Genomic DNA, 144179 nt, shown 5'->3' with positions numbered 1-144179 from the left:
AGATGAAAAAGTATGTGCACGAATTTCCTGCGGAGGAAGCATTGACGTTTTTCCTGACGAGATACCGGACCACAACAATGGGAGAACGCAGCCCCGCAGAGCTCCTCCATGGGCGCCAATCTAGGACTCTGCTGCACCTCCTCCGGCCTGGTCATCGCCAATCTTCGCAACATGGAGTACCTGGCTTTCCTCTGGGTATGTCGGTCTGGGGCCGTGCGTTTGGTCGCAATCCATGTTGGATACCGGCAGTGGTCCTGTGCCGAAATGGCCGCCAGCTCTATACCTTGCAGGCGGGGCACCGGGTGGTACGTCCTCACCAAAATCAGCTACGTCCACATTTGGGCACCCACCCTCCGACCTCTCGGACACCGGCTTCCCCATTGCCGGCACCCATGTTGGTTTCTCAAGGGAAGTTACCGCCTCTCCCCACTGTGACTCGGCCGCACTGCAATGGTTCTCAGCCTTGGCAGCCTCCAGTAGCTCCAGCACCAGCATCACTATCGTTCGAGATGCCCCAACGAGAGCCGGCCCCCCTCGCAGGCCCTGTTTCTCAGGAGGCTGGTTCACCTGTGGTCGTCCCTTCCCCATCGTCCCCGCCACTGGGTCTTGCCCCTCCCGAGGTGGAACAGGATCCGGAGTTCGACAGTTTGTCGCCCGTTCTGTCCCGGGCTCCGGTGGTGGGATGACGGGGGCCTCTTTGTGTGGGTCACTTCCAGCCATATTCGAAGGTTCCGGCTCGAGGGTTGGCAGATCCCCTCGACTCTGGCCTTCCAATGGATGTGGAGGACATCGCTCCTGCCCGACGCTCCACCTTCCGACGCAGTGGATCACAGTGGCTTCACCCCCCGAAGGAGGAGGAGTGCAGTAGCCACCAGACAGATCGCAGGAGGCGCACATCGGCAAGGCGCGTCATGGACGGTAGTTGCCGCAAGTAGAGTCCCGTCCACCAGAGGGCACCTGAGAATTCGGACACGACCTCTGCCGGCGTAACAACAACAACAACTCAGGCAGCACGGTCTGTGCCCAGCCAGTTAACATCGGGCATGTCTAGGACACAGTCCCGGTCTATGCTAAGTGAAGTGCTACGTAAACGTGAACAGTGTTACTACAGTTATATTACAGTAAACAAATATAGCACACCACCTCAGTGCAAAGAATTTGTAACATAACAGTACAGCAAGTCTGAGATAACACTCTTAAGCATAATTTTTTGTATTGAAGTTTCCTGATTTGGGTAATGTAAAATATACAATTATCTGCAAGTTACAGATGAAAGTAACAAATCTAGTTTCGCAGGATAATTAACATTTTCATAATATTATGAAAAGGGTAGAGTACTACTCTCCATATGGCAGAGATGCTGAGTAGCAGAAAGCCACAATAAAAAGAATGTCAAACAAGTAAGCTTTCAGACAAAAAGACCTTCATCGGAATTAGACAAAACCACACACACACACACACACACACACACACACACACACACACACACACACACACACACACCCCATCATCATCAGATAAAAAAATTATATGATCTGAGTCTTGAGATCAGCATATCACTGTGTAGGACCTGGGAAGCACTGTTTAGCATGGTACTTCACCAGATAATAATATCCTAATCATCATTCTGGATAAACCTAAATGTAATGTAATCTCATCTTCAGCCAACAATTGTAAGGGTTTCTTTGCATGTACAATTAGTTAATTAGTTAATTCAAATTCAAGGAACCAAACAAATTGTTTAATTCAAGAGTTATAATCAATATAAATGTCATATCTTTGACTGATATCTGCAAATATAATGCTATTTCTTACATAATCATAAAATATGCTATAAAAGCATAATTTTTCCTGAGTGGAAAATTCGCAGGTGAACAGCTGAAACGTGCATGAAATGTTAGCAACAGGTTGAGGTGACATCAGGTATGCTAATGGATTGTGTAAGGAAGCTGCATCATCTGTGGATATCTATCACCACTGTATGTTCCCAATGGTCGATGCACTGAATTAGTTTCACACCCTGGCAGCATGTTTGGCTTAGTGTCACTCATTCTAGCACCTCAAACATTCCTGTATCCATTGTTTTGCTTTTGAGTAGTATCACTCATTCCTATATCCACCTTTTTTGTTGTTTCATTTTTTTAATTTTCATTTTCTGATTCTGATCTTGACATTGCTGCTTTAAGCATGAACAGAATCCTGTCTTGCTGAGAAGGTACTCTCTCCACATTAAATCCACCAACCACCAACAGTACCTGTATTTCGATAGCTGTCATCCCTTCCACAAGAAAAAAAATCCTACCATACAGCCTGATACCCAAGGACAGTGTATTTGCAGTGATAAGAACTCACATGCCCAGTATTCTGATGGACTCACCAAGGCCTTCATAGACAGGCACTATCCACCAGACCCAGTCCACAAGCAGATCTCCCACGCCATTAGCCCTCACACCCCCAATCCTCCCACCACACCCAAGAACCAGCAACAAAGGAGTGCCCCCTTCATCACCCAATACCACTCCAGGCTGGAACAACTGAACCGCTTTTCTCAGTGCTTTGATTACCCTTCATCATGCCCTGAAATCAGGGACATCCTACCCAAGATCCTTTCCACCCCTCGTAATGTGATGTTCCGACATCCAACCAGCCTCCACAACATCCTAGTCCATCCCTATGCCATTCCCTATCACATCCCATCACCAAAGGGATCATCTCTTTGAGGGAAGACCTGCCCAATCCATCCATCCAGCACTTCCTATCCCAGTCCTGTCACAGGCTTATACTACCCCATCGGAGGCCGGGCCACCTGTGAAAACAGTCATGCCATATACTAGCTCTGCTGCAATCATTGCACAGCTTTTTATATTGAATACCAACCTGCTGTCCAACAGGATGAACGGCCACTGCCAAACTGTGGCCAAGGCCAAAGTAAACCACTCTGTGCCACAACACACATCTGAATATGACATGCTTTACTTCAATGGCTGCTTCATTTTCTGACCCATATGGATCCTCCACTCCACCACCAGCTTTTCTGAACTGCACAGATGGTAGATATCCTTACAACACATTCTCCACTCCAAAAACTGTCCTGGTCTCAAACTCTAGTAACCTATTGTCCCCACATCCTCACCCAACAGTTTCCACTCCCCCCGTCCTATCACCTCCTCCCTCTTCTCTTCTCCAACCCTCTTTGTCAGCCACACAATGTCAATGCACTCGCCCATCTTTCCCCTTCCTCTTCTCACTTCCCTTCCCTGCTCCTCTTATTTATTTGCTCCCTGCCCCCACCCTCTCCGCACAACCCTGCCCACACCCACCAGCCACAGCACCTGTTGGCAGTCTAGTTCCTGCACATTCCACCAGACAGAGATCTTCCCCAACCCCTCCAGATTGCTGCATTCTGGTCTGAGCTGCAGCAGATGGTGGTCGTGTGTGCTTGAGGTGTGCTTGCTTGTGTGAATGAATGTGTGTTGAGAACCAATCTACATTTTATTCCAATATGGAGTTTCCACTATTTATTTAAAAATTAATTAAAATAAAATCTTCAAGCACTTGTTGCAACCACCAGCTATCCTTATTGACCTAAATGCATACAGTATGTCATCATTGGTGTTCTTTCACAATTCTAATGGTTTGGTCGATGTATATCAGGCTGGATATGCAATGGAAATAATACACTATCAGATTGTAAATGTGATACTCACATCTGCTGATGTACATACTGAAAATATTGATATTTACTTGTTAAGACCCTATGTGGAGCCTCAAAAAACTTCCTTCCAAAGCATCTGGTCTGTTGAATGACGGCACCAAGTAGCTTTGTGTGGAAGGACATATGACACCAAGATCATAAAGACTTCCTAAATCCAGTAGCATTGGAATGCCAAATGGTCTTGACATTTTCTCTTTAAACTGTTTAGGGTGTACCTCTATGAGGAAGCAGTGATATCAGCCACACGGATTATGACAATTATTAGTCTTATTATTTCTATACCTATACATAAGTCAAATTTGCAATTTAGTCTCAAGGAAAAGAGAAATTACAACATTTCTTATAACTTCTCAGTTATCTACATCTGAACTTTGGGCTCAGAATAGAAGTGGAAGCAGATAGGAAACTTTTACCATTTGATTTATTAGTCAAACAGACTTGGACATAGTGTCTATCATAAATTCACTCATATGAACCTGTATCTACATACTGACAGTCATCACTATTCATCACAGAGAAGCAGGGCATTTGGCGGAGTCAAAAAAAAAATTGTTTGGTAGCATCAAATGTTTTATGGAAATTTGTCGATAATTCATATACTTCATATGATATTATATCAAACAAAATGTATAGAGATATATTTAAAAAGAAAGATGATGAGACTTACCAAACAAAAGCGCTGGCAGGTCGATAGACACACAAACAAACACAAACATACACACAAAATTCTAGCTTTCGCAACCAACGGTTGCCTCGTCAGGAAAGAGGGAAGGAGAAGGAAAGACAAAAGGATATGGGTTTTAAGGGAGAGGGTAAGGAGTCATTCCAATCCCGGGAGCGGAAAGACTTACCTTAGGGGGAAAAAAGGACAGGTATACACTTGCACACACACACACATATCCATCCACACATACACAGACACAAGCAGACATTTGTAAAGGCCTTTACAAATGTCTGCTTGTGTCTGTGTATGTGTGGATGGATATGTGTGTGTGTGCAAGTGTATACCTGTCCTTTTTTCCCCCTAAGGTAAGTCTTTCCGCTCCCGGGATTGGAATGACTCCTTACCCTCTCCCTTAAAACCCATATCCTTTTGTCTTTCCTTCTCCTTCCCTCTTTCCTGACGAGGCAACCGTTGGTTGCGAAAGCTAGAATTTTGTGTGTATGTTTGTGTTTGTTTGTGTGTCTATCGACCTGCCAGCGCTTTTGTTTGGTAAGTCTCATCATCTTTCTTTTTAAATATATTTTTCCCACGTGGAATGTTTCCCTCTATTATATTCAAAATGTATAGAGAAACATAAATAAGCACTTATCACAACAGCACCCTTCTCACGACCAGTAAGAGAGTTTGATATATTCCTAGAGAACATGATTGCAAGTGTTTGTATGAGAGAGAGAGAGAGAGAGAGAGAGAGGGGGGGGGGGGGGGGGGGGGAGGGAGAGACTGCTTTAGCTATCTTTTTCGCATGTCTGCACGAGATATAAAATGTAACACCAACTCCGAAAATTTCTCTCGCACATACAAATGCACATGCATGCACATGTATCAATAGCACAATATTCTTCACTCCTCACAGGGTATGTTCAGTCACTTTTACGTGGCAGTCATAAACAGGGGGTGTTCTCATGTATAGTTGCTTAAGATACCAGTGGAGATCGGGCCTGAACTACCACGTAATGACACCACCAACCTCCGCTAACAATTGCACCCTAGCTGCTAACAAATGATTTATGTGCTCTGCTTTGCTTTGAGTTGTGCTTGCTGGTTGTTTCCTTTTCTTATTTCTTTTCTTATTTTGAAATGAGTGCAGAGAGCAATTGTGCACTGTCACAGGGTTCAGATATAAGTCACAACACCAGATGGAATCAGCAATCCAAATGTACATTATTATATTGGTTCTGCCTTCTCAGCAGCACAGAACATGGACATAGGCTGCCAGCCCTGTGAGAGGAAAGTGTAGCTCTTCTCCCCATTCTGCTCTTCTCCCCTCGACAGCCACAACTCTTTATTTGTTTTTCATTCGCAGCTGACTGCCAGAAAAGTGTCCGATATAACATGATTGCCAGTATGAGAAATAATAGAGCACCTATAAATTATTTGAACTTGTAATCTGGATTTTGCAAAGCAAATTTAATCAAATTACCAACATTTAAAACAAAAAGTGTTGTCCTCACCAAAAGCTGTAACTCCATTACTTTGGGAAGACAGCTTCAAAATAATAGTAGGAATGGTATTGGAAATCTATTCATCGCTCCTTCTTGTTGGCAAATAAATCTGTCACTCTCAAATTGAAATCTTCAATTTCACATACGAATGACTTTCCACAGGATAGCATCCTTAAGGTACTCCATCATTCCTCTTTCATGGTGTTTCGTAGTATTGTTTAAATTCTCTTGAGCATTGAAAAGCACTGCTCAGCTTCTGATGTCGAGATGGGCATAATGATTAGCAGTTTCAAAACTTTAAGTCTCATTGAATGTGTCACAAAGTTCATCCTCTTGAATCAGTTAAAGAAACGGAACTGCGTCAGCAACTGCTCTCAAGTCAGGCCTAGCATAGAAGACTTGAAGCTCACCCTTCAACTTTCTTTTTCCCAGAAATGTACATGTGTCTTTAATTTCATGGTATTTGTCTGGAAAATCTGATGTATTTGTCAAACTGATTTACATCAAATAAGTGGCTACAATGAGGTGTCCAGTGAACTGACAATGTAATTCTGTTTCAGAAAGGACGGCATCGCACACTTCCAAAGCATCTCCTTTTTTTATGCCCATCAAGAATCCATGGCTTCTTGCAAGGCATTGTTTCATCATTTCCAAAACTAGTCTCATTAAGGATGGAGCCAATGTCATCTCTGATGTTTTGCATTACCACTTAAAGGTTCTGGTTGTCTTGTGTTGCTGTGGTCTGTTCAGTTTTCTTCTTCTGAAGCTGATAAAAAAGTATGCCTGCATGAGGCATTATCTTATAGAAAAATGATAGCCAGAAAATGAATTCATTATTTTGCAGTCTTTCTTTGGATGCATCAGTTTTTTCAATAGTAGAAGATAGAATAATGCAGCAAGTTATTACGAGATGACATTCGTTGCAGTATGGCATGTAGCTGTCTAGTACCCTCTACAAATCTAAATAATCCATATTAGTTATTATCCGATTTTGTTCACATTTGGTACAGAGCCTTTTGTTATTAATGGAATGATGCTGTCAAAATTTCAGATTTTTATTTATTATAGTTCTGGAGATAAAGAGAATTACCTAAAACTCTTAAAACACACTTGTTGTTTAAAACCACATTAGGAACAATAACAGATTGACTTTCATTATCATTTGAAGCCGTTGCAAAATTATCAGTGCATAAAAATCCATTAATTAGAATTTTCTTTTCAAAACTTTAGTCACTGTGCATTGCATAATACAAAAATTGGTCAAAATTATGTGAGTGCGCGAGAATGATTGAAAGTGCATATGTGCAACATACATTAAAATTTAATATTTCATTTTACATAAAACCTTGTACAAACGAACCATGGGAAAGTTATGTTGCAACCACGATTCAGGTGACGTATGTCAGTGTGTGCTTGCTTTTGTATAAAAGCAGCCAGAATGGAAGTTAGAGGTGAAATAAGTTTATTTATCAATTTGAAGATTATTTCGCACTTGATTTATTTTGATTAAGCAATATATAGGAAATTGAAGTTTTGCTGACATTAATTACTGTCAATTAGTGATTGGATAAGGCAAGATTTGCCGAGAGAATGATCTGAAAGGAACATTCTGATTGGTTGTTTAGATCAACAGCCAATCAGAATTAAGCTGTTCCTGCACAAATAGAGGAATGGGTAGATAGGAGAGTACCTTGAAAAATTTCTATAAAAGCAACAGTTCCCAACTATGTTAGCTACCATAAAGATAGGCCAACCCAAGGTGGAGGAGTGGCCATATACATAAAAAGAGGGATCCCTCACCACCAGGTATTCATACCAGCTACCAATAAAATCGAAGCAGTGGCCATGGAAGTAACCACTGCCACCGGACCCCTAACAATCATTGCAATCTACCAACCCCCCACAAGACAAGATAGAGGAGGGAGACATACCTGCTCTAGGGCAAATTGAAGGCAAACTCATAATAGGGGGTGACTTCAATGCCAAACATACCGATTGGAACACTAGAGTAACTTCCAGAGCAGGCGCCAAACTGCAACGACTAACGCACAACCACCACTTCGAAACATGCGGTCCGGTCGAGCCCACACATTTTCCAAAAAATGGACGTAGGCCCGACGTGTTAGACATATCCCTTACTAGGAGGATTGCGGAGTTTGTGGCCACAAGGACAATCCACAGAATATCCTCCAATCACAACTCAGTGATTCTAGAGGTCGATGTGGGAGAATGGGTAACACACCCACAGTACCAGACATCCTACAATCGTACAGACTGGGAGCAATACCGAGAAACTGTCGCCTCTGATATCGCTCGCGCTCTGCCATCTGCTGCTGAAACAGTAGAACAAGTGCTACAAGACCTAACAGGAACCATATTGCAAGCAGCGGAAGATGCCACTCCCCCACAAAAGGATGGCCTGCCCTCGCAAGTACAACTACCAGAACATCTACTAGCCCAAATCCGTCACAAGAACAGAGTGGCAAAAGATTTGAAGATCACCATAAATCAGGCCACCAAGAAGCTGCTCAATCATCTACAGAGACAGCTGAAGGAAGCGCTCAATGAGCACAGAAACCAGCAATGGCAGAACAGCCTCACAACCCTCAAAGTAGACGATCACACACTCTGGCAAGCAACCAAACAATTTACCAAAAGACACGATAGGCTGCCGCCAATGCATGGCGAGAGGGGTCTGGCCTACAGCCATGCTGAAAAGGCCAATGCTCTCACCGACACCTTCAAGAAGCAGTTTCAAGTGACAGAACCCCCAGGATGACGAACATGAAGAGGTAGTCCGTCGTCAACTGGCTATCTTCCTCAACACTGAGGAGGACCCAGAGGACGAACTCCCGCTTTTTGCCCCCAAAGACATGGCAAAAGTAATTAGGTCCCTCCCTACAAAAAAGGTGCCAGGACACGGCAGTGTCACAAACCAGCTAGTTAAAAACCTCCTGCCCTTGGCTATCGAACACCTCGCAAACGTCTTCAATGAGATTACTGTTACCTGCGAGTTCCCAGAATACTGGAAACACACGGAAGTGGTCGTGATACACAAACAAGGGAAAGACCTTTTATTCCCACAGAACTACACGCCGATTAGCCTCTTGCCAACTCTCAGCAAGATCTATGAATGCCTCCTGCTCATTCCCATACGAGACCACATCACCAACAAGCGACTTTTGCTCTATTTCCAATTCGGATTCCGACGGAAGCACTCTGCCCCACAACAGATCACGAGAGGCCGATTAGCCTCTTACCACCTCTCAGCAAGATCTGTGAGTGCCTCCTGCTTATTCCCATATGAGACCACATCACCAACGAGCGACTTTTGCTGGATTTCCAAATTGGATTCTGACAGAAGCACTCTGCCCCACAACAGATCAAGAGACTAGTGGAAGCAGCCACAGAGGGCTTCAACCACAGATGCTACTGCGGGATAGTGCTACTTGATGTAGCCAAAGCCTTCGACTCAGTATGGCATAAAGGGCTACTATACAAGCTATACACACAAGGGTTCCTCGGGAGCATAGTCAGGCTAATCCAAAGCTACCTCACTAATAGAACCTTCTCTGTCACGGTAGAAACAGCCACTTCCACCAAAAGGTGTCTTCGTGCTGGAGTGCCACAGGTATTGGTCCTGGGGCTCCTTTTGTACAGTCTGTACACTGCGGACACTCCAACGGCCCCCCTGGTGCATGCCACACAGTACGCTGATGACACCGCCTTTTACACTTGTAATGCGAATAAGGACCTGGTCATTCGTAGGTTACAAAGGGTTTTAGATAACACAGAAACCAGGGCCTGTCACTGGTGCATCACCATCAATCCTGAAAAGACACAGGCTATGCTTGCTGCTCACCCAGAGACTCAGGAGATGCAGGCCACCCCCCCTCCCCCCACCCTTCACCTGCACCTACATGGATCCCAACTCCACTGGTGCAGATCCGTCAAGTATCTCGGCGAAACATTGGACTCGAGAGTAACGTGGAAACCCCATATAGAGGAGATCCACAGGAAGGTCTGCACCAGAATATCCATCATATACCCAGCCCTCAACAAAACCAGCTCCCTTCCCTGCTCTGTAGGACTAAACATCTATCAGGCCCTCATACAACCAGTAATGGAGACTACGGGCCCTGTCTGGGGATTCATGGCAAAGCAGCACCTGGACAAACTCCAGAGGCTGCAGAACCACACCCTCGGAGCGATCTGCACTTACCCATGGGATTCCCCACCAATGATCTGCACGCCGCTGCCAAAATCCCATTCCTCAAAGGAAGATTTCAGGATCTGAGAAGGGCTTTCTATGAGAGCTCTTCCAGATCTGGAAATAACCTTATCCACTCCGTAGGTCGGTATGACATGTCCCGCGACAAGCACAAACACCCCATGACGATCTTCGACGACTAAGTAGAAGAGAAAAATCAAATAAAATCTCCCAATCCTAACACCAATCCTTAATCCTTAAAACACCCAACATCTCGCCAACCTCAGGCAAGTACTAGACACCACCAGAACACCAGTACCACACAGAGACAACCAAAGCAGTCAAAGACAATCACACACCCACAACACACACACAGTGGAATAAGAGCCAGCAGGCTACAAACTCCTCTATACACTTCCGCAAGGAGGGGAAAGTAAAAGGTGTGTGTGTGTGTGTGTGTGTGTGTGTGAGAGAGAGAGAGAGAGAGAGAGAGAGAGAGAGAGAGAGAGAGCGAAGAATTGCTTGCTAGCCTGTCTACAAATAACACGATGTCAAATCACTCCTTACAAATACTCTGTAAGATGAGGAAATAGCGAGCTAATTTCGGTTTGAACATATCGTGACTGAAGCGACTGGAGTTACAAACATTTTAATGAAATTATGGTGTTTCTAAATTAAATAATTTGAGAGATATGAGTGTGTGAATTTTCTGGTTGTAGTAACAATTCCGTGTGGCATGTTTCATGCTCTGTATAGAATATTTTGGAGAGCACCTCTTATGAAGACGACCACTGAAATGACCAAATGTTTAACTCACAAATAGTTCTGGGTCTGTGACTGGTAGAACGTGAAAACTGGTTGGGTCGGACTTGCAAAATTCTAGCTGCTTCTTGAGTGAATATTTATTATACAGACAGCGAATTTGGAATGATAACGTTTTCCCATATTAAATACAGACTTGATAGCCATTTCACGTGTTTCAATATGAATAGAAAGCAGAGTTAATCTAATGCTAAACGCTTTTCTGCAAGTACATTGAATATCCTGAACGCCTGATTTTTTAATCATGAACTTTCAGGAACTAACTTTCAACTAGAGTTATGCAGCCTCTGTGTGGTAGGTATTAGGTAGTGGTTTCATCAACGCTGATTTACACTGCCAAGCAGTATCTGCTACCACGTGAAGGGACAGCAGCAAGAAGCCTATCGAGGTATGTGGACTGAACGATGCATTAACAAAAACACAGACGACTGACTCTACCCTGCCGCAACTTGTTTCAGTGACTTCCATAACAGTAATAAGATTTTTCCTTGTTTTCAAAAACATCTTTTACTATTTGCAAATGGTAATTCCATCTCGTGACACACACGGGGCAAGCTTTTTTGAACAATGCTAAGCAACACTCTCTGTGGCGAGTTAGAAAAGAAAGAAAAATTACCTGAAAGGTGTGCAAAAAAAGATGTGGGATTTGTGATTAACAAAGACTGCCATAGACATAAAGTTGAACTGATGCACATAACAGTGGATGTAGTTTGCCTCTGTATATTTGTCTTTACTTAATTTCTGAACCCCATTCGACTTGCCACTCATAACGTTTGCACCATTGTAACTCTGAACTATTAGTTTTGCTTGGTCATCGCCAATTAATGGTTCAATTTCTTTCAGAATACTCTTAGCTATAGCATGAGCATTCTGAAAGTTCCAAAACCTTTCAACAGGTTTCCCTCAACAACTTATTTCTTTATGAACTTCGTCATGGAACACTTCCAACATGCATTGCAGAGTTCATTCTGAACAGTCTTAGAAATGCCTTTGAACACTGATGCTTGAATGACATGAACTTGAATAGTTTTACCCAGTTCAGTGCTGAACTGAATTAGCTTGCGAAAAACCCCTCATTTTGAGAGGCATCTGATTCATCGTGGCCCCTGAGAGCCAGTACCAAAACACCACAGAACTGAATACAGTTTACAATTGAATTCAATATATATCTATATTTTTCTACATGTTTGCAGTGGCTGTCAATTGTTCATCTATATTGTGAATCTAATTTCTGCTGAATGTTGGTTTTCCCTATAAATGAAAGACTAAGTTCATTATTCATGTGTCACTTTGACATTTCATGTCCTTTCATCTTAGACCATATATGCCTAATATCAGTTATTCTGGTCTTACACCAATGAAAATCTCCCCAAAATAACACACAAGGAAAACAAAAAAACAGCATTGTTTTTTTCACAATTCCAAATCCATTTCTTCTTTTGGTAAATTTCTGGATTGAACTTATGGCACTGATTTTTTCTTTTCTGCTGCAGATTGAGATTCGGGAATGGCCTGCCTAGCGTTTTTTTTATCTGAGAGTCTTGTTGCTAAACGACATTTTTAATAACTCATTTACTTTGTTCATTTTTGCTATTTTCAGTCAACTGAATTTTCCCTTAAACACAGTGCAGACAGCTATATACAGTCAGTTGCCTAACCTTGCAATAACTACAACATGTTTGAATACAGAACTGTAATACATGAAGGTAATGAGTATAAACAGAATTAATATTACATGAATGTAATGAGTATAAACAGAAACACACCTCTTTCTTTTGGAAAACAGATGCTCAACAGATGGTGAAGACATTAGTTTTTTTGTTCTGTTGCAATAGCCCTGCTGTTGCGATGTATATCAATTTTGAAATAATGCCTCTTGGTTTCAAAATCTAAGGGCATAATTATATTCAAATTACACATAGTTATTTATATGATATTTAAATGTATTATTTCTGTATGTGATTTAATTAAGTATTAATTAGCATTTAGGAATGTATTAACATTAACTTGCAGAAAGATTGTGAAACTGGATTACAAAAAATCTGCGCCCCGATGTATTCTAACATGATTGCTAGATGGCAAATTGTGCTTCTATAGGCCCTTCACTTTACAGCTATCTGGTGGAAGGAACTCAAAGTTCTGAGTCAGAATAACTGTGGCTCCACTTCCGCCATAAGAAGGTTGTAGAAACCAACTGCTGAGCCTTCCACACAGCAGAGGGCAGACGGTGTCAATCTGTAGTTGGATCCAAGCTTCAGAAAACTACTGTGACAGCACACACGGCAAAACACACCTCTTCGAATCAGAAAATATATACTCCGACACAATGTTATATGTGCAATTCACATAGATTTCTCATTCTTTCTTTTTTATACAAGTGGTGCCACAGCACAGCGGCACTACCTCAGAAGCCACCCCTGTACATACAGCTCGCACCATGTCAGATGCTGCAAGCGTAATGTCCAAAATAGAAGCTTGAAAAATGGAATTTCTCAGCAACAGATATGCCAAGCAAATTTTTCATGCTACCCAATCTGTACCGGCTGGCAACAGGAAGACGGTGTAGGAGGTAGGAGCCAGGAGGCAACACACACATGCTTTAGAATTATATCATTCTGTGAAGCAAGATAGTGTAGCTTTAGGCGTAATGGACACACTACCCTTCCCCCTCCCTGCTCACCACCACCACCACCAAATCATGGGCAGAGGAATGTTGGAGTTTCCGAACAGTGTTACAGGTGGCTGAGAAAAACACCAGGGAAAAAACAATACAGAATGCTTGGGCATTCACTCAGAGTACAGTAGAGGTTGTGAACATCTTACAATGTAAAAGGAGATCACTCCAGCTTCCTCATATCAATCCATCAGTACACTCGATGATTAGTATTTGGTATGTTGTAAACATATTGTACTTGTCTGTCACAATGATCTGACATTTTCACAAAAAAATGAAGTTTTTATTTTTACATTGTTATTGTGGTCTTCAGTCCAGAGACTGGTTTGATGCAGCTCTCCATGCTACTCTATCCTGTGCAAGCTGCTTCATCTCCCAGTACCTACTGCAACCTACATCTTTCTGAATCTGTTTAGTGTATTCATCTCTTGGTCTCCCTCTATGATTTTTACCCTCCACGCTACCCTCCAATACTAAATTGGTGAGCCCTCGATGCTTCAGAATATGCCCAACCAACCGATCCCTTCTTCTAGTCAAGTTGTGCCACAAATTTCTCTTCTCTCCAATTCTATTCAATACCTCCTCATTAGTTATGTTATCTACCCATCTAATCTTCAGCATTCTTCTGTAGCACCACATTTTGAAAGCTTCTATTCTCTTCTTGTCTAAACTATTTATTTTTCATGTTTCACTTCTATACATGGCTACACTCCATACAAATACTTTCAGAAAATTACTTCCTGACACTTAAATCTATACTGGATGTTAACAAATTTCTCCTTGCACAGGATAGAGTAGCATGGAGAGCTGCATCAAACCAGTCTCTAGACTGAAGACCACAACAACAACAACGTAAAAATAAAAAAGAGAGACATAGGCACATTCAATCAAATAAATTATGGTGTGGCTCTTCATTTTTCTTTGTGAAAATGTCAGATCATTGTGACAGACAAGCACAATATGTTTATAACATACCAAATACTCACCATCGAATGTACTCATGGATTGATATGAGGAAGCTGGAGTGATCTCCTTTTACATTTTAAGATTTTCACAACCTCTACTGTACTCTGAGTGAATGCCCAAGCATTCTGTATTGGTTTTTTCCCTGGTGTTATTCTTAGATACCTGTCACACTGTTCAGCATTTCCAACATTCCTCTGTCCATGATTTGGTGGTGGTGGTGAGGGTGGAGGGGGAGGGGCAGAGTGTCCATTACGCCTAATGCTACACTATCTTGCTTCACAGAATGATATAATTCTAAAGCATATGTGTGTTGCCTCCTGGCCCCTACCTCCTACACTGTCTTCCTGTGGCCAGCCAGCACAGATTGGGTAGCATGAAAAATTTGCTTGGCATATCTGTTGCTGTGAAATTCCAATTTTCAAGCTTCTATTTTGGGCATTACGCTTGCAGCATCTGACATGGTACAAGCCGTATGTACAGGGGCGGCTTCTGAGGTAGTGCCGCTGTGCTGTGGCACCACTTGTATAAAAAAGAAAGAAAGAGAAATCTATGTGAACTGCACATATAACATTGTTTCGGAGTATGTATTTTCTGATTTGAAGAGGCGCGTTTTGTCGTGTGTGCTCTCATGATAGTAACATTTGAAAATATTTCTCAATGTTAATCGCTTATGGTGTGACTACAGTAGAGATTGTGAACATCTTAAGATGTAAAAGGAGGTCACTCCAGCTTCCCCATATCAATCCATCAGTGCACTCGATGATGAGTATTTGGTATGTTATAAACATATTGTGCTTGTCTGTCACAATGATCTGATATTTTCACAAAGAAAAATGAAGAGCCACACCATATTTTATTTGATTGAGTATGCCTATGTCTCTCTTTTTAATTTTTACATTGTTGTTGTTGTGGTCTCCAGTCCAGAGACTGGTTTGATGCAGCTCTCCATGGTACTCTATCCTGTGCAAGCTGCTTCATCTCCCAGTACCTACTGCAACCTACATCTTTCTGAATCTGTTTAGTGTATTCATCTCTTGGTCTCCCTGTATGATGTTTACCCTCCACACTGCCCTCCAATACTAAATTGGTGAGCCCTTGATGCCTCAGAATATGCCCTACCATCCAATCCCTTCTTCTAGTCAAGTTGTGCCACAAATTTCTCTTCTCTCCAATTCTATTCAATACCTCCTCATTAGTTATGTGATCTAATCTTCAGTATTCTTCTGTAGTGCTACATTTTGAAAGCTTCTATTCTCTTCTTGTCTAAGCTATTTATTGTTCATGTTTCACTTCCATACATGGCTATACTCCATACAAATACTTTCAGAAAGGACTTCCTGACACTTAAATCTATACTTGATGTTAACAAATTCCTCTTCTTCAGAAATGCTTTCCTTGCCATTGCCAGTCTACAATTTATATCCTCTCTACTTCAACCATCATCAGTTATTTTGCTCCCCAAATAGCAAAACTCATTTACTACTTTAAGCATCTCATTTCCTAATCTAATTCCCGCAGCATCACTCGATTTAATTCGACTACATTCCACTATCCTCGTTTTGCTTTTATGGATGTTCATCTCATATCCTCCTTTCAAGACACAGTCCATTCCGTTCAGCTGCTTATAAAAATTAAAATTTGCAGCACTTTGAGTCTCTGGAAAACTTAGTTTTGGTTTTCATATTGTTAATATTTTAACTTTTGTGTCTTATAAACAAAGCAGCCTAAAATTAGAATGGGATAATATTTATTTCAAGACTGTGAACACAGTGGAATATTGCACAGCAACTATACACACTTGCTGCTTGGAAATGACAATTACTCTTTGTTATCACTGTAAGGAAATTTCCTTAGAAGCAGATCGATTTGATGTTACTTTATTGACTGGGCATTTAGAATTACCACTGAAACAGCATTTAGTTTGTAAAGAATAAAAATCTCCTCAACTGAATTACAGTGAACTAAAATTAAACAATTGAAATAATTGGGGATAAAATCAGTTAAATGAAATTTTAGTTAAATCAACTGACAAATGCTGAACCTCCAAATATAATTGACAAGACAGACTATGCCACACTTAGATTCAAACATGGGTCACCTGCTTATTGTAAGCAGTCATCTTAACCATTAGGCCACCCAGGGCAAAAGTAATTTCATTGTAAGCAATAATTTCCCCTGTTGCCTCCAAAAACTAGCACATGGGGTTCTCCTACAGGGTATGTGTGAACAGCACAACTGGGGGAACAGATTTAGTGGAAGGCCTCGGTTATCTTTTCAAAGCCAGAAAAATTAGCTGGGTTGCCCTGTCGAACCCATATACGAGTTGCTTGCCACTGAAAATTTGAGTTATTGCTGGAGGCATGTTCAGACAGCATAAATCATTCAGATAACTGCTCATGATAAGCACGAGATCTGAGTCCCAGAGTTTAATTTCTCATCACATATTCACTATATGCTGCTGGTGTAATGCTTTGTGTGAATCTCACTATGCATAGTCTATGTTTGGGCTGACCCAATGATTTTTGAGTAAAGGTAATAATTCCATGAATGACAGAGGTATTGAGTATTGACAGGCACATAATAAACAAGACTGAAAACTTCATCAGCTTTCAGAAATATGCTTGTTTAAGCTAACATATACATACCACAAAAGTTGAAAATACGTTAATAAACACCAAAAGAAGTTGATGATACAGCACCAAGTGAATATACAGGCTGTTTCAAAGCCTTTGCATCATATGTGTAGAAATGATAAGAGTATGTAATGGGGAACAGATTTTGTTTAGTACAAAATGTTCTCTGATACTTCATAGAAACACTAGGCATCTTTCATTATGGGTTATGTTCCTACGAGATGGTGGTGCAGCATGTGTATCCAATATTTATTGCCTATGATCCAGTCATCTGATTTGCTACTAAAATATCTTTCTCCACTCAGAGACACTAATTCTTAAGGTTTTCTTGTTGAAAATCACTATCAATTTACTGGGTTGGGTATTACGCGGATGCAACACACCTGGTTACTAGACCATGCTAGTTTCTTGAAATCTTGTCATCACATAGTCAGTGAATTCAGTAAACAGACACCAAGTATTGCCGGGAAGCTTCAGTGAACATTTAGCCTGTAAAAAAAGTTGTTTCCCATAAGACCTCTTGGGAGGATCCTATTTGCTATCACAATAGTTGTTATATTTTGTGGCTTTCCTGTTAACTTACTGATTAGTGTCATTACAAAGTATGAGTTACGTTACTGCAGTTACTACTGATTTAGCCGTGTCTGGTATTTAAGAATAATCTTTGCCCCCTGACAAGTCTAGAGTTACTGCTTTTTGAGCACGTGGTGGAGCACTGTGTTGGTACAGAGATGGCTAGGGTCTGTCATTGTCACTGGGTTGCTGCACTCGCTAATATACATGTATTCCCACACTAATTATTCATGCTTTATTTTGATAGCCTCAAAGTTTCGGTATGAAGCAATTAAGGTTATATTGTGTCATACAGGATGTTGCTCAAATTGAGCACAGCTGAACTGGTCCAGAACAAGATACAGTTTCCATAATAAATCATACAATATGTGATCCATAATTAATTATTCTCAACTGAACATAACATTAATTGCTTTCTCGAAATTACCAGCAAAATAAAGTACATCAGTAGATAACTGAATTGAAGAGCAGAGGGACAGCATCAATTAGTACAGCACCACCTGCTCTGTCATCTTATCTCTGGAGACTGGTGACAAGTGCATGCCATCCTGCAACAATCACGAGATCCGGAGCCTAATTTCCAGCAACTACATATGCTGAGTGTGAAACTTCCTGGCAGATTAAAACCGTGTGCTGGACCGAGACTCGAACTCAGGACCTTTGCCTTTCGTGCGCAAGTGCTCTACCAACTGAGCTACCCAAGCACGACTCACACCCCGTCCTCATTTACTTCTGCCAGTACCTTGTCACCTACCTTCCAAACTTTACAGACGCCTCTCCTTCGCAGGAGAGCTTCTGTAAACTTTGGAAGATAGGAGACGAGGTACTGGCAGAAGTAAAAGCTGTGAGGACAGGGTGTGAGTCGTGATTGGGTAGCTCAGCTGGTAGAGCACTTTCCCGCGAAAGGCAAAGGTCCCGAGGTCGAGTCTCGGTCCGGCACACAGTTTTAATCTCCGAGGAAGTTTCGTATCAGCACACACTCTGCTGCAGAGTGAAAATCTCATATGGTGAGTGTATTTGGAATTTTCAGTGGTACTTTACTTATTCAAGCAATGTTGGAAAGGAAAAATGAAACAGACAGTGAACTATTATATTAGTTATAAACTGTGTGAGCAATGTACATATTCAATAACAATGGCTCGACAAAATGACAATTATGATGAAATTAAAATGTACAGGACATGGTTGGGCGGGATAATTTGGACACGAATGTTAGTAATGAATTGGGACCAACTGACATAATTCAAATTGTAGAGGCACCTGAAAATGAAAGTTAAAATTTGAACCTAGACATTGAACTGCAAGAGGAAATGATGGATAACAATCATATTGGAGGAGGAGAGTAGTGTTTAACGTCCCGTTGACAACGAGGTCATTAGAGACGGAGCGCAAGCTCGGGTGAGGGAAGGATGGGGAAGGAAATCAGCCGTGCCCTTTCAAAGGAACCATTCCGGCATTTGCCTGAAGCGATTTAGGGAAATCACGGAAAACCTAAATCAGGATGGCCGGCGACGGGATTGAACCGTCGTCCTCCCGAATGCGAGCCCAGTGTGCTAACCACTGCGACACCTCACTCAGTAAACAATCATATTGGTAATGCAGGAAGGAGGATGTGTTAATGCAATTTTTACAAAACCTGAGCAGTTACTGGAACAAGAAGATAAAAGAGATTCTGAAACTGAATACAGATTTGAACAAAAAACTGGATGATACTAATAAAAAGCAGATTTGAATGAAATAATAGGTGGTAATCAACAATTGTTACAACAGCTGATCAGTGGCATACATTCAATGCGTCCTAGGCAAGCACCGCACACCGTCGAAATTTGTCCATTTACAAATACACATACTTCTATTTTTGAAATCTTTGGACAATAATTAGCAGTGCGTTCTGCTTTTTTACTACACGAGTATGACTAATTGCGACCTGTCTTCTAAGGCTGGAAAGTAACTGCATTCAGCCATTATCTTTAATGTATTAGAGAAAAATCATTTAAGAATTCAAAACTAACAGTGACCAGGAATTTGGGGTTTGCGACTAAGAATGATCTCAACAGTGTAACACTATTCCATACACAACCTTAGAAGAAAAAGACATCTTCAAACAAATAATACCAGTGCTATGCTATCCTCTGAAACCTATCAGGTTGGCCATCATTGTTTGGATTACTGCTTCCCTCATTCCTTCTGGTAATATTGAAGTAAGAGTGCCAAGTCAGTGCCATGATTATACTGCAGCAGGTTGCACAGAAGCTTGTTAAAGGGTATTTTTAAACTGTTTCGCATGCAGCTTTTTCTTTCTTTTATGTCGGCGGTCTTCTTACTGGTTTTCATGCAGCTTAAAGGCAGTGAAGTAGACATCTGAAAGTGCTTTTTTAAACTATTTGTATAGTATTTTTCACTTAAATAATTCATTCTGTGTTATCAAACAATCAAATATCATTTATTGTTACAACTAGTACATCAGGAGCGAAACTCATTCCATAATATTAACTGCACGGAGATCAAGTTCCGAGGCAAACACATGTATATCGAATAGTGCATATTAACTGAAAATAGAAGTTTAGCTTGACAAATATATGTGCTGTGGCCATAATGGTGCATAAACAAGAGGAGTGATGTGTAAGGAACCCCTGAACTATGCAACGGACAGCTCCTTTACGAGGTAAGACTGAGGAGGTGACACTGAATCAGTAAGTCACAGTGGGAAAGAGTAGCACCACACCATGTAAACAAGAACAGCTGCTGGAATAAATTTAACAGGTGCGCAGTGCAAGTTGACTGAAACAGTACTACCAGTATTGACAGTCAGTGTCAGCATGAGTAATTTAGATGCTGTTAGTGTGGCTGAACAGCTGCAACCAGCAAAAGCACAGCAGAACATGACTTCTGTAAGCAGCACAGGCATTAGTACAATACTTGAAGGGTAGGAAATGAGCTTATGATATCTCAAATAAATAAGGTAAGATGAAGTAATGATGTATGGTTGGAGTTTGGGGGATAAAGATTTGAGATTATGGATGAGATTAGAACATTTAAGTATGAATAAAACACTATGTTGGCTAGATATATGTCCTTATGCAAGTCTTCCATAGTACTAATGTACTTCCAGTTGAATCTGTGGAAGTTTTTAAAGATATATTGCCCACTTCTGCTCCTCCACAGAGAAGGTTTCACTTATTGAAAAGCATTTAGTAAGAGATGCGTTCTACCGTATCTTCCTTCGCCGTCAGCGTTGTCGTTGTTACCGTGAGACACCGTTATACCAAGAGGAAAGGCGCGTCGATCTTAGAGCATGAGATATGATGACCTTAAGCCATTGACAACACACAACGGTCACGGTAGCACCTGATTCCAGAATAGCTGCAGTAGTTAAGATCTACGAACTATCCCTTGTTGACCAAGTCCCCAAAACTTAACTCGTAACGAGGTCCCTTCAAAGCAAATGGTCATAACGATAGTCTATAAGGGCTTCGTACAACGAGAAGAAATGTTACGGTTTATGGAATAATAACAGATATGACCAAACTGTCTTGTCTCTTCTGCTTTATTTAACATAACTTCGTTCACAGTTTCATTTCGCATTCACCATTCATTCACCGAAACCCTTTGATGAACAGTTTTGGTTGCTTAACACCAACAGTCAATGATAATGATACAGCTTTTCTCCTTTTTATAAATTTTAAGCCCGCTCTCCATGATATAATTAAAAAAAAACCGGTCTCAATACTGCGCCCCTCGTGAGATGCGAATAGACTTATCCCGGAATTGACCGCCCTGTAGGTGTACTCAATTTAATGACCACACTTCGCTGTCCGCTATATCGCGTAACTGAATGTCCATTTGTTAGTCTGATTATACACTGTAGCTATTTAAAATTCGCCCCTATATTTTTCACAACGCACAATTAGCACTTCCTTCTTTTTTTTTTTTTCTAAGAGTAAACGAAAAAAAAGACGCCGTATAATCGGCTTAGTCGACATAAAGCAAAACACCTCAATATGCTCAATTTCACCTCTTCTTATAGGATCGGCTACCTTACTCATTAATTTACTACATATTATTTCCAATAACACTAAACAGGTATCGCCGTTATATTTTAATTGTATTCAAAAGCATGTTACTACTATTATGACCAACCAAATCGTCACAATCACATGGCATGCGTTTTTAATGATAACTTTACGCTATTCAATTAAATCGCGCGGTGTGCGTTTTTAATGATAACTTTATGCTATTCAATTTCCGTTACAGCTATCTTGACTCGTAATGTTACACGGCCCCCCAGACTGTGATGTCTTGAAGAGGGTTCCAGACAGAACAGGCTTATTTTTTGTGTACTGTGACAGGAGAGGGTATTTGTTTCGGCGAATACACTCACTCTCAGATTCACTCAACAAGTCAGTACATACATTCTACAATATTTAAGTTGAGTTACTGGGCCTAGACAAAATGCCTTTAACTAAATTCCACAGTTGTTTATAGGTTGTCTTAGAAACACTTCACACTAATCACTTCATATTCACACCACATTTTTTTTCTTGGATGAAGCCCTCAGTTCTTCAACCGACTGTGCAAGGCAGGGATCACAGCCGGGTTCGACGATTGGCATCCTAGGCCAAAACCCTTATTAGGCCACTTGTTTAACCAGAGAGGATTTGGTCCTTTTCTGTTCCTCTTAATTCCACTTTTAAATCATACAGCCTCGCTATTCGGTGAGAGGATAAATCATATTTCAGCGTCGACATTGTTGCTGATACCAAGAAGGTATCTCATGGAAATCGTCGGTACATTCTTTAATTTTCTTTGTAAGTTAGTATAAGTACGTATTTATCCACTGGTGCTTTTATTTAGTCCACTGAGTGTAGTCTTGGTATCATTCAGTGTTTCTTGAATCTATATTTTGCTCATTATTGATAATACTTCTTCAGGTCTATGTGAGGGAACAAGCCTTTAATTACATCAGTATCACAATCTGCCAGGAGGTAGCTCCCTTCATGAGGTATTTTCATTATTTTGTACGGACCTGTATATAAATATTGCCATTTATTATTCAGTCTTTTCCTGGTTGATGCTTTTGGGTGATTTCTCAATAAAATTTCTTCCCCTACATCATATGTGACTACTTTCTTCACATTTTTATCAAAACGAGTTTTTCTCAATTGTGCTTGATGCTTCAGGTTTTCGTAGACCTTCTTCACCATATCTTCTTTCTTGGTAATCTTTTGTTCTATCACAGGTAATTTCTTCATCCATTCTGGCACAATACTTTCACCAAATACTATTTGGTTAGGTGAATAACCAGTCGATAAGTGTGGTAAGTCATTATACACTTTCTCAAATTCATAAATCTAATCGATCCATTTATAATGTTGTTTGGGTATGACGTCCGTAAAAATCGGTTCAACTCTCGGAAGATTCTCTCAACCGGATTTCCACAAGGGTAAAATCTTGAGATGTAAATGTGCTGGATTCCTTGTTCTTTCATAGTGTCTCTCCATACTTTGCTTGTATAATAAGCAGCATTGTCTGTCAAGACCATTATAGGTTTGCCAAGCTCAGTTATATAGTTGTTGATAAATTTGCGTAACATGGGTCGAACGTGGAGATTTTTCAAAGGATATAATTTCACATATTTTGAAAAGAGATCATAGAAAGCCAATACATATTTGAACCGTCCACGTGTCATGGGACATGGTCCACAGACATCACATGACACCAACATTAAAGGTTGTTGTGGGATGATAGGATGTAATTCTATCTTCCGACAATAGTTTATGGGTTTCGCCTTCTGACATATTTTGCACTTCTTAAGAATATTTGTAGCTATACGTCCCAAATTTGGATGATAGCAGTATTGTGCTATTTTGGCTGTACATTTAGCGGCACCAAAATGACCCCAATTCAAGTGAGTGTACCATACTAGTGATTCTAAATATTTATTTGGAACACAAACTTTCCAAACATCTTCTTCATCCTTCTTTCGATACAATATTCCGGATTTTAATTGATACTGTTCTTGAGAGTGACTTAGCGTTTTGCTTTCAACAGCATGCCTAATGGCTTTCCACAACTTATCATCTTCTTGCAGTTGTGGAAGACTTCGACATAGCTGTGAAATCTGCCTCTCACAATATTGCCTTGATAAATTCATGACTTTAAAGTCAATAGTCCGTTCTTTACACTCGTCGTCATTCTTTCTTTTCGGTAGTCTTGAAAGAGCATCGGCTATGATGTTGCCTTTCCCTCTGATGTATTTGAGCGTAATATCACATTCTTGCAGTAGCAAGGCCCACCGGGTTAAACGTGAATGGAACATCCTTCCTGTTAAAATAAAAGATAAAGCTTTGTGGTCACAGAATACAATGATCTTCTTTCCATACCTGTGTACAAAATAGCGAAACTTTCTAAGGGACCAGACCACAGCCAGTACTTCCAATTCAGTAGTACAATATGCATGTTCACAGCTAGAGACTGTTCTGCTGGCAAACCCAATTATTTTGATGGTACTGATATCTTCTGGATTGTCCATCTGGAAAAGAGTGGCACCCAATCCTGTTTCAGAAGCATCCGCAGCAATATAAAAATCTTGATCAAGTCTCGGATGATGTAACAGTGGAGCATTAGTCAAAGCATTGCAGATGTTATCAAAAGCTTGCGTGCATTCGGAGTTCCACTCCCACATGACATTTTTTCTTAACAGCCGTAACAGTCTTGGCTTCCTAACTGATTGGGTAAAATTCGTCGAAAAAATGAAACTAAGCCGATAAATGACTTTAATTCCGTTCTATTTTTTGGATAAGCGATGTTAATCGCATCCATCTTTTTAGGATTTGGTTTTATCCCTTCAGGAGTGATTATATGTCCAAGAAATTTCAATTGGTTATGAGCAAACTTGGATTTGCTCAAATTTACAGTAACCCCGTATTCCAAAAATTTCGCAAAAACTCTTCTTAATAAGTCCAAATGTTCCTCCCAAGTTTCAGAAGCAATTAGCAAATCATCCACATATAATGTAACTTCATTCAAAAGGTCTCTGCCCAGTACGGTATCTAATGCCGATATGAAAACACCACCGCTTATTTTCAACCCAAATGGCATGACGGTAAACTGGTAACTTCGGCCCAGAAAAATGAATGCAGTATATTTTCTAGATTCTTTCGATATTCTAGTTTGCCAATATGAACTACGCATATCCAAAGAAGTTAAGAAGCGGGCACCATAAAACTTTTGTACTAACTCTTCTAGGTTCTCCGGTCACGTTTGTACAGGTATAATGATCTTATTGATCTCTCTGGCATCCAACACCAATCTGATGTCACCATTGGGTTTAATTACCGCCACAAGAGGGTTACAATATTCGGAATCTGAGGGCTCAATAATACCCCAGTCTAACATTTTATTGATTTCCTTTCTGACTACTTCTTTCTTTGTCCATGGGATAGAATAGGAAGTATGACAAAAGGGTTTATGTGCATACGTCTTTATATGGAATTCAAAGTCTTTTATTATACCCGGACGTTTACTAAAAATCGACTGATATGCTTCCAACAAGTAGTACAGTTCGTCCCTTTGGATAACAGATAAATATTCTGATTCTAACACCTTTTCCTGCAATGACATTTTATCAGTCATTTCTTCAGAACATTCAATAAGGCATATATCATACACATTTTCATCATCAATACTGACATATTTTACCATTAGATTCATACACAACTGATTTGGTATTACTCGGCCCTTTCTCAGTGTGGCTGTCAAAACATTACCATTGGAATTAAATATACATTCACCTTTCTCTAAATTAATGATTGCACCGGTCTCCCATAAAAAATCCAAACCCCAGATACATGGTACTGTCATTTTAGGAACAACCAGGAATGTACTTTCTATTTGAGCCCCCCGTATTATAACATCGACACATACCTGTTTCACAACTTTTTGCATTTTTGCGCTGAACGCGCCAGACACGGTACATCCTGTGATAGGAAAAGTGGGTATTTTTACCCCTCGGCTTATCTGTTTTAAACAGTCCAGCGTCATGACACTAATAGTTGCTCCAGTATCAATTAATATTTCAACATCAACATTATTTATACTTGTTGGAATTATTGCCTGTAAAATTTGTCCACATTTATTAGAAACTTCAGGTTTTTCTTCAATTAATTCATTCCTTATATCCTGATCATTATTGTACCTTAATACTTTCAGTTCAAATTGATGCCCGCCTTCCTTCTCCTTTCCAGTCATCCTAGGAAGGCATTTGGTGACTGGTATTAGTTTAATCTATCTCGTTGAGTCATCGGTGGGGGTTCATGAACTTCCACAATCCGTACAGTATGATCCGAGTTATGGTATTCACCTCGTCGCACATTGGAGGCTCCTTCGCCCATTGGTATAACTCCTTGTGCTGGATGAGGACTCGAGGCATTTGTTCCATCCTGCCGATGAACATTATGCTTCGAATTATCTTCCCAAGGTCAAATACAATTGGGATCATCACTTGGGTACCTGTTACTCTTATTAATATCACTACTATGCACATTCGCGTCACCATATCGAGGTTTACCTCTAGCACAGTAAGTATCTCTTCTATATTTATTATAATCATTGTTTTTATTGCAACCATAGGATGAAGATTGTTCACACTCCTGTGATGCGGGTTTGACCTGGTTTTCGGTATTATTATTATCATACATTAAATTATTATTATTATTATTATAATTATTCGTATTACTATGAGTGTGAGTCGACATTTGATTACCACTCATTTGTCTTGCGTCTTCCATAATCATATCTATAGAGTCAATCACCGACAAGAACTGTTCTACATCGTGGTCAGGAACATTTATTAACTTTTCACGTATATTTATGGGCAACCTTCCCTTCAAAATTCTGATCACTTCCTTGTGAGAAATTGGATCACTCCAATAACGTGTCTTATTTATGTACTTTTCAAAATATTGCCTTAAAGTACTCCTTTTACTGTTAAAATACTCAGGTTGGTAAACCTCTTTTCTTAATTTCTCTTGTTTACTCGACGACCAGTATTTAGCCAAAAAAAGTTGTTCAAACTCAGCGCAAGTATGGCAACTTTCACTTACTTCAGCGGCCCATAATGCGGCTTCTCCGGTAATTTTGGATACTATAAATTGAAGTCGGTCGTGTTCTGACCAGCTACGTGGAAATATTATTTTCAAATTATTGATAACAATTTTTGGATGCAGGTTGTTCTTTTCAGTGGAGAATGTTGGGAATTGTCTACTCTTAAAAATGCTGTTCTCCACCTTTAAAGAAGACAAATATCCTCGCTGACCAAACCGACCAACCGAATCATCAACTTCCCAATGCAAATTTTCACCACAATTGTACTTCGTATTTTCACATGTTCGGTTGTTTTTCGACCTATTCTCCGAACGTTCGTCCTCTGTCAACAAATTTTGTGATGACTTTCGTTCTAACTCCGCCAATTTATGATTGGTTTCCTTTTGCCATTTAGGTAACTCATCAACAATTTTCTCTTTTATTTTCTGAATTTCGCTAGTGAAGAGCTTAATTAATTCATCATTTCTACTTAGGTGCTCATTGATATTTTCATTTGGCTGGGATCCAATAGTAGCCTTACCCTTGTCTACAATTTCATTTCCTTTTATTTCTATCCATTCAGATAGATCTTCGTCAAGTCTTTTAGTTTGATCTACTAAATACTTGTCAATCCCCTTACGAGCATCGGACTCAAACTCGACTATTTGTTTCGAAAGCTCTTCTATCTGTGCGCTAGCATTGAAACAGCTGCTTTCACACTTAACCATCCTATTGGACAGGCCATCATAACTCTTCGAAACTACCTCATATTTCTTTTCTACGTCATGAAGTTTTCCCATTAAATTATTATATTGCCTTTCTAAGGTGTTAGAAAACTCTTATATCTAGTTCTCCAAATTTCGCATTTAATTGAGTCTCCCAGTCCGCCTTTAATTCTTTCTAAGTATTTTCCAGTTTATAATCAAAGGTGTTCAGTTTGCTTTCCAAAGAATCCATTTTAACTTCTAATGAACCAAATTTGGCCTCAAATTTTTCGTTTAACTTTTGATTGTCCTCTTTTAATTGCTTATTATCTTTTTCTAGTGAACCAAGTCTTCCATTCATTACACCCATTTGAGTATTTATTGATACCAGCATATCAAACATTTTTTGATTAATATTTCCATTTTGAGGATCAACTTGCTGATCTACTTCCGAAACCTCAAGATCTTTATGTTCTCCCACGCTGCTCACCTTACTTATCATTGTATTTGAATCTCCTAACGGCTCTAAATCAATAACTGTATTATTATCTGTACATGTCTCCTGTCCCAGATTGAGCTCATGGGATGCATCATCCATATCATCTTCGCTTTCCTCTCTCTCTCTACTCATTACTCTACTCAACTGCACATTATCATGTATTCTTTTCGTTTGTTTTGACATGATTATTCACTACCAAGACATACACTTATTTTCACTATGTATTTATATATATTTATCTACCGAAATCACAAGTCTCAATTTCTTTTTTTTATAATTATACAGTTATTTTAATCATACCTGGAAGTATCGCTCACGTTTAGCGATTATTGAAGAATACCTCTTTCATTGGACAGACTCACTGGCTGCTACAATATTTTCCAACTCTAGGGTTCGTGAATCCGGATGACATTCGACTCGATGCAGCAATCCTCGATCGAGCCCCACGTTGGGCGCCACTTCTACCGTATCTTCCTTCGCCGTCGGCATTGTCGTTGTTACCATGAGACACCGTTATACCAAGAGGAAAGGCGCGTCGATCTTAGAGCATGAGATATGATGACCTTAAGCCATTGACAACACACAACGGTCACGGTAGCACCTGATTCCAGAATAGCTGCAGTAGTTAAGATCTACGAACTATCCCTTGTTGACCAGGTCCCCAAAACTTAACTCGTAACGAGGTCCCTTCAAAGCAAATGGTCATAACGATAGTCTATAAGGGCTTCGTACAACGAGAAGAAATGTTACAGTTTATGGAATAATAACAGATACGACCAAACTGTCTTGTCTCTTCTGCTTTATTTACCATAACTTCGTTCACAGTTTCATTTCGCATTCACCATTCATTCACCGAAACCCTTTGATGAACAGTTTTGGTTGCTTAACACCAACAGTCAATGATAATGATACAGCTTTCTCCTTTTTATAAATTTTAAGCCCGCTCTCCGTGATATAATTTAAAAAAAACCGGTCTCAATACTGCGTCCCTCGTGAGATGCGAATAGACTTATCCCGGAATTGACCGCCCTGTAGGTGTACTCAATTTAATGACCACACTTCGCTGTCCGCTATATCGCGTAACTGAATGTCCATTTGTTAGTCTGATTATACACTGTAGCTATTTAAAATTCGCCCCTATATTTTTCACAACGCACAATTAGCACTTCCTTCTTGTTTTTTTTCTTTTCTAAGAGTAAATGAAAAAAAAGACGCCGTATAATCGGCTTAGTCGACATAAAGCAAAACACCTTAATATGCCCAATTTCACCTCTTCTTATAGGATCGGCTACCTTACTCATTAATTTACTACATATTATTTTCAATAACACTAAACAGGTATCGCTGTTATATTTTAATTGTATTCAAAAGCATGTTACTACTATTATGACCAACCAAATCGTCACAAATCGCATGGCGTGCATTTTTAATGATAACTTTACGCTATTCAATTACCGTTACAGCTATCTTGACTCGTAATGTTACAGCGTACATATGGACTGCTAATGTAGCAGATTCCTATAAGTCAGTAACTGAATTTTAATATACACCTAAACAGACTTTTAATATGAAAGACAGTTTTGTATGTATCTGTTACAGTAGTTACTTCCATAACACATTGTTAACACTGTTGCTGTCTAATACCTTGTATTGCTGCATATTGTAGGTGCAGAGCAGGCAAAATTGTTATTCTCCAGATATGTGATGTAGATAGAGAGGATATAAAATGTAGATTGGCAATGGCAAGGAAAGCATTTCTGAGGAAGAGAAATTTGTTAACATCGAGTGTAGATTTAAGTGTCAGGAAGTCTTTTCTGAAAGTATTTGTAAGAAGTGTAGCCATGTATGGATGTGAAACATGGACAATAAACAATTTAGACGACAAGAGAATATAATCTTTTGAAATATGGTTCTACAGAAGAATGCTGAAGATTATGTGGATAGATCACATAACTAACGAGGAGGTACTCAAAAGAATTCGGGAGAAGAGGTATTTGTGCCACAACTTGACTAGAGGAAGGAATCAGTAGGTAGTACACGTTTTGAGGCATCATGAGATCAACAATTTAGTATTGAAAGGAAGCATGAAGGGTAAAAATCATAGAGGGAGGCCAAGAGATGAATACACTGAACAGATTCAGAAAGATGTAGGTTGCAGTACTTACTCTGACATGAAGAGGCTAGAAAAGGCTAGAGCAGCACGGAGAGCTGAAGCAAACCGGTCTTTGGACTGAGGACCACAACAATTACATGTAATGCCTCAGCAGATGAGTCTGCTGCTGAGCAATACTTTCTAAGACATGTTTAATATTTTTGTAAGTTTGACAGTTTCAATTGACAGCTAAGTCAACAACATTATGTGGCTATGTAATTGGCTTATTCATCTATGGAGCTGTGTGTGGTAAAAGCAAATTCTTCACTGATGTTCGCTGGAGTTGTTTTTACTTGTGAATTTGTTTCCTCCGTTATTGTGTTCTATACTTTTAGTGAAGCTGTGAATACAATTTTTATGTTTTAAGTCGGTTTGTTTGTTTAGAATTTTCTCTGGATATTTGAATGTTTGTATGTAGATTTCTATTCCTGCACTTAACACCAAATGGCCTCATAATGAACTTTTTAGAAAAAATAGAAATCTATATATACACATCCAAACACCCAGACAAAATTCTTAACAAACCAACCAACTTAAAACATAAAAATTATACTGACAACTTTACTGAAATTATAGAACATGATAACAGATAAAACAAATTTATAGGTAAACCCAAAAACAATTATACAAAGCAAATCTGTACTATCAGCTGCTTTTACCTGAAACCAAACATGTACCAGTTTCGGTCTTGGAGCATCTTCAAAGATGAAGAATTAAATTGGTTTAAGCTGCCATATTGCATTAGTCATTACTTATGGGTAGTGCATGTCATGAATGTAAATATACAATAAGGACTTTAAAAGCAAAAATACGAATACTAAATGTATACTGAGCAGTACTGCTCTGTATACATTTAATATTTGTGTGTTTGCTTTTAAAGTCATTGTCATACATTTACATTCATGGCATGCACTACCCATACGTAATGACTAATCTCATATGGTGGCTTAAATTATTTTAACCCTTCATCCATGAAGATCATCAAAGACCAAAACCGGTAGGTATTTGAGTATCAAATAAAAACAGCTGATGGTTCAAATATGCTTTTTATACGTTACTTAATGGCTGGTGACCATAACCTTCCAAAGTTTTCAAAACCAATTAATATTAGTGACAAATTTACTACTACCACACCCAACTCCATAGACGAATAAGCCAACTATGTAACGACATATTATTGACTTAGCTGTCAAACTTCTAAAAATATTAAGTAGGTTTTAGCGATTGTTGCTCAGCAACAAATTCCACTGCTGAGATGTTACATATCTAGACAATAACAGTTTCTTCTGTGCTTCACCTATGAGATGCAGCAATACATGGTATTAGGCAGTGAAAGCGTTAACAATATGTTATGGAAGTAAGTACCACAAGAGATACATACAAAAATGTAATAAGTTACAGATTGACATAGATGCACTAACAACCCTCTATGTTTTCTGGCAGCTTGACAGTTGCCATGTAGAGGAAATAAGCTTATAGCGCCAAACAATTACATCTTAGTAAAAAGTGCCTGAATAAGTAGCATTTTAGGTTATTGTACATATAATGTCCTTTTAGATAAACCTAACTTTACTCAGTAAGATTGCAAACTCTGAGAGATGGCTGTAGGGACTTCAAGCAAAAACTCACAAATTTTAAAATAAGAAAATGATGTTGCAAGGATAGTATCAGGTTAAAGGAGGCACTGAATTTGAATTTTTATCAGGGCAGTTTTCTACAACTGTGATCCAATAAAGACAATGTAGAAGAGATACTGAAAGAGAAATATGCCAATGACAGCGTAAAAAAAAAAAAAAAACACACACACACACACACACACACACGACTGCAGTCTCTGACAACCACAGCCTTGAGTTGAGTTGAGTTGAATTGAGTTGTGTTGTGTGTGTGTGTGTGTGTGTGTGTGTGAGAGAGAGAGAGAGAGAGAGAGAGAGAGTCGTCTATCGTCTATTTTCGACAGAGGCCTTACTGGCTGAAAGCTTATTTGTGACAGTCTTTTGCTTGTGCCTATCTGCAACTCAGCACCTCCACTGTGTGACAAATGGCAACTTTCCTTTTCTCAATATTTGTACTAATGGATGTATTGTGTCTGTGCTACACACACACACACACACACACTCACACAAAAGTGATCTGGAGCTTTACAAATGTAGTGGCTGTTTAATCAAATGTTTATGAAGTATACATGTACATGAAATCTTTCATGTAGACAGACAACATATAAACCAATGTTACCATTTTTGTGGATGTATTTCAGGTGCTTGAAAATGATTAACAGTCAAAATTAACTAACAGCATGGATAATAAATACAGAGTGTATCAAAAAGAATCATCCGATTTGGCACATGTATATTTCTGAAACTAATAAACATATACAGTGAATTTTGTTTCTTGATGAACAGGAAACTCAAAAAGTTTTTTTTCATACCTTTTCATAGGTGTTCAATATGCCCCCCCCCCCCCCTGAGATGCATGGCACATGTCAATGCAGCATGCAGCATTCAAATTGTTCCCACACTGCAGTGAGCACATCTGGAGTTACAGCTTCCACAGCTACTGTTAAGCGATGTCGCAGTTCATTCTTAGTTGTTGGTAATGGAGGCACATGAACAGAGTCTTTCATAAATCCCCACAAGAAATAATCACATACAGTCAGGTCCAGTGACCTTGGAGGCCAGTAATGTAAGGCTGAAGCATTTGGTTCAGTGTGACCGATCTATCTTTCAGTAATCCTTCAATTTAAAAATTCCCATACTTCCAGATGCCAATGTGGTGGTGCCCCATCCTGTTGGTAAATAAAGTCATCCAAATCAGTCTCCAACTGTGGGAAAAGAAAGTTCTAAAGCAAATCAAGATATGTGCTTCCTGTAACATCATTCTCGGCAAAGAAAAGTGGATGGCAAAGAAAAGTGCATACACCTTTCCCTGTGAAACTGCACGAAACATTAAATTTTAGAGAGCCCCTCTCATGTTGTACAACTTCACTTGGTTGTTCCATACCCCATATTCTTACGACACGACAGTTCATCTTTCCATTTAAATGGAGTGTTGTCTCATCACTAAACACTAAGTGTAGAAGAAAATATCACCCACCATCTTGCCAAGAACGAAATTACAGAACTCCACAAATTGTTGTCATCTTCATGCAGAGCTTGCAGTAGCTGAATTTTGTATGGTTTCATGTGTAAACATTGATGCAAGACACCACCAGGTGGACATAATAATAATAATGATAATAATAATAATAATAATAATAATAATAATAATAATGGTTTATTTGTCCATAATAACTTTTACAGTCATGGACATAGTCATGTCAGTACATACATGAACAATAATAATACACTCCTGGAAATGGAAAAAAGAACACATTGACACCGGTGTGTCAGACCCACCATACTTGGTCCGGACACTGCGAGAGGGCTGTACAAGCAATGATCACACGCACGGCACAGCGGACACACCAGGAACCGCGGTGTTGGCCGTCGAATGGCGCTAGCTGCGCAGCATTTGTGCACTGCTGCCGTCAGTGTCAGCCAGTTTGCCGTGGCATACGGAGCTCCACCGCAGTCTTTAACACTGGTAGCATGCCGCGACAGTGTGGACATGAACCGTATGTGCAGTTGACGGACTTTGAGCGAGGCCGCATAGTGGGCATGCGGGAGGCCGGGTGGACGTACCGCCGAATTGCTCAACACGTGGGGCGTGAGGTCTCCACAGTACATCGATGTTGTCGCCAGTGGTCGGCGGAAGGTGCACGTGCCCGTCGACCTGGGACCAGACCGCAGCGACGCACAGATGCACGCCAAGACCGTAGGATCCTACGCAGTGCCGTAGGGGACCGCACTGCCACTTCCCAGCAAATTAGGGACACTGTTGCTCCTGGGGTATCGGCGGAGGACCATTCGCAACCGTCTCCATGAAGCTGGGCTACGGTCCCGCACACCGTTAGGCCGTCTTCCGCTCCCGCCCCAACATCGTGCAGCCCGCCTCCAGTGGTGTTGCGACAGGCGTGAATGAAGGGACGAATGGAGACGTGTCGTCTTCAGCGATGAGAGTCGCTTCTGCCTTGGTGCCAATGATGGTCGTATGCGTGTTTGGCGCCGTGCAGGTGAGCGCCACAATCAGGACTGCATACGACCGAGGCACACAGGGCCAACACCCGGCATCATGGTGTGGGGAGCGATCTCCTACACTGGCCGTACACCACTGGTGATCGTCGAGGGGACACTGAATAGTGCACGGTACATCCAAACCGTCATCGAACCCATCGTTCTACCATTCCTAGACCAGCAAGGGAACTTGCTGTTCCAACAGGACAATGCACGTCCGCATGTATCCCGTGCCACCCAACGTGCTCTAGAAGGTGTAAGTCAACTACCCTGGCCAGCAAGATCTCCGGATCTGTCCCTCATTGAGCATGTTTGGGACTGGATGAAGCGTCGTCTCACGCGGTCTGCACGTCCAGCACAAACGCTGGTCCAACTGAGGCGCCAGGTGGAAATGGCATGGCAAGCCGTTCCACAGGACTACATCCAGCATCTCTACGATCGTCTCCATGGGAGAATAGCAGCCTGCATTGCTGCGAAAGGTGGATATACACTGTACTAGTGCCGACATTGTGCATGCTCTGTTGCCTGTCTCTATGTGCCTGTGGTTCTGTCAGTGAGATCATGTGATGTATCTGACCCCAGGAATGTGTCAATAAAGTTTCCCCTTCCTGGGACAATGAATTCACGGTGTTCTTATTTCAATTTCCAGGAGTGTAGTTTAGTAGTAGAAATAAAGTACATACAACATTAAAAATCCTTGATGGAGTACAAACATTTAGCAATTAACAGCTGCTTTAATTTTATTTTAAATATGTTTCCTTTTAACATTTTTATGGTATTTGGCAGTCTGTTGTAAAAAAATCTTCCAACAGAAAATGGATTATGATCGGTTGCTTTTTTATTTCTGAATTTTATGTGGTAATCCTCTTTCTTCCTTGTATTATAACTATGGATATCACTATTTATTATACTGTGCTCCATATTTTCTTTTACAAACCAGTATAGTCCTTAGAACATATAATGAATACACTGTCAGTATATTATACTTAATGAAGTATTCTCTAAAGGATTGACGTTTACTAATATTCGCTATTATCCTAATTGCTCTCTTCTGGGCTCTAAAAGCCCTATCCATGTATACCGTTGGTGCCCCGCCCCAAATCTCAATACCGTATTGTAGATGGGCATGTATAATACCAAAATAGATTTGTCTTAAGGCTGGTGATGCACTTATGCTAGCAAGGCATTTTAGCAGGTAGGTATTACACGAGATTTTTTTACACATGTAGCTGATGTGCTCCTTCCATGTAAGATGTTCATTAACTATAATACCCAGGAATTTATGTTTATCAATTGTTTCAATTGATAACTCTGGCTCAGTATCCACTTGCCTTGATTTGTATTTTAGCATAAACTCCATTAGAATTATCTTTTCCTTATTTAATGCCAATTTATTTTTAGTCATATATTCTGTGATGAGGCTAGTGTTCTTCATATTATTTTGCACTGCTAGCTGTTTTGTAGGGCCCCAGCTTATGAAGGAGGTGTCGTCGGCATAATTCACAAGGTCTGCATTTTTTGGAATTATTATATCATCGATGTACACAATGAACAGAAAAGGCCCAATAATACTTCCCTGAGGGACTCCACAGTTAAGAATTTTATAAGATGATTTTACTGTTTGTATAAGTCCCCCGGTTGTATGATACAACTTAACACATTGTCTCCTGTCAGCAAGGTACAATCTTAACAAATCTAATGTCACTCCTCTGACCCCATACGTTTCTAACTTATGTAGAAGAATGGAGTAATTTTCAGTATCAAAAGCCTTAGATAGGTCTAGAAAGGTGCCAATAACTTTGTTTCCATCATCAAGTTTATTCATTACTGCTTGAATAAATGTGGCTATGGCTGTTACTGTAGCCTTGCCCTTCCTGAAACCATGTTGAGAACTTTTTAATATATTGTACTTAGAGAAAAATGATTCCATTTGATCAAGAAATAGCCTTTCCAACAATTTACTAAGCTCTGATGTCAATGAAATAGGCCTATAATTTTGTACATAAGTAGTTTTTCCCTTTTTATGCACTGGTCTTATTTCAGTGACTTTTAACAAGTCAGGAAATGACTCCTGTCTGAAAGAGCTGTTTATTAAATGTTGCAGTGGCTTTTTTAACTCATTACTGCATTCTTTCATAAATTTGGCTGAGATGCCATCCCAGCCACTGGATGTACTTGCTTTTAAGTTGGAAATGGTTCTCAGGATTTCCTGTTCTGTAACACACCTCAGGAAGAACGAATTACTGACATTACTGGGATTTAGCACCTGCGGTGGGTTGATCACATCCTCCTTACTCATCTTACTAAACTGATCTATGAATCTCTCGCATACTTCTTTTGGGTCACTAACCAATTTTTCATTGCCCCTTATTATTATGTTGTTACACAATGCCTTGTCATTCCCCCCACTTTCCTTCTTTACTATATTCCATGCTGTTTTGCTAACATTACAGGATTGACTCATCTGTTCTGCATACTTCTGTGCCTTTAATGTCTTAAGTGCTTCCCTATAGGTTTTTCTACAGGCTTTGTATTTAGACTGAAAGTACTGCAGTTTGCTGTTTTTTAAAAAGAATATATAGATCATTCATGTCATTCTTTAATTTCATCACATTAGGGGGGAGTTTAAGATTCCTGGAACTGTCAGTTTTCTTTAGTATTTTGACCCTTGGACATACCTGATTTAGACAATGGATTAATATTTCCCACTTTTCATTAATGTCTTCTGTTGCATAGAGTCCTACCTGATACCAGTTTATGTGTGTCAGTTTTTCCTTTAATGCATGATAGTCAAGTTTTCTTTTATAAGTAAATTGCTCCTTATGAGATACTATTTCTTTGTCAGTGTGAAGCTCTAGGACTAATGTACTATGATCCAAAATGTGCTTCTCAACAGTTCCAACTACAAGGTCCTCCTTACTTAAGTTTGTAATAACAAGGTCAATACATGTCTGAAGAGTCACCTGTAATTCTTGCTGGTGTTGAATTCATGTGGTTGTAATTATAGGACTGTAATATATCAATATATCTAAGGTAACTTACACTATTAGTGTAGGGGCATGTTGAGCTGTCGAACTGCACAGTGAAGGGATTTCTGCCAACTCCTTGTGAAACTATGGTGGATGCGTTCGATGTCTGTGCCAGACACTTGGGGACGGCCCGGCGATTTGCCTTTACACAAACAACCTGTTCCTCGGAATTGTTCATGCCACCATTTAATCCTCTGTGCTGTAGGAGGATCCTCACCATACCTAGTATGAAAGTCACACTGAGCAGTTATTACTGACCCGCCCTGTGCAAAACATAGAACACAAAATGCTTTCTGTTGTCCTGACACCATTTTTACTAGAACTGAAGTGGGCGCACAGTGCTGCTACCTAGCGGGAAACATCTAAAACTTGACAGTTTGTTCTTTCCAACAGTACATTGCTCACACACATATCTCAAATAACATCAAATTAATGATTTCTTTTAAATTGGATGATTCTTATCGATACACTCTGCATATTACAGCCTGTTTGGACCATGTTTTCTTTCTTAAAATTTCAGCAACACCTAGAAGTAAGAAGCCAAGACCATAACAGTCTGAAACCTTATTTAGCCCTGTGTCAAGGCAGCAGACAATAAGTACTCAAGCCAAAAAACATTTTATTCGAGGATGGTTGAAAGACGTCAGACTGCTTATAACAATCCATAACAGATGTTGGGCAAGGCATAAAATAATTCATATCACACAATTGATCAAAAATCCAAGAACATGTTAGGACTCAGAAGTGTTGCTGAACTAAACAAATGTGAAACAGTGTCAGTTGGTTTGCAGTTCTTTTGTAAATATGCACCAGGAAAAGTTACAGGCCTCTACGACGAAAATGTGCCGTTTACAGATTTCAATTTCTGCATCACTGCCTACTTTTCTACTATACTACACACGGTTAGACAAAATTATCTAGACACCTTCAAGGGGTGGAAAAAATGTTTGTATTGAGGTACAGTATTAAAAGATTGCATGTATGGATACAGCAACTCAGTAAGTTTATTGGCTACAATAGTACTGCACAACGTGGCTGCCGGACCTACAAAGAATGCACTTTGTATGAAGGAGTTCTGCACGAGCGAGACTGCAAGTTCAGTATGTTGGAAATTCAGGACTACACTTAGGACTACAGTTAACAGGGTTCCACCTACCAGTCAATCCATTCATGTGTGGGTATGAAAGTTCAGCATGTCTTTGTAAAAGCAAAAGTGGTGGGAGGTCATCAACGTCTGAGGAACATACTGAACAGATCAGGGAAACATTCCTCAGAATTACACAAAAATCCAATGTCTTGTGCCAGTCGCAAACTAGGAATTTCACAGGAGAGTGCTGAAAAAATTACTGCAAACGATACAATATCGAATTCAGTTGCTCCAAGCCATTACACACTGTGACAAATTTTTGTGGAAACAATTTTGCATTGATATGCAGCTCTTAATGGGAGCTGAGGATCTCATTCACAAGTTTATTGTCAGTGATTAAGCTACCTTTTGGCTGAATGGTACAGTAAACGAGCACAATTTATGAGTATGGGTAGCAGAGAAACCCCACACTGTTGTCGAACATACCTATGGATTCTCATGGGCTAACGTGTTTTGCGCTTTTTCAAGAAAAAAGGTGTGTTTAGACCCTTCCTCTTTACAGGAGCGACAATCAATTGGCATTCTTACCCAGACATGCTTCAGCTGTGGCTCATGACACAACTGCAAGAAGACAGAGAGAATTTCATTTTTGAACAGAATTGTGTTCCACCACACTTCCACAATGATGCGTTGGTCATGGATCAGCTGGCAATCTGCATTGTTGGCATGGTTCCCAAGTTCACCGGAGCTGTCACCATCTGACTTATCTGATGGTACATTAAATACTCTGTTTTCATACCTCCACTTCCCCACAACAATGCTGATTTATGAGGGCGCATCAGGTCGGTTATGACTGACATTGATGCAGACACTCTGGGATGAGTGTGGGCCAAATTGGAGTACAGACTGGATGTACATCTTGTGACTAAGAGGTTGCACATTGAACATTTGTGAATATGACACAAAAAGCTTTCCGAGTTGCTGTCTCCATACAATCAAATGATACTTTACCTCAAAAAAACATTTTTATAATCACTTCAAGGTGATTTTGAATAACCCTGTACATAAAAAAGTATCAAACCTTTGGTTGGTAAAATAATTTATTGATTTGGAGTAACGAAACTTAATCCCTTTCAAAGTTGTCTACGTGGTAATGTACATATACTGAGTGCTCCAACTGTTGGTCACATTTCCAGAATACGGCTTTTCGAATGGTGGTCAGCCAAGCGATTACATTCCACCTGATGTCTTCATTTGCCTCCAATTCTGTTCCTTTCAGGGGTGTTTTAAGCTTGGGGAATAGCTAAATAATCACAGAGCCATGCCAGAGGAGAAGGGAGCATGACAAACCACAGGAAGGCCCTGTTTGACAAGGAAAATCTAAATCAGATGCACAGAAAGGGCATGTGTGGTATCATGATGGAGCTACCAAGTTTTTGCTCCCCATAGATCTAGTCATTTAGACTAATCATCACGGAAGTAAGAATGGGCCTCCAGGTCATATTTCTTTGCAATGGTTTGTGGTGCATAATCATGGTGCATCTCCCCACGAGATTTGAAGAGATTTTTACTGTGAGGACTGCATTTTGGTTTCTAGGTAGTACCCATGAACCCACACCTAACTGCAAGTGATCACTATGTCTACAAAGTTGGGGTTACTGTTCCCATTGTCTAGAACATCCTGCATGATTTCCAGAAAGTGGACCTCTGCTCCATTGTCAACAGTTTTGGCACAAATTTGCAGACACTCTCATCGTACGGAAACTGTTGGTAAAAATTGAATGTATCTATTCTCCACCTCATTCACAAGTTCACATACTATGACACGATAGTCTTCCATGACCACAGTTAACACTTGTTCCACAACTTGTCATTTCAGCTCATTGATGGTCTGCCTGATTGTGGAACCAATGATGTGCAGCCATCTTAGAAGCGGTTGTACCACTCCTTTATCAAGGAGGAGTTCATTGCATCGTCCCCGAAAGCCTGCTGAATCTTGCAAATGGTTTCCACTTCAGTGTAGGTTTCGGCAAAATTTCATGCAATATCGCTGCTCAACTTTTTCCATCATTTTACAACTTACTGAAATCAGAAGAGCACCCGCTACATATCCTCAACCCATAGACCAACTACTAAAGACTGATGCTTTTTGGTGGTGGGAAAAAATTGTCCTTCACAACATCTCGACTGAACAAAGTCTCCCCACTTCATTCATTTACATGAAAAAGAAGAAGGTTAGATACTTATTGAACACACCTTGTACGTACTGATGTTTGAGTGCAACATAAGAATATCACATATCCCTAAAAATAAGGGATTAAACTGCACTCATGTATACATAGTATTAATTGATTTAAACATATTATTTTAATTAAAAAAATGGGTCATTTTTAAGAAAAATAAGACAATAATTCCATGATTGTTCCAGTCAGTTTTGTGAATATTCACTAGTAACTTGGAATAATGCTTATTTGCAAGCAAACTAATATGGTAGGAACAATTTTCTTTTCTTTAAAAATCAACTTGTTTAGACAGTGCAGAAGTTTGATTTTGGAAATAATTAGTATACATTAATCACTCTTATCAATACAAACATTTAAAATTGGGAAAGGAAAAGTGATGTTCAGTTTTGGTCTCATTTCATTTATTTCGTGTTTGATTTATTTATCGACAGGGTGACTCACTAACTATTGCCACTAAGAATGACTCCAAAAGTATGATAGGAGCTGAAAAGTTTGTGGACAAAAGTTTACATGGGACAACGGAGCCATAATATAATGTTGGTTTATTGTTGCTAGATGGGGTCACTTCAGAGATATGAAGGTCAACTTTGTTTTTTAAAATGAGATGCTATAGTTTGGTACTTATTTTCTGATAGAGAAGACAAATCCAATGATGTTTCATAGTAAGGTCTTTGAAGGCCAACGAAGGTCACAAAGTTGGCATGAACGTCCATTTACAGAAGGTGTTCGAAGCGATGACCATTGATATCAATGACGTGTTGCAATTTTCTTATCATGGATTGAGTGGTATTCCTGATCACTTCGGCACTTATCGAAGCACATGCTCTGATAATTCTCTCTCGCATATCTTCAGGTGCAGTTGGAACGTCTTTATAAAAATCCAGAGGCATCAACAAAGGCAAATGAGCCGCCCATGACACATCTCATCCACATCCAATCCAACAATCTGGGAATCGTCTCTGCAACTCATTTCTAGCCATCAGCGAAAAATGTGCCGGACATCCATCATGTTGATACCATACTGTTCCTTGTGTATAAAGGTATTTCTTCCAAAAACAGACCTAATGTTTCTTGCACGAATGTGGTGTACTTCCTACCATTAAGATTTCCTTCAGTGAAATTGTTGTTGTTGTCTTCAGTCCTGAGACTGGTTTGATGCAGCTCTCCATGCTGCTCTATCCTGTGCAAGCTGCCTCATCTCCCAGTACTTATTGCAACCTACATCCTTCTGAATCTGCTTAGTGTATTCGTCTCTTGGTCTCCCTCTACGATTTTTACCCTCCACACTGCCCTCCAATGCTAAATTTGTGATCCCTTGATGCCTCAGAACATGTCCTACCAACCGCTCCCTTCTTCTTGTCAAGTTGTGCCACAAACTCCTCTTTTTCCCAATCCTATTCAATACCTCCTCATTAGTTATGTGATCTACCCATCTAATTTTCAGCATTCTTCTGTAGCACCACATTTCGAAAGCTTCTATTCTCTTTTTGTTCAAACTATTTATCGTCCATGTTTCACTTCCATACATGGCTACACTCCATACAAATACTTTCAGAAATGACTTCCTCACACTTAAGTCTATACCCGATGTTAACAAATTTCTCTTCTTCAGAAACGCTTTCCTTGCCATTGCCAGTCTACATTTTATATCCTCTCTACTTCGGCCATCATCAGTTATTTTGCTCCCCAAATAGCAAAACTCCTTTACTACTTTAAGTGTCTCATTTCCTAATCTAATTCCCTCAGCATCACCTGTCTTAATTCGACTACATTCCATTATCCTCGTTTTGCTTTTGTTGATGTTCATCTTATATCCTCCTTTCAAGACACTGTCCATTCCGTTCAACAGCTCTTCCAAGTCCTTTGCTGTCTCTGACAGAATTACAATGTCATCGGCGAACCTCAACATTTTTATTTCTTCTCCATGGACTTTAATACCTACTCCGAATTTTTCTTTTGTTTCCTTTACTGCTTGCTCAATATACGGATTGAATAACATCGGGGACAGGCTACAACCCTGTCTCACTCCCTTTCCAACCGCAGCTTCCCTTTCATGCCCCTCGACTCTTATAACTGCCATCTGGTTTCTGTACAAATTGTAAATAGCCTTTCGCTCCCTGTATTTTACCCCTGCCACCTTTAGAATTTGAAAGAGAGTATTCCAGTCAACATTGTCAAAAGCTTTCTCTAAGTCTACAAATGCTAGAAATGTAGGTTTGCCTTTCTTTAATCTATTTTCTACGATAAGTCGTAGAGTCAATATTGCCTCACGTGTTCCAACATTTCTGCAGAATCCAAAATGATCTTCAACGAGGTCGGCCTCTACCAGTTTTTCCATTCGTCTGTAAAGAATTCGCGTTAGTATTTTGTAGCTGTGACTTATTAAACTGATAGTTCGGTAATTTTCACATCTGTCAACACCTGCTTTCTTTGGGATTGGAATTATAATATTCTTCTTGAAGTCTTAGGGTATTTCGCCTGTCTCATACATCTTGCTCATCAGATGGTAGAGTTTTGTCAGGACGGGCTCTCCCAAGGCCATCAGTAGTTCTAATGGAATGTTGTCTACTCCCGGGGCCTTGTTTCGACTCAGGTCTTTCAGTGCTCTGTCAAACTCTTCACGCAGTATCGTATCTCCCATTTCATCTTCATCTGCATCCTCTTCCATTTCCATAATATTGTCCTCAAGTACATCGCCCTTCTATAGACCCTCTATATACTCCTTCCACCTTTCTGATTTCCCTTCTTTGCTTAGAACTGGGTTTCCATCTGAGCTCTTGATATTCGTACAAGTGGTTCTCCTTTCTCCAAAGGTTTCTTTAATTTTCCTGTAGGCAGTATCTATCTTACCCCTAGTGAGATAAGCCTCTACATTCTTACATTTGTCCTCTAGCCACCCCTGCTTAGCCATTTTGCACTTCCTGTCGATCTCATTTTTGAGACTTTTGTATTCTTTTTTGCCTGGTTCATTTACCGCATTTTTATATTTTCTCCTTTCATCAATTAAATTCAATATATCTTCTGTTACCCAAGGATTTCTACTAGCCCTCATCTTTTTACCTACTTGATCCTCTGCTGCCTTCATTACTTCATCCCTCAGAGCTACGCATTCTTCTTCTACTGTATTTCTTTCCCCCATTCCTGTCAATTGTTCCCTTATGCTCTCCCTGAAACTCTGTACAACCTCTGGTTTAGTCAGTTTATCCAGGTCCATCTCCTTAAATTCCCACCTTTTTGCAGTTTCTTCAGTTTTAATCTACAGTTCATAACCAATAGATTGTGGGCAGAGTCCACATCTGCCCCTGGAAATGTCTTACAATTTAAAACCTGGTTCCTAAATCTCTGTCTTACCATTATATAATCTATCTGAAATCTGTCAGTATCTCCAGGATTCTTCCATGTACAACTTTCTTTTATGATTCTTGAACTAAGTGTTAACTATGATTAAGTTATGCTCTGTGCAAAATTCTACCAGACGGCTTCCTCTTTCATTTCTCTCCCCCAATCCATATTCACCCACTATGTTTTCTTCTCTCCCTTTTCCTACTCTCGAATTCCAGTCACCCATGACTATTAAATTTTCGTCTCCCTTCACTACCTGAATAATTTCCTTTATCTCATCATACATTTCATCAATTTATTCATCATCTGCAGAGCTAGTTGGCATATAAACTTGTACTACTGTAGTAGGCATGGGCTTCGTGTCTATCTTGGCCACAATAATGTGTTCACTATGCTGTTTGTAGTAGCTTACCTGTGCTCCTATTTTTTTTTTATTCATTATTAAACCTACTCCTGCATTACCCCTATTTGATTTTGTATTTATAACCCGGTATTCACCTGACCAAAAGTCTTGTTCCTCATGCCACCGAACTTCACTAATTCCCACTATATCTAACTTTAACCTATCCATTTCGCTTTTTAAATTTTCTAACCTACCTGCCCGATTAAGGGATCTGACATTCCATGCTCCGATTCGTAGAATGCCAGTTTTCTTTCTCCTGATAACGATGTCCTCTTGAGTAGCCCTGCCCTGAGATCCGAATGGGGGACTACCGTATTTACTCGAATCTAAGCCGCACTCGAATCTAAGCCGCACTTGAAAAATGAGACTCGAAATAAAGGAAAAAAAAAATTCCCGAATCTAAGCCGCACCTGAAATCTGAGACTCGAAATTTAAGGGGAGAAAAAAGTTTTAGGCCGCACCTCCAAATCGAAACAAAGTTGGTCCATTGTAATATGAGACACAATTTAGGTCGAATGAATGACGATGCAGCTACAGTAGTTTGGTTCGAGTCGAAAGCTTAGCAGTTAAGCTTTACCAGGTAGCCATTGCTATGCGTCAGGCGCTCCGTCCGTATTTATACGGGTACCCTTCCTTTTTCACGTGCTTCGTCTGGTTTGAATCGATTGCTTATTTTGCTTTGAGCTGATCAGTGCCGTTTTCTTTGTTATAGGTGTTTACGTCACTCTAAGCTGAAAATGCATTACTGTGCTGTTTCATGCTTTGTTTGTCGCATTCTGATAGTGCGTGTTTACGGCCTGTCGCCGCTCGCGGCATGGTTTGCTCTTGTGCGCGCTACTGCCGCTTACAATTAAAACAAAGAGAGGAATTGTCTCATAACCGAAACAACGGCAAGAGACTGCTATTTGTTGTTAACTTACACTGCTGCTTTCTTTGATAATGATCAACAAGAACCAAATAATAGACTGCGTATGATAGAACATTGTTCTGAATGAGAGTTAGTCGAAAATTTCTCTCCGTTTGAAAATCTTTGCGGCCGCTTCTTTAGTACATCAAATTCTGCACAGAAATTAGAGTCATCTTAGATTTAAAAATCTAGTCAGTTGCCGTGCTTCATTTCTGACTGTATCACTATTAGGCATAAGAATAATACGAATATAAACTTGAAACGACACGTATATTCTTCCGCGTTTGCTGTTGTCTCACTCTAATTTCGTAGTTTATTAGGGAGACAGGATTTAAATGAGATAGCAGCAAACACGAAAGAATACATGGCAAAATGTTTATATTCGTATTATTCTTATGGTGAAGAGAATACTGCATGTGATTCACATTTCATCAGGTTTCTATTAGCAACCATCTCTTCTCCATGTAGGAAAAAATTCAGAACGTAGAGATGGCCATATTGACAAACATTCCAAACAGTCTTGCCAGTCGGATTTTCGTATTACATTGAAATTCTGCTACATTCGGAGATGAACAATACGGAATTTGTATTTACTTCGTTGAGTAATGTATGAAAATGCCGTGGTCGAAACTCGGGGCGGAGAAAAAAAGCTCATCTTCCACATATTTTTTTTTTTTAATTCATTTACTGACGCAGAGGTTTTGGCGCCAGTATTTATCTTTGTGCTTACAAAGCATGCCCGTGAAGCGCTACATATATTCGACGGCAGAAGTTAGTTGTGGCGGCACCTAACAACATTTTTCAGAACTTCCACTTGCTTTGCACTCGATTCTAAGCCGCAGGCGGTTTTTTGGATTACAAAAACCGGAAAAAAAGTGCGGCTTAGATTCGAGTAAATACGGTATTTTACCTCCGGAATATTTTACCCAAGAGGACGCCATCATCATTTAACCATATAGTAAAGCTGCATGCCCTCGGGAAAAATTACGGCTGTAGTTTCCCCTCATTTTCAGCCGTTCGCAGTACCAGCACAGCAAGGCCGTTTTGGTGAGTGTTGCAAGGCCAGATCAGACAATCATCCAAACTGTTGCCCCTGCAACTACTGAAAAGGCTGCTGCCCCTCTTCAGGAACCACACGTTTGTCTGGCCTCTCAACAGATACCCCTCCGTTGCGGTTGCACCTACGGTACGGCCATCTGTATCGCTGAGGCACGTAAGCCTCCCCACCAACGGCAAGGTCCATGGTTCATGGGGGTAGGTTCAGTGAAATAGGGGTCTATAATTCTGTCCTATAGAATCCCACACCATACATTCACCGACCACAGTTTCTGGTGTGCAACTTGCCACAGCCAACATAGATTTTCATTTGCCCAATAATGCATGTTATGCAAATTAACATTTCCATGGCTTATCAGTAAATAAAATCAAATTAATAAATGTGTCATCCCTCTGAATCTGAAGTTGAGCCCATCGGCAGAATTCAATGCAACATATACAATCTGTACCAGTTAATTCTTGATGGAGACAGATATGGTAAGGATGATATTTATGGCGATGCAGAAGACGAACAACAGTACTCTGGTTCATGCCAGATTCAGTTGCGATTTGACGCAAACTAACACAAGTATCTCTAACAACAGTGGCAAGAGTACCAATTTCCATTTCCTCGCTAGTAACTTTCCCTTGCCAAATATGTTTCCGATGTGTTAAAGATCCAGTTATTCTCAATTTATCATACACAAATTTAAATGTATGATGTGTAGTGTGAGTACATTGAGGATATCTTTCAGCGTGTAAGTCTCTAGCTCTCACTGAACTTCATTGGCATTCTCCGTACATGAGAAGCATATTGACTTGTTCTTCGAAGGAATACATCATTCACATTTGCATGATCTGACAATACTAGTCTTACCATTCCTATTAGTGTAGTATTGCGAAAACGTCGAATGGTGTTCACATGTCAATGGCACATCAAATGGATACACTGTATTTGGCAAATATTTACTATTTGCACGATATACAAGAGAGAATTTTCAGAGCATATGCTTCAATAAGTGCCGAAGTAATAAGGAATACCACTAACTCCATTGATAAGAAGAGTGCAGCACTGCATTGATACCAATGGTCATCACTTCGAACACCTTCTGTAAATGGACGTTCATGCCACCTTTGTAACCTTTGTTGACCTTCAAAGACCTTACTGTTACACATCATTGGATTCGTCTCGATAGCCGCTATCAGAAAGTAAGTAACTTGGAATAATGCTTATTTGCAAGCAAACTAATATGGTAGGAACAATTTTCTTTTCTTTAAAAAAATCAACTTGTTTAGACAGTGCAGAAGTTTGATTTTGTAAATAATTAGTATACATTAATCACTCTTATCAATAGAAAAATTTAAAAAAAAAAACAGAGTTGATCATATCTCTGATGAAAGCCCACCTAGCAACAAAAAATCATCATCATATTATGGCTCCCGTTGTCCCATGCAACATCTGTCCCACAAACTTTTCAGCTACTATCATACTTTTGGAGTTATTCTAGGTGCCAATAGTTAGTGACTCACCCTCTATAATAACATGCTGCTCATTCAACAATCATATTTATATTCACTGTTAATCTGTGTGAGAATGGTAAGGAGCATTCAGGAACTTAATAAATTTTGTACATTCATTTATTATGCAGTGTCGTCTTAGTATGCTTTGAATCCAGTTTTTTATATTCCAACTTCAAGCTCATTTTATAAATTACTGGTACCATCCATCTTATTTCTAAAAATGTTTTCCTGACTTCTTTGGTGATCTATTTACATATCACTACAGAAATCAGTGGCAAGTATTGAAACATCAGGTTAACAGCTAGTAGGTTCACTATCTTGGGCTCCCACAACTCCTGGCAGTGTTGTTGTAAAGGAAGAGATCCACTGTTAAGAGCTTACCACAGTATGTCACTTATGAGCTTGATAAGAGCAGTTTTGAACCATTTTGTGTGTGGCAGGAAGTTGCATACATTAGAAAGTTTTCTTTCAATGGGAAACCTCAGTTTCTCCCGGTACATGCAATGTTCAAAAAACTTACAGGAATGCAGCCATGTAACGTCATCGACAACTGCTGATGTTTTGACAAAAGCACATCCTGCCATTTTCATTTTCAAGGCACTGTTACTGCCGAAATATTGGTAGTTGTCAATGACATCACTAAGTAGCATCCCCGTAAGTTTTTTGTTGCTTCAGTGTATAAAAAGCTATTTCAGTTCAAGAATGTCAGAGAGATACCACATAAACTGAGGGAGCTATTTTCCTTTCCCTTTCCCTTTCCCTTGCCCCCCCCCCCCCCCCCCTCCCACTATCAGCACGCTACATATATTCTATTGTAGGTTTAAATATACATGAGGCACATAATCATATTATAGAAACTGTAGGAATACCGTGGTTATCCACATGTACCATTTGTTTCATTACTAAATCATTAAATTAAAAAATGCATTTTTTGATAAACACATTTTGTTATAGAAACATGGAATTTACAAAATATTATTCACAAATAATAGAACAACAATATGACCAACATCAACATCCAGGAGCTAGCAACATTGTACTAAACTCCTGGAATCAAATGTAAATTTCTGGGGATTCTACAAAATAAATGCAAAGGTATGAAAAACCAAACTGAAGAAACACTATTACAGAAGTCATTAACTTGGCTGAACAATGAAAACAATAATCTATTGAAAAATATATATATTAATGGAAAAGAGAAAACTGATGCTCCACTCTTAGGTCATGGACCATAAAAAGTAACTTCACTTGAATCCCACCTCTCTCAACCACTTGTTACAATCCGTCTAGCTTTCATCTGCACTTCCACTTTTTGGTACACAGCTTCATTGTTGTTTCTACCCCAAAAAACACTGATTTCCTCTTGTAAGATCTTTCCATTCAAAATACCCTAACTGCTGTTTCAATTAATTACATGTGAAAAACGATTTTCCCATTGAAGAGCCCATGTTCATGCTACACTTTTAACACAGAAATACCTTTAAATGTTTTTATTGAATCCTTAAAGAGCTTTACTTTTCTTATATATCGCTATTTGCTTTTATTGTATACCTGTGTTTGCAGCAGCTTTAACTGGAAACTAATTGGCACACAAATATGTGTCACATGGCCCCCACCTGAAGTTGTTGCTGTCATCTACTTTTCTAGCTAATGCCTCTTACTTTTCAGTAACTTCCCTTAAATATATCTTACCTACCTTTTGCTCTTCTTGCTTCATGAAAGATGCTGCCATTGACCTATTGTTCTTTGAAAGATCATCTGAACCCCATGCCGCTCATCAATTCATCACCACTGATCTAAATTCTTATTGTATTTTGATTTTGTTGCAGTAGATATTTGGAAATTTCATGTACTGTTTATAGTAAACATTTACTGAGCATAAAGCATTTCCTTAAACAGTATTGCTTTTATTCATTTTTATCATCTACATCTTGGAATTTCCATAAATATTACAATATCATACAAAAACAATATTATGAAAAGGACAGTTGCCACTCACCAGGCCAAAAGCTTTGTTTGACAGTCTTTTATTGTGTCTATACGCAAAGCAGTTTACAGCATTCCTGATGAATATACTTTTATACACTGTACATGATAGACAAAAATATTAAAAAATTATTTCTCTCTCTCTGGTCCTCAATGTGATATTCTACATAATTTATATACCTTTTATCATTAAATCACCACCAACTACCAATTTTGTACAGCTTCTCCTTCTTCCTGTAAAGTCTTGAAAAAGATTACCTTTGCTCTAAAACAATTCAGATGTCACAAGTTGTTTGTGTTTCTGTCTGTTTTACCTTGTGACTTTTTCCATCTTTTAACATACTCCTGGGTTTGGTTGAAGAGCAAAGCCAGCTAACGTAATGTTATGCTAAAAGTGCTATTTTTCTGATGTACCAGAATCCAATTTCTGTTTCAGCAACACTGAGAATAATATACTTTTTCACTTGCATGTCATATTTTCCTCAGTTAGCATATGACAAATACATTTCACTTTTTTATTTTGCAAGATATAAACAAGGAAGAAAAAGTAAATATGACAGGACACACAACAGGTTTTGAACTCTGACATTACATGAAATTCATAGTTCTTATATGTCATATTAAAGAATGACACAATGTTATATTCATGCCTCTGCTAACCAAGATGGGTGCAGGTCACACAAACTTAGTCTCACCACTGCAGTGAGAACAACTTCCAGGCACAACAGTGTTTGGGCCCATTAATAAGTGTCCTCCCACAGCAACTGCAGCACCCATGACAGCACTACAAGCAGCATCTGGGTGTCCAGACAGCAAAAGGGGGTTTGGATTCAGCAACAGCTATTAAAAACAAAAGATTCTTTGGTATTTTATACTATAACTAACAGCCCATAACCTATTATGACAGCAAATAAACAAAGGCAATGTAAAGTATTACAACACCATCAAACAAGTAATAAGAAATGATTATTAGAGAAATATGCCTGACGGAAAGGAGTGATGAAGTATATTAATATCAGTAACTGACATAAGCAATTAAAATTATGTTCAAATACACTATTCCCTGAATGCCCCTTGAATCTGTCACGTAGATAAAATTTGTAATGGTGTGTTGTGAAATGCATCTTTGTGTGTGTGTGTGTGTGTGTGTGTGTGTGTGTGTGTGTGTGTGTGTGGAGGGGGGGATTGTCGAAGGAGACCCAAGCATGAAAACAGCAAACAGATTCCTATGGGTGTAGGTTGCAGTAGTTGTTCATAGATGAAGTTGCTTGCTTAGACTAGTGTGGAAAGCTACTTCAAACCATTCTTTGATCTGAAGACCACAACAACAATAATGTTAAAAGTGACATGAAGAGAGGGAAAGAAGGTAGGAAGGAATAATAAGGGTTTAACATTACACTGATGTCGAAGTCATTTGAGACAGAGCACAAGTTCAGATTAGGGGACAGAAATTTAACAAGTACCTAAGCGACACAGTTATAGAGAAGGCCAATTTCAGTTTATCAGGGAATTTCTGGGAACGTTAAGCACACCTGTAAAAGAGATCGTGTACAGAAGGACTCATCCTAGAGCACAGTTGAAGTGTTTGGGATCCCAACTATGAAGGATAAAAGATTAAAGTAAGACATCACAACAATTCAGAGGCGTTCAGCTTGATTTGTTATGTTGGTCAGGTTGATATGTAGAGAGATGGAATTTCTCTGCAAGCTTTGAAAGCTATCTTTGAAGAATGCCATGGAAGGAAGAAAACATTCATTTTGTGAAATGCTGTTGAACAAGTTTCAAGAATCAGCATTTGCGACAAACTTTGAAATAATTCTATAGCTTCTGATGTACACCTCAATTAAAAACTGAAAGACCAAGCTAAAACAGAATAGAGACTTTATCAAAACATACAGGAAATAATTTTTCCCTTGCTCCATTGCAACTGGAACAGGAAAGGGATGACTGGCAATGCTATAAAGTACCCTACACCAGGCATTGTACTGTGGCTTGGGCTTTAATGTTGTAGGTATAGGAGTATAATTTAAAATTCATCTTGATATATCTAAAAGTACAATATAATTCTTATCATTTGACTAATATTTCGCTATAAGAACAGTTTATTCTGGCACCACTGCGTACCCTGTTAGGAACCTTCAGTTTCTTGATTGCCTGTCAACAGTAAATTGAGACTTAATTTTCTATCCACAAGTTGTTCATAAACTCTAAAAAATATAGTGTGTTGAAATGATTTTTACTCCAGTAATCTATGAATCTAGTGGCTGTAGGTCTGCTACCTACAACAACTATCAAAACAAACAATAGTAAAATAAAAGTAGAAAAAATTCTCATCAAGTGCAGAAGACAGGAGGAAAAAAACCAGCGCCAGCTTTTGGAAAAAGGAGTAATTTAACTGCCAAATGGGGTGTGGAACACTTGCAAAACTAGGAAAATTCTTATTTTATCCAAGCTTATTTTTCAATTTTACCTTCTCTTAATTTTAGCTCGTTTACTGCCCATCTGCCACTTTTAAACTTCAAACTATCTATGACAAAAAATCAGGGTCTTCCAAGAGTTTCATTGCAGATATAACAGTCAAATTGTCCAGCAGACACTCCCTTGTCTAGCAGTTCTCATTAACTTTTTCCTTTAATGCTTATCAATCTTATCAAATGAATGAACTTATACTTATAAACAAAACTGTATTTGATTTTTGTTTGTACCTCTGTCTGCTGCTAGGATTCTGAATAATTTTTCTTTTACTGACAGTAAAATATATTTTTATTCTTGTGCTTAGGATGATATAAGCCTTTGACAGGGATAGGTTATGATAAAGTCACGCTACAAGAAATGAAGAAGATTGATGGATGTAGATGTTATGTTATGTCAATCTTACAGGAGTGATATTTGGAGTGTCTAGATACACCAGTGACAAGACGACAAATGTGATAACCTACCACATCATTTGTAAATTATGTAACATGAGCTGGAAGTTTGATATTTGATTATAAATCTGAGATTTTTGGACATTTTGAGAATCAAACCAAAATTTTCCATTATTATTTAATAGTCCTTTCAGCTATCAACTTCATTTGTAAATTATGGAGTACACTTATCGCTGGCTGATGGATAGTGACACTGTCTGTAGATCATTTACAAAATGACCCTGGATTCTCCCTACTCAGAAAAATAAATAAACAGCAAAGAGTGATGTTCCATCTTGTTTCAAAAATAAATGAGTTACCTAAGTGTGAAACAGATTAAATTCATTCCCCTGGAAATCTACCTATCAAAAAGCATTCCCCTGGAAATCTACCTATCATAGACAGTGGAAATGTTTGTGTTTCAGTTAAAGTAAGTCCATGGTGTAGTTAGCAGTGTTATTTCAAAGGTGATAGTAGTCATCCACACAGCAATCCATTTTCTAGTCTTTTAAAAATACAAAAAGCATTCTCTATTATCTTTAAGATGACTAATTTCTCAATACCTGTTACTAAAATATAATGTGAACATTCATTCAAAACATGCATCTTGGCTGAATTCAAAACCATATTTCTGCATGGTTAATGACTGCTACATTAAATTTCGTTCAACAGAATGTTCTTTCATTGACCTTTCAGACAAAATTTAAACTGCCCAGCTAGATGAGGAAGAACTAACCACTGAATTTTCCTTTTAAGAAGAGAAAAAAAAAAGAGTTGACTAATTTTGCATGTGGTGATCTGATCGTGGTACAAGCAGTGCTTGTAGTAAAAATAAGCATTCTGTACGACATTCTAATTTCAGCCAAGATGTAAACTCTAAGGACAATACGAGAAATTAGTTGATCCTCTCCAAAACACAAAAACAAAGGATTGCAGATATAAATAGAAACAAAATTATTCTTACATTTTCAGCACTGCGTTCAGCTTGAGTGCGAGTCTCCAACCCCGTGAAGTCTGGCTCATAAATTTTCCTCTGATCTGGACAACTGCCCAAAAACTGTTGAAGAAGCACTTCACTGAGTCTGTCAACTGCGACAGATAAGTCCAGAATATTTGTCGAAGATAGATATTCAGTGCGGTTGGCAGGATGGTCAAAGTTTTTCCGAAGTACAGCTAATCTTCTACAAAAATAGAAACAATGAGAATCTGTAGAAAGTCACACGCACAGAGAGAGTGGAAGTTCTATGTGTACATGTTTTAATCTTAATTTTTATGCCCCAAAATTTATCTGTCTAGGACAAACTTTGGCAACAAACTAGTAACATAATGAATACCATTCAATAACTGACAAACAAACATATTTCAAACAATGGAAAATCCAGGATGAAATGTAACAATATTATGAAAAGGAAAGCTGCTACTGCCCATAAAGTAGAGATTCTGAGTCACAAAGAGGCACAACAAAAGACTCTCACAATTAAACTTTTAGACAACAAGGCCTTTGTCAAAAATAGAAAACACACTCACACAACTGCCACGCACATGACTGCAGTCTCCAGCAGCTGAAGCCACAATGCGAGCAACAGCAGCAGTGCATGATGGGAGCGGGAAATGGGTGAGGGTAAAGACAAGCCTGGGACAGGGACGGGGAGGGATAACAGGGTAGGAGTGGGGGGAAAATGAAGTGCTGCTGCGGAGCATGCAAGAATGAAGTGGAGAGAGAGTAGGGCAGCTAGGTGCAGTCGGTAGGTTAGATGGAGGGTAGGGGAGAGGTGGGGGAGGGGGGGGGGGATTAGCGGGAAAGGAGAGAAGTAATAACCTTCATTAGCCATTGTTCTCATCCATCCAGCCCCTTACCTGTTCCCATTCCAGTGCTACACAGCGTAGCACTGGAATGGGAACAAGTAAGGGGCTGGATGGATGAGAACAATGGCTAATGAAGGTTGAGGCCAGGAGGGTTACAGGAACATAGGACGTATTGCATGGAGAGTTCCCACCTGTGCAATTCAGAAAAGCTGGTGTTGGTGGGAAGGATCCATATGAAACAGGCTGTGAAGCAGTCATTGACATGAAAGTTCTCGTGCTGGGCAGCCTGCTCAGCAACTGGGTGGTCCACTCTTGGCTACAGTTTTTCAGTGGCCATTCACGCGGACAGACAGCTTGTTGGTTGTCATACCCACATAGAATGCAGCACATGGGTTGCAGCTTAGCTTGTAGATCACATGACTGGTTTCACAGGTAGCTCTGCCTTTTATCAGATAGGTGATGTTTGTGACTGGACTGGAGTAGATGGTGGTGGGAGGATGTATGGGACAGGCCTTGCCTCTAGGTCTATTACTGGGATATGAGCCAAGAGGTAAGGGGTTGGGAGCAGGGGTCTTGTAGGAATGGACAAGGATATTGTGTAGGTTCAGTGGATGGTAGACTACCTCTGTGGGAAGGGAGGTGGGGGTGGGAAGGATAGTGGACAGGACATTTCTCATTTCAGGGCATGACAAGAGGTAGTCAAAACCCTGGCAGAGAATGTAATTCAGCTGCTCCAGACCTGGGTGGTACTGAGTTACGATGGGAATGCTCCTCTGTGGATGGACGCCGAGAGTTTAGGTGGTGAGAGACTATAAACATAAGGCATGGGAGAAATATTTTTGTACAAGGTTGACAGGATAATTAGGATTTGTGAAGGCTTCAGTGAAACCCTTGGTATATTTCGAAAGAGACCGCTCATCACTGCAGATGCGACGACCATGGGTGGCTAGGCTATATGGAAGGGACTTCTTGGTATGGAATGGACTGCAGCTGTCGAAGTAGACGTATCGCTGATGGTTAGTAGTTTTGATATGGACAGAAGTACTGGTGTAGCCATCTCTGAGTTGGAGGTCGACATCTAGGAAGGTGGCTTGTTGGGCTGAGTGGAACCACGTGAAGCAAATGGGGAAGAAGTTGTTCAGGTTCTGGAGGAATGTGGTTAGAGTGTCCTCACACTCAATCTAAATTGCAAGGATGTCATCAATAAATCTGAACCAGATAAGGGGTTTAGGATTCCTCTAGATGGCCCATGAACAGCTTGGCATAGGATGGCGCCATGTGGGTGCCCACAGCTCTGCCCCAGATATGTTTGTAGGTAATGATTTCAAAGGAGAAGTAATTGTGTGTAAGGATATAGTTGGTCACGGCAGCTAGGCTGTTGGTTTGGAATCAGTCGGACATGGGGAAAGGTAGTGTTCAATACCGCTAATGCCATGGGCATTATGGATGTTAGTGTAATGGGAGGTGGAATCAATAGTGATGAGCAGGGCACCGTGCGGTAAAGCGACAGGAACAGTGGAGAGTCAGTGGAGAAAATTGTTGATATCTTTTATACAGAAGAATAGGTTCTGGGTAATAGGTTGAAGGTATTGGTCTACGAGAGCAGAGATTCTCTCAGTGAGGGTACAGTAACACGCCACAATGGGGTGTCCTGGGTCATTGGGTTTATGGACTTTAGGCAGCATGTAGAGGATAGGAGTGTGGGGAATGGTAGGAGTGAGCAGAGAGATGGACTCTGGGGGAGGTTCTGGGATGGGTCTAAGGATTTCAGGAGTGATTGGAGATCCTGCTGGATTTCTGGAATGGGGTAACTGTGGCAAGGTTTGAAGGTGGATGTATCTCACAACTGGTGTTCTTCTGCCAGGTAATCCTTGCAGTTCAAAACAACAGTGGTGGATCCTTTGTCCACGGGTAAAATTATAAGGCCAGGATCAGATTTTAAATGGTGGTCTGAAGCTCTGTCTGCAGATGTAAGTTTGCCTGCCCTCTGTCTGAACTCCCAAACTGCCCTCTAGCTGTCCTACCCTCTCTTCACCTCATCCCTGCACACTATCCAGCAGCACTTCACTGTCCCCAACCCTTACTCTACTATCCCTCCCCCTCTCCACCCCGCCTCCTCCTCCCACCTACCACTCCCACCATGCACGCTGCTGCTCGCAGTGTAGCTTCAGCTGCCAGAGACTGCAGTTATGTGTGTGTAAGTTGCTTGTGTGTGTGTGTGTGTGTGTGTGTGTGTGTGTGTGAGAGAGAGAGAGAGAGAGAGAGAGAGAGAGAGAGAGAGAGAGAGAGAGCTATTTTTCACAAAGGCCTTTTTGGCCAAAAGTTTAATTGTGAGAATCTTTTGTTGTGCCTATCTGTGACTCTGCATCTCCACTATATGGTGAGTAGCAACTTACCTTTCATAAAAGGCATGTATGTGTTTTATATACATATTACATGTAGTGGTAGAAAAGTTACAGTTCTCACTGCAAACATGCCTTTGTTTTACATTTTGGACAAGAGGACTGCAAGTTAATGATGAACATTACAGTGATGCATATTTGCAAATCATACCCATAATAACCAGTAGAAAAAACTAAAGAATATGTAAAGGAAGTCACACAAGTCCTGAAGCAGCTATTACCATACATCAATGGAAACTTAATATATTAATAATTCTTATTACTCCAAACGTTCTCAACTGGGGAGAGATCCAGCAACTTTGCTGGCCAAGGTAGGGTTTGGGAAACACGAAGACAAGCAGTAGACACTCTCACCATGTATTTGTGGGCATTATCTTGCTGAAATGTAAGCCCAGGATGGCTTGCCATGAAGGGCAACAAAACGGGCATAGAATATCACTGACAAACTGCTGTGCTGTAAGGGTGTTGCATATGATAACCAAAGGGTTCCTGCTATGAAAAGAAACAGCAGCCCAGAGTCCTAGTTGTCAGGCGGTATGGTGAGTGACAATCTGGGGCACCTCTTCTTCAGCATAGAATCTTATTGACTGGAACAGAATTGTCTTCAGTTACTAGCCCCGCTTTGAACTGAGTCTCGATGACCAGTGAAGACATGTCTGGAGATGCCCCAGACTGTGGTGGGATAGCAACCTGACTGTTGTCCACCATACAGTCCAACAAACAGGAGTGATGGTTTTGGTTGCCATTGTACTTCACAGCAGGACCCCTTTGGTTGCCACCCACAGCATCCTTACAGCAAAGTGGTATGTCAATGATATTCTATACCCCACTTTGTTGCCTTTCACAGCAAGCCAACCTGGGCTTACACTTCAGCACAACAGTGTTGCCCGCCTGCACGTGGCGAGAGTTTCTACTGCTTGCCTGCTTGCTTGCAGTAAGGTCGCAAGATCTCTCCCCAATTGAGGACGTTTGAAGCATTATGGGCAGGACCCTCTAACCATCTCAGGATTTTGATGATTTAATGTGCCAATTGGACAGAATTTGGCACCAACAACTCAATCAATCAATGCCAAGCTGAATAACTGCTTGCATATGGGAGAGAGGTGGACTTGTTAAACTTGTGAAGTTCTTTCTCCTGAATAAATCATCCAATTTTTTTTGAAACTGAAGTCATCTGTTTGTCAGTATATGTACATCACATCTACCAATTTACATCTCATTCAGCTAATTCGTTTGTGATGTGTTAAGTTTTTTATCTCAGAGTGTATTAAAAAAGGGCAGAGTAACATATTGGATAAATGCAGGAAAAAAGTTTAAAGTACTTTCAAACAATATAACTATCAGTTTTAAGGGGCATTTACTCTCATATCTGTGTGTGCTTTTTACAGCAAGCGACATGGAAAGTAACTACTTGCTGATGACATATGGTGCCACTCAGACAGAAAAACCAAAATCTCTATGACATAATGGGCTTTGAAAATGAGTGGGTTGCACATCTGAAGATAAAAGGCTGCTGACTGCCAATGAAAGATGTGCAGGTAAAATCCCTCAGCCCACATTTAAGAGTGTGTAGGTTCATTACAAATAACATTTCAGATAAAAAGAGAATAGAAGCTTTTGATGTGTGATGCTACAGTAGAATGCTGAAGATTAGATGGGTAGATCGCATAACTAATACAGAGGTACTGAACAGAATTAAGCAGAAAATAAATTTGATGCACAACTCGACTAAAAGAAGGAGTTGGTTGATATGACACATTCAGAGACATCAAGGGATCACTACCTTAGTATTGGATGGAATTGTGGGGGATCAAAATTAAGGAGGGACACCAACAGATGAACACAGAAAGCACATTCAAGAGGATGTCAGTTGCAGTAGTTATTCAGACATGATGAGACTTGCACAGGATAGAGTAGCATGGAGAGCTGCATCAGTCTTTGGAATACAGACTACACCAACATGTTCACTACAGTCAAAAAATTTTCAGTTGTAGCTGAGAAGATGGCCAATTACAGGCATCTGGCAGATGAGGTACAAGTCATGTGGATACAGAATCTCTGCAGATCATCCTAGTGGTAGAATAAAATGCCAGCATTGTCCCAAAGTAAATTGTGAAGAACCTACAGAATGTGTACCTGCACCCCTCACTCTGTTGGTAACAGCATAATGTAGTTGTGCTGACAACCTGCAGAATAATTGCAGAATAATCTGTCACATTCATGAACAACACCATTAATTTACTAGTAAGAGTATTTCTAGCTGTTATCATTACATCAATACAATGTAAAAATTAGTGAGGTAATAAATAACCATACAACTTACGTGTATGCTCTAAGAAGAGAATCCCTCACTGTTGGTCTCTCTTCTAACATTCGTTTGAGGCCCTCCTGAAGTTCTGTTGCTTTTTGACACAAGGCTGCTTTCCATCTTGCCAGTTCCTCTACCATAAGACTTTCAAAAAGATTACCCAAGTTAAAACACATTCTTAAAGTAACACAGAGATAGTACTCCTTAATGAATATAGACTTAGAACCTACAAGTACTCCATGCTTTCCAAAACAGCTTGCACTTCATATTACACTGCACAATCCCAAACACAGCAAGAATAATCTCCACAGTAGAGATTTTTGGGCAGAGAAAATTAAAAATGTCTTAATGTTCGTAACTTGTCACTTTGATTACAGATTTTTAAACAATGAACTTTCATTCATGAGATATTGAATTAGACAATGTACTTGAGTAGCTTGCAGTCACACTCCCCACCGTACCACCCCACCTTGGCATTTGGGATGGACTGTGGCAGTGCCTCTGTGAAACATTAAAAGTTTTGGTTAGCCTTCCTTATATATCATGTTGAACTGCCACAAAACAACTCCTGTATGCCAATTTAGGAGCTTGGTAGTTACAAGGCATGTTCAGAAAGTAAGTGTATTCTGACCATAACAGGCTGTGTGTGAGCATGCGTGTGTTTTTTAAAGGGTTGGTAGTGCTGAGTGGCAGAGGGTCCCCTGACTTGAGCAAACATCACAGGAATACGGTAGTCTGTAAGTTCACAATGTAATGTCTGGTTGTTGAAAGATTTCGGAAAGAAATTCCACCATGTGTTGTGCCCCACTTCTTACTCAGGGAAGGAATAATTATTATTTTAATTTTTTCACAAATCAGTGTGGTTTATGTTAAAGATGTTATAAACAGAATGAGTGTGTTTAAGTGATGTGGGGAGTTTAGTGAAGGCAAACAAATGTTCATAACGAACAGAGGAGTGGAAGATCTTCCCTTCTGACTGACGAGTTGGTGCAAAGAAATTGAGGAAACTGTTCATGAAGGCTGCTGAATGATAGTGGATGGAATTTCTGAGATGTTTCCATAAGTCTCCAGAAATTTCTTATATGAGACACTCACAGTAATGCTGAGATACGTAAAACGGTGTCCACAATGAGTCCCAAAACAGCTGTCAGAGCAGTACAAGAAAAATCAGGTCGATAATGCCTGTAAGTTTCTTGTGCAACTTTAATTGGATGGTGAAGATTTACTGAGCTCTATTATGACTGGAGATGGAAAGTAGGTGCCTCATTACAGGCCTGAGACAAAAAGACAGTTGTCACAGTGGCTTCACACCAATTCCCCATTTGTCAAAAAATTCAAAACCACAATTTCGGGCAAAAAATTACGGGTTCACTGTTTTGGGACCGAAAACGGATTATTTTGGTTGAATTTCTGCCTCAGAGGGAGACCATTGATGTGCAACAATAATAAGAGACATAAAAAAATTCAAAAGGAACATTCAAAACAACAGGAGGGGAATACTGACGAGAGGAGTGTGTTTGCTCCACAACAATGCCCATCTCCACACAGTTGTAGCCAAAAAGGCACTCTTGGACTCAGATCATTTTTTCACCCCCCTGAAGGCGCACGAGTGGAATTCAGTTTTTAATGGATGAGCAGGTGAGGTGCCATGGCTCACAACATACACAAAACAGGATGGAGATTATGGGGAAAAATAGTCCACAAGTGTATCAACAATATCCTCACAATTTTTTTCAAACACACTTTTTCTAAAAATATATAAAAATCTACTACTTTTACTGTTTGGAAATGCCTTTGTACCTAGTTTCATGTTCGGTAGACCATATTCACAATAAATGTAAAATGTGTTGGACACAAAATTGCAGAGACAATTTGTATATACTTGCACACACATACACATATATAAATAATACAGATACAAACATCAATATATGGCAACATGCTGACCATTTACAAGTTTGGACATTTAAAAGTTTATAAGGGAGAGATTATTTTTATTCAACATTTCCTCAGTAGTAGTTAAGAAGAAACAACTTTAATCTACATTTTAAAACATTTCTGCTGTCTCGAAGTTCTTAAATAATATTCCCAAGTAATAAACCAAGTACCCCACTCCTTTCTTTGCCGTAATTAGAGTCATTAGTGGGAAGTGTAGTTCAATTATCCTCCTGGCATTGTATTACTCTCACACTGCAACAGAGTATTAGCGACAAACGTCATGAGAAATAAATGTACTGTGAGGTTGTGGTTAATATTTCCAACTGTTAAAAAAGATGCCTGCAAAATTTAGATTTATGAACTCCACATATAATTCTAATTACTTTATTTTATTTAATGAGTATTTGCTGCTTTAGTGAGCAGTTGCGCCAGCATGTTGTCATACAGGGCACGATGAGTGCATGAAAAAATGTAAAATATGTTAACTTCCAGATTTTTATGCCTCTCCTCCTCCTCCTCCTGCTGCTGCTGCTTTTACAGCTTCATTGCACCACTTCAGCCAATCATTTCCTAGTCACCTTCAATAAGTTTTCTTTCCGAATTGTGCAGTACCTTTGCACACCTTGCGATCTTTTTTGTTGTTCCTCATATTTAAATACTCTTTTTCTTTCATCTGCCTATTTCTGGTTTAAATCTTATTTTTATATTTTTCAGTTTCTTTATATATTTTATTCTGTTTTGCAAATTGTCCAGGGTTAATCCTAGCTTTTTCATATCCTCCCAGATTTCATTTATCAATCCTACTTGTTGCTTTATGTTTCAAAGCTTCTCTATAATTTACTATAACTCTCTAAGTTACCATGAAAATACCTTCACTTCCATGTGTCACCTCTGATTGGGCCACCATCTTGTAATGTTTTAATTCAGTCTTGATAGATGAACATTTTTATTGTATGTACACACTGTTAATTTTAGGTGTTTTATCATTTTATTAGTTCTTTCTTGCCGTGCTAGTTTCTCATCCAACTTTTATGTTATAACTTCTCCTACATATACAAACTGTTTCACTACTATTACTTTTCTGTTATGTGGTTGATTACTAGTGGCGACTGCTAGCATTATTTCAGTCTTTTCGAATGATATCTACAGTTCTACTTTCTGTGCTCTATTTTGTACGCTTGTTATTTGCTTTCTGGCTTCTTGAATGTTATTAGGTAGTAATATTAAGCCATTTATGAATCCCAAGCAATTTAAGTTTATTTAATCTTTTTTGATTCCATTTCTCATGTTTTAAGGACTTTCCTTGTACCATTCCCGCATCATGTACTCCACACCACAGTGGAAGAGTAATAGCAATAAACAATCTCCTTGTCTTAACCCCTTTTAACTTGAAAATGACTCAGATACTTCTCTCTGAACTTTACTTCAGATTTGATGTTTGTTAGAGTCAATTTTATCATTTTCATTAATTTGGGATGGAGTCTGAAATTCATCAGTATCTATATCGCTGAAGATTTGTGGATACAATCTTAAGTTCTTTTTTGACGTATACCAAGGTTATGACATGCTGTTTTTGTCTACTAATTTCAAAGTGATTATCTCGTCTGATTTTCTCCCCTTGTGTTGAGCTCTTTCAAAGCTTCATAAACTTCATGGATTTTGGGTGTGTTTATATTACCTGCAGGTGTATATGTTTTTATTTGAAGCAGTTCTGAGGGAATTACAATTTAGTAATTTGTTAAATATTTCTGCCGAAATTTCTTTATTTTCTTCCACTCCTATGGGCCACATTATTATTATTATTATCTTTTTTTTTCCTCAGACTTAAGTCTGGTTAAAAATGGAACGTGACGCGGACCTCGGTCAAGCGTGACTTCCTTGTAACTGTATGGTATATGTTATATTGCATTTAGGAACTTTCGGGTCATTGAACATGTATCAATAATTACAGATTTTTGTAGTTGTATATATATGTTTGGATGTAGCTGTATTGCATTGATGTACTGGTGGATATTGTGAGGTATGACTCCTGTAGTTGAAAATATAATTGGTATAATGTTGACTTTATCCTGATGCCACATGTCCTTGACTTCCTCAGCCAGTTGGATGTATTTTTCAATTTTTTCTCCTGTTTTCTTCTGTATATTTGTTGTGTTGGGTATGGATATTTCAATTAGTTGTGTTAATTTCTTCTTTTTATTGGTGAGTATGATGTCAGGTTTGTTATGTGGTGTTGTTTTATCTGTTATAATCGTTCTGTTCCAGTATAATTTGTATTCATCATTCTCCAGTACATTTTGTGGTGTGTACTTGTATGTGGGAACGTGTTGTTTTATTAGTTTATGTTTTATGGCAAGTTGTTGATGTATTATTTTTGCTACATTGTCATGTCTTCTGGGGTATTCTGTATTTGCTAGTATTGTACATCCGCTTGTGATGTGATCTACTGTTTCTATTTGTTGTTTGCAAAGTCTGCATTTATCTGTTGTGGTATTGGGATCTTTAATAATATGCTTGCTGTAATATCTGGTGTTTATTGTTTGATCCTGTATTGCAATCATGAATCCTTCCGTCTCACTGTATATATTGCCTTTTCTTAGCCATGTGTTGGATGCGTCTTGATCTATGTGTGGCTGTGTTAGATGATATGGGTGCTTGCCATGTAGTGTTTTCTTTTTCCAATTTACTTTCTTTGTATCTGTTGATGTTATGTGATCTAAAGGGTTGTAGAAGTGGTTATGAAATTGCAATGGTGTAGCTGATGTATTTATATGAGTGATTGCTTTGTGTATTTTGCTAGTTTCTGCTCGTTCTAGAAAGAATTTTCTTAAATTGTCTACCTGTCCATAATGTAGGTTTTTTATATCTATAAATCCCCTTCCACCTTCCTTTCTGCTTAATGTGAATCTTTCTGTTGCTGAATGTATGTGATGTATTCTATATTTGTGGCATTGTGATCGTGTAAGTGTACTGAGTGCTTCTAGGTCTGTGTCACTCCATTTCACTACTCCAAATGAGTAGGTCAATACTGGTATAGCATAAGTATTTATAGTTTTTGTCTTGTTTCTTGCTGTCAATTCTGTTTTCAGTATTTTTGTTAGTCTTTGTCTATATTTTTCTTTTAGTTCTTCTTTAATATTTGTATTATCTATTCCTATTTTTTGTCTGTATCCTAGATATTTATAGGTATCTGTTTTTTCCATCGCTTCTATGCAGTCGCTGTGGTTATCCAATATGTAATCTTCTTGTTTAGTGTGTTTTCCCTTGACTATGCTATTTTTCTTACATTTGTCTGTTCCAAAAGCCATATTTATATCATTGCTGAATACTTCTGTTATCTTTAGTAATTGGTTGAGTTGTTGATTTGTTGCTGCCAGTAGTTTTAGATCATCCATGTATAGCAAATGTGTGATTTTGTGTGGGTATGTTCCAGTAATATTGTATCCATAATTTGTATTATTTAGCATGTTGGATAGTGGGTTCAGAGCAAGACAGAACCAGAAAGGACTTAATGAGTCTCCTTGGTATATTCCACGCTTAATCTGTATTGGCTGTGATGTGATGTTATCTGAATTTGTTTGGATATTAAGTGTGGTTTTCCAGTTTTTCATTACTATGTTAAGAAACTGTATCAATTTAGGATCTACTTTGTATATTTCCAATATCTGTAGTAACCATGAGTGGGGTACTCTATCAAAGGCTTTTTGGTAATCAATGTATGCGTAGTGTAGGGACCTTTGTTTAGTTTTAGCTTGATATGTCACCTCTGCATCTATTATCAGTTGCTCTTTACATCCTCGTGCTCCTTTGCAGCAGCCTTTTTGTTCTTCATTTATAATTTTGTTCTGTGTTGTATGTGTCATTAGTTTCTGTGTGATGACTGAAGTTAATATTTTGTATATTGTTGGTAGGCATGTTATGGGGCGATATTTAGCTGGGTTTGCTGTGTCTGCTTGATCTTTAGGTTTCAGATAAGTTATTCCTTGTGTAAGCGTATCAGGGACTGTGTATGGGTCTGCAATGTAACTGTTAAATAATTTAGTTAGATGTGAATGCGTTGAGGTGAACTTCTTTAGCCAGTAATTTGCTATTTTATCATTTCCAGGGGCTTTCCAATTGTGTGTAGAATTAATTGCTCGGGTGACTTCATGTTGCAAAATTATCACTTCAGGCATTTGTGGTATCATCTTGTATGTGTCTGTTTCTGCTTGTATCCACCGTGCATGCCTGTTATGTTGCTCCAGAAGTGTTCCATGTCTGTTATGTTTGGTGGATTGTCTATTTTAATGTGTGTGTTATCTATTGTCTGGTAAAATCTCTTTTGGTTTGTGTTGAATGTTTGGTTTTGTTTCCTTCTATTTTCACTTTTTTTGTATCTTCTAAGTCGTTTGGCCAATGCTTGCAATTTCTGCTTTTTTTCATCTAATTGCTCTATTGCTTCTTGTTGTGAGATTTTACCTAACCTTTTTCGTTTTTTGTCTGATATTTCATTTCTTATAAATTGTGTTAGCTGTCAGATGTCTTTTCTCAGTTTTTCTATTCTGATCTGTAGCCTGTGTTGCCATGCTGGTTTTGTGGGTTTCTTATGTGTGTTGGTTTGTTCTGATCTCTGCCTAGTGTGTATATTTAGTGTAGTGAGTGCTCCTATATAAACCAGTAGTTGTAACTCTTCCATAGTTGTGTTTTCATTTATTTTGTTGTGTATGATTGTGTTGATAGTCTTTATTGTTGTTTCGACTTGTGGGTTATTTGGCAGTCTATGCAAGAATGGTCTAATGTCTGTATTTGTGTCTTTGTATTCTATATATGTCAGCTGAAATTTATCTTCTATATCTAACATGTGTGTCACTTCGTGTTCTATTTGTGCTTGTTCTGGTGGCTGTCTTAAGATTTCATTTTCCTCTGATTGTTTAATTGATACGTGTTGGTCTTTGTTTGTTTGCTCTGGGATGTTTGAGTCCATTACTGTATTTTCTTCTTCTACTGATTGCACATTATTTTGTTCCAGTATTTGTTGTACTTGTTGTTTGATGTTTTCTAATTCTGACTGGGGTATCCTGTTATTTTTTATTATCACTCGGATCTGATCAGCTAGTCGTTGTTCTGTTAAAAATTTTAATTCTGGGTATCTGGTAATAAATGTTGTGTATACTTGTGATCTGTATCCAGTTGTGTTGGTTCCTAGGTTTGTTGCTTGGTAATAACAGAACATGAGGTGTCGATTAACTTCATCTGACCATCTCATCCTCTGTCTTTGTTTTCCTTCTAGGGTGGTTGCAGGAAGCATATCCTGCAAAACACCTCTATTTGGATTTAAATCATTTTCCAGTTGGCTAGCAGTGTTGTTACCATTGTGGGCGGGCATAGGGTTCAAGCGTCGTCCCCGACCATGACGGCACTTGTCCGAGGCTTCTTTAGTTCTGTCCTGAACCAAGTAATCACACTAAAAGGGGGGTTAGCCCTATTAGTGGTTTGTTCTTTTCGTCGCCTTTTACGACTGGCAGAACATACCGGAGGCCTATTCTTTTCCTGGGCCTCCACGGGGTTTATTATTATTATTATTATTATTATTATTATTATTATTATTATTATCCTTTAACATTATTATTATTATTATTATTATTATTATTATTATTATTATTATCCTTTAACATTAATGTCAGAGAGTCATATGTTTGTAGTTATCTACCAAATATTTTGTGGTAATCGCCTGAGTTTGTTTTCTCACTTTTTGTTTCTATCATTAGAAGTATACCTTTTTGATATTAGGATTTAATCCTTCCTTTTTTGTTGTCTCCCTTTTTAAGGACCACCAGCAACATAGTGGAATCATACAGTGGACATTGGTGGTTACTTAACAGCAAATGTCAAGCCATAACATGTTTATTCTTTGTTTTCTTGATGGAGAGTGTTCCATTTTTTATGCTTGACTTCACTTGTCTTTGCAACTTTATTAGAGTTTGATAACCTGAAGTTTTATCTGTAGTTAAGTTAATACAAGAGCTGCATAGTCAAAGCGGTGCTCCCGAAAACTAATGGTAAACAAGAAGTAGTGTGCATAGGCGATCAAGATTAGCGAGTCCAGAGGCTTTTGGAAGATCAAGAAGATACAATTAGCAAGCCTCCAAGAAGTCCCCAAGAACAACTTGAGTTAGGGAGACAAACTACTCCAATGACAAGCATGCACACATCAGAAGACAACAGTAGTACAATGAAAAACAGGTAACAAACGTATGGACACTACAGTTTATATCAGAAAAACCTGAACTCTTGTTCATGATCATCAAACAAATTTTCACCTAGAATGAGATCATTTACAGACACACGCAGTTCACAATGGCAGTAAATGTGCTTGATGCCAGAGCAGCAGCAATGGGAAAGGAGGTGATACTCCAACCTCCAACAGAATGACCATATACAACATCAAAAAACTTCTCAATGAGCAGACTGCGCAAACCACTGAGTCAACACATGTTGGAAGTGCTCATGGAGAAGCATATAGGTAATTGGACACCTTCAGAATATTAGAGTCATCTTTGAGGGATCATCAACAAAGTGGAGTTGCCAGATGCGACACATGAGCCAGCCAGGCCCAGTTGTCAGGCATGGTAAAAGTAGTGGATGTAACCTGCAGGAACGATGACATCCATACTGAGTTGGACAGTTCATGTGCAACATGCATGGAAATAATTACGGAGGGAGATACATCACAAGTGGTGGCATGAATACAGAAAATTCAACAAACAGATGTCACTAAATGACTGCTAGAGCTCACACAGCAAGTGACATCGTTACAATTGTATGTATCACAACTGTTGAAAAATGAGAATAGCATTCAAGAATTACGGAAAGAGTAATGAGGCAAACCATGGCTGTCAACAAGAATAAAAGTGTTGGTACAACCAGTATTCCGAGGACAGAGCTTGGAGATGTTGGTTGGTTGGTTGGTTTGTTTGTGGGATTGAAGCGACCAGACTGCTATGGCCATCGGTCCCTTTTACCAAAATATTTAAACACCCACACAGAAGAAAACGCACAATGGAGATAACAAGAGACGACACAGGACAAGAAAGACTCAGACAGAGACCAGACAAAAGGAATTATAATCACACAGAGTGTGACAGGGGTTGGCCGACCATCAATACAAAAAAGGAAAAGCCAACCACCCAGAAACACACTAAAAACCTCAGTCAAAAATCGTAGGCCACAGACCAGACTCAATACAAAAAAAAAACAACAAACACTTGGATTAACTGATAAAAGCCCCCTGCCCGAATAAAACGCAAAACTAAGCCTGCCATAGCAGCGTCATCTGTTAAAAGGGCAGGAAGCGTATCAAGCAGCACAAACGTCTGCCTGAGCAGAGATAAAAGGGGACACTCCAACAAAATGTGGACCACCGTCAAAGCTGACCCGCAGCGACATAGAGGTGGGTCCTCATGGCGCAGTAAATGGCTGTGTGTCAAGCAGGTGTGGCCAATGCGGAGCCGACAAAGGACAACTGAGTCCCTTCGAGGGGCTCGCATGGAGGACCGCCACACATAAACTTTGCGGCATAAGACAACTCGCAAATCAGTCTCCGTGAGCCCGATGTCCAGAGGTGGTTTACTGGTGCCCTGTTTGGCCGGGCGGTCAACATGTTCATTGCCCGGTATCCCAACAGGGCCTGGGGTCCACACAAAGACCACAGAACGGCCTCAACAGGCAAGAATATGGACGGACTCCTGGATAGCCATCACCAGGCGAGAGCGAGGGAAACACTGGTCGATAGCTCTTAAACTGCTAGTCGCTACAGATAATGAAGGACTCACCTGAGCAGGAGCGGATATACTCCAGGGCATGAAAGATGGTGACCAGCTCAGCAGTGAAAACACTGCAGCCAGTCGGCAATGAGTGTTGTTCGTAATGGTCCCCTAGTGTGAGAGCATAACCGACACAACCAGCAACCATCAAACCGTCAGTGTAAACAATGCCAGAGACCTGATATGTGGCAAGGATGGAAAGAAAGTGGCAATGGAAGGCCTCAGGAGGGACTGAGTCCTTCGGGCCCTGTGCCAATTCCAGCCGAAGGCATGGGCGGGGCACACACCACGGGGGTGTACGCAGAGGGGCCCGGAAAGGAGAGTAAGAGGGAAAACCCCAAGCCCGGAGAGAAGCTCTCTGACGCGCACCGCGACCATACAACCCGACCGGGGCCGACATTCTGGGAGATGGACAACCGACTAAGGGAACAGGAGACGATAAGTAGGATGCCTGGGCAAGCTACAAACGTGAGTAGCATAAGTGGCCAGTAAACGTTGTCACCGTAGCCGCACTGGAGGGACACCAGCCTCCACAAGTATGCTGTTCAGAGGACTGGTCCGGAAAGCTCCAGTGGAAAGTCGGATCCCGCTGTGAAGGATGGGGTCCAGCACTCGCAACACAGAAGGGGATGCTCAACCATAAGCCACACTCCCATAATCCAGACGTGACTGAATTAACGTCTGGTAGAGCCGTAAGAGGGTAGATCGGTCGGCTCCCCATCTGGTGTGGTTCAAGCAACGCAGAGTATTAAGATACCGCCAACACATCTGTTTAAGCTGCCGAATATGAGGGAGCCGAGTCAACTGGGCATAAAAAACCACATCCAAAAACCGATGTGTCTACACCACAGCAAAGAGGTTCGCTGTCAAAATAAAGCCGCGGCACAGGGTGAACAGTGCGTCGCCGGCAGAAATGCATAACGCCAGTCTTGGCAGCCAAAAAATGGAAGCCATGCGCTACAGCCCAAGATTGCACCTTGCAGATAGCGCCTTGCAGCTGAAATTCAGCAGCTGTAATGCCAATGGAGCTATAGTAGAGGCAGAAGTCGTCACCATACAAGGATGCTGAGACAGACGTTCCCACCGCCGCAGCGAGCCCATTAATTGCAATTAAAAACAGGTAGACACTGAAGACAGTTCCCTATGGTACCCCGTTCTCCTGAACTCGGGGGGGAACTATGGGAAGCCGCAACTTGCACGTGGAAGGTACGATGTGACAGAAAATTTCGCATGAAAATCGACAGCGGACCCTGAAGACCCCAACCATGAAGCATAGAGAGGATGTGATGTCGCCATGTCGTATCGTATGCCTTCCGCATGCCAAAAAAGACAGCGACATGGTGCTGACGGCGAGCAAAGGCCATACGGATGGCAGACTCCAGGCTCACCAGATTATTGGCAGCAGAGCAGCCCTTACGGAACCCACCCTGAGATGGAGCCAGAAGGTCCCGAGACTCGAGTACCCAACTCAACCACCAGCTCACCATGCATCCGAGCAGCTTGCTCAGAACGTTGGTGAGGCTAATGGGGCGGTAGCTGTCCACCTCCAGTGGGTTCTTGCCAGGTTTCAAAACGGGGATTACGGTGCTTTCCTGCCATTGCGAAGGGAACTCACCCCCAACCCAGATACGGTTGGAAAGGTCTAGGAGGCATCGCTGGCAGTCCACCGAGAGGTGTTTGAGCATCTGACAGTGGATGCGATCTGGCCCGGGAGCCATATCAGGGCAAACGGCTAGGGTACTTTTGAATTCCCACTCACTGAATGGAACATTGTAGGATTCAGGGTGGCACATGTGAAATGAAAGGCTCCGACGTTCCAACCACTCTTTAATGGAGTGGAAGGCCAGTGGGTAATTCGCAGAAGAGGAACTCTGAGCAAAATGCTCTGCTAAGTGGTTGGCAATTGTGTTGGGGTCAGTACAAACTGCTCCATTCAGTAGAAGTGCAGGGACACTGACAGGGGTCCGATAGCCATAGAGGCGCCTAATCTTGGCCCAAACCTGCAATGGAGAGGTACGGGGGCCAATGGTGGAGTCATACCGTTCCCAGCACACCTGCTTGTGTTGGCGAATGAGGCGGCGGGCCCGCGCACGGAGCTGTTGAAAGGCGATGAGGTGTTCTAATGAGGGATGCCGCTTGTGACACTGGAGCACCCGCCTGCAATCTTTAATCACCTCAGCGATCGCAGGCGACCAGCAAAGCACAGTCCTCCACCGAGGGGACCCAGAAGAACAGGGAATGGCAGATTCTGTGGCACTAACGATGCCGGTGGTGACTGAGTGAACCACTGCATCAATGACGTCATTGGAAAGAGGCTCAATAGTGGCAACGGAGGAGAACAAGTTCCAGTCAGCCTTATTCATAGCCCATCTGCAGGAGCGCCTAGAAAAGTGACGCTGTGGCAGTGACAGAAAGATCGGAAAGTGGTCACTACAGCACAAGTTGTCATGCACTCCCCACTGGACAGACGGTAAGAGGCTAGGGCTGCAGGTCAAAAGGTCGATAGCTGAGTACGTGCCATGCACCACACTGAAATGTGTGAAGGCACCATCATTTAAAAGGAAAAGGTCGAGCTGTGCCAATACATGCTCAACGGTGGTGCCTCGGCCTGTTGCCACTGATCCACCCCACAGAGGGTTATGGGCACTGAGGTTTCCCAGTAACAGAAAAGGAGGCAGCAATTGGGCTATCAGCGCAGCCAGGACATGCTGCGAGACATCACCATCCGGTGGAAGATACAGACTGCAGACAGTAACAGCCTGTGGCGTCCACACCCAAATAGCGACAGCCTCTAAAGGTGTATGTAGAGGGACAGATTCGTTGTGAAGGGAGTGAAGGACTTAGATGCAGATGCCACCAGATAACCTTCATAAGCTGCCCGGTTCCTATAACAACCCTGATAGCCACGGAGGGTGGGGGTTTGCATTGCTGGAAACCAAGTTTCTTGAAGAGCAATGCAGAGGAAAGGGTGAAGGCTGAGAAGTTGTCGGTTGGTGGAACAAACTGCTGCAGTTCCATCGGAGGATGATATTGTCCATGGCTGAGAAAGGCATGAAGGGACTGGGGAGGCAGATTACACCGCTGGGTCACCTACTGCCACCGATTGAGTACCTGTGCAAGTGCTATCCATTGTGTCTGAGGGACCGGCGAGATTGAGGTCTTCAGCGGATGCCAGGATCTCCACCTCATCCTCAGACGCAGAGCTCAAAGGTTGTGGTGGGGTGGGTGCCACTGCATGTTCCTTGGCCTTAGAGGTATTTCTCTTGGACTTCTCTCGCTGCTCCTTGGATTTCACTGGCTGGGAGGGCTTCATCGATTCAGTCTCCGGGACGGAGGAGGATCACGAAGCCCTACGACCAGCTGCTTGTGGGCACTTATGCGACTTTCGGGCATCATCCTTCCCGCTTGTGGAAACCTGGAAAGGGAGGGACCCAAGGGACCCCTTGTGAGCAAGAAAAGCCGAAGAAGTTGGATGCTTCTGCGGCTTAGAAGCGGGGACGGACGTCCCCGATGGGAGGGGGGGTGTTGCTCTCGAGGTAGATGGCGCAGGAGCAACAGTGTGGGTAGTGCCCCCTACGGGCAAGAGGGCATGTGGAGTTGTACAGCTCGGCGATCTGGTTGGAATTCGCTGAACTGATAGGGCTAGCACAGTTGTTGTAGCAACGGCATATGAAGATGTCATATGTAGTCGGTCAAATTTCCTCTTAGCCTCAGTATAGGTCAGTCGGTCCAGGGTCTTATATGCCATGATTTTTTGCTCTTTCTGCAAGATCCTGCAGTCTGGCGAGCAAGGTGAATGATGCTCTCCACAGTTGACACAGATTGGAGGCAGGGCACATGGAGTATTGGGATGTGATGGGCGTCTGCAATCTCGACATGTGAGGCTGGAAGTACAGCGGGAAAACATATGGCCAAACTTCCAGCACTTAAAGCATCGCATCAGGGGCGGGATATAGGGCTTGACATCACATCGGTAGACAATAACCTTGACCTTCTCTGGTAATGTATCACCCTCGAAGGCCAAGATGACGGCACCGGTAGCAACCTGACAATCCTTTGGACCCCGATGAACGTGCCGGACGAAATAAACACTTTGACACTCTAAATTGGCTCGCAGCATGTCATCAGACTGTGAAAGTATGTCCCTATGGGAAATAATACCCTGGACCATATTTAAACTCTTACGGGGAGTGATGGTAATGGGATCATCCCCCAATTTGTCACAAGCAAGTAACCGTCGTGACTGGGCAGAGGAAGCCGTTTTTATCAAGACTGACCCAGAGCGCATTCTGGACAAACCCTCCACCTCCACAAACTTGTCCTCTAAATGCTCTACGAAGAACTGAGGCTTTGTGGACATGAATGACTCCCCATCAGCTCTCATACAAACTAGGAACCGGGGCGAATAACTATCACTGCCATCCTGAGACTTACGCTCCTCCCATGGTGTGGCCAGGGAGGGGAACATTTTGGGATCGTATTTCTGAGCATTAAATTGAGCCCGAGAACGCTTAGAGACTGCTGGCAGCTGACCACCAGCGAGAGAAGATGTACCACGCTTCATTGCGGGTCGTCTGCCCTGCCCTGATGCCACCCACTCCGACCAAGGGACCTCCCCACGGGCGCCACCCAGCCACAGCAATGGCCACCTGGCAGGATGGCCATTGTTGGGGGTCCCGATGCCCCAGGGAAATAGGCATCTACTCCTTGGCATACGTTGGGAGTTAACGGCGCAGGCATCAGCAGAGCGATCCCTGTTTTGTCAGGGGGCTACAACCAACAGGGTACATGGCAGCCCCACCACAACGGACTGGCTACCGTGCTGGATATTAGGTAACAAGTAGTCCATGTTTGTTGTCAGTGCAGAAAGCAGCACTGCACATTGCAGAGGCAGAACATGCACGCAGGAACGTATCCATACGCAAGAGATGGAGAGCGGGCAGAACTGCAATGCAACGATGAACAAGCTGGCGAAAGGTCTCAACGCACAATGTACACAATGCACCAAGTAAGGCGCCCTTCCCCAATCGGCTCGCTCTTCGGAAGAATTTTGAGATATGGAGGTCAAACCCAACAGGGGACCACCACATAAAGGCCAAAACGTTTGAGGCTCCTTTTAGACGCCTCTTACGACAGACAGGAATACTGCGGGCCTATTCTTACCCCGAATCCCGCTGGGGGGAGCTTGGAGATGTTCAAAGCCATGCAGGTATCCAAACTGCTGCAGCAGCCAGCAGTATGTACGGTGGGCTGCGACATTTGAGAATAGCACCTACAACAGAGAGGTGGGGCCAATGTGGATTACAGAAGGGCAAGTAATGTCAAAAATTTTCTTTATAAATGATAGAGCGCAGCAATCAGTTGTCTTGAGTATTCAAATAACTGTGACTGATGCCCAAACAACAGGGAACTGACGTGCACAGAGTTTAAAAAGTAGCGCATTGATAATGGCTAGGCACTAGTCAAAAATCTGGATTTGCGTAATAAAACGTGCAAAAAATTCTTACTGCTTCCAGAAGGTTGTATGTCAGGGATATTAAATCAAACTGCTGTTACCTAGTGGATTCAGATGTCACTGTACCACCTTTTTCAGACTATAAGGACACAAACGACATCACATTAAAGCAATTAACACCAGCAAATAAACTGGCTATAATTACTCAATGGATGTGCAAGTTAAAGGTGGATTTAGAGTTTGAGCAAAGCAGCTGCTGGACTTTCATTCTGACGGAGGTTTCAGAAGCAATATTATGTGCAGATTTTCTTTATCACATGAAAATCACAACAGACATAAATAACACACATTTCAAAAGAAATTACAAGACAGTAACTGATATATTGGGGCAAGACAATTACCTCACAGACAAACATAAATACAGAGCAGTGTCACATGTCGAAAAGACCAACAATGTGATAAGCAAGCCCAAAGTGATTCACAAGACCATGCATTACATTTACAGCATACTTAGTCAACCAGTTTATCAACAGCCTCACAGTTTAGCACCTGATGATTTAATAGCAGCGAGAGCAGAATTTGAGGAATTACTGATGGTAGGTGTGATACATAGATTAGATAGCCCATTGGCATCACCTGTAAGTGTGGTGAAGAAAAAAAAGACAGGTCATGTAGGCCATGTGGAGATTTTCACAGTTTGAATGCATGTACCATACCACACCATTACCCAATATATAACATTCGTGGTTTCACAAACGAGTTAGCAGGGGTGAAGATATTTGACCTCAATGGCTGTCAAAAAGCTAATCATCAGATACTGGTAGTTGACGAGGATGTATCTAGGATGGCAGTTACAATGCTACTTGGTTTATTCAAGTATGTCTGAATGCCTTTTGGGTAGAAAAATACAGCACAAACTGGGAATGATTCACAGATGAAGCACAAAGAGTTTGTTTTGCCTATCTTGACAACATACTGGTGTCACTGACATCAGAAGAACTGCATGAGAAGCAACTGTCTTATATGTTTGAATGTATCAAGTATGGCACAGTAGTCAACGATGCAAAGTGTGAAATACAAATACAGTAAGTGACATTTTTGGGTAATGAAGTTTCAGCAGATGGAATACACAGCTCAGAGATAAGATAGCAATCGACCAGACCCTCAACCAGCAACTTTGAAGACTTATGGGTGCAGTCAATTTCAATCGACAGCATCTGCCAAAAGCAGTGGAGGGAAGGGCAACGTTAACAGATGTTCCTGCAGGAAAACACGTGAATAGCAAGTTTCTATTACAATGGAATGCGGGCATGGACACCACATTTCAAAATATAAAAACAAACTTACAAAAAGCCGTACTAATAGCTCACACGGTACTGCAGGCACCTCTATCAGTAGTTGTAGACACCAGCCAGCAAGCATTGGGAGTAACATTAGCTCAATGCATAAACAGGCAATGACAGCCTTCAGTCTTTTTTTTTTTTATATTATTATAAACTTACAGTTCTGCTTATGATGTGGAGCACTTATGAAATGGAACTGTTGGCAATCTATGAAGCGATCAGGTACTTCCGCCAGTATGTAGAGGCAAGAGCATTTACTGTTTACTGTGTACACTGACCATAAGATGCATTCATTAAATTGAGAGATGACTGTTCTCTGTGCCAGTTTTGGCAACTGCAATATATTAATCAGTTCACAACAAATAGTTCACAACAGATGTTAGAGACAGAAAAGGAGCTGAAAACGCAATTGTGGATTTCCTGTCAAGGGTTGAGAAAATTTCACAGGCTACTGGTTACGAACAATTGGCAGCACCGCAAACACACGAGACACAGTGACAAGATTATCAGCAAGATGTGATGAAATTAGGAGGCAAAAATGTTAAAATATAGTGTAACGTAACAGAGGATAGACCTAGGCCTTCCCTTCTGATGGAGTTATGGAAGGTTTTTTTGGCAATATTCACTGGTTGAGTCATCCACGTATCAGATAAAGCTTATGATAGTGCATTTCATATGGCCAGGCATAAAAAATTATTGCCGCAGTTGGGTAAATGTATGTATGCCATGCCAAAGTAGTAAGACTGGATGATATGTACACAAAAGTATCAGAGTGTTTCTGCCAATTACAAAGAAATTCTCACAAGTGCACTTTGGTATTTTGGGCCCATTATCATCTTCCGAAGGGTACGAATACTTACTGATGACAGAAGATTGTTATACAAGATGGGTGGAAGTATCACCACTGTCAGATTCCATCAGGAGTTGTGTGCATCACAACTCCCACATCAGTGTTAATAACAAAAGGAGGGTCACCATTGGTCATTGAAGTAGAAATCCGTATTTCTGTCGCAAACTGATATCAATCACTTTGTGACCATCATCAGTGCTAGTATTAAAGCCTTGTGGACTCAAATGCAAGCAGTAAAACTGCAATATCTGCACATATCAATGAAAAGTACTTATCAGGCTGAAGGTACAAATGCAACTGGACAGTGCGGAAATGCCCAGCTGCATTTGTACCTTTAGCCTGACAAGTACTCTTCATTGATGAGGTTTTACTGTTTGTATGAGTCCAAAGCGCTTTAATACTAGCACTGATGATGATCACAAAGTGATTGAAATTGATTTGCAAGAAAAATAAAGATTACTACTTCAACAATCACTGCTGACCTTTCTTTTGAGAGTACTTTTGTTGTCATGGATTGTGCATTTCACATGTCCACTGCATGTGACAACCAATCAAGTGTGACAATTTGAATTGATTTTGTTTCTAGAATTGACCATACTACGAAGAATTTGAATTGTACTATCGCGTATCACCCAGCGAGCAACAGCACAGTTGATACTAAAGGCAGCCTTGATACCGTATACCGAAAGACTGCTGGACTTCGGTGTTGCCATTAGTGCTGCTGGGCCTCAGAGCCACATGTAAGCCAGAACTATGCACCTCCATCGCTGAACTGGTTTATGGAGAGACCCTAAGATTACCAGCAGAGTTCTTCACAGAACCACAGAATGAGATCGTAGGTGACATGCCTTATGTATTGCAGCAGGTGCGTAATCACATGGCGAAGCTACACCTGACATCAGATTCCCGACACAAATATACCATTTGCTAATAGGGGGCTAAGAAATTGCCTATAGGTCTGGTTGCTAAAAGGTGCCTTACAATTGCCGCTTTAGCCACCATATACTGGACCATTTAAAGTTTTGGCAAAAGACAAACATACACTTCAAATAGACCATGATGCAAAGTGACCAACTATCTCCATTGAGAAAGTTACACCTGCACACATATTGCCGCCTGAAGATAACACACAACGGGAACAAGCTGAAGAAACTCAAGAAGAGGTGACAGCCCCAGGAAGGAGCACAGTAAGCCCCACACAGAGGTTCATCACAAAAGAGAGGACATCATTCTCACAGAAGCACTCTCGGGCAAGCAAGATGGGAGCACAAAGGGTGGGGGGACTGTGTAGGAACCACCAGCAACATAGTGGAAGCATACAGTGGACACTGGTGGTTACCCTGTGACAAATATCAAGCCGTAATATGTTTATTCATTGTTTTCTTTGTGGAGAGAATTCCATTTGTTTAAACTTGACTTCTCTTGTCTTTATTATTTGATCTGCAAAATAAAGAGTTAGATCAACCCAAAGTTTTACCTGTAGTTAAGTTAATATCGGATCCACTTAGGTTAAACTATGTTTTTTGAGTTCTGCTACTTGTTCAGTTCTTTGTTTCAGTTGGGGAACTATTTCCTCTAGATCAGCTATTATTTTTACATTCCTTGTTTGTTCTTCCTACAAAAGCACTGTAGATTCATCATTTAGAAAATCTACTGTATGGTTTTCTACAATTTAAGTATTCATCAATATGCACACCCAAGGACTTATAACTTCCTGTGCTGTTTATTATTTCTTAATGGTAAACTAAACTCATAGCAATTAGAATTATATATTAATACCCTCACCTGCTGACGGGCATTGACGTGTATCAACGGGGACATGTGAAAATGTGTGCCCCGACCGGGACTCGAACCCGGTATCTCCTGCTTACATGGCAGATGCTCTATCCATCCGAGCTACCGAGGGCACAGAGGATAGTGCGACTGCAGGGACTATCTTGCGCACACCTCCCGCGAGACCCACATTCCCATCTTATATGTCCACACACTACATTCGTAGCGTCCCTACCCAACACACTCATTACTCGTGGAAAACATTCTTACCAAGTCCCGTAAGAGCTCGGGTAATAAGTGTGCATCTGCACAGAAGAAGGAGGTCATGGCCAGTATTGCCAGAACTACATACTTATATGGATATGGTGTCTGTTCTTTGGGACATGACTACAGTAATCAGGTTCAAACAAATTTAGATTGCAGTAATTATTCACAGGTGATGGGGCTCACACAGGATAGACTAGAAGGGACGGCTGCATCAAATCAGTCTTCATACTCATGACCGTAACAACAATGCATAACCTTTTGAGCACTGAGAAAACAGCCTGACTTTTTATGTGGAAAATAAATAAAAGGTCATTCAGCTTAACTGAGGTGAACACTCATGGCTTACTAATGCTGGGATCTAGGTATAAAGATGAGTCATATGTAAGAGATGGAAAGACAGGTCATATGGTTGCGGCATTGTCTATCGGCGCGAAACCAGTGGTACTCGGGGTCACCAATGTGGGTTTTCGGCTATAGCGACTGACCGCGCACAGACCTATTACGATCAGGCACTTTTATTAAGGGTCATGTAATTACACAAAACACAAGAAAAAACACTACAGAAAATCACAACACGCACATTGTAACCCATGTCCACAAGACCGAACCAACTAACAATGAGTCCCCTAAGACTGTTTACTCCGCACTTCATAGGTGACCATTACTGGCGGTCGATGGTTGCCACAAAACCAATAAAATAATGTGTTACAAAAATAAAAAGGATGATGATGACGATGATGATGATGATGACAATGACGATGATGACGACGACGACGACGACGATGACGATGCCTTAATTCCAACACAAAGTAGGTCGCATTATGTAGCAAAGACAAAGTTGACACCTAGATATTGTTTCAAGGATATTCTTTTTAAGAAAACTGTAACAATGTCTACTTATCTGTATCAGCAACTGAAACCTTGCTTTATATGCATATTATGCGATTTATGATAAGCAAAATAAACATTTGAAGCACGTACCTACTGGCCAGGAACTTGCTGCGCCACACTTCACACTGCCCTGCCAACCAATCTGTCTGCTCTTGGTGTGTAGACAAACGCTGTGCTGAATTCAGTAAGGCCCTTGCTAGTTGTAGCTTGTCTTCAGTGAGTAAGTGGACCCTCATTTCAATGTCTTCCCCTACAGCTGCAACCAGTAATGTCTTCAGCTCAGCATTTACCTATAAAACACATTCTTTTATTTTTCAGATAAACAGAGATCACGTGTTCTTGTAACTAAAGAAAAAAGTTTACAGTATTTTAATGTGCTACTCACAATTTAGTAAGGATAATTTCAGTGTTGTTCCCGTTCAAATATAGAAAATAAATTGTCACATACACTCCACTTTATTACTTCTGTTTGGTTATTTTAATGGCATGCTACTGCACTGAAATATGAGGATTTCAATGTGTACCAAGACTGCAGAGAAAAAAAAAAAAAAAAGAAAAAAAAAAGAAAAGAAGGAAGAAGAAGAAGAAGAAGAAGAAGAAGAAGAATTGTATAATATTATTTTTTTGATCTGATAATATTTTGTAACCAGGCTTGGTATGTGATCACTGTATAAAGTAGATGGCCAAATATTACCATCTGAGAACCCTGTACAAAACTTTAAAAATAATGATGAAAAAATCTGACTTATTAGATCACAGTTGCGAAAGCATTGGGGCTATGAATATTTTACATTAATATTCTTTTGAAACATGAAAACTGGCGATTCTTGGGAAACCTTTTACATAATTCTTGTGTTGTTGAAAATTCGTCATTGTAGCTTAATCATGTAATTTTTAATGCATACAAATATTTTACTTATAATCATTCAGTCATATTCTCATTTGGTAGCAGACCATGGTCTCTGCACACAATACTGAATTTTTGTGGCAATACAATGTGACAGTTGCAAACACTTGCAACAATAATTCAATGTTATATAACACCATAATAATCAACTATGGTGAATTAAAAGCAAAAGCTGACTGGTAAGAAAAAAATGGAAAACCTGGTGAATAATTATAAACACTTTTAGATGTTGCTTTGAGATGATGTGAACATAACTGTTAATGATATTTGGGAAAACTGCTTAAAATCTACAGTGTTCACACAACAGAATACAATGGAAATGGAAATGCCATGTGGCTAGGGCCTCCCGTCGGGTAGACAGTTCACCTGGTGCAAGACTTTCAAGTTGACGCCACTTCAGGGACTTGCGTGTCGATGGGGATGAAATGAAGATAAGGACAACACAATACCCAGTCCCTGAGTGGAGAAAATCTCTGACCCAGCTGGGAATCGAACCCAGGCCGTTAGGTATGACATTCCGTCACGCTGACCACTCAGCTACCAGGGGCGGACACAGAATACAATGATTCCTTTTCACATATTTTTCATAATCTCAAGTGGAAAGCACCTTGTGGAGTGTAAGGAAACCTAGCCAAGTTCAGTGTGATACAAATCAAGTTTTCTTTGTTAAATAAGCCAATTGATGATGGTACCCATCGCATGCAATAATTGCAAACTATGATGTAAGAGTTTGACTACATTACAGGGGATAAATTATGTAATGTCCACATTATTCATGAATAACACATCAAAATAATACAGTTAAGTGTACAGCCCCTTAGTATCAATTTTCTATACTATGTGCATACCCATTTTCCTGCCCCTGGCCCATAAATTTGAATATTGCTAGTGATCTGAGTTATTTTTAAAAGTTCCAGAGATATGGTGCAGCGGCATGGATCCACAGGCGCAAACCAAGTAAAACTGAGCAACAGACTGCCAAGACGTGGTTTCTATCCACTGCCAGTCAACCTGGTAGAGGCCTTGCTCTATTCCATGCAGTTATGTCCTAATATTATTCCTCTATTGAACTGTAATTACTGTATCAAATGAACTGGACTGTATTTCTCAGAAGGGAGGATGTAGCACATTGTCTTGAAAGGAAGTCAAGAACAGTTATAGAAGTAACTTCAGGTATGCTCCAGAGAAGTGTGTTGGGACTCTTGCTGTTTATATAGTATATTAATGACAAGCCAGATCATATTTATAGTAAACGCAGAATTTTTGCAGATGATGCAGTTATCTATAATGAAGTATTATATGTAAAAAGCAGCAGATATTGATTCAGATCTTAATAAGATTTATAAGTGGTGCAGAGATCGCAGACTTTCTTTAAGTGTTCAGAAATGTAAAGCTGTGCATTTCACATTCACTTCTGTGAGTCACAACTGGAGAAAGTCAACTCAAGCAAATACCTAGGTGCAATAATTTGTGGGGTATATGAAATGGTGAAATGAAATGTATAGCCTCAGTTATAGGTAGAGCAAGTGGTGGTACGCCCCAGTTCATTAGTAGGATACTGGGAAAATGCATTCCGTCTACAAAGGAGTTTTCTTGCAAGATAGCTATGCGACCCATCCAAAAACATTGCTCAATTGTGTGAGACCCATAAAAAATTTGATTAACAGGTAATGTTAAATGTGTGTAATGAAGATTAAGCATGATCTGGTACTGGTTTGTTTGAGCCATGGGTGAATGTCATAGAAATTCTGAAAGTTCTAAATTGGAATATACTTTATGTGAGACTCCAACTATCCTGCAAAAGCTTACTTCAAAAAAGATTGTTGTTACCTCAGATATAAATGAAGCAGATAGGGCTACAAAAAACGATTTGAAGTAGTTGATTTAGAACAGACTAGTCAACATGATTGTGTTAACCAAGGTGTAGACACTGAAAACATTTAAGCAACCATTTGTAAGGCACTGAATAAAAGAGAAATTTTAAAGTGAGGAATGAAGATAAATCCACACTTGTGATGGAGGAAACTTGAACAAACAATTATCATCATGCTAGTTCATTATAAACCAAGGAATAACTAAATAAAAGGCAGCTCAATCAGAATATACTGTAGCTCAAAAACGTATTTGGAAGGAAAACAAACAAAGCATCATGCACGTAAGTAGCTCCTGGCCAAAGATATTTCTGCTCAGAGTAAATTTAAAAAATAGTAATAAAATGTATAGGAAAAGAGATATCATGGAAGTGGACTGAAAAACTTGAAAACAAACAGGCTCTCTGGAAACACAATCTGTGTGATTAATCAGGAAACATGTTTATTGTAAGCACTGATGCATTTTTTGATATGTCATATGAGAATCTATTTCTGGTTGGTGGCACAAGAGTACATACAACAATTTGGAATAAATTACATCTACATATTTAGTCCTGTAGCAAGTATGAAACAATGAGAGCTCTTTTGGTTGTTGTAATTCAACATGATTGCTGCATAAAACAATTTGATGTTAAGGTTGCATTTCTCAACAGTATTCTGAAGGACACAATTTAAATATTTGTAATGATGGTCCTGGTGTGGATATTAATATTTGAAGATGAAGTGACCTTCCTTTCCTTTTCAACATTCCCCTGCCTGTCCCCCTCTTTCTTCCCCAAGGAAGAAACTAATAATTCCAAAAGCCAGGTTAGTATGTCATCTTTAATATGTATTTATAGGCAGTACTGAATACCATCAAATGCTCCTGTACAAAATGTATGGAATAACTAAAGACTACCAACTTACAAGAGTTATTCAAGATCTCTGTCACAATAGAAGATTTTTTGTAGAATTTGAAAATCAGGACAGTCAATGGAGGGTCAAAAAGAATGTGTTACCACAAGGCAGTATTTTGGTTCTCATGTTATTTAATTTTTATACCAACAATCAAACCCCTGCCTAAAAACATACCAAGTTTCATCTATGCTGACGATCTTTCCCTGTCTTCCCTGAGTGATACCTTTGAACAGGTGGAACTAAATCTTAATGCTGCTTTGGTTGGTTTGTTTGTTTAAAGGAGGGCGGGAAGTGACCAAACTGCGGGGTCATTGGTCCCTTGTTCCCTGTAAAATAATTACACAAGGGAAAGAAGAAAAGAAAGGAGACGTACAGCACAATAACAGGAAAATGGAAGAACCAGAAGAATGACAGACAGACAACCAACACTACTATGGACATAACAGGAAAAGAAAACCACAGAGAGAAGCAAGAAACAGGTGGAAAGGATAAAAACAAGTTAGCAGATGACCATGGCTGGCCGACCATGAAAATAAAAAAGAATAAAACATCCAGCCTAAAAGTATTAGAGTGGAGAACACAAAGGACATGCACAAAAACTTATGTAGAATGATCAAACCCACCATCACTTATAAAACGAAAAACTAAATTAGCCAATGAGGCATTGTCAGCTAAAATTAATGCCAACAAGTCCAGTAATGGAAGAGTCCATCACAGGGCAGCCAAAAGAGGACAGCTCAATACGATATGGGCCACTGTCAGTTGGGTACTGCACCGACACTGAGGTGGATCATCACAGCGCAGGAGGTACCCATGTGTCACCCAAGTGTGGCCAATACGGAGTCAACAGAGTTCTTGCGAGAGGCCCGCGTTGAATTCTTCCACACATTCATAGTCTCCTTAATGGCACGCAGTTTGTTGTGCGTACTGAGGTTATGCCATTCCGTCTCCCAAAGCCGCTAAACCTTGCGGCATAGTACTGAACGCAGGTCAATTGCAGAGAAACCGATGTCCATAAGTGGTTTCCGCATAGCCTGTTTGGCCAGCCTGTCAGCAAGTTCATTGCCTTGGGATTCCGACATGACCTGAGATCCAGACAAATGGTTCAAATGGCTCTGAGCACTATGGGACTTAACTTCTGAGGTCATCAGTCCCCTAGAACTTAGAATTACTTAAACCTAACTAACCTAAGGACATCACACACATCCATGCCCGAGGCAGGATTCGAACCTGCGACTGTAGCGGTCGCGCGGTTCCAGACTGAAGCACCTAGGACCCCTCGACCACAGCGGCCGGCGAATCCAGACAAACACTACTGAATGACTGGATTGTTCCAGGGCACAGATGGACCCCTGGAATGGTCACTACCAAAGGATGATGAGGGTAGCACTGGTCGATAGCTTGCAGGCTTCTCAAGGAGTCTGTACACAGAAGAAATGACTCCACAGGGCACGGACGTATGTCCTCAAGAGCAGGAGATATAGCCACCAGCTCGGCAGTGAAAACACTGCAGCCACTGGGAAAGGAATGCTGTTCAACATGTCCTCCATTGACATACACGAAGCCGACATGATCATCAGTCATGGAGCCATCAGTGTAAACCACTTCACGGACTCGGTACATTTCAAGAATTGAGAGGAAGTGTCAACAGAGAGTGGATTATCATTAAGGTAAAGTTCTGGTTGTGGATGAACGGTACGATGCCAACAGACATGCATAACACACAACTTTGTGGACAAAAACTGGAAACCATGGGCTAGAGCCCATGACTGTGCCTTGTGGATGGCTCCCTGTAGGCGCCGTTCAGCAACATCAGTACTGGTGGAGCAGTACAAAATGCAGAAGTCATCTGCATACAGAGAAGGTGAGATGGACAACCCTATAGCTGCTGCCAGACTATTAATGGCCACTAAAAATAGAGAGACACTCAATACAGAGCCCTGTGGGACCCCATTCTCCTGGATATGGGAGGAACTATGGGAGGCACCAACTTGGTTACGGAAAGTACGACGCGACAGGAAATTTTAGATAAAAATTGGGAGCGGGCCTCGGAGACTCCACTCGTATACTGTGGCAAGGATATGATGTCGCCAGCTCATGTCGTACGTTTTTAGTAAGTCAAAAAAGACAGCAACCAGGTGTTGGTGTCTCGGAAAGACTGTTCAGACGGCACACTTGAGGGACACGAGATTATCAGTGGTAGAGCGACCGTGGCAGAAGCCGCCGTGAAATGGTGCCAGTAGGCCGCGTGACTCCAGGACCCAACTCAACCACTGATACACCATATGTTCCAGCAACTGGGCCACATCCCCATCCGGTTGGAGCACCGGAATGATTGTGCTCTCCCGCCATTGCGACGGAAAGATGCCATCGCACCAGATCTGGTTGAAAATGATGAGGTGTCGCTTGTAGTCATATGAAAGATGTTTAATCATCTGACTGTGGATCCGATCTGGCCCAGGAGCGGTGTCGGGGCAATGTGCAAGGGCACTGAGGAGCTCCCACTCTGTAAATGAGGCTTTATAGGATTCACTGTGGCTTGTAGTGAACGAGAGGACTTTCCCTTCGAGCCGCCATTGGAGAGTGCGAAAGGCTAAGGAGTAATTCTCTGACACAGAGGATCAAGCATAGTGCTCAACAAAGTGCTCGGCAATCACGATTGCATCGGTAGATAACACGCCATTTACGTTAACACCAGGAACACCTGTTGGGATCTGGTACCCGAAAACATGTTTGATCCTTGTCCAGACCTGGGAAGGTGACATAGGGCACCCAATGGATGAGACGCCTCTCTCTCCCAACACTCCTGCTTCTGTCACTTGATAAGTTAGCAAAAGCGGGCACAGAGTCGTTTAAAGCCTATGGGGTGCTCCAGGGAAGGGTGCTGCTGTAGGGCTCGCCGATGCTCCTTAATTGCTTCAGTGACTTCAAGTGACCATCAAAGGACTGCCTTTCACTGAAGGCACCCTAAAGAGTGAGGGATCGAGTTTTCTGCCGCAGAAAGGATTGCCTTAGTCACCTGCTCAACCATCACATCGATGTTCCCGTGTGGGGGAGATTCAATGGCGACAGCAGAGGTGAAAGTTTCCCAGTCCGCCTTGTTTAAAGCCCATGTGGGCAGGCATCCATGTGTCTGATGCCGGGGCAGTGACAGGAAGATGGCAGTCGAACAGAGACAGTAAAGTTTCGACATCTCTGCCTCGGCCAGTAAGCACAGTGCCACCCCACAAGAGGTTATGGGCATTAAAAGCTCCCAAAACTAGTAAAGGTTTAGGGAGTTGATCAATCAGTGCAGCTAATACATTCAGGGGTACTGCACCATCTGGAGGAAGATATACATTGCAGACAGTTATTTCCTGTGTCATCCTTATTCTGACAGCCACAGCTTCAAGACGGGTTCGAAGGGCCACAGTTTCACTACTACAGGCTGAGTTCAGGACATAAACGCAAACTCCACCCGACACTCAATTATAGTCACTACGGTTCCTATAATATCCCTTATAGCCGCAGAGGGCAGGGGTCTGCATTGCCGGGAACCAGGTTTCCTGGAGGGCAATGCAGAAAGCAGGTGTGAAGCTTAACAGTTGCCGTAGCTCAGCCAGGTGGAGGAAAAACCTGCCACAGTTACACTGGAGGTTGACATCATCGTGAGACTGGGAAGGCTTGGAACATTCAATGAGGCAGTTTACACCTCACAGTCGCCTGCTGCCACCGACTTATTGCCTGAGCAGTCTATATCCATTGTGTCTGAGGGTCCAGCGAGATCTAGGTCCTCAGCGGATGCCAGAATCTCCATCTCATCCACATACGCAGAGCTTGTAGGTAGCGATATGGGCGCTACCACAATTCCCTTGGTCTTGGGGATCATCTTTTTGGATTTCTTTCGCTGCTCCTTGGGTTTCCCTGGCTGGGAGGACTTCACTGATTCAGTCCCCGGGATTGAGGATGAGTGTGAAACCCTAGGACCAGCTGCTTTTGCGCTCTTCAGCCACTGGCGGGTGTCATCTTTCCCACTAGCAGAAGCCTGGGAAAGGAGTGACCTAAGGGACCCCTTCCTAGCGAGAGGAACCAAAGAAGACTTACGCTCCTCTGGCACAGAAGTGGGGACTGATATCCCTGATGATTGGGGGGGGGGGGGGGGGGGGGTGGAGGGGGGGGTGGCGTTGCTCCCGAAGTGGGTGGTGTATGAGCAACAGGGAGGGAAGTGGCCCCCACCATCAAGTGGGCAGGTGAAGTCTTGTGGCTCTGAGAGGTGACTGGGGTTGGCGGAGCCGATGGGGCTAGAACTGTAGCGGCAGCGTAAGATGATGTCAAATGTACAGGATGTAGGCATTTAAATTTCCTCTTAACCTCAGAGTAGGTCAGTCGGTCCAGGGTCTTGTACTCCAGGATTTTCCTTTCTTTCCGGAGAATCCTGCAGTCAGGCAAGCAAGGCGAATGGTGCTCTCCACAGTTGACACAGATTGTGATGGGCGTCCGCAATCTCGACATGTGATGCTGGAAGTACAGCGGGAAGACATACGACCAAACTTCCAGCATTTATAGCACCGCAATGGGGGAGGGATATAGGGCTTTACATCACAGTGGTAGACCATCACCTTGACTTTCTCAGGTAATGTATCACCCTCGAAGGCCAAGATGAAGGCACCGGTGGCAATCTAATTATCCCTTGGACCCCGGTGGACATGGCAAATGAAATGTACATCTAGCCACTCTAAATTGATGTGCAGCTCATCGTCAGACTGCAAAAGAATGTCCCTGTGAAATATGATGCCCTGGACCATATTTAAGCTCTTATGGGGTGTAATGGTTACAGAAACATCCCCCAGCTTGTCGTGAGCAAGCAAGCAACTCCCGTGACTGGGCAGAGGATGCTGTTTTGATCAAGACTGCCCCAGATCTGATTTTGGACAAGTCTTCCACCTCCCCAAACTTGTCCTCTAAATGTTCAAAAAAAAAAACTGAGGCTTCATCGTCATGAAAGATTCCCCATCAGATCTCGAACATACAAGGTACCGGGGCGAATAAGAGCAGCTGCCATACTCAGCCTGACGTTCCTCCCATGGTGTGGCCAAGGAGGGGAATGATTTGGGGTCGTACATCTGTGCGCTGAATTGAGCACGTGAACACTTAGAGACTGCTTGTGTTTGACCATCAGCAAGGGATGATATACTACGCGCCATCACGTGTCATCTGCCCTGATGCCACCCACTCTGACTGGGGGACCTCCCCACAGGCGCCATCCAGCTGCAGCAAAGGCCACCTGGCAGGATGGCCACTACCAGGAGCCCCGATGCCCCGGGATGACTGACACTACTCTTCGGCATACGTGGGGAGTTAAAGACGCAGGCATCAGCAGAGCGATCCCTGTGTGGTCAGGGGGCTACAACCAACAGGGCACATGGTGGCCCCACCACAACAGACTGGCTACTGTGCTGGATATCAGGTGCAACCAAGCAAACAAGTCCATTATCACCGTCGACGTAGAAAATGATACTACACAGTTGGAAAAAAATGCACCCAGGAGGGTGATCTCGCCCAACAGTTGGAGAACTAGCAGAAGTGCAGATCCACGTCGACGAAAGATGCGATAGGTCTCAGCACACGATGGATACGACGCGCCATGTAAGGCGCCCTTCCTCAATTGGCTCGCTCTTCGGGAAAATTTTGAAAAATGGGGATCAAACCCTACAGGGAACCATCACACAAAGGCCAAAACATGTGAGACTCCTTTTAATCGCCTCTTACGACTGGCAGGAATATCTTGGGCCTATTCTAACTGCCAGACTAATGCTGCTTTGGAAAAGTAAGATAAATGCTATTATAACCCTGTTTGGCAAAATTCTGCCCATGCTAAACAAGTGGATGCCACTCTTAATGAGTCATGTAGACTCATTACTGGATACCTGAAACCTACATAGCAGGATAAACTCCACCATTTAGCTTAAACTGTTGCTCCAGACATCAGTGTGAGATACCCACAAGCAGAGAAAGGTATAAGGTATCTACTGCCAATAAACACTCATTTTCTTATCACTATCCTCCTCCTCCTCGACTGACATCAAAAAAAAGTTTCCTGAGGGCAGCAGATAAAACTGGTTAACAGACATGTTCTGATTATCTATGTGGAAGACGAGGTCTCAGCACCACTTGATGACACCATCGGAAAATCTAGCTGCTGGTTTCACTGAAAAAGACCTTTTTGAAAAGTTCAGAGTAGGTTCAGAATAGCGGTCGCAATGTCAAAAGACAATATGCAGAAATGAGGTTATTCCACATCATCAACCCCTTTTTCAACAAACTACTGAGCATGTACAGCAATGTAGACTATGTCCTGCAAGATGTACCTTTGATGACCTGATATCTGAAAGATCTGAAGCCATTGTGACGGCAATATACTAGGCTAATGTTGTTCAGATTGTTATCTTTATCTTTATTTCTTTTCTTTTGAGATTATTTCACTGTGTACCAATGATAGACTACAGGACACCGTAAGATGTAACACTGTCCTCAAATTTTTAAATTAGCAGTTAGTTTATAAGTTTTATTATGCATTATCCTATATGTTAAATTGTGATGCTTTAGACACAAATAAATAAATAAAAATATCTACATCATCATCATCTACTAAAAGCAAGTCTCATAAACTTTTTGAGTGATAGAATTATGAAGCTAATTTGTTCCAAATATGTATGAACACAAGGTAATTGTATTTTTGTATAAGAAAATGAGATAGTGCATCGATTAATACACCGGCCCTAGATTAAGGAATTTGGAGGCTCAAGTTCTATCCAGGTATCCTGAATTAGGTTTTCCTAAATCACTTCCGGCAAATGCCAAGGTGGTTCTACCAAAATGGCCACGGCTGATAATCTGTCCTCTCATCACTAAACATGTGTGTATTTTCACATGTCAGTATATATGTATATACACAGACGTGTGTGTGTGTGTGTGTGTGTGTGTGTGTGTGTGTGTGTGAGCGCGCACGGGCGTGTGCAGCTGATAACCCTCGATCACTGTATAATGATCCTTGGATGAGTAAATTACTAATACAATACCAATATTAAGTAAAAATGGTACTAAAAAGAAACAGAACTCAGCTTTAAATTTGCACACCATGAAACAGTATTCACTGAATAGCAATCCACTTGTGTTTAATAATGCAGAGAAACAGTGTCAGCTGCTGTCCTGCAGTACAACTTGATGTGTCTGTGCTGTGTGTCAGTGAAACAGATGTTTCAATAGTGGGAAATTCAATCTATTGAAATATGAACTCCCTCTCCAACCTTGTCAAACAGTTAGGTTGTATTTTCTGTTATGTATAGCAAACACACAAGAACAAACATAAAATGCCTGTATTTAATCTGTCTTTGTAATGATTAAATGTGAAATATGGAACAATAAACACACTAATGAACAGCAATCAACTGCAGTGAAGAATTTGATATCTAGCGAGGTTATCATGGACTCCAAATGTGAATTAATCTGGGTGACGTTAAGCATCAAAGGTTCAACAAAAATAGTAATCAGATGCTTCTACAGACTGCCTGGGTCAGGAGCTGCGGTGGTAGAGCACTTCACAGAGAACTTTCAGGATGTCATCAACACCTTTACTGATCATGATGTTGTAATATGGGGTGGACTTTAACTTGCCAGGCTTAGATAGGGAGAATCACGCTATCAAAACTGGTGTCAGGTGCAGATATTTGGATGACATCATTCTGAATGTCTAGTCCGAAAACTACTTTGAGCAGATAATTAGAGAACCAACTCAGATGGTAACATCTTAGACCTCCTAGGAACAAACATATCTGAACTTATTGAATCTGTTAAGCTATATAGTCAGTCAGTTAGTAGTTAGTCACATGTTCCATAGATCATTTGAATGATTCTTTTATTGAAATAATGTGGAATGAGTCAGCTTACATGATTAGAATTAACATTAATGGCTACCAGTATTTAACTAGAAATCCATTAATGGAACAGAAGAAAGTGAAATGATTTTAAGTTAGATTTAAAACTTGCTTTGCTACATGTCAGACAATTTATGTTATTGGACAAATGATCAAAGATTTTTGTTGCTGCATATTGAACACCTTTGTGAACATTTGACAGCTTTAATAATGGGTAATGAAGGTCTTTTATTTCCCTCTAATGTTGTATGTATGTACGTAACATACACGTAGTGTGACAGCGCAATGGAAATGCCTAGATTCTTGAAGAGGTACCTACACAATGTCCATCAGTGACATCACATATTATTCTTACAGCTTGTTTTTGTGCAATCAATACTTTCTTTCTAAATGGTGAGCTACTGCAGAAAATTATTCCATCAGACATTATTGAGTGGAAATATGCAAAATGTGTCGGGAGGTTAATTCATTTCATTCCAAGCTTAGCAATTATACGAAAAGCAAAAATAGCTCAAATTAATTGTTTGGGAAGTTCAGTAACATGCTTCTTCCATTTCAAGTTTTCATCAATATGAACACCCAAAAATTTGGAGAAATCTACCCTATTTATTTACTCCTGGTCAAGTGCTATATCAATTGTTGGTATGGTGCATTTTCTCAAATACATGGAGAGTCCATTTTCCGAGAACCACTTTTTAATTCTTTGGAAAATATCATTAACAATTTCTTCTGTGGCTTTCTCTCTAATGGGATTTATTACAACAATAGTATCATCTGCAAAAATTACCAATATCACTTGCGAATATTAAATCAAAGAAATTAACTATATCATGAATAGGAGTGGACCCAACATTAAATCCTGTGGGACTCTCTTTGTGATTTCTCACCAGTCACTAATATTTTATACCCTTCTGACACTGTTTGAATTATTCATCGCAACCTTTTGCATTCTGTTTGTGAAGTACGATTCAAACCAGTTGTGTGTAAAGCCGTCGATTTCAGAAAACTTGAGTTTGTCAAGTAAGTAACATGATCTACAGAATCAAATGCATTGGAAAGATCACAAAAAAATACCAACTGGCTGATATTTTATTAATTAAGACTTATACTCTGTCAAATGACCCTTCTGAAATCCAAACTCTGATATGCTAAGCAAACTGTTTCCACTTAAGTGTGAGACTACTCTTGAATACATTAATTTTTTGAATATTTTGCAAAAATAAATTGGATGGTAATTGTTAAGTCTGCATGTCACCTTTCTTATGAAGAAGTTTAATAACTGCATATTTTAACCTGTCTGGAACAATTCCTTGTGCCAGTGATGCACTGCATAAAGGACATTACTTACCAATTTAATCCTATTTTTGCTGCCATATTTAGAAAGTGACTGTTAGAAGTAATTGCAGTCTGTGAGTTATCAATCAAAACATTGTCATTTAGTTTAACTGTTATGGTTCCTTGTACACTGACAGGCTGTCTTGTCTCCCATTCAACAATATCCCATATAGTTTTAATCTGATTTAATCTTACTATCTGCATTATTTATTTCTGACAGGACATGCATACTTCTGGACATTTTAATGACTTTCCTTAAAATACTATCATACTTTTTGCAGTGTACAAGTAATTTTGTATCTTGACTTACTCTGGGCTATTATATAAATTTCCCTCTTCCTCTCATATAAGATTTTCATTCCATTAGTTATCCACAATTTCTTTTAAGGATCTTTTGGATAATTTTTTTAGGAAAGCAACTTTTAAATATCTGCACAAATTTACCTTGAAATAAACTGAATTTGACATTAGCATCTCTTTCTATGTATACCAAATCCTATATCACCCCTTTTAACTTACTCTTAAAGCACTTATCCTGTTATTTATAAGCCTCACTGATCTGGATCTGTATGAACCTGCCTCATGGTTCTAAGGCAGCACATTGTTATTTCCATTAACTGTGTGTCATGATCAAAAAATCCAGTAGCAATTGGGTGCATATTAATTGTTTCAACCTGAGAACTGTCTATACAAATGTTACGTGTCAGTTTTCTATTTTGCTGCACACAAAATGGAAAATAGATTACTGAAATTAGATTCAAATGTCCACATACTAATTCTAGTTCATTTTCCTGTCTGCATCTTTCATGAAATCTACATTGAAATCTCCACAAATTCTTAACTGTTTCTTCTTGCCTCAGCTGGCTTAATAATGCATCTAGATTTCTGCAGACTTTTACAATTACCTGAGAAGTATTCTGCAGTAACAAGTTTTTAATTTGTGTCCTACTTTTATAAATGTCACAATTGCTCCTTTTTCCATGTTAACTCTACATGAAAACGATGCACGTCTATAATCTCTGATATTTAACTTCTCCCTCTCTCAGGTTACGTGGTGCTTGAGAGGCACAGAACATTATGACTTCAGAATTTTCCACATCTTTCTAGGCATACAAGAAGCTCATCTATCTTTTTTTTCAACCCTCTAATGTTCTGATGAAACAAATTAATTTTATTTTTCAGGAAACTGTTAACACGGCTGGTCATGATGCTGCAAAATTTCCAAAAACTCTATATGAGTGTGTGCTGTTGCTGCACCTGTTTCCTCCAGGTAATCTTTAAAGCTATATTCTAAGTTGCTTGTCATGATGTTTCCTTCTGCTCCTACTATAAGCACCTTATCCTCTCCATCAAAACCTCTGCACACAGTCCCTGTGCTATCTGTCACCTGGTTAAGCTTGGTACTAGGTATCATGATAGTTTTGACGCAACATCATACCTGTAGCAATTGGCCTACACTTCTTCTGTGACTGCTCCTAGCAGTAAGACTTCTTTTTATGCGGCTTTTCTACCAACTCACCCAACTAAGCTCAAAACCTGGTAAAACCGTTTGAGGCTCTTCTCCTAATTCAGGAAACAACCCAAACCGACTGCCAACTCGAATCTGAATCGTGATTTTTAATGTCTCTCTCCTTGTGTCTATTACTTGTCGCCTTTTCCCAGCTCACAATGTCTCTTTCTCCCCTTCTACCTATCTAGTTCAAAATATGCCATTTCTAAATCTGCCGGGAGGAATGTGAGGGAGGTGGAGGGGTTACAAATCTTTCTTCCCAGCTGTACAATTTTCTTGTCTTGGCTATATAATCTACAACTCTGTCATCTCGTACTTTTTATAGCTTCCCCACTACACTCACCCCCATGAAACCCAAGCCACAGTCCTGAGACATATGTCTCCTATACCAATTAACCTATGACAACATCCACAACATCTACTCTTCCACTAAACCGAAAAGCACTACGACACATTTAAACTTGTAATTTGTAAAATTTTATTTTTCGGTGAGTTGTGCAGCTAACTTCTAGGTGTCAGGCAGATGTAGAATAACACAACAGATATTAGTTCCAACTTTCACCACCAGGTGCAGATTTTGTTGGAACAAAGTTTTTCCAGCGTACATCAGTTCCACATTAATGCATTACCTAGCATATCTACCAAGTTCCACTGCCATATGATAATTAAGCCCACACTGTACCTCCAGGAGTAGCTGCACTTCATTTTTAACCACCTCTGTGATTTTTACATACGAAAACAACATGACTAATAAATTAAATACTACACAATATTAATAACTAATTTGTGCATAATGTTAGTGCAAATGTGTGAAAAGGACATGCTAAATTAAACATTTTTCAAATGATGTGTGGTACAGTCACAGACCACTGAGTGGCAAGATAAGAAAGGATACAAAGTTATTAAAATTTTATAAAGTACTGGTTACCAACATAACAGCATGGGGATGTGAATTATGAACACTGACTATGAATGACCATAGAAGAATAGTCAACTGAAATGAAATTTTTAAGAAAAGTAAACAAAGATTAAACACACAATGATACAGTTGTACCAACAAACTACCGCTTCAACCTGCCACACTCAGCTGAGCTAAAAGAGCCATTAATTGCAGCACTCTCTGGCCCATATCGTGGACTGATGGTAAGAGTTTGGCATTTGAAGTAGCCAAAAAAAGTATCACGGAAATTGTACTACTCATGCACCCTGAGCCTAATGTGCCCTTGGCTTTGGAGTTGATACTAGTCAGTCAGCAATTGCCACGGCACTACAGCAATGTTGCGATGACGTATGGTAACCGCTAGCATTCTTCTAACAGAAGCTGTCATCCTTGCAATAAAAATGAAGTATGTATGACTGGAAACTTCCAGCCACCTACAAGGCCATTAAATACTTCATGCCTCAGCTGGAACCCAGAGACTTTATCATCTATACTGATCATAGACCGTTGACATGCATCTTTCGTCAGAGCAACTTAAACTGTTCAGCAAGGCAACATAACCAACTCAAGTTCGTCTCACAATATATGTTGTTGTTGTTGTGGTCTTCAGTCCTGAGACAGGTTTGATGCAGCTCTCCATGCTACTCTGTCCTGTGCAAGCTTCTTCATCTCCCAGTACCTACTGCAACCTACATCCTTCTGAATCTGCTTAGTGTATTCATCTCTTGGTCTCCCCCTACGATTTTTACCCTCCGCGCTGCCCTCCAATACTAAATTGGTGATCCCTTGATGCCTCAGAACATGTCCTACCAACCGATCCCTTCTTCTGGTCAAGTTGTGCCACAAACTTCTCTTCTCCCCAATCCTATTCAGTACCTCCTCATTAGCTACGTAATCTACCCACCTAATCTTCAGCATTCTTCTGTAGCACCACATTTCGAATGCTTCTATTCTCTTCTTGTCCAAACTATTTATGGTCCATGTTTCACTTCCATACATGGCTATACTCCATACAAATACTTTCAGAAACGCCTTCCTGACACTTAAATCTGTACTCGATGTTAACAAATTTCTCTTCTTCAGAAACGCTTTCCTTGCCATTGCCAGTCTACATTTTATATCCTCTCTACTTTGACCATCATCAGTTATTTTGCTCCCCAAATAGCAAAACTCCTTTACTACTTTAAGTGTCTCATTTCCTAATCTAACTCCCTCAACATCACCCGACTTAATTCGACTACATTCCATTATCCTCGTTTTGCTTTTGTTGATGTTCATCTTATATCCTCCCTTCAAGACACCATCCATTCCATTCAACTGCTCTTCCAAGTCCTTTGCTGTCTCTGACAGAATTACAATGAGATCGGCGAACCTCAAAGTTTTTATTTCTTCTCCATGGATTTTAATACCTACTCCGAATTTTTCTTTTGTTTCCTTTACTGCTTGTTCAATATACAGATTGAATAACATCGGGGATAGGCTACAACCCTGTCTTACTCCCTTCCCAACCACTGCTTCAATTTCATGTCCCTCGACTCTTATAACTACCACCTGGTTTCCGTACAAATTGTAAATAGCCTTTCGCTCCCTGTATTTTACCCCTGCCACCTTTAGAATTTGAAAGAGAGTATTCCAGTCAACATTGTCAAAAGCTTTCTCTAAGTCTACAAATGCTAGAAATGTAGGTTTGCCTTTCCTTAATCTTTCTTCTAAGATAAGTCGTAAGGTCAGTATTGCCTCAAGTCTTCCAGTATTTCTACAGAATCCAAACTGATCTTCCCCGAGGTCGGCTTCTACTAGTTTTTCCATTCGTCTGTAAAGAATTCGTGTTAGTATTTTGCAGCTGTGGCTTATTAAACTGATTGTTCGGTAATTTTCACATCTGTCAGCACCTGCTTTCTTTGGGATTGGAATTATTAGATTCTTCTTGAAGTCTGAGGGTATTTCGCCTGTTTCATACATCTTGCTCACCAGATGGTAGAGTTTTGTCAGGACTGGCTCTCCCAAGGCCGTCAGTAGTTCCAATGGAATGTTGTCTACTCCGGGGGCCTTGTTTCGACTCAGGTCTTTCAGTGCTCTGTCAAACTCTTCACGCATTATCATATCTCCCATTTCATCTTGATCTACATCCTCTTCCATTTCCATAATATTGTCCTCAAGTACATCGCCCTTGTATAGGCCCTCTATATACTCCTTCCACCTTTCTGCTTTCCCTTCTTTGCTTAGAACTGGGTTTCCATCTGAGCTCTTGATGTTCATACAAGTGGTTCTCTTATCTCCAAAGGTCTCTTTAATTTTCCTGTAGGCAGTATCTATCTTACCCCTAGTGAGATAAGCCTCTACATTCTTACATTTGTCCTCTAGCCATCCCTGCTTAGCGATTTTGCACTTCCTGTCGATCTCATTTTTGAGACGTTTGTATTTCTTTTTGCCTGCCCCATTTACTGCATTTTTATATTTTCTCCTTTCATCAATTAAATTCAATATTTCTTCTGTTATCCAAGGATTTCTACTAGCCCTCGTCTTTTTACCTACTTGATCCTCTGCTGCCTTCACTACTTCATCCCTCAAAGCTACCCATTCTTCTTCTACTGTATTTCTTTCCCCCATTCCTGTCAATTGTTCCCTTATGCTCTCCCTGAATCTCTGTACAACCTCTGGTTCTTTCAGTTTATCCAGGTCCCATCTCCTTAAATTCACACCTTTTTGCAGTTTCTTCAGTTTTAATCTACAGCTCATAACCAATAGATTGTGGTCAGAGTCCACATCTGCCCCTGGAAATGTCTTACAAATTAAAACCTGGTTCCTAAATCTCTGTCTTACCATTATATAATCTATCTGAAATCTGTCAGTATCTCCAGGATTCTTGCATGTACAGCCTTCTTTTATGATTCTTGAACCAAGTGTTAGTTATGATTAAGTTATGCTCTGTGCAAAATTCTACCAGACGGCTTCCTCTTTCATTTCTCTCCCCCAATCCATATTCACCCACTATGTTTTCTTCTCTCCCATTTCCTACTCTCGAATTCCAGTCACCCATGACTATTAAATTTTCGTCTCCCTTCACTACCTGAATAATTTCTTTTATCTCATCATATATTTCATCAATTTATTCATCATCTGCAGAGCTAGTTGGCATATAAACTTGTACTACTGTAGTAGGCATGGGCTTCGTGTCTATCTTGGCCACAATAATGTGTTCACTATGCTGTTTGTAGTAGCTTACCCATGCTCCTATTTTTTTTTTATTCATTATTAAACCTACTCCTGCATTACCCCTATTTGATTTTGTATTTATAACCCGGTATTCACCTGACCAAAAGTCTTGTTCCTCATGCCACCGAACTTCACTAATTCCCACTATATCTAACTTTAACCTATCCATTTCCCTTTTTAAATTTTCTAACCTACCTGCCCGATTCAGGGATCTGACATTCCACGCTCCGATTCGTAGAACACCAGTTTTCTTTCTCCTGATAACGACACCCTCTTGAGTAGTCCCCGCCCGGAGATCCGAATGGGGGACTATTTTACCTCCGGAATATTTTACCCAAGAGGACGCCATCATCATTTAATCATACAGTAAAGCTGCATGCCCTCGGGAAAAATTACGGCCGTAGTTTCCCCTTGCTTTCAGCCGTTCGCAGTACCAGCACAGCAAGGCTGTTTTGGTTATTGTTACAAGGCCAGATCAGTCAATCATCCAGACTGTTGCCCTTGCAACTAGTGAAAAGGCTGCTGCCCCTGTTCAGGAACCACACGTTCGTCTGGCCTCTCAACAGATATCCCTCCGTTGTGGTTGTACCTACGATACGGCTATCTGTATCGCTGAGGCACGCAAGCCTCCCCACCAAAGGCAAGGTCCATGGTTCATGGGGGGGGGGGGGGGGGGGGGGGGGGGCACAATATATTACCCAAGTTAAACATGTCTCTGGTATTAACAATATGGTGGCTGATTGTCTCCATCAGGTCGGCAGTGTCTCCAGCACCACTGATTACACTAAGCATGCCGAAGCATGACAAATAGACCAGGAACTACTATCAACAGCAGCAGCATTTGATCTCCAGCAAATCACAATTCCCAGAACCAACATTAAATTGTATTGCAACACGTCTACCTCAAAACCTCGTCCTTTGCTACCAGCCACATCAGAAGAGATGCGTCTGTGTGTTTACACGAGCTGAGTTACTCTGGCATACAATCAATGACCCATCTATCAACAAATCAATATGTACAGCCAGGGATGCAAACAGACTGCCATGAATGGGCAAGAAGTTGCAGCAAATGTCAGTGCAACAAGATTCACTGACATGTGCACACACCTGTAGGAAACTTTCCAAACATGACCACCAGCTTTGCGCATGTCCACACTGATGAAGTGAACCCTTTACTACAGTCCAATGGTATACAACCATGATGACAGACTGTTTCACCCACTTGCCAGAAGCTGCACCAGTGAACAATATTTCAGCGAAAATGCCAGCCTTTGATTTTGTGTGACAGTGGGTATCGCAATTTGACTGTTTGCTGCACACCACAAACGACCAAAGACCACTAAATTTTGGAGTACAGTCCACCACAAAACGACGATCTGCCACTTAGCCAGCAAGGGGATGACTGATAAGATGGTATCGTTCATTTAAATAAGCACTGACGTGCCGTGATGCCGAGTAGAGTAAGGCCCTTCCCATGGTGCTATTGGGCCTCAGGAGCATTTATAAGATGGACTAAGGTGCTCCAATGGCTGAGCTAGTGTACGCTGAGACATTGAATCCATCATGTGAATTTGCAGACTCACACCCAAACACTCTACCATCATTGGATCAAGGTCAGCCCAGCGCTGTCCATCGACTCTAGACACAAGTAAGCCAGATCTAGCCCCCACCAGCCTTCCACACATAGAGCAGCCTCTACCTTTGTGTGTCAGGACCTCAGTGCCTGTTCTCATGTCATGCTATTCATGGAGGATACCAAACCATCTCTACAGCCTCCGTACACAGGCCAAGTCACATATTCACAAGGGGAGGCAAAATGCTCGACATTTTGATTAATGGGATATTGACCAGATTCCAACAAGAAGGTCAAGTCTGCATGTGTATTTCAAGCAGCACACCCATCAGAAGTTCCAAGGCTCTAGCTGCACACAACAGCCACCCCATCACCAACAGCACCATCACCAGAGCCAACTCCAGCACCAGCTAGCCTGGCAGCTGAACACCAGAGCTATGGTATTTTATATGTTTTCGGTTTTGTTTATTCATTGATTTATGGGGTTTACATTTTTGTATCATCCTTGTCTAGTTATTAACGCACAGTTACAGGATAGCCTGAATGTGCTGTTTCTGATGGATTAATTTAAATTGTGAGTACTCAGGAGCTTTTATATTTCTTCACAGTTTCTCCTGTGATCACTTTCAATAAAGTTTGTCACCGGTTGCGTGAGTGAGTTTTTGTGTAGTCCACTTTTTCCATGTTGAAATATATGCGGGATTAAATCAACGAATAATAGCCTAACCAGCTTATAACAAAATAGTTTGAATAAAGAAAAAACAAACAGAGTAAGTACAATATGAAACATAACTGTAACATTAACAAAATTGGGAATAGTATCACATTTAATTATACGTAAGCAATTACGAACCAGTAGAAAAGATAAATGTACATTAACCAGGACAGTGGAGACAGAATATGATGTAAGCCTAATCCATGTTCAAGAAAATGATTAAAATACAATTTTATTATTACCTGAGCCTGGAATTTGAGCTGGCTTTCAAGCTGGCCATTTTCTTCTTTCAGTGTTTTTATTTCTTCTTGCATAGCTTTCTTCTCTGGAAGCCACTCAGGTTGGTCCTGGTGAATGCTACTGGTCTCAACAGTTTTACTTTCTTCAATCACCTTTTCTTTTTCAATTACAATGTCAGAAACAGCACTACAAACAGGTTTCAAGTCCATGCTGCATTTCCTGGATATTTTGCCATCCTTTACTTTATTTCTTTTTTCAACTGGCACAATAGGTTTTACAGCAGCTTTATATGGTTCAAATGGAACAAACTTCGGCTCTTTTGTTTTCAGACTGTTAAGTAACTTATCTTTTTTCATATACACAGTATTACTTGGTACTAGGTTGACAATCTGTCCTTTGATAATGGGAGGCACGGGGGTAGACTCTTTGAAATCTGTCGGCCGATAAATTAACTTGTCGCCTAAAGCTGTTCTCCGATTTCGAAACGAACCTGTCTCTGTAGCATTGTCACCTTCATTCTCCATTCCATCCCCTTCTGTACGACCCGGGGATAGCAACTGAGTCTTCTTCATAGTGGTAACTGAAACATAAATTTTTTTGTCAATGTCTCTGTAATTAAAGCATTTAGAATAACAGTTAATTTACAACTCACTCAGCTCTAACGACAAGTAAGAGATGAAAATGAAGCCGGGGAAAATGAAATGCTCCACATCATCCCAATCATAAGGAAATATACACAAGATTATTTTGTTCATGTACCTGTTGTCACTCAAATACCTGCTGGATTCTGACAAGCAGCTTGTTCACATACATAATTGGCAAAGACACAGTAGCTGGCAGAAATTTTCCTGTTAAAAATTAGTGTGCACCATGAAGTGCATCATTTACAAAATGTGTGGTAACACAACAAACCAAAATGATGACTTACACTCTACTACTTCAGTTATAAAGTGTCCACCATTACAGATACATCTCTCCCTCCACCCTACTCAAGCACACAAAACAATCACCTCTAGTTACATATCTTGAAACTTACGAATGAGCCTTCAGCATATGAACATACCAGAAGCAATGATACTTCAGTATATGAACATACCAGAAGCAATGTTCCTGCAGCCCCTGCCCAAATTACACATACCACTGAACCTACCTATTTCTGTTAAAAAATTATCCAATTTCTTGTTTATGGAATAACCTTATCCATCATTACAGACAGTTGCATTTGCTGTATGCACCATAGTTCGATATGGAAAGAAAAAAAAAATTTGTATTACATGCTGAGTACTTGTTTCCTATTAGGACGTAAAACTGTGGTGTAGTTAATACATGCTGTCTCTAAAGGGCGTAACAAGATACGAACATGTCAATGCACACAAAATGAAACGAAATATACTTTACTACGTTCTTCAACATAAAACATTTATGTTTGGTATTACGGTGAGTTTTGAAATATTTTGCCAATAACCAAAGAGCTCTCATTTTTAAATACTGCCTTCGTATCAGCAATCAGTCTGACTGTGACGTAGGGGCCTACATAACAGACACAAGAATGATGTGCAACGGACACAGGCTGTCAGATATTTGGGTTATGCATATATGCACGATTCTGAGGATACACTGCCAAACTCTCTATTCAGTCTACAACGTATAAATTGATACTAATACGTATCAGTGATATTTCTAGAAATAATATGTGGACAAGCAGCACACACAGTTTTAAGAAAAAATATTGCTGTTATACTGTCAGCAAATGCTAAAATTTTCCAGGACAGCACACAAATACCGTTTCAAACATTACAAACGTAAAAGTGAATGTCATCTAGCATACCTGGTAGTGGAAATAAACGGATCAGTAACCGTAGTTGTATATCTCACGACTGTACGATCTTGATAAACTCATTTGCTAATTAAATCACGTTGAGGAAACGTCTCGTGACATCACAGTTACATTTCTCTCAGTTATTTCTTCATCCTCCTTATTTTCCGTCAAAACTTCGTGGTGTGTACCAAACAAACTGTCAGTAGTACTAGAACAGCTGTTTTCTCTCACTATCTCTCTCAGTTTCTCTTCGGGAAAGATCCAATAGCAAAGTGGAATAGCGTAACGCGCACATTCAAAATCGACACACTATGAATATTCACCTGACCACCGTATGGATGACTTACAAGAGTCATCCTTGTCATATTTCATTGTAGAAAAACGCTAGTTGAAATATAAAATATATAAATATTAAGTATTATGTAAACTTTGCAAGAACACTTTCATACATATTATCTACCATTAATCCTTAACCGTACTGGTGCGGTCTGAGGGACCTCATGGATTCTGTAATATTTCGCACGCTAAGGAAATAAAACATTGAAATTTATTCTAATCCTAATTTACATCGTTGTTTGAAGACTAGAGGAAATATTGTGCATTATTGCTTCTCCATAGTGAAATATCATATTGTAATCTTAATTTACATTGTCGTTTGAACGCTGAAGAAAGCGTTGTGCATTGTCGCTTAGCAATGGGCTATCTCGGGTTTACGCTAAACCGGGTTGAACGCTTGCGTAAACTGAGCTCAAATTGAATTAAACTGAGTTGGGACAAAAAAAACTGTGATAACCTTCAACGCCGTTCTTTCTTTCGCATCAGCGCAGCAGTTCGGTTAACCTGTTCTCTCTTTCACTTCTTCCCAGATTACGGATCAATTCAGCGCCAACTCGAGCCTCGCAGTTTCCCAGTCAGTGATTATATAACCTATATAATCAAAAGCGTGATGGATACTGCACAGAGCACAATTTTGGGTCTTTCAGCTTGAAATTCTGAAGACAGTCTCGTGAGAAACAGGAAACAAACATGTTGCAAAGATTTTGACGACGATCGCAAGGTATCCAAATGGCTGTTCAAGATTATGACTGCATACCGCACTGTAGACCGTAATATTGGATCTTTCGATTCGAAACACTGAAAATAGACACGTGAAACATCTGAAATTCGCAGTATATATGTTGACAGTCATTGGACGATCGTAAGGTAGCCAAAAGCCTGTTCAGGAGCATGCATACCGCGCTACAGGCCACAATTTTGAAGGTAGTGATATAGCTAGAATTTGCTGTAATAATCTGTCGGTGATATGACGATCTTAAGGTAGCCAAATGCCTTGTCATGAGCATTAATGGATACCACACTAAAGCCTGAAGTTAGAAGACACATTCATGGAAAACTCTGAATTTGCTGTAAGATTTGGGAAGGGATCGGACGATCTTAAGGTTGCCAAACGTCCGTTCATATGCATGAATGGTTGCCATGACAGAGGCCGCAATTCTAAAATACATTCATGAGGTACTTGGAATTTGCTATAATGATTTTGACGAAGCTGGGATAGTCTTAAGGCAGACAAATACCACAGCTCGATCATGACTTTATGTTAGTTGCAACAAGTGGAAAACGCGCTTTGTTTGATCGAGCGAGGTGGCGCAGTGGTTAGCACACCGGACTCGCATTTGGGAGGACGACAGTTCAGTCCCACGTCCGGCCATCCTGTTTTAGGTTTTCCGTGATTTCCCTAAATCACTCCACGCAAATGTCGGGATGGTCCCTTTGAAGGGGCAAGACCGACTTCCTTCCCCATCCTTCCCTAATCTGATGAGACCGATGACCTCGCTGTCTGGTCTACTCCCCCAAACAATCCAACCCCACAACATTTGTGGGTGCCGCACATTTTAGCGATTTTGACCGAGATAAACTCATACTGTAGTGTTCTTCTGCACGCCGTGTAGAAGAGTGCGCAGAAACAGCTAAGTGAAGAAAAATGCAATACGTTAGTTTATTTATATGTAACATTATTTATATATAAAAGCCGACTTCGTAATTTTACCTTGTGTGAGACCGCGTATACATGATACGTGTGACGAGTTGAAGATCAAGATTCGCATATTTTACTGTTCGCTTTGCTTGTCCATAAACTTTTATTGATAGTATAATCTCCCGTTTGTAATGTGACATAGTGTGACATTTCGATCACTGTGAGTTCCGCGATAAACTCGTGCTGTTATTGTCATATGTAGGTTTAAACTTAATTGCGTTCTTTTAAAATTTCTGTGAACAGTAGGCCTCTCTTTGTTCAAAACAACCGTTCTCTAATTTCATTGTTTAGTTACGTAATAAAAACCATACTTTTGTTAGTTACCGGTACGAGTGTTTTGGATATGTACACTCCTGGAAATGGAAAAAGGAACACATTGACACCGGTGTGTCAGACCCACCATACTTCCTCCGGACACTGCGAGAGGGCTGTACAAGCAATGATCACACGCACGGCACAGCGGACACACCAGGAACCGCGGTGTTGGCCGTCGAATGGCGCTAGTTGCGCAGCATTTGTGCACCGCCGCCGTCAGTGTCAGCCAGTTTGCCGTGGCATACGGAGCTCCATCGCAGTCTTTAACACTGGTAGCATGCCGCGACAGCGTGGACGTGAACCGTATGTGCAGTTGACGGACTTTGAGCGAAAGCGTATAGTGGGCATGCGGGAGGCCGGGTGGACGTACCGCCGAATTGCTCAACACGTGGGGCGTGAGGTCTCCACAGTACATCGATGTTGTCGCCAGTGGTCGGCGGAAGGTGCACGTGCCCGTCGACCTGGGACCGGACCGCAGCGACGCACGGATGCACGTCAAGACCGTAGGATCCTACGCAGTGCCGTAGGGGACCGCACCGCCACTTCCCAGCAAATTAGGGACACTGTTGCTCCTGGGGTATCGGCGAGGACCATTCGCAACCGTCTCCATGAAGCTGGGCTACGGTCCCGCACACCGTTAGGCCGTCTTCCGCTCACGCCCCAACATCGTGCAGCCCGCCTCCAGTGGTGTCGCGACAGGCGTGAATGGAGGGACGACTGGAGACGTGTCGTCTTCAGCGATGAGAGTCGCTTCTGCCTTGGTGCCAATGATGGTCGTATGCGTGTTTGGCGCCGTGCAGGTGAGCGCCACAATCAGGAGTGCATACGACCGAGGCACACAGGGCCAACACCCGGCATCATGGTGTGGGGAGCGATCTCCTACACTGGCTGTACACCACTGGTGATCGTCGAGGGGACACTGAATAGTGCACGGTACATCCAAACCGTCATCGAACCCATCGTTCTACCATTCCTAGACCGGCAACTTGCTGTTCCAACAGGACAATGCACGTCCGCATGTATCCCGTGCCACCCAACGTGCTCTAGAAGGTGTAAGTCAACTACCCTGGCCAGCAAGATCTCCGGATCTGTCCCCCATTGAGCATGTTTGGGACTGGATGAAGCGTCGTCTCACGCGGTCTGCATGTCCAGCACGAACGCTGGTCCAACTGAGGCGCCAGGTGGAAATGGCATGGCAAGCCGTTCCACAGGACTACATCCAGCATCTCTACGATCGTCTCCATGGGAGAATAGCAGCCTGCATTGCTGCGAAAGGTGGATATACACTGTGCTAGTGCCGACATTGTGCATGCTCTGTTGCCTGTGTCTATGTGCCTGTGGTTCTGTCAGTGTGATCATGTGATGTATCTGACCCCAGGAATGTGTCAATAAAGTTTCCCCTTCCTGGGACAATGAATTCACGGTGTTCTTATTTCAATTTCCAGGAGTGTATTTCATAGAAAATGAGCGTTTGAGGTTTACAGTTACTGCCAAAGAATGCATGACCCCTGAATTTCATTCTATATCAACGCAAATGTAACTTTTTGAGAATTTTCAGAAGCTACCATTGTTCTCTGGATAATCTACGAGTAATATGTAGTAAATTGACATTTGTGATTTAGTTACTGTAAGAGATATTCTAACATACTGTGTTAGACCAGTGCTCGCTTAAACAGGTGTAGCCTTATCTATTACCTATATTTATAGCAAATTAACTGTGCTTTCGAGTTTGTTAGCGACTATAATTAAACTCAAAAAGTTTCAAGAAACTGGTAATTTTTTCACAGGTTTTGTGTAGCCTTTATAGAAATCTTATTTTGTGTATTTACTTCATTCCTCGTAGGGGTTTACCAACTTTCTAGCTCAACAGATTAAAAGATAGCCAACAGCCTTGTAGCGGTCGTAACACTGGTTCCAGTCAGATCACCGAAGTTAAATGCTGTTTGCCTGGGCTGTCACTTGGATGGGTGACCATCCTGTCTGCCGAGTGCTGTTGGTAAGTGGGCTGCACTCAGCGCTTGTGAGGCGATCTGAGGAGTTACTTGATTGAGAAGTAGATGCTCCGATCTCGTAAACTGACATACAGCCGGGAGAGCAGTGTGCTGACCACATGCCCGTCCATACCCACATCTGGTGGTGCCCATGGGCTGAGGATTACACAGTGGCCAGTCAGTACCATATGCCTTTCATGGTCTGTATGGGTGGAGTTTTAGATTAAAAGATAATCAGTGGTTTTAAAGTTATTTGTTCATTCCCTGTAAAAAACTCCAGTAGCCGAAATGCAGTCCCACTGTGAATGCTGTTATCAAACACGGGATGAGTTGGATGATGTTTGTAAGCAGCTGGGAATTGCTCTGACTATTGTCACGCGATTGGCAGTTGCTACGAATCATTGTATTGGAAGAACGCCCAAGAGTCGTGTAGCAGAGGTACCTAAAGTACTATCCTCTCCTGTGGATCTTGTCTCCTGTATATAAAGTACAGGATCTATAAGCACTCGTCCATATGGCGTTTCAATGGCAGATCTAGGAGTCCCGTACAGAGTGCACAGGGACCAACAAGGACTCAGGGTGTTGTACCGATCCCCCTAACCGACAAGTTTGAGGTTCTGTCTTTTACTGAAGCTGGAACTGAGCCAGTGGGACTCATTTCACCTAATTTGAGGAAACCTATTTTGTCTGTTGTCAAGAGGAGGCAAACGTAAATGGGTAGGAGTCTATTAATCACCAGCAGTTGGTGAATGATGATATCTCTTAGGGAAATGGCAACAGGAGACAGGAAAGGACGCCAGGTGCACTCAATGTGTATGCTTGGAAGCCCCATTCAATTTGTGGCAGCCATTGTGGGAAACAGGGTGCAACCAACTGCAGATTTTCGCGCACAGTGGAACAAATGGTCCCTGTTGTATGGACTGCAATGTCATACTTGAGTCATTCCAGCGACTGGCAGGGAAGGTTGAGAAGACCAGCCTTGTGCATGGAGTTTCAACGAAGCTCACAATTTGCAGCATTGTCCCCACAACTGCACATGCCCCTTTGGGTTCTGACTCGAGTGGAAACACTGAACCAGAGACTTCAAAGGTTGTGTGACAAGCTAGGCAGCGACTTACTGGACTTGCGCCATAAGGTTGAGAAGTGTCTGTCTCCCTAAATGGATCAGGTGTGCACCACATGTCAGAGGCTGCTACTTAGGTAGGTGATTGTGTGTGATGTGCACACAAGGATTTTTTAATTAGGCGACTCTTCATCCAACACACACAGCGATAGCTGTTGGAAACCCAGAATATCAGTGTTATATCGTCTGCCCCCGGTAGCTGAGTGGTCAGCACAAGAGAATGTCAAAACTATGGGCCCGGGCTCAATTCCCAGCTGGGTCAGAGATTTTTCTCTGCTCAGGGACTGGGTGTTGTGTTGCCCTAATCATCATCATTTCATCCCCATCGACGCACAAGTCGCCGAAGTGGCGTCAAATCGAAAGACTTGCACCCGGTGAACGGTCTACCTGACGGGAGGCCCTAGTCACACGACCACCTCTGAGTGTAAGAGCGAGAGCAGTGCCTCCCACAGGTGAGAGTATTAAATTCCTAATGGTTAACTGTCTGAATATTTGCAACATAGTGCCAGAGTTTGACGTGAAGCTCACATAATATTAGGTGCAGAAAGTTGATTGAAACCTGAAATTTATAGCAGTGAAATTTTTTGCCAAAATTTTAATTTGTATCGAAAGGATAGGCAAATGGAAAATGGAAGTGGTGTATTTATTGTAGTGAACAAGAAATTCAAACCCATTGAGATAGAAACTGAAGCTGCATGTGGGAGTGTTTTGGCAAGACTCAGTATCACAGGTGGGAATAAAATGATAACTGGATTCTTCTACAATATTGTCCACCAGACTCACTTCCCAATGTAACTAAAAACTTGTACATAAGTTCTCCAACCATACTGTAATAATCAGTGAATATTTTAATCATCCAACAATTAATTGGCAAAATTACTGTTTTCTTAGAGGTGGGAGTGATAAGATATCCTGTGAAAAACTACTAAATGCCATTTCTGAAAACTACCTAGAACAGATAATTAGTAACTCCACCCACAATGACATTACATTGAATCTGATTGCAATAAATACGCCTGACGTCTTTGAGGATGTCTGAATCAAAACTCATATCAGTGACCGTGATGTGGTTGTGGCAACAATGATTACTAAAGTACAAAGGACAACTAAAACAAGCAGTAAGATGTACATCTTCAGTAAACTAGATGAAAGCTGAGTAGTGCCATATCTCAATGAGGAAATTGAAAATTTCAGCACAGGACAAGAACATGTAGAAGCACCCAGGCTCAAGTTTAAAAGAATAATTGACCACACACTGGATATATATGTACCCAGTAGAACAGTTCATAATGGGAGAGAACCTTTATGGTATACAGTCACTGTTAAGAAACTTCTAAAGAAACAGAGATTACTGCATAAGAGGTGTAAAACAAAGTGTAGGGCTATATAGCGAAAGATGCTGAATGAAAAGCGTTTGGCTGGCAAGAGAGCAGTGCTTGATGCCTTCAAAAACTACCATAGCAGATTATTGTCAAATAATATTTCACAGAAGGCAAAGGAATTCTGGCTGTATGTAAAGGCTGTTAGTGGCACCGAAGGTAGGGTTCAGCCTCTAACAAATGAGACAGGAACTGAAATTGAGGGTAACAAATCAAAAAATCAAAAGCTCAAACGCTTATCTCCATTTCTTGATAAAGGAAAATCCAGGAGAATTGTCCCTATTTAATTCTTGTACCACTGTAAAGATGAATGAAATAAGTGTGTGTCAGTGATGTTGAGAGACAGCTGAAATCGAAAAATTGAAAAAACGCCAAAGCCCGATAGAATCCATATCAGATTCTGTACTGAATACACAACAGAATTAGTCTCTCTTCTAACTACAATCTATTGTAGAGCCCTCAAACACATCCGCGCCTGGTATTTTGAAAAAGCACAGGTCACACCCGCCTAAAAGAAGGTTAGTAGAAGTGATCAACAAGGCTACCACTCAGTATCCCTGACATCAATTTGTTGTAAAATCTTAGAATATATTCTCGGCTCAAACATAATGAGGAATCGTTTATAGAATGCCTTTCTCAATGCCAATCAGCATAGATTTTAACAGCCCTGGAACTGGGGAGAAGGGGAAGAGGGGCAAAAACCAGGGTATATGTCCCAGGAGGCAATTTCAGGGGAGCAAAATCCATATTCTTGAAGGAAAAAAAAACTCGTTTCATAAAGTGCCTAGCGTCTAGCACACATTGGTCTTTAGATTATTCATACAATTTTGAAACACTTGCCTGTTGTTTATTTTACATTTTTTAACAAATCCTAAGTTGATTTCTAAACTAATCCTAAGTTGATTTTTGAATGCATACATAGTGTTTGTGATGTCTTTGTTAGGGGAATCCCTGTCACATCTAGAAATTAAAAAAAAACTTTCCTGTAGACAAAAGGGATTGAGCTATATGGGAAAAACCAAATAAACCTGGATGGGTGCGCAAATGTTAAGCATTGTTACAATTACTAGTTAAGTCCATTGATTCAGACTACCAGAGTGCAAATAAAGGACTAACAGGAATAACGGGTAAAAAACTGCGTATTGTCTTCCTGGTGTATCCAAAAAAAAAAAGGAATTTTGACAGAAAATTGTTTGCATATCGCTACTCTACTAAGGGCCAGTTGTACAGTGCATAGTTAGCAGCCAATTCAGATCTATTCTCAGAATAGCGCGGAAAACGCGTTCTACGATAATGTAATAACACCTAACCAGAGAATAAACGTGGAATAACCAAACCAGTATTTCTTGCAGGGTTAGTGAAGTTAACTGGAGAATAAGTCTCGACAATGCAGAAATACATGCATAATTAGTGATGACTAGATTGTTTGTTAGAATGAGGAAGGAGAAGAAGTGAGGACATCATATAAGTTATATGGAAGAATATGATGATTCAAAATTTATATAAAAATTTCGTACTACTGATACACTTCGATCTCATACTTGAGAAACTGGAGCATATGAGTGAAATGTGAAACTATTTGCTAACATAAAACTTTTTGCTTGTAAGAGGCCTAATAAGTGTTTGATATTGTTACTCCATGAATTATATTCTGTCATGTTATTTATGTAAATGAGGTGGACAAAAATGACCATTTGTGCCAAAAATGTCTCGCTTATTTGGCATATGTTACAACTGCTGCTATATTAGAAGGGCCTGTTTCGTTTTATCCAGCAGTCAATGATAAAATAGATATAATCAAATATAGAAACCATGCCAATCTTAGGGCACTATTCGTATTAACAGCTTTTTCAGTATTAGATAATGACAATTTGATTTTTCATGTAGCAAAACGTTTGACGAACTTAGATGAGATGATAGATTCTTTTGCAGGAAGGAAAGCACACTGTGTATGGTTGTAGCAAAATTAGAGAGAAAAAAATGCTAGGACCTAAGGATTGAAGAAATGTGTACTATCTTGCTCGCTTCTTGTCTTTATTGGTTTTATGTTTCCTATATTTAATTTTATGTCACACAGAAGAGAAAGTTATTAGCTAATAGGCAATAAAAATTGCCAATTGAAACGTTCTTATTCTTGTGAATTTTTTGTAAGGGGGGTAGAATATCAAACAGACCGACTGGGAGCTGGAGAGGCACCACAGGATATTTTATTTTAGTTTCCCCTATACTCAATATAGGTTTGGTGGCTTCCATTACAAAATATACACATTTGAATTCCACGGTGCGAAATACAGTTATACGCGATAGAATAATGCTGTGTGAAGAGGCATGGCACTGCACTTTGCCACACTTAAAGCCAAATAACAAGTATATCATCTCTTCAGAAAGTGTGTATTACAAACTGAACATATTTTTGAAAACTCGATTTTTGATTTTTTTACATTTTTGATGTCCCATCTCAAAAGCTCGAGGGGGAGGGGGGCACCATTATCAAGCTTTTGCCCCAGATCAGAAATATCGTAGATCTGGAGTTGGATTTCGGAAACATCGAGCATGTGAAACACACCTCACACTTTTCTCACATGACATACTGACAGCAATTCCAACCAGGGAAACGGGTAACCACCTCGTTGGGAGTCTGTCAATTCTAGGTGAATAATTATGGCACAAACCAGGCAAATAGGAGGTTAAAGAGACGGAAACATAAAAACAATCCTAAATGTAATGTAAAGAGTGACTACTACTTAGATGATAATAGTTATAAGCAAATCTTTTGGGATCACATGTTGAGTGAATTGAATAATGCACATACTCAAGCAGGCCCACAGTTTGAACTTAAAGAACATGACTTAGCATTAATTGAAGACACATTAACACCTGATGTAGACAGAACTTATATGTATGGTATCACTAGCTTGTTTTCTGATGAAGGTAAGGATAATGAGGTATCTATATTAGTACAAATTGGTAGCAAATAGGAGGAAATAACACCTGACTTGGATAATGAAACAGGTAGCGATTTCAGTAGTGCAACTTCAGATGTTGAACACTTAGTAGTTAAGGCAGATGTGTATGCAGAGGCATTACCCAAGATTATTTTGATGATGATTTTGATAAAGATAGTGTTGTGAAGGATGATGTATTTGATGATATATGTACAAAAGAGGAATTAGATTGCATTCTTTATGTTGAAGTTATTGATAATGGTGTTGCAGCTGAAAGTAACTCTGAATGTGAAATTGGTTCATGTGAAGATACTAAGAGTTCAAACAATGTGTTGGTAACAATTTGTATAAAAGAAATCTTAAGTAAATCTACTAATAAGAAGGAACAAGCTAAGTTGATAGGTGAGAAGATTTTGGAATCTATTATCAGTGAAAATGAAGTTTGCTTAGAAAATAATAAGGAAGTGAAGTCATTAAATCAGAACCATCCATGAAAGATAATTTTAAGTCTAGTGAAAGTAAGGTATCTGTTTCATGTTTATTTGATTCCAGTCATAAATGACACTCAATCTTATGTTGATTCCGACATTGAAACCTGTGGTAAAGAAGTATGTAACAACATCGATACAACTGAATTAGAAATTGACTTGCTGGCAGAGAATGTCAATAGTGACCCAAATATTACCTTAGGTAGCCCTTACGTAGAAATAAGCATTAAAAATTGGTCAGGATTTTGTTTGATTGATGTTGGCAGTCCCATTAGTAGTATCTCAGCCAAGTTGAGGAACAGGATAAAAGACAATGAAAGTTACATTGAATTTCCCATCACAGGTGTACGGATTAAAGGTGACACTGGCAAGTTTAGTAAGTTAATAAATAAACAAGCTTTAATTACATTTTCTGTTGGCAACATTAATTTTGAACGTGGTTGTTTAGTTATTCCAGACCTCAATGAGCAAATGATTTTAGGGATGGACTGGATAGTTAAAGCAAAGGTGAGTTTTGATTGGCAAAATTCAGAATTACTGTACACTGAACCAAAGGCCAGTATTCAAGGAAAAGTAAAGATCCAGTTAAATTCAAGTACAAACAGTAGTAACCATAGTAGGGAAATAATTTATCCAGAGTGTAGGCATTACATGGAGGAAGAGGAAAATAGGGATCACAATAACCAGAATTTGGTTGATGATAGTTACTCCCTAACCATATTGGAAAAGATAAAAAAAGCAAATGACTTCAATGAGTCTGAAAAGCAGGAAAAGCAGGAATTTTTAGTGATCAACCTGGTAGGGTCAAAGATTATGAATGTCATTTGAAGTTAAAGCCACACAAACTCTTTTTCATTAAGCCTTATGGGGTACCTATCTGTAAAAGGAAAGTAGTGGAGAGGGAACTCCAGAATATGCAAAAATGGAGAATAGTAGAGAGAAGTCACAGTCCATATAACAGCCCGATGGTCTGTATTTCAAAAAAGGATGGTGGTGTTGGGGCGGTATTGGATTCGCATCACCTGAATAAGTTTATAGAAAGAGAAACAGATCATCCTGAATACATGGAGGATCTCTTGTACAAATTCAATGATACAAAACATTTTTCTAGCCTGGATCTGACCTCAGGTTTTCATCAAATCACATTAGCACAGGATTCAAGGCAGTACACAGCCTTTTTATATAATCGCAAATGTTTTCAGTCTTGTGTTGCTCTGTTTGGGCTGAATGTGTCTGTAGCTGAGTTTATTTGAGGTTTGGATCATGTGATTGGAAGTGAACTACTATCTAAACTAATTATTTATGTGTATGATATATTAATAACCAGCAAAACTTGGGAGGAACACCTTGATACTTTGTACAGATTAGCCAATAAGTTCAGGCAAGGCGGTATGACCCTTACATTAAGTAAATGCAAATTTAGTGTATCATACTTGAAGTTTTTAGGCCATGTAATTAACAGAGAAGGCATTCTACCTGACAGTGATAAAATTTCTGCAATTCTCCAGTTTCCTTGTCCAAAGAACAAGAAACAGCTGAGGTCATTTTATGGTCTATATAATTTTTATCGTAAGTATGTCAGCACCCAAGCTTTAAATGCACCGTGTTTGAGAGAGCTATTAAAAAAGAACACCATATGCGAATGGACTGATCAGTGTCAAGCTGCATTCGATGAGATCAAACAACAATTAAATAACAGACAATGACTCCACAGACCTGACTGTTCACTACCATTTTGCCTAATGACAGATAGTTCAGATTACAGATTGGGTGTACATTTCTTTCAACAGAAGGAATCAGTTTTGCCAGCTGAGGTCTGCAGAAACATGAACGTAACTACGCGGTGACTGAGAAGGAACTACTTGCCATTGTATGGGGTTTCACTAAATACAGGAACTATCTAGCAGGCCAAAAAGTCATAGTTTTCACGGATCACAAAGTTCTATATTATATTCAAGACTGTAAACATTTCAATAGTAGATTAACCAGTTGGGCTACATTTTTACAACAATTTGATTATAGCATTCAGTATATAAACGGCGATCAGAATGTAATTGCTGATGTGTTGTCTAGATTACCTGTGGGGGGTGGTCAGGAAGAAGAACTATTGGATAACAAAGTGTTTAAAATAATGTACATGAGAGGGATTAAGGGTGAAAAGGAAATTACTTACATTTGCAGTCAGCTTAGGAGATACCAGAACCAGGATGATGATTTGAAACTTGTGAAAAGCCTTATTGGTAAAACTAGTTATGAAAAGTTTGGCATGTATTATCAAAACTTTAAAGGTATTTTATTCAGGTGACATAAGACTGACTCTGACATCTGGAAGGTTTGTTGGCCTATACAATGTGTTGACGTTTTAATTAAGTACACACATGAGACCTATGGACACTGTGGAATCATGAAATGCACTGACAAACTTAAGAAAAATGTCTATTTTAATAATATGTTTAAAAGAGTAAGACAGGTTATAGAGAAATGTGATCAGTGTCAAAGAGTAAAAGTCACAAATCAGAAATACCAAGGTTATTTGCAAGGTATTGTACCAAAAGGCAAATTGGAACTAATAGGAATTGATTTGTTTGGCCAATTGCCAAGAACTAAAGAGGGTTATAGTTATTTGTTTGTAGTTGCTGACTTATTCACTAAACTAATAAAATTGTATCCACTAAAGAAGGCATTAAGCAGGAAAATTTTAAACTGTTTCTGTAATGATTACTTCACACAGATTGTAAAACCAAAGCCATTCTTTCAGACAATGGGAGCCAATTTGCATCTAACATTTGGAAACATTCCATGAAAGATGAAGATGGTTCAAATGGCTCTGAGCACTATGGGACTCAACTGCTGTGGTCATAAGTCCCCTAGAACTTAGAACTACTTAAACTTAACTAACCTAAGGACATCACACACATCCATGCCCGAGGCAGGATTCGAACCTGCGACCATAGCGGACGTGCGGTTCCAGACTGTAGCGCCTTTAACCACTCGGCCACTCTGGCTGACAAAGATGAAGACATTAAGCACGTCCTTAATTCTGTTTATTCTCCATCTTGTAACCCAACTGAGCGCTATATGCGTGAAAGAGGCAGGTTTTGTAGGACATACTGCTCTAAAGATCATACAAATCGGTCAAGTTACATATGTGATTTTGAAGATGTTTTGAACACCTTACAACTTACAACAACTGACTTTATGCCTTATGAAGTCCCTTTTAACAAACACGCACCAAACATCTTGTATGAATTGATCAATTTCCGTGTCTGTAATGAGTTAACACTGGACGAGAGAATGGAAATAGTAAATAAAAATATTGAAACACAATGTGCCAAGAGAAAGCTTAAACATGATTCAAAAGGAAAGTTTACACAGTACAATGTAGGTGATATAGACTTAACCAGAAGTTATGAGAAATCCGAGGCAATCAATAGAGATATCAAGCAATTTTTCGATATTTACATTGGTCCATTAGAAGTTTATGAGAAACTACATCCAAACGCCTACCGACTTATCTATACCAAATCAAAAAAGCTATTTGGTTTAAGAAATGTCACTCACTTGAAACCTTATGTGCAATAATTGCAATCCCTCAGAGGGGTACACAATCATTGAGTACTATGCGTGTGGCTTATGCAAGGTGCCCCAGCTAATGTGGCATTTTCTTCTCGAAAACACTGATGCCACATTCTATGATAGCTTTCTGACACACAAACTTCCAACAATACATATGTTAATTTTTTGTACCTATGTTTGCTTATATTTCGTATGTAAGATATTGTCATGTGATGTAATTTGTAGTATAAGATACATTTTGTTTTGACTGAGTAATCTGCATCATCAGATGTATTGATAATTTGACATTTACATCCTACCGAATGTGACTATTACTGATATGTGAGATTTATGATTTGAACTTATGTTGCCAGGAACAACCTATATGTATTTTCTAGTGAGGAACAGTTACACATCTTTACAGACAACAGTCCATACTGTATTTATATCAGCTTATCCAGAAATGAAAGGTGAATTGTGTGAAGATACACTAAGCTTATTAATACATACTTACAGATTTTATGGTACATTTGTGCAGCTACGACGAACTATATATATCTTTTCAATGTTTTTATCTTATATATATTATTCACATGGAAGGAATTACTATGTTTGCTTCTCATGCCATTATACGATTGACAACTGAATGTATGTGTTACTATATATAAGAACACATGGGATGTTTAAAGATGTTATGGTTTATGAAAGGGTTGAAGTGATATATGCTGTTAAGAGGGGATTATCGTCATGATATACTATATACATGTTTCACTCAGTTATGTACACAGGAGGGAGATGTTGAAATTGATATGAATTGTTGAGGATTGTCTTGAAATAAGGTAAGTGATGTTGTGATTTGCATTTGTATTAAGGATTTGAGGTTGCAGGCTCATTCCTGTTTCTGATTCACATGAATTGATGTTTACGGTTTATTGATGGAAGATGGTTTGTATTGGCTTGCATTTTCGTAGGGGTATTTGGGTGATGATGATGATGATAGATTTAGGTTATATGATATGCAATGCTTCTGAGGTGGTCTGGTGGTATTCAACCCTCATTTATTAATGGTTTTGATGATTCGTTTAATTGAGAGCATTACGATGATGATGGTACTGTGCAGTCACACATAACTGAACTTGTGAATAATTTGAATGGCATGAAGTAGAACTCTTATACATTTTGATTGAAGGAAATGCTGATGTGAAATTAAACTTGAGAGTTATTTTGAACAACTATGACACATAGCAAACCAAATTACATGGAAAAACTATTATTTTACACCACTCATATCTCACAAGACACAATCTGGAGATTAGTTTGGTATTGAGGGGTAGGAAATGACAACTTTAATAGACGGACTGAGGACTTTGACGAAATGAAATATAAGATGCTATGTGACAAGGTTCTGGATTTTTTTGCAGAATCTCCTTACTGCAAGGTTGCTAACTATAGCACAATTACATTTTCTCTTGCTTAAGTGTATCTTGCCACTTTCAGGAATTTTATTGACTTAATACTTATTTTGTCACAATTTATAAAATCTTGAAGCAGTTTGTCAGTGTTAATTTGGTCTGACTTTCTGGATGTCTGGTAAACATTTTGAATCATTATTGCATTTGATATACAAAGCCAAGAAATATTGACTATACATAGTATATTCAGATACTTGTGACAACAACCTGGATTGGATATAAATGAACAGTCACAATGTAAATATACAAATTTAATTTTGAAAATTCATGTTTGATAAGATTAGTAAAATATATTGTGGTATTGCAGACTATTAGGATAAATTTTATTCTTCTGTCTTTTAATGATAATATTATTCTAGAACATGTCATATGGACACTTTAAAAGTGCAACGTAATCAATCCAATCAAATTTGTGATTTGTTAGCTTAGTTGTGTTTGAGTGTTTGAAGGAGGGAAAATTAATGGACGCTCTAGAAGTGATAGTTTCGGAAAAACATTCATTCAGAAAATTTGATGTAAATATTGATTTTGTAAAAGTATGGAAATTTCTTTGTAATCTCGTATTTCCAATTCTTGTTTTCTTGATGTATATGTTTGTAGCTATTTGGAAAATTTAGCTGTATGTAAAGTTTCATGATCCGCTTTTGTACCTTTTAAGATATATGCAGTTTGTGTTATTTTGTCCAACTAGTACAGTATCACATAAATCACATTAATATTTCTGTGAAAAGAGTTTCGTTTATCAGGCTAGGCACAACTCTTCGAGGGGTATTGAAATATTACTGTATCTCATTGCTACCTATCAGAACCCCTTGGAGTGCATTAAAGATAAACACCAGTCCTAATTGTCCAATTGTAAAGTGACCTGTTTCCAAATTACATACAAAAATAACCACTATTTCAGTATACATATAATTCGAAAATGATGCTTTGCTGATTAACATTGTTCTTATGTGAGAAACATAATATAAATGTGAAATTAATACTGTAACTAATCAAAAGAAATGTAGCACATGGTCAGGATGTACCAGGAAACCTATCAGTATAAAATTGCTACAGCAAAACTGCACTGTACTTTGGAATTTATTTGGGAGTCTTCCTCAATCTTTTCATAGGCTGCACAGCGACGAGACATGAATCCAGAAATTTTACAGAACCCCCGAGAACTAAACAACTCTCAATGTTGGTAGAATTGACGTGAAAACAACAGCGCATCGACTGGGCGTTTCACTCAAAACATTTGCAACGTGGAGGTGGAAAAATATAAACATCCCAAGTACCACACCCATGCTTATTGTCAAAAGTATGATTATATGGGATATAAAATGAAATTTGTGACTGGATTGAGGATTTTTTGGTAGGGATGGCGCTGTATTTTATCTTGGATAGAGAGTCATCGTTAGATGTAGAAATAATGTCAGGTGTGCTCCAGAGAAGTGTGATGGGACCCTTGCTGTTCATGTTGTCTATTAATGACCTTGCAGACAATACTGTTAGCAACTTCAGACTTTTTGTAGATAATGCAGTGATCTATAATGAAGTTCTGTCTGAAATAAGTTTCACAAGTATTCAGTGAGATCTTGATAAAATTTCAGAATAGTGCAAAGTTTGGCAACTTGCTTTAAATGTTCAAAAATGTACGAGGGTCATTCAATATTTAAAGTTGAAAAGTGGTCAGGAGAAAAAAGCGTTTATTTTTACAAAACAATCCTTTTTCTACTTTTCAACATAATCCCCTTGAACATTTTTTCACTTGTTCTAACAAGCTACAAGTTTTTTTACTCCAGCTGCAAACAACTCTTTATCTGGATGTTTGAACCAATTTCTCACAAACTTTTTCACTTATTTGTTGTCCTGGAGCCTTTTCTCACGTAATGTCTACTTCAGAGCATCAAACAAATGGAAATCACTAGTTGCTAAATCAGGACTGTAAAGGGGATGAGGCAGTTCTTCCGAGCCCATTTTGTCGATGGTTTCACTCGTTAGTTGAGCAATTTGAGGACGTGCGTTGTTTCCTGGAGAATCACACCTGTCGTCTGAGATCCACGATGTCTCTCTCTCATGATTAGCTCACCTTTTTTAAAAGCAAATTCGAGTAGTACTGGCTGTTCATTGTATGTTGCTCTTCGAGATGATCACAAAAAAACTGGACATTCAGCATCCCAAAACACTGTCAACAAGACTTTTCCTGATGATGCTTGGGGCTTGAATTTTTTCTTGACAGGTGAGTTGGTGCGCTTCCACTCCATGCTTTGTCTTTTTGATTCTGGCGCATAAAAGTGAAACCAAGATTCATCACAAGTTGAAATTTTTTTGAGGGCCTGCTCATCTTCCCTTTCATAACGTTCCTTTACCTCTGTGCACACTCTGAACCGTGTTTCCTTGTGTAGCAATGTCAATTCCTTGCACATGTTTTGTAGTACTTGAGTTTGTTACAGGTAATGTTATGAACTGTACCGGTATTAACTTGAACCTTACCAACTATCATTTCCACAGTTTCATGGCAGTTGGCACGAATAATGTCATCAATTAAACTTTCCAATGAGAGAGTTGAAACTGCAGCTGGTCGGTCAGAACGGTGTTCGTCAGTCACTGAGTCGCAACCATTTTTGAACTTCTCTACCCACTTGTAAAAGTTTGCACGATTCATACAACCTTCACCATAAACGTTAGACATTCTACAGTATATATTCCCTGGTTTCAAGCCTTCAGCAAGCAAAAAACGTATAACATAATGTTATTCAACTAATGTGGACGTTTTAAGTGGACTCGCCATCTTGAAATGTATTGTCGAGGCTATAAACAAAACAATGTCGATACGTCAGCTAATCAGGGCTCAGCTCAGTGATGCCAACTTGAGTCATAAAGGTACCAAAGTTGCCCTACTAACAGTTTTTTCTCCAGACCAATTTGTCTCTTTAATTATTGAATGATCCTCATAAAATTGTGCACTTCACAAAAAGAAGAAACACAATATCCTATAACTATAATATCTGTGAGTCACTCTTGGGATCAGCCAACTCATACAAATACCTGGGTGTAACACTTTTAGGGCTGTGATATGGAATGATCACTTAGGCTCAGTTGTGGGTGAACTAAGTTGTAGACTTCAGTTTATTGGTAGAATGCTGGGGAAGTGCAATCAGTCTACAAAGCAGATTACTGACAAGCCACTCAAGGACAGTCAAGGCACTGTCATATCATAAAACCATCAAGTCAAGGTGTATTCACACTGTCCATTATATCAAGCCAAATCAAGTCACCTTATCTCAACTTGCATGATTGTCCTTAACTGGTTTTTCCCTAGGAATTTGAATCCTTGTTTTTACGCCCAAAATGCAGATACACAACCTGGTAGCTTATATAAATGGATGCTGCAATTCACATTTATAAGAAAATTACATTTTTTAGACTTAAATGGTTTGAAACTTGCAGTAATAGCTTGTTTGTTAGACAAGGAAGATAAGCGCAAAACAACATGAAAAGAGTGTGGGTCCGAAAAAACGTGATTAAGTGGTACAGAAGGGAAATTTCACGAACTATACATGGAGTTTGAGAAGATAAATCCTCATTTTATATTTTAGGAAGTCGAAGCATCAGTTTTTTTATTTGTTATATCGAAAGCAACATAGAATTAGTAAAAGGAATATAGTGTTACGAGCTGCCGACACATTCCCCTAAAAATTGGTTTGTTTGAGGTTAATTTTAGTTACTGATTGAGTGCAAATTTTTGTACAATACTCATGTCTCCATTAATACCTTTTCCTTCAACATTTTTAGGTAGTTCAACTGCTTCATTTGTACGAGTCAGCTAGTGATACCACATAAATATTGACCACTGATGCCTGTTAAACTGTTTCACACTTATCGAGAGAGTTATTTAACAATAAATAAGCCTGCCCCAAACATATATTTAAACAAACGACTTGTAGTGTCTGAAGGTTTCAGTCCATCTCTATATGAAATGCAACAAACGACTGACAATGTACAAATGAATTCCACACACTAATCAATGTGATCCTAACCACTGTACTTTTTTCGCTTGAAGTTGCAGCCATATTGCATTTCATTTCATTGTAACATATTAAATACCCTACCGCTACGTATAAAAGTCCATATTATAATTGTAGTAAAAAGCAAGTAATGTAGTCTGCCTGTGTTGTGCAATTCAGACTGCTAACTCACTGCTGCAATTAATCTCTCATATTTGTTATGAATTTCAACAAAAAACGAAACAGAACAATTTATAACAACTAACCAACAAATATTAATCATCTGTGCATGGCTGAGCTTGGGAGCAATTGAGGTTGGGGATCATTACGATCAGTACCGGATGGATGATGTAAGCTGTCAAAACTTTCTTCTAGAGAAACCTTGAGGGTAGGGTGATGTCACATGATGGGATGGGATGAGACATGGTGACCAATAAGGGAGCCGCTATTTGAAATGCACTGAAGAATGTTTTGATAGGATGTGACATGACGTAATGTGAATGTGTGCTGATGCAGCCAGTTACAGAATATTGCTCATGAGTGTGGGACCTGTTCCCAACAGGACTAAAGGAGGTTACTGCATGTATACAGGGTAGGGTAGCATGAATGGTACAGGGTTATTTGATCCATAGGAATGTATCACAGACATACTGACTCAAGTGAACCGGCAGACTCTGGAAGATAGACGTAACTATCCCCAGAAAGTCTATTAACAAAGTTTCAAAAATCATCTTTAAATGGTGACTGTAGCAATATCCTACAACTCCCCTATGTAACACTCACATAGGGATTGTGAGGGTAAGATTGAAACAATTCCTGCATGCACAGAAGCATTCATTCAATCACTCTTTTCGCACTCCATACGTGAGTGGAACAGGAGAAAACCCTAGTAAGTGGTACAGTGTGACATACCCTGTGCCGTTCACTTCTTGGTGGTTTGCAGAGTGTAGTTATAGTTGTAGATGCGGATTGGTGTAAAGCTGCCTCTCTATCATCGTTTCCTTCAGTTTTTTTACTAAAGATTTTAATGTCTATATACGAGGAGTGTTTTTTAAGTAAGTACCGTTTTGAAATTAAAAAAAGACGTGCTAAGATATGTCAATAATTTTATTTTTACATGAAAGCCTGTACCTTAATCTACTTTTCTAGATAATTTACGCCAATATTGAGGCACTTGTCATAATGTTGTACCAGTTTTTGAATACCCTCCTCACAGAAGTCTGCAGCCTGACTTGTTAACCACTGCATCACCACTGTTTTGACTTCCTCATCGTCTTGAAGACGCTGTCCGCCCAGGTGTTTCTTCAAGTGCAGGAACAGATGGTAGTCACTGGGCGCAAGATCGGGGCTGTACGGAGGATGATTAAGAGTTTCCCATCGAAAAGATGTGATGAGATCTTTGGTGTGATTCACCACATGATGATGCGCGTTGTCTTGCAGCAATACGATGCCCTTGCTCAATGGACTGTTGCTTTGATTCTGGTGTGACTTAGGCCACCCACGTTTCATCGCCCATAACAATTTGGCTCAAGAAATCATCACCGTCGTTGTGGTGCCGCTCACTGTCTAAACGTTTGGTTTTGTGCACATCCGTCAACATTTTCGGTACCCAAAGTGCGCTCAATTTTCGGTAATTCAGGTGCTCGGTCACAATGCCATACAAAACACTACGAGATAGATTAGGAAAGTCATCCCGCAAGGAGGAAATTGTAAAGCGTCCATTTTCTCTCACCTCACCACTCCGTTGTTCATCATGCACATTTGTGTGGCCATCTTTAAATGCTCTCACCCACATTCTTACCATTCCATCACTCACAATGTTTTCTTTGTAAACTGCACAGATCTCACGATGAATATCGATCACTTTCAGGCCTTTAGCACTAAGAAATCTTATAACAGTCTGTACTTCACAGTCAGCGGGACTCACGATTATCGGAGGCATCTTAAACACTCATTACACGACGTAAACAAGGAAGAATCAAACTGTAATGACGTCAGTGCATAGATTAAGGTACAGGCTTTCATGTAAAAATAAAATTATTGCGATATCTTAGCAAGTCTTTTTTTAATTTCAAATCGGTGTTTACTTAAAAAACACGCCTCGTATTTCCGAGTTGCCATGATGCTAATGTTTTGCATAAGCCCGCTTGTAAATAACACTTGTGAAATACCTCATGAATTTCGATCAATCAAAATAAATCGTAATAAGCTACTGCACTTTTAAAGATCGTAGTGAGTGATGGTCCAGTCTGTAGGCATAGATTCAACTCAGTTCAAGTCAGGTGTAGTTGATGCAACTGGGAAGCCAGTCTTCCACACTGTCGTTGATAAACGACCGCCACACACCGCATGACCGTAATTCGAGTTATTAATAATCTAAGTCAGGTTAACTGGAAATCCTCCTAACACAAGTTACCTTCGTTTGGCAACTCGACTTGACCCTTTACTATTATCGCTTCTATAAGGTGAATTACCATAATTTAGCAGTTTGGAGTGACCCCCAGCATTACCTGATGATATAATTTTTCTTTACCTATAGCTTTTTACGCCAAGTTTCACCCAGTTTGCAAAATCTTTCTTATAAATGTTGTTATCGACTGTTAGTCTAATCACATAATGAAAGAAGAAAATAATGTATAAGTCATGTGACTTCGCAAAAATCATCTAAAAGGCTCTTTACAAACGCTGAAATTTGGAGGGTTCTTAATGACACAACGTCTCCGATTCCGGAGATAAAACTGAATCTGAATTGATATCATACACAGTGATAATGAATCTGACACTGATGCTTCTCACTTCTTGAAGACAATGAACCAAAATCCAGATCCAGTCAAATTTTATTTTGGAAAAAATCCTAACTGGGAATTGCATAAAACATATATGGCAATCAACCAAACTTGAGCTTGAAACACAGTATTATTATTGTTCTCTTTCTGGGAGTGAAGTGTAATATCAGAGCATGAAATACCTTGCAGACCTGGTATATATTTGTTTAACATGGCATTTGTAAGAGTTCGAAAATGATACTGATCATGGACGTTAATGACCTGGTAGACAACACTAATAGTAGCCTCGTACATTTTGCAGATATGGCAGTTATTATTAATAAAATACTATCTGAAGAAAACTGTAAAAATATTCAGTTAGAGCGTAATGAGATGTGAAAATGATGCAAAGATTGGAAACATGTTTTAAAGTCTTAGAAACTGCACAAGTGTGTGGCACACATACTAAATAGGACTATCAGGGTAGACAGATATTACACAAGGAAGTGTGACATAAAACGTCACAGATCTGACTCATGGATAAGTATTTTGGTACCACTTACAAACTTGAAATGGCATATACTTGAGGGTGGTAATTATCCCACAAAAACATTAGTATTATCTGCAGAATACAGAGCTATTGAATGTCATTTAAAAATTAATTTCTATTTTTTGTGCAAGCAGCCTGTGTTCATGTAGTGCTAATTTTTTAAACCTTCAGGTAATGTTACATTAGTTTCATTGTCTTGTAAACAGATCATTCCAAATTAGTGTCCATGATATGAATATAAAAAACATATGTTGCATTCATTTCCTCCAAACAATTACATCCACCAAACTTAATCCTTTCTGTCTAAACATGCATGCTGTGTAAGTATCAACAACACCTACTACTGAATTTTCCATGCAGCTGCTGGCATTCTCCAAGGATTGATCCTACCAGTGGTTCTCTATCATCTATACACAGCTGATGTTCCAAAACCACTCCCTCCTGTAAACCTACTTCAATAGGCAGTGCCGTCTTAACGATATTGAGCGCCAGGGTGTGAAAAATCAGTCTTCACACTCCCCTCCTTCCCTTTGCCAATAGAGGAAAAAAACCGACAAAATTTAATTTTTAAGTTCCATTTTTTATTCAGTATTACTCTAAAATCAAGTTATTTACATTTTCAGACAGCAACTTCAGTTTCGATGCCATTTAAATTAGCAACCTTTTTAATGATATCATCTGTTTTGAAGTCTACTTTCAATAGCCATATTTGTCAGTCTGTTTGGGTTATGGTTTATCGTAAATAGTTTCTTATTATTTTCAATTTTGGAAATGACCTTTCGCTATCTGCTCCTGTCAAAAAAAGAGTTAAATATTTGTGTAAAGATGTCGAACCATTTGGAAATGCAGACATTAAATTATTAGAATAAATATAATTTAACACACTGAGTGGAGTAGTGTTCCTTTCCAAAAATTAAAAGGAGCAATTCCAGCTCCCCATCATGTCCAATCTATTTTCGTGTGTTAAATTTGCTCTAGGTTGAGACATCGCGTTTTTCTTTGGTCTCTCTCCAGTTCCCTCCAGCTTTCAATGTTTAACAAAAATGTAAACCTATGGTTGGGTTCTGTTAACAAATAGAATCTTTCATTTAATTATAAGATCACCTTGTCAAGTAACAAAAAAATAAAGATTTTCTTTAAATTGTGTGTGTGTGTGTGTGTGTGTGTGTGTGTGTGTGTGAAAACAAAATACCAAATCTGCAGATTTTGATTAAACAATACAATCACGACAAATAATTTCTTTATTTTGTAACTGTGTACTATAATACATATCCTTAAACGACATAGTGTTGCTACCAGCAGGATATGTAGATATTTTAATCTGAACAGGTCCAATTCCTGTTAAAAATAATCTTATTTTATTGAGTATTATTTGCGGCCAAAGAGCTGGATCATTTGCGATATTTTCAGAAAATCGTGCACCCAAAGGAAATGAAGAAGTCGTGATTGATTCGTCTGGCGCAGTGGAGACAATATCTTTTCAAATATAAGTCCTTTTGTTGAAGTAACTGTCTCTTTGGAAGTGGTTGCCTCTTTTGAAGAAGGTATCTCTTCGTATTGTCCTGTTGACATTGATGAGATGTCCCTGAAATGCAAAATACCATAAGTCATCAATACGGGCAGGTAGCCAGATCTGGTTTCTCAAAGGGCCAACACTATTAAAACAGAGAAAATACTGAAATATGATGAAGTATTTGGTATTGACTATTTTGTGGATATCATCTTATACAGTTTATTACGTTATTTTATACCCATAATAAGCTTTTTCCCATGAAACTATACGTATTTACCACAAAAGTAATAAAAGGAAGCTAAAATAATTTGAAAGCTGGCAAAAATACTTCCATCGACTCACGTGATGCCTGTGACATATTTGTTTATGGGGCTCTATCTGTAAAGTAGACGCAAAGCCAATACACAATAGCACCTTCTTCTGGAATTTACACTGTAATAAATGAGTTACAAATGGTGTCTGGTACCACACAATACAGGCAGGTCAATTAAAATTGCGGAAATTTCTTTTTAATATTGAAAAGAATGGGAATATAAGTAAAATAAGCTTGCAACATGTCCGTAAAAATCCAAACGATATAGCCGACGTTTCAAATGTTTATATTGGTAAGGATAATTTCGATGGGTAGGCCAAAGTAAACACTTCCGACAAACTTATTAAATTATACAATTCTCAATTAAATACTAACCGGGTCACTGCATGTTGTGTTATTTCAATGTAGGTATAATAAGGTGAAATGGCACTAGGAGTTTCACTGTGCTTTGGCTTGAAGATGGAAAGATGGTGCGGCCATGTTAGATACTCCAGAACGTTAACAGACTATTCTTCGCGATATCTTCTTTTTCTCTGCTGTTGTGTGGACGTTTTGCTCTGCTTTAGTTATGGCGTTTATGCGGATACCACCGTGTTAGGTTAGAATATTCTGTTTTTAAATGTGTTCCTTGAACCCTATAGTTAACCATTGTTGGAAAGAAACACTGCACTTGTTCCTAAGCGTCTGTTTATGTATCAGAATTAACTCTGCCACATTAAAAAGTGTTATTACAACACGTTTGATTAGAATAAGCTTTTTATGTAAAACAGTATTACACCACCCGAGAGAATAGTCAACAGTGTGTGTGTTGCGAAACAATCGATACCACGCAGCAAGATACTCTCGCGGTCGATATGACAAGTTTGTCGAGCGCGCCACAGTCTAACATAACATTCGAGACACTTCGCCTGGATTTTGTTGCCTACTGTGCCAACAGCGTGCCAAACTGCCAATAAGTTGAACTGTTGAGTTTGGCGCGATCGTGAAAGCGAATAACAGTTCTTTATTTTGGTTTGCACAAAGGTTTTAACAAATGAGACAGCTACAAGAAGAAGATGACACCATACCTATATTTTTCGTAAGTTTCCTAAGGATCCTGAGAGGTTACTAAACTGTATTGTCGGGATTCGCTTGCAAACTACATGTGTATTAATGATTAATGTTTCGTTTTAGGAGCAGAAAATGGCTAGCAAATGGCAGAAGAGAAGATCTTATGAAAAAGATCCTGTTTACCTTTTATAGTAATATTAAGTTCTGTCTGCTGCACTTCTAAGAAGACTAGTTCATGAATGCTGACAATAGTTTCTATTCTCTGTAAGGTACTCGATGGGTAAAACAAAATATTTAGAACGATAGGCATACTTTTTGATTTAAGTAAGGCGTTTGATTGTGTTGATCACAAAATATTGCTCCCGATGTTGGACCATTATGGAATACAGGGAGTAGCTCATAATTGGTTCACCTCTTACTTAAGCAACAGGCAGCAAAAGGTCATTATTCACAGAATGGCTGTGATGTGGAGTCTGAGTGGGGTACAGTCAAATGGGGGGTGCCCCAGGGATCAGTGTTGGGGCCACTCCTGTTCCTTATTTATATAAATGATATGCCCTCTTGTATTACAGGTAACTTTCAAATATTTCTGTTTGTTGTTGACACTAGCTTGGTAGTAAAGAATGTTGTGTGCAACATTGGCTCGGTTTCAAATACAGCAGTTCATAACATAAGTTCATGGCTTGTAGAAAATTAACTAACGATAAATCACAGTAAGACTCAGTTTTTACAGTTTCTAGCATACAATTCAACAAAACCAGTCGTTTTAATTTCACAGAATAGGCATATGATTTGTGAAACTGAACAGTGTGTTCACGTAGATAGTAAACTGTTGTGTAAAGTCCATGTTCAGGATCTTCTTCAAAGACTTAATGCTGCCATTTTTACTATTCATACGGTATCTGAAGTAGTGATCGTTCGACACGAAAATTAACCTATTTTTGCTTATTTTCATTTGCTTACATCGTGTGGTATTATATTTTGGGGTAACTCTTCCTTCTCTAAAAGGATATTTTTGGCTGAGAATCGGGCGGTTTGTCAATCACTGGTGTAAGTTCACAAACATCTTGCTGACCGCTGTTCACAAGTCTGGGTATTTCGACATTGGCCTCTCAGCATGTATATTCCTTAGTGTCATTTCTTGTTAACAATATTAGCTTATTCTCAAGAATAAGCAGCTTTCACTCAGTTAACACTCGGCAGAAATCAAACCTGCATTTTGATTGGACTTCCTTTACTCTTGTACAGAAAGGTATGCAGTATACTGCTGCATCCATTTTCAATAAGCTAACACTAGAATTCAAAAATCTTAGGAGTAATCAACATGCTTTCAAATCGAAACTGAAGAGTTTCCTCATGGGTTACTCATTCTATTCTGCCGAGGAGTTTCTTTAAATATTAAGCTGATTCTTGTTGTATTGTTGACTGTGTTAACTTAAACTTATTGCTTGACTTTTTGGGTTCATAAACATTTTATTTTTAATTGTTATTACTTTTAAGTTGTAATTTCATGTACTGACACGTTCTATGATCTTGCAGATTTGCTCCTCTGTTTGGCCATATGGAACTTGACATGTAAATAAATAAGTGAATAAATAAGTAAACATGTGTAGAACGCTAAACACACTCTTTTTGACTTCCAAATATGCCACCTAAACTGACAATGAGGAGGAAACTGCCACAAAAGTTCGTCAATCGGTCTAAAACTGTAAAACAGTCGTATGGCACAGAAGCAGCCAATTGAACTCTCCATATATCAGTGCCAGATTCATCGGAATCGTCAACACGAGCCTGCATTGACGATGAAATTGTTAGATTAAGCGCAGTTATTCGTGTCTTGAAAATGCAAGTCAAGTGTCAGAATGTGTAAATCACTAGACTAGGTGCAAAACTGTAAAGGGACAAGGAAAGTGCCTATGATTTCAAGTACAGATAGCAACAGAAACTGTATCAGAAGGATCAGGTGAAGGAGGATAAACAAATTTTGAAGGCTGTAGGATCCCAATATGTAAAAAAAGATGCCCTTGACTTGCTGTTAAACCATTTTAGCATTCCATTGAAGGGGAAACGTGTGGCAAGATGGAAAAACAAAGATGAGCTGTTTGCTCTAAATTTCTTGTATTGTGGCACTCAGGCATACAGGTTTTTGTCTGAATGTTTTATGCTTCCATCAGTGCATACATTACAGATGTATGTGGAAGGCATGCAACTAAAATGTGGGATAAGTGACAATATATAACACTTTTTAAAGGAGAAGGTACAGCTCTTCTCCGGTAGTGATATATTAGTGACCATGTCATTGAATGAATGCCTCTAATGGCAAATTTAATTTATGGCAGCACTTCTTACAGTTTTATTGGCTTTGAGCTCTTGGGGTTACATTCACAGTTAAAATTGCCAATAGTGTGATGGTGATAATGATTAATGGCTACTTTTCATGTTTCAAACAATTATTTTTACTGTTTTATTAAAGGGACATTGGGAGCTGTGCATTTAACTGCCACATTTTATGAAGTTGTCGAAAGACTAAAGGAAATTAGCTTGGTTTTGAATACTTGCATGACTGCCAAGGATCAAATTTTGTGGACTGGAGAAAGAGACTGGGAATTACACAAGACAATCTAAGTTTGATGTATGAGGACCAGAAGATCTAGTTCTTCTATGACACACCACATACGTTAAAGAGTGTCAAAAACAATCCATATAGGTATGTAATTCATGCATCAAATGGTGCTTTGGTTGGTACTGCTTCTTGGAAGGACATATCCTAGCTCTGTTCGAATGGCTTGCCAGAAAATACAAATTAGCTCCCAAGCTGATTAAAAAAGCTATGAAACTGCCAGCTTTTTCAAAATTGAAAGTGGGCACTACAGTTTGTTTGTTAACCTACACAGTGGGGCGGGTATTGACACACTTGTTTTTTGTGGTAGTATGTCATTATCTCCTATAGGTATTTTAGACTTCTGTCAGATAGTTAATGACAATTTTTTATATCTTTAATACATGTAATGTCTAATGGCCTGTGGCTTTAACAAACTGTATTAGAAGTGATTCAAAGCATCTCCATGTTCTACATTTGATGAATCAATGGATTCACTCTGAGAAATTGGTAGACTGTGATGGGAAAGATTACTCTAAGAGGATAAAATGTCTAAAGGGGCTTCTAAGTAATGTAGGTGATTTGGAATTGCTTGCTGCTGAGGTACTGACTGGAACCAAATTGTACTTATTGTCACAAAAAGTTAACCAAGACACATTAGAAAACTGTTTTTCAACTGTAAGTCAGAGAGGTGGTTTCTGCAGGAACCCATCTCCAAGGCAGTTTTGTGGTGCATTTAACAACTGTACATTATGTAAACTTATAAATTCTTCCAATGTGGCATGCAGTAACTGTGAAGGAACTGAGTGGGGTCTGGCAGTACTGGACTTGAAACCTGCTCATACATCACACATCTCACCATTATTATGCAATAGTGACACAAGTTTTATAAGGAAGCTAACAAATGTGGAAGTTCCAGCAGACTCAGAGAACATAATAGTATGACGTATGTGTTTGGCCACATCTTCAAGGAACTTTTTTCTTTCTATAATTGTGTCAAATGTAGGACTCTACCTGTAGTGAACAACCAGGACTGAGATGCAAATGACAAATTATATCGCTATTTCAAAAGTTATGCAGACAATTTTGGAAGTTTGATTATTTTAAAAGAAAAAGTTGGTTTATTTTTGAGGGATTGAGAAGATCAGATGGCTTCGGTTTTTGATGACTATGCTCACAAGAAAAATTGTGGTGCATTATTTGTGGACTTGTTGATGACTATCTTAAATTTTCCGCCTGGATGTTGTGAAGAAACTAAGCTGCTGTTGACCAGAATATTTGTTAATGTGAGACTCCTTTACTGGCTCAGATATTGGAATTAAGACTTACTTTCTAACAGTAAGAAACCAGACAAGAAACTGAAGAAGTTGGTTCATTTGGGCTGCTGATTTCTTTGGTATGTATTTGATGCACCTCTGTTGCTAGTCACATTGCTTTCTTCATGTGATGACATTGTTTGTTTAGCACTTTGTTCATTGACAGATTGTTTGAAAATTGTTCATATATTTGATTTTGAGTTAAATGTAATGCAATCAGCTCATTATAAAGTTTTCAACATCTTTCTCCCACTATTTGGCAGCTGCGTGTCCCATGTGATATACAGATGGAAGTAATACTTGTGGCAACAGGCGACAGTGATATACCCTGTCCATCATAAGAGTAAATCTGATGTAAACGTCATGTATCCTTCAGTGTTTGCTTGGATCTCATTGGATTTCGTTTCACGTGAAGCGGAAGCCAAGTTGTGGCGAGTACAGTCAGGTACGATCTAAGAATACATTTTATTCTGTGTTACATGTGCATAAGCTGAGCGATAATACAACAGGTTTACCGGCGCATTAAGCTTGGACAGCACTTTCCAGCCAGCGGTCCAACTAACTGCACTGAAGTGAGCAGTTTCAGTTCAGATGAGCAAAGAAACAATACAGCTTCGAATGTCATTTAATTTTTAAAGAGAATTAAATAATATTCGGCAAAACTCCAGCACTACAACGCGCTTCTTAGGTGACCAGACGGAAAGCATGAAATTCTCTTCTCACCTGACATACTAGTCTATTTTTTCACATGAGTGATCAAATTCGTAACTTAAACACAGGGTAATTTTTCTTAGCGACGTATGTGTCATGTAAAAGTATATTGTAGGCATTTCACCATACTGTTGAATACTTTCTTTTACTGCCTTGTACTTCATAGATATATTTCTGGTGACTAGAATATTTTTCATTTGGTTAAATAGTGCAGAAAATGAGGTATGACTATTTTTACTTTGATGTTTTCTATATGAGTACTTTATGTAAAGTCTCTGACTTTTTCTGATGATCTTTCAGATAGTTTTATTAAATGTACTGTGTGAAACGAAGTGCAATAGCCACAACTAGACACTAGCCACAGTTAAACATAACAGTCGCGACACTCACTGCTGTAAAAGTTGTTACCATTTGACAGATGGAGCGACACTAGCGCTTCATAGACGAGTAAGGTGAACATCAGACGCGTCGTAATAATTACGTCTGTTTTGCATCCATTTCCTGAGTAATTTACGAAATATTTGACTTATTTTCTTGCCTCCGAGGGGTGTGTGTAGTATCAGAAGGCATATATGTTTCTAACAATGATTCTAAAATAAACGCAAGTATGGACAAAAACCGTGAATCGAGTGGCGAGCTACAACACATTCGTGAAGTAACACATGTGACGTTGGATAATACTGCAGCTTATCACGTTGATATCAAAAGAATATAAACACACAGATTCACACGTAAGAAACACAGGCATGTACCTCTACATGCAAAAGCGATCGACAGCTCATTTATCGTTCTGTAGGCCTACTGTGTTTGTCATTGCCGTCGCCTGTTGCCACAAGTACGATCTTCATGTTTATATTATTCTAAGTGGGACAAGTAACTACCAAATAGTGGGAGAAATATGTCGAAAACATTATAATGAGCTGATCACATTACAAATATTTGAATAATTTTCAATCTGTCAGTGAACAAGGTGCAAGATGTGGCGTCAGTGTCTGGAACAGCGGAAGGTGGATGCCTACGTCGAGGTGCCGCTAGTGAGGTGTCAGGAAAAACATACGCAGGCTTAACCCGATTCATTACAACAGTCGTGGTTTTGACTTTCACTAGAATATCCATCGTGTGGGCACTGCGCCATAGCACTTCATATGGACCAGAATAAGGAGCTTGTAGAGGTGGTTTAACGCCCTCAGTGAGGTGCATGACACGACGACGTTGTTCCAGGTCCTGGTACCCAAAAGTGGGCGGCTTGCCATGACGTGTGGCCTTCGGAGGACGAATCTTTGATACATGGTCCCTCAAGCGTCGCAAGAAATCCGGCTGGCCAGTAGCAACTGTCTCTATGGCATCAGCGTTTACAAAGTCACCAGGAAGGCGCAGTGTTTCTCCATAAACCAGTTTTGCCGCTGACGACCCCAGGTCTGGTTTGAAAGTCGTCCGTAAGACTAACAAGACCACTGGTAATGCAGTTGTCCAGGTTTCTTCGTGGCAGATCAGCGCGGCCTTCAAACAACAGTGCCAGCGTTTGATCATTCTGTTGCTTGCTGGGTGATAACTTGTAGTCTTATGGTGGGTGTAACCACAGAACTTGGCCAGAGAACAGGTCTGATTCAAATTGCCCTCCGTGGTCAGTGGTAATATGTAGTGGGCACTCAAATCTTGCCAACCAAGTCATTGCAAAAGTGGAAGCCAACGTGTCTGCTGTGATATTATCCACCGGCACTGCCTCCGGCCAATGTGTAAAATGGTCAATCATTGTAAACAGATATCATTGTCCGTTCAAAGGTGGAAGTGGTCCAACTACATCCAAATGAACGTGGGCAAAGCGGGCGGTGGTATCAGGAAAATCGCCGATCGGTGCGTGTACATGGCGGTTAATCTTGCAGCGTTGGCACTGAAGACAAGATCGGACCCACTCGCAGCAGTCTTTTTATATGCCCGGCCACACAAAACGTTGCGATACTAGGCGGAATGTTGGGCGTACCCCTGGATGGCACAATCCATGTACTGTATTAAAAGGCTTGTCTTCTAAAAGCCGGCGTCAGAAGGGGACACGGTCGCAGTATAGCTGTGTATCTGCCCCTGGAACATCAATGAGTTTCAGTTGCAATGTGGAAGCCGTATCTTTTACATAGGCAAGGAGTTCTTCGTCGTCTCTCTGTGCCTGTGCCAGTGCAGCAAAGTCTATGGTACTGGAAACACTGCTGATCCGTGATAGGCAATCCACAACAATGTTGTCGATCCCAGAAATATGTCTAATGTCAGTGGTAAACTGGGCCACGAACTCAAGGTGATGAAATTGACGGGGGGAGCAGTTGACACTATTCCGACAGAAGGCGAACGTGAGTGGCTTGTGGTCTGTATATATCGTGAAAGTTCGCGCTTCCACTTGGAGGCGGAAATATTTCACTGTTTGGTATACTGCCAGGAGCTCACGGTCATATGTGCTCCATTTTCTCTGTGCAGGCGAAAGCTTGTGGGAATAATATGCCAGTGGCTCCATGCGTTGTCTGACCATTGCTGTAACGCGGCTTCGATCGCTGTCTGGCTAACGTCTACGACAATTGCTAATGGTGCATTGAGCCGTGGGTGTGCGAGAAGCGCCGCGTCAGCCATGCCCTTCTTTGTTACCTCGAACGCAGAGCACATGTCCTCTGTCCACTGTATCAGAGACTTGCTATTTACTTTAGGGCCTGATAATGCCGCCGTCAAAGGTTCCTGCAGCTCCGCAGCTTGCGGAAGGTGTCGTCGATAAAAATTGAGCACCCCCAAAAACCGACGTAATTCTTTGATCGTAATTGGTCGGGGTAGCTGCAAGATAGCTTCCACCTTCTCGGACAGAGGAAGAGAGCCAAGAAATGTCACCTCTGACTGCCCAAAAACACACTTGTCCACGTTCAAGACGACACCGTAATGCTCCAATCGCTCGAAAATCTCTCGCAGATATTGTCTGTGTTGTTCATTGTCAGCAGAGAAAACTAACACATCGTCCAAGTAGGCGAAACAAAACGGCAGCCCCTGGAGAACCGAGTCTATAAACCTTTGCCAGGTCTGAGCGGCATTGTGTAAACCGAAAGTCATAAATTTGCTGTCAAATAAACCGAAAGGCGTTATTATTGCAGTCTTTGGAATGTCATTGGCCACCGAAATCTGTGTATACGCTTTAGCGCACTCCAGAACTGTGAACACTATGGCACCATGTCAAGCGTGATTATAATCCCTCAGTAACGGAACGGGATATCTGTCCAGCTCTGTTCATGCGTTAAGTGCACAGTAGTCACTGCATGGGCGCGAAGCTCCACCCTTCTTCGGAACAAGATGTAATGCGGAAGACCACGGACTCTTAGATGGCCGGATTATGCCCTCGCGAATCATGGCGTCAAATTCTGCCTTCGCTATCGACAATCGGTCCGGAGCGAGACACCTAGGTCGGCATGCTACTGGGGGACCATCAGTCGTTTGAATGTGATGCACTGTGTCATGTGGTATGAACCTGGGAGCGCCGGGCGGCCTGGTCAAGTTCGGATAGTTAAGCAGTAATTCAGTGTACCCACCCTCCGTAGCATGGACCAACTTGGCACTGTGCGGTGTTGTGACGGAAACCCATGACTGCTAAACCAGTGACGCTGTCTACCAAGCGTGCGTTCGCGACGTCCGGTAGCAGGTGGTAGTGCGCCAGGAGGTCAGCCCCGCCGATCGCCTCCGTGACGTCAGCCACTGTAAAATTCCACTCGTACGAGCGACATAGGCCGAGATTAAGCTCCATCCTCTGTGTGCCATATGTTGCGATGGAAGAATTGTTGGCAGCCATCAAACAGGAGGCAGTTGTCGGCCGGCAACGATGTATGGCTGTTCGTGGTATGATACTCAGGTCCGACCCAGTGTCAATTAAAAACTTTATACCGGAACTCCTATCGGTAACGAACAGGCGCTTGGAGGATAACTGGCAGTCGGTTGCGCCTATTGTCGACCACTGGTATTGTTTGGGTGCGAGCATGGCGATGTGCACTTCCTTGCCTGATCGCCGAATCGTCGGTGGTACCAGCACAACGATACCTCACCTTGCGGAGTGGTAGTACCGCCGGAAGATCTGCTTCTCGAACGCCGCCGTATCTATCGGCTTCTTCTATTGTTGTCGTCGTCACGTGCCAGCAGCGCACTGACCTGGGCGCACAAAAGCTCAACCTTGTTCGCAAGTGAATCATGGTCGGTCCGTGTTACAGATGCGGTACTGTTTGTACTGTTGTCCAACGCCGCGACTGCGCTGACCTGAGCCGGTGTTATCATATCATGAATCCGTCTGCTAGCTGTGCCACGTCATCCAGCGGCATGTCCAATCGTGAGGCGATTATGGCTTTCATTTGCGGCGGCAACCTTCCGCTCCACAGCGTTCTGAGCAGACTGTCTGGGACAGTAACGGTGTCAACTTTGCTGCGTAGATGTCTCAGGTATTGAGAGGGCTTCCTGTCGCCAATTTCTTCCTGTGTCAGAACATGACGTATCCGGTGCTCTTGTGACACGGCCACCCGTCGAATCAACTCTGATTTTAGCCTGGCATGAGCGCCAGTCTCGGGCGGTGCTGTGATTATGTCCTGCACCCCGGCTGTGTAACGTTGGTGGAGCTGGCTCACAATCAGCGCAAATTTAGTTGCTTCGACCTTTATTCCAGCGCAGCCAAAACTTGCCTCTGCCTGCGCGAACCAGAATACCGGGTTGTCGGACCAGAACGGCGGCAAACGGACTGCAATCCTGGAGACAGCCTGCTGTTCGGTCATTATCTGCTCGTCACTTACGTAGCTCACGCCTGCTTCTTCTTAATCACGTCGGTTTCTGTTTGAATCACGTCGGGGTCACCACTTGTTGGGTTCAGCTAAACAGGTGGCTGTCCGACCTTTGCCTAACGTGATTCAGAAGAATAAAGACCTTCAGTTGAGCAACAATAATTTTATTGCGAGCGCGTATCTGACGACGCCCGGCATGCATGGACTGATCGGAGTTACATAATTTGCTTCCGGCCTCTACAGAAGGATCCTTAATCCTGGGAAAACTTCCATAGTTATTTGAGAGAAAACAGTACTCGTCCAAACAAGCCAGGAGGCACAGAACTACTCCCTAACTCAAAAAACAAGGAATAATAATAATAAACAGAACGTATATAAAAGATAGAAAACACAGCGCCTCTAGAGATTGGGCGCGGAACTAACAGACGTCGTGTACAGTAATTACGACCGTACATGCGCACACACCACACACACACACACACACAACGGCGAGCTTGAATTAGCGCGCGGCAGCGTCGCTACAGTGTTAACGAAGTAATTGTCATCACACGAAGGAAACAAGGAAAATTAAGTGACTAACAACAGAAGTGAATGAAATACATACCAAACATTACGCTTTTGTAAGACACGAATAACTGCATTTAAACTAACCACTTCATCGTCAAAGCAGGTCTGTGTTGACGATTCACATGAATCTGGCACTGATATATGGAGAGTTGAACTGGCTGCTTCTGTGCTAGGACTGTTTTACAGCTTCAGAAGGATTGTCGAATCTTCGTGGCAGTTTCCTCTTCATCATAAGATGAGGTGGCTTATTTGCGATGTCAAACAGTGTGGGTACTGCATTCCACACTAGTTTATTGTTGTCTGCGTTCATGAACTGGTTTTGTTCGAAATGTAGCGAACAGTACCTAGTATTACTATACAGATAAACTGGATCTTTTTTCATAAGGTCTTCTAGTCTGCTATTAATTAGCCATTTTCTGCCCCTAAAACGAAACATTAATCATTAATACACATGTAGTTTGCAAGTGAATCCTGACGATACAGTTTAGTAACATGATGGTATATACCTCTCATGATCCATAGAAAACCTAAAAAAGACTGCTGTGGTGTCTTCTTCCTGTTGTTGCTGCAATTACTTGCGCTAGAAACGCTACCGCTTGTAAAAACCATTGTAGAAATCAAGATAAACAACCACTATTCGCTTTCACGATCGCGCCGAACTCACAGTTTAAGTTACTGGCCGCTTGGGGCGCTGCTGGCGCGGTTGACAACAAAATCGAGGCGAAGTGACGCGACTGTCTAGCGACAGCGAAACACTGGTTCGCAGAAGTTACCACATCCAGTTGTAAGCGTTGTGATTATTATCCTTGAAGACGAAATTTTTTTTGGGTAGCATTCATTTCACGCTAAAGCCCGGTCCACACGCAACGATCTGTCTGCGCAGACATCGGCGCAGATGTCTGTACATGCAAAAGATCGCTGCAAATGTGGTGTGTTCACACGACACAAACCCCAATCTACTACTCGCCCGCCATCTGTCGGAGTAGAAATGAAATATCAGTGGCAAGCGACTACTCTCCCCGTAAACGTCAAAATTTAATTCAGTTATTTTGAAATATAGAAATGGAGGAAGTTCTGTTGTGGTCTGTGTTCGCAACTTGTGTTGCAAAAAACATTCAGAGCAACCGCAGGAAACAGAGAAAGCGGTCAAAATAGTGTAGACCGTGGCTGCTAAAGCGAAAGCTGTTTTCTCACGTAAATTTACTTTGAGAGTTGCAGGGCGAACCTGTTTTGTTTTACATTACCTCGTGTTCCATTTCCTCGCACATTGACACTCCAATTTCATCTTCAATTGTACTCCTGCTTGGTCTTGGCGTTTCTTGATCACTAAGAAAGCCAAGCAGATCAAAATAACATAAAGTTGGCTGGTGTACTTGATCCACTCCTACACCAGATCTTCTAGATTTCTGAACTTTGGACAACTCTTTTCGGTAAACAGTTCGCTGACAGACTTAATTTACTTGACTTGCCTCCATGAACTCATCCTTCAGGACAGTGTAAATAGCTTCACATGTGTTGGGTATTATTTCACTCAACCCTTGTTTCGATATTGCAGTTGAAAATTCCAAATCCTTGTAGCTCCTTCCTGTTGCTAGGAACGGCCGCCAGCCGTTCATGAGGAGAAATTGCCCTTCTCATATAAGATTCTTTCTCATAATATGAGGGGTTACAAGCTTTAAGAGATAATTATAAGTTTCGACATCCATCCGTAAATAATTTCGCCAGTTCGCAACGAAATTATTTTTTTATTACCGTTTCTCTGTTTGCCGAGTCGTCAACTGCCCTCAATTTTTCAATTAGAGTATTGTATGCTGCTGTCATTTTGCCTCGGTCACTATATTTTTTACTGTTAATCTTCCACAAACATGGGTGGTTTCTGTATATTTCAATGAATTCACTTACAAACTCTCGAAAACACTGACGAGTATCCGCCATTTTAATGGCCTGTGCGCACATATACAAACACTAGACTGAGCAAACAGCTGTTTCGCTCCAGATTTGCAGCGATCTCCCGTCCACAAGCTCTAATTTGTCTGCGCAGATGTGGTTTGAACCCACAGATGAGGTTTCGCTCATACCTCCAAGTCCAACTTCCAGGTTTGTACACACCTCAGGTTGGTGCAAATCTTCTGTCCACGCGTAACGATCTGTCTGCGCAGATGTGATGTGCGCAGACAGATCGTTGCGTGTGGACGGGCTTTAAGTGAAGGAGAGCTCCAATCAGTGACAAATTACCAGATGCACTAAAAGAAAAAGCCAAACAAACACTAAACAGTGTACGTGAGTGGGCATCCAATAATAAACTAACACTAAATCTTAAAAAAAAAATGCTGTTAACTTCTATGGCTGCAAAAAACCACACTATAACAACTTTAAGTTAAACAATGAAACTATAGAATGTGTAGACTACACAAAATTTCTTGGTATGCATGTTGACAGTCAGTTAAAGTGGGAAGAACATATTAAAATACTTAGTAACAGAATCGCTACAGCATGCTATGCTCTGAGAATTCTGACTGCAGTTTGTGATACTACATGTGTCAAATCTGTATATTTTTCTTATATCCACTCTGTTATTACCTATGGAATAATATTTTGGGGAGTCAACAGTAAAAATATTCAAATAGTTTTCAAATTACAAAAAAGAGCAATTCGTATAATAACCAAAAGTGGCAGTAGGGCTCACTGCCTTGAACATTTCCAAAAGCTGGAAATCCTTATTGTCCCCTGTGAATACATTTTTCAAAGTGTTATGTATGTAAAAAAAAATATTGACTGCTATATGAAAAATTCTTTAGTACACAGCTATGAAACTAGAAACCAATACAATCTGCATCTACAGAGGAAAAATAAAGTTAAAACTCAGCAGAGCTTGTTGTACAATGCTGTTAAATTATATATAAATTACCCCAAAAAATAAAAGATATTGACACAATCGGACAGTTCAAAACAAAACAAAAATTTTTTTTATTAAATAAAAGTTATTACGCAGTAATGGACTATCTGAATTAAAACATGTAGCGTAATTAAAGTAGCCTGCATTGTAATACATAAGGAAATAATTATAATATGAAATCAAAATTGTACAGTACTATAAGAAAATTACAAATTACACAAGGATATAAAACTAATTTAAGGTACCTCAAAAATGTGTAAATACAAATTTTATGTGTATAATTGTAGGTATATTGTATTGTATATGATTTTGCTGACGAAATCCACACAATGTAAATTGTTACATGGATTAATAAAGAAATCAATCAATCAAAAAAGTGACGTGGGCACGGGTACTCATGTTTCACGAGTTGTCCGATCGACTGTTGTGTGTATGCTGTATATATCGACTGGGTGCCTCTTCGATCTGTATTGCTATTTGTTTGTGTGGTACTTTTGTCCGGTGTTGTTGCTCGCGTGAATATAACAAATTTCTGAAGCAACCATAACGTTAAAAAAAAAAAAAAAAAAAAAAAAAAAAACTTTTTTTTTATATGATAAATCGTGTGGACAGAAACTTGAAATAATTAATTATTAAGGTGCAATCCAAAGAAACTGAAATTTTATTGTGTTTCATGAACACAACGAATATCTGAATGAAGGAATCATAACCAAAACGAAAGTTAAGAAAAGTGTCTAGTCATTTTTTTTTAAATCCGATTAATCGAGCGTAAATAATGTGGATAAAAACGTGATATAGGGAGAAATTAAAGTGTTCCGTATTTTTAGAAAAGCCAATGAATTGTACACCATTCATGTGGGCAGAAACGTTAAACTGAAAAATTTTGGTGGTTCCGATGTTGGTGGAAATATTATACCATCTAGTTCCATGTAATTTTGCCTTCTGTTGTAAATCAACTAAGAAAATTTTGCTCTCCAGAAATAAATGTTTCTGCTGATCATAATGTACTGACCTTTTGCAACATGCGTCATTATTTTTCTTTATAAGCTGTATATTGTGAAAAAACAACAAGTAAGTCACATTTACCAGCATTTTAAGCATTTGGAAGGGGGTACTGTGCCATTTTAACTACTTTTTGTATGACTTTCACTCAGTATGGAAATAGCTACAGTAATCATGCCATACACCCACAAAATATATGCCATGTCTATTGATAAAATAAATACAGTATGCCACCATCACATATGAAACATCACATAGTACAAGAATCATTCACAAGTACTCTTTGGTCACAAACTTTCTTTAAAAGGAACTTCATCCTTTGTGTATTGATAAACAAAATGTGCAGTTACTCATAAATTTTCCTATTAGGTGTATGGCTGACATTCATATGCTTCTAAGAAAATTCTTAATGCCTCGGAATATTATTACATTCGTCCATATTACAAACAATCGGAAGTTTTGTAATGGGAAAAGTTTGACTGAAGCTGAGAAGGTTCAAGGAAACTTTGGGCGTTGTGCCAGTTATTTGGTTAAAGATGCAGTGGGTACCTGGTGCTTAAAGGTGACAGACATCTCAGTATTTGGATCTAGCAAGTGGATCTATCCCCTAGGTGATTCTCAGGCAAATTAACAACGGTACTTTGATACTTTTGTTTTTGGCTTTCAGATAATGTGATAAAAATGGCATTTCAACAGAAACTCAACCTTATCTCTGATTTCCTGGGGAAGTTTGTAATAAAATGATAATATATCTGTTTGCTCTGAGTACTTGAGGAAACGCCATATACCTGTACGTCTAACAAACTTCCGTAACAAGAATTGGAAGTGGTGTAGAGCCAGATCTGCCATGATATATGTGTCACAAAGGCATTACACCGTGTGAATTGCTTTAAATTTTAGTCTGGATTTTATACTTCAGGGAAACATACCGAAAACAATGGAAAATTTAACAGTGAGTAAGAAAAGTGTGAGTGCACACTCATAAATATTAATTCAGAGCCTCTCTTCCCAAATGCTATCTCAATAAATTATATCCCATGATATACCTTTTCAAGAGCACATAAAGATCACCACTCATAAAATCTATCAAAATTAGGCACTAGAATACAGGGAAACTTGTTTGGCAAAATCTGTTATGTCAAATATACAAACTCTGACCTGAGCCAATTGGGAAATATGAAAGTCACATGACACGAAAACAGCGCATTTGTTGCAGGAAATACGGAAGTGCCAAGATACCTAAGTGAAACTTTCATACTTTTTGCGTTATGATTGGCGCTCTCGCACGTTATTTGTGTTTATGAGACAATATTTATACAGCAGACACCAAATATGATATAATGTGTAGGCCTATACAATAACGAAACACAAAGTGTTTCGAAACATTATATCGTACTGTCTCATTTGTTTCGAAACAGTTGTGTGTTTCAGTTTGCCAATGTCTAACACAAACAAATAGCAATGCATATCAAAGAGGCACACAACAGTCGATGTATGCAGCATACACACAACAGTCGATCGGACATCTCGTGAAACATCATCACGCATGCGTACGTCACTTAGCGTGAAATGAATGATACCCAATAAATTCTGCGTTTCAATTGTACATTCAAAGATGTTCTTCTGGCGACTTCCACGAGAGTATAAAACACAGATTGTGGTTTAAATAATGAAACGGTGCACCGGGTACGTATTTTTTTTTCATGCTTTACAGTAGGCATTTTCAGAATTTCTCATTTTCAATCAAAAATATTAACGCAATTATTTTGTTTGTTGTGCATTTCTTCCACTGTGTAGTCGTCTTTTTGAGGTTACATTTTGCAGACCAAAAAGCCTTATAACCACGAAACGATGGTTACAGTGGAAGGCAGGCAGCCCAACGCACAAATACTAATGTCAATATTTCATAATTATAATGAGAAGTTCTCGAAATGCGTCGAGCGAAGCATGAAAAACTACGTAAGTGGTGCAGTGTTTCATTATTTAAAGAATAAATGAGAGTCGCAGGCTTTCCAAAAGCATTGATTATGATGAATGAAATTTAGTCAAAAGTTCCTGCTTCCCACTTGTGGGTGGCACTTATTGGAGAACGAGTGATACAAAATGTTACTGAAGACATTAGTAATTATTCCTGACGCCTCATTCCTCATCAGCATCCTGTTTTCTCTCACAAATTTTGATTATATGCTTGCGATGAAAAAATTTGATCAGTTTACCTCATTTATTTTGGTAACACAAATTTTGTTGCTGGTTGGCAATACATTGCAATTGACTTCTACCAACG

The 144179-nt window shown here is 40.2% G+C and overlaps 1 protein-coding gene across 1 annotated transcript; it reads right to left on the bottom strand.

Moving 5' to 3' along the window:
• Positions 1-49763: 49763 nt before the first annotated feature.
• Positions 49764-102848, bottom strand: LOC126162472 (golgin-45). The gene is made up of 6 exons (XM_049919006.1): positions 102550-102848; positions 100724-101301; positions 79695-79894; positions 59301-59429; positions 53734-53950; positions 49764-50703 (listed from the first exon to the last, which is right to left on the bottom strand). Exons 2-6 carry the CDS (start codon positions 101291-101293, stop codon positions 50539-50541), a joined length of 1281 nt encoding a protein of 426 aa, XP_049774963.1. The 5' UTR covers positions 101294-101301; positions 102550-102848; the 3' UTR covers positions 49764-50538.
• Between the last annotated feature and the right edge of the window lie 41331 nt (positions 102849-144179).

Source organism: Schistocerca cancellata, chromosome 2, assembly GCF_023864275.1.
Source record: "Schistocerca cancellata isolate TAMUIC-IGC-003103 chromosome 2, iqSchCanc2.1, whole genome shotgun sequence".
In the NCBI taxonomy this organism is placed as follows: Eukaryota; Metazoa; Arthropoda; class Insecta; order Orthoptera; family Acrididae; genus Schistocerca; species Schistocerca cancellata.
The sequence above is the reverse complement of the archived record's forward strand: the minus strand, read 5'-3'. Positions and strand labels throughout refer to the sequence as shown.

Coding starts and splice junctions, on each gene's coding strand:
- LOC126162472 (XM_049919006.1), bottom strand. CDS start 101,293: ATGAAGAAGACTCAGTTGCTATCCCCGGGTCGTACAGAAGGGGATGGA. Junction 59,430..79,694: donor AGCAAGTTCCTGGCCAGTAG/GTACGTGCTTCA, acceptor TCTTTTTGAAAG/TCTTATGGTAGAGGAACTGG. Junction 50,704..53,733: donor CTGAACGCAGTGCTGAAAAT/GTAAGAATAATT, acceptor TGTTTTTAATAG/CTGTTGCTGAATCCAAACCC.